Below are 144,179 nucleotides of genomic sequence, written 5' to 3'. Positions count from 1 at the left end.
GTGTGGAAGAGAGAGGGAGAGACAGAGAGGAACATCAATGTGAGAGAGAAACTTTGATTGGTTGCCTCCTGCATGAGCCCTGACCTGGGCCCCAGCCAGGGAGGAGCCTGTAACCTAGGTACATGCCCTTGATCAGAATCGAACCCGGACCCTGCGGTTGGCAGGCCGAGGCTCTATCCACTGAGACAAACCGGGTAGGGCAGGATATGACATTTCTTAGCCCCTCCAGCAGTGGACCTTTGTTTTTTCCTCCAGGAGTGTGGTGGAAAAACCCTAGATCACCTTCTTGAATTCTTATTGTGCAAGTTACCAAGAACACTGCAAGGGGTGGTGTACAGGGAGCTTAGCCAATGAGCGGTCAGAAAAGGTGTTTATGCTCGAACTGGTTTGGCTCAGTGGATAGAGCGTCGGCCTGCAGACTGAAGGGTCCCAGATTTGATTCCTGTTAAGGGCATGTACCTTGGTTGGGGGCACATCCCAGTGGCCCCAACCAAGGTACATGCCCTTAACATTAGTGTAGATGATCAGTGAGGAGCAGTGTTAGAAAAGTTGGGATTCATATTACAAACTGTCAGCTAATTAGTGACTATTTTATTATTTTTGTTTCTTCATACATACTCATAACTTCAGAGATTAAGATGATTAATAATCATGCTTTCTTGTATTAATATAAAGCAGAAATAATATATATAACAGGCACAGTTTATACCAAGTTCTATAGGAGTAATCAAGAAAGAGCAGTTGTGACTGTCTGCTGTGGCTCCGTGGTGGTGAGTGTCAACCTGTGAACCAGAAGGTTACGGTTCGATGCCCAATCAGGACACATGGCTGGGTTGTGGGCTCCATCCCAGTCTGGGGTATGCAGGAGGCAGCCAATCAATGATTCTCTCTCATTGATGTATCTATCTCCCTATTCTTTTCCCTTCCTCTCTCTCTAAAATCAAATATATATATATATATATATATATATATATATATATATATATACACACACACACACACACACACACACACATATATATATATATATATATATATATTATATTAAAGAAAGAGCAGTCTAGTCTATCTGGATGAATTGAGCCTGCTTCCTGAAGAAGCCTATATCTTGAGCTAAGACTGAAACCTTGAGTAGGATTTGAACAAGGCAAGGACATTCTCAAGTTAATAAGGGCAGAAAAGTTCATGGTATCTTTAGGGAATAGTAAGCTGTGTGTGGGAAGTTAGAGGGCATAGGGCTTGTGAAAGGGATGTAAATGTGAGTTGGGATAGTGAGGACTTAGGAAAATAGTATGAGTCAATGAAGAAAATAGCTCTGGTTGCAGTGTGAGGATTAAACTAGGAAGCTAAAATAGTAGAGGCAAGAATTCATATTAGGACGTTATTTAAATCATCCTATCTTACCGGAACCATGGCTTACCTAAGAAGTCTGTCATTTCTGTCTTGATTCTGGACTCTGCCTCTCCTTCCCTCAATCTCTTTGCCTTTATTTCCTCCCCACCCCCATGTCGAACTTTACTTCTACATATAACTCTGAGCCTTGTAACCCTAAACATCCAATTGGTACACAAAGAAGGAAAAAAGGAACAAAGACCCCTAATAACCTCTGGGCCACCATCTGAAGGGACAGGGAAGCAGCATTTTCAAGGGAGTCAGAGGTGTACGTCAAAGACTCCATCTTCCCTGAATGCCCCATAGTTGCATTCTCATTTCTTTACCCACAACTGAAAACCATTAAATATCCTGTGGATTTTGTTGGCACTGATTTAAAGTTAACAACCTTGGTTTACTTCATTTTCCAAGAATTATCTTGTTTCAGTTCCTTTCTTGGTTTATGTCAGTGTCCTATTAAGAAACAATTAGGTGTTAATCCTCAAATGTTTACATTCCAATTCTCTGAATAGATCATTTAAAAGACAAGTAAGGGCATACTTATTTTTATTTTCACATGTACAGGTTTCTTACATTGTTTTGCTTCTTGTAGTGCCTTAGGACAATTTAAAATGAAACAAGTTTGTGAAAAATGGTTTCCTAAAATCCCAGACCAATTCTTGTAAATCTGACAATTTCCTATTCCAAACAAGAGTGATTACAGAAAAACTGGTAACTTTTTTCTCTGATAGGAGCTGGGAAGCAAAATTTTTACTTTATGAAATAGACACTGAGGCCAGGGAAGGGCAAACAACTTGTCTGGTTGTACCATTGCACAGTGGTAGGGCTGGGACCCAGACTTTACACCACCATGCTGAAGCAGTGAAATGATTTAGGAACAGACACAGTGATGGTCTCAGATAATAGAGGAAGAAACAGAAAAAGAGGTGAGAGAATATGTGAGCCACTTTCCATTTTAGTAAGTATTTTAAATGGCTCAATTCACTCTGCTGATGGGTGTTTTGAAGAACATGGTTCTTATGTGTGGCCATCTTGTTTGTACATCTTTTCGGAAATGGACTCAAGAGCTAGCATAAAGTATGCATAGCTGAATGGATGTCTGAAAAGGCCAATTTATCACTTCAGAAACAGTCTACTCATTACACAGGAACGAAAGAGTTTTAATACACATATACAAAAAAATATGTAGGTAATTGATTTAATTACAATAAAAACAAGTGAAATTACTGAAGTTTATCTTTAGCCTCCCATGTCTTCTCTTTAGTGTTTAAAATAACATTCCCTTAAATTTGTAATTATGCTTTATAAAGTACATTCATTATCTTGTTTGATTTTCCTTCTGTCTCTTATCCTTTTTTATCAATTCACTTCTACCAGTAGCCAGTATCATACATCTGGAATGTTCACAGTGGGCGATTTTATTCTTCAACTTCTTTTGGCAACAGAACCATCTGTATTCTTATTTTTCTAACAATAACAACAACAGCATAACAACAACAATCACAGGACATTAAGAGAGTGAAGATAAGAACAATGAACAACTCTTTATAATCTCTTTAACTGTCAAAACATGTTCTAAAGAAAGGAGTGGATACCAGACATTACTTTTTGAATTCAAGTTAATGTATTACCTTTCTCAGGATACTTGCTGAGAAACTTTACACTTAGTAATGGAAGAAAGAATTGGTCTCCTTATTATTGGAATGTATGCTCGATAGGTGTCTTTAGAATTCAATAAGTGGAGCAGTTATTTTGGGAAACACCTACTAGATTGATTATATTCTGACCTACTTGTACTCACCCAGAGGAAAGGTATCTGATGGCTGGAAATATTGCATTTGTAGGATCCTTATAATCTCATGCTGTGATTCTTAAACTAGCTAAAGGGGAAGCCACAGCCCTCAATGGACATTGACTATGGAATAACATCACCTTTTTATTAGCTATATGAGTCAATTCTAAAATCATGTATATTTATGTTTTCCATTGATATGTTTGTTCTTAACAGTGTAAATCAAACGTGTATGAGAATGGCTGTCATTCTTGAGGAAAGGCTGTGTTCATGATAATTGCATAGACTTATTTCCCTGGAAGGTGTCATAACTACTTTTGCTGGTGGTTGTGTTTTATGGCCAATTTAATGCTTCACTGTAAACATGCTTCTTCTACTTGAAATTGCTCATAAAGAACACCAACCCTGTGTCTGAAGCTCACTGGGATCTTATGAGGTTGAACCAGTTGGGCCGTTTGTATTTCATGCCAGCCATAATTCAAGGGCTTTGTGGTAGAGTTTTATTTTGAACTGGTTGGGCAAAATATTTATGTTCTCATATAGGTATTCTTCCTAATAATGGCATTATTAGTGCAAAATGGACATAAACATATTGACATCCCAGGTTAGTTTAAAAAAAAAAAATTGCCTCCTGGTATGTTTGAAGAATGGTGAGGAAGCCAGGGATTCTTCTTCAAGGAGATGCTCAGAGTTCTTTTTTTTTTTTTAAATATATTTTATTGATTTTTTACAGAGAGGAAGGGAGAGAGATAGAGAGTTAGAAACATCGATGAGAGAGAAACATCTATGCCCGAAACCAAGGTATGTGCCCTTGACCGGAATTGAACCTGGGGTTTTCAGTTGTAGGTAAAGAAATGAGAATGCAACTATGGGGCATTCAGGGAAGATGGAGTCTTTGACGTACACCTCTGACTCTCTTCTCCTCAACCCCCTCTATGGCATAACACAAAAACCAGAATAGTAAATCTAGTGGGGCATAAAGAGGTCACCTGGGGCTAAAGGTCGTCAGCCATAATCTCTAGGGGAGACCAGGTGTGGGAATTGGTGAGAGAGGAGGAGCAGAAGAGGAAAGTGGTGAAGGAGGACAAAAGGATTTCGTGCCTCCTTTGGGCCACTCATGGTAGAAGCCTGTGAGTCCCAACAGATAGAAACTGCATGTCTGCCTATGGCTGCTTGTGTATTGCTCCAGGGGTCCTCAAACTTTTTAAACAGGGGGCCAGTTCACTGTCCTTCAGACCGTTGGAGGGCCGGACTATAGTTAAAAAACAACAACTATAAACAAATTCCTATGCACATTGCACATATCTTATTTTGAAGTAAAAAAACAAAACGGCAAAAACACCCGCATGTGGCCCGAGGGCCGTAGTTTGAGGATGCCTGCTAGGAAGCTAAGCACGCGGTCATGACGGATACCTGCAAAGGTGGGTGGAAATGCTCTCAGGTTCAGGTTTGTGAAGAGGTCTACTCACTCGGATGTCATTCTTCAGGCTCTAGACACCCTCTGGGCCTAAGCTACTTTCAGAACACCATCGACAAGCAATGAAAATTAAAACTGCTATGGTTTGAATGTCTGTGTCCCTTCTCTAAATTCATATGTTCAATACTAACCCCCAAAAGTGATGGTATTAGGAAGTGAGGCTTTGGAAGTACTTAGGTCACCAGGGTGGAGTATTCATGAATGAGATCAGTGTTCTGATACAAGAGATTCACAGAGCTCCCTCATCCCTTCCCCACAGGGCACAGTGAGTAAATTGCTTTGAACCAGAAGAGGGCCCTCAATGGAATGCAACCATGCTGGGGCCTTGATCTCAAACTTCCAGTCATTTATAAGCTACCTCGTCTGAGTTATTTTGTTAAAGAAGCCCAAACAAACTAAGACAAAGACCAAGCAAGCTAAACATCTAGAAGATGTGCATCTCACTGAAGAGTTGAGAGAAAAGACATATGAGAGCTTTCATTTAAAAAAAAAAACAACACTCAAGAAAACAATTTAGAACACAAAGATATTCAAAAAATTAAAATTATGATATTTCAACTGGTAATTTATGCAGTTCCAAACTGCATAAATTAAATAAGAGGACATTTATTAATAAGACTGCATTTGCATTCTGGAAAATAAGGCAGAAAAAAATAAATTTCAGGATCTTCATATTAGACAATATCATGCAACAGCTAAAAAATGTATTAGATTATAAAAAATGTTGGGTTCATAGTAAGATATGTAGGCTGTCCTCATTGTATTAAAAAAAAAAAAGAAGAAGGAAGAAAAATCACTCCATATATTGTATATGTGTTTGGGGACACAAATCATGATGTTAACGAAGTGTAGCTAGAGATGGGATACTAGTATAAAAGTTGACTTTTTTAAAATTGTTGACAGCATTACAGATGTTCCCCATTTTCGCCCTTTTTGCCTCCCTCCACCCAAGCCTGACCCACCCCATGCCTTCCCCACACTATTGTCTGTGTCCATGGGTTTTGCATATATGGGTATATGTCCTTTGGTTAATCTCTTTCATCCCCTTCCCCACTGAGATTTGTTATTCTGTTCCATGCATCCATGCCTTTGGACCTATTTTGTTCATTAATTTACTTTGTTCATTAGATTCCACATGTAAGTGAGATCATGCGATATTTGTCTTTCTCTAACTGGCTTATTTTGCTTAGTATAATAGTTTCCAGGTCCATCCAAGTTTAAACATCTTTAAATTGTTTTTTTACTTCCCTCAACGAACATAAATTACTTTTGAGATTACAAAATTAATTTTGATATGACTGTTCATGTTACCAATGCAATGATGCTTTTTGTCAGATAATTTTAATTTCACTTAAAGAAGAGCTAAACAGATTTCTTCATGCACTTGGACCCTAAATTAGGTATTATGGATTGAACTACCCCACCAAAATTGTGTGTTGAAGTCCTGATCCTTCAGAACCTCAGAATGTGGCTTTCTTAGAAATGGGGTCCCTGTAGATACAATTAAGTTAACATGAGGTCATACTGGAGTAGGGTGGGCCCCTGGTCTAATATGACTGTTGTCTCTATGAGAGATGCCATGTGAAGATGGACAGAGATTGAAATGTGAAGATGGAGACAGAGATTGGAATGGTGCAACTACCAGGCAGGGAGTACCAAGGACAGCCAGCCATCATCAGAAGCTAGGGAAACGGCATGAACCTGGCTCTCCCTCTCAGAGCCCTCAGAAGGAACTAATCCTGCGGACACCCTGATTTCAAACTTCCAGCCTCCAGATCCGTGAAAGCATCACATTCTGTTGTTTTCAGCCACCTAACTTGTGGAACTTTGTTATTGGCAGCCCTGGGAAACTAATACGGTGGCAATTACAGCATATTTGAATGCATATGAGAGGTCTGAGCAATTGTTTTTCTTGTTTATATTAAAAAAAATTAAGTTATTTCCAGAAACAAAGATTCTTGGTGGCTTGCTTTGAATGGCCTTACTAGAAGCTCCACATGAGACATGCCTTGGTAAACCTTTATTTTTAAGTTTATACAAGATTACACAAAATCTTCAAGAAAGTCATTCCCAAAACATGGATTCTGTTATGTGGCATCATAGAATATTATCACTTTAAAAAAGTATCATAAAGGTTATTTTATGGTTTACTAGTAGCTCAACTGGATACAACTACTGAATATGTCCCCCCCCCCCCCCCGCCCCCTCCTCTATGTCAGGCAATGTGCTTGGGGCTTAGGATATAACAGTAAACAAGACCCAGTCCCTGCCCCCTTAGGAGCTTCCAGTCTGGTGGAGAACAGAGCCAGAGCTTCGGCAGAGATAAAAATAGTAAGAGACTGGAGAACAGTCTTGTTAGAGAGTGGAGATGGGGTTTCCAGGGAAGGTCTCCCCTGAGGAAAGTAACATCTAGCCTGAAACTCAAAATTAAAGAGCAGATAAGCAAGTGGATGGGGCTATGTGCAACTACTAGAGGTTACAGAGCATAGCCGTTGGCTGGCACAGCTGTTCACGGTGTGGTGGGAACACAGAGTGAGCCGGAAGAAAGGGTGAGTTAAGGCTAGAGAGTCAGCAGGACTTTGTAGACTGTGTTATTAAAGATTTTAGACTTGACCCTAAGGGCAGCATAAAACTTCAAGGGACCTTAAATATGGCAGTGACATAGTCATATTTTTCTTTAGAAAATTAACCTGTCAACAATCTTGGGATGGATTAGAGAGAGCAAGACTGAGCAGTAACCCAGGCAAAAAGAGGATGCTGCTGGAAATAGGAAGTACTCGAAGGACAGAAAATACTGGATGAACTGGAAATAAGTTTGGAAAAGAGAATTGATTTGATAATGGATTGAATGGAAAGTGAAACCATTCACTGAGACAGGCAATACAGAGCAGTTTGGAGAAGAGAGAATATATTTCATTTTGGTGTGGTGATTTTTAAAAACATATATATATTATTGATTTTGAGAGAGAGAGTCAGGGAGAGGAAGAGAAACATCATGTGAGAGCGAAACATTGATTGGCTACTTCCTGCACGCTTCCTGCAGGCCCCCTACTGGGGATCAAAACCCCTAACCCAGGCATGTGCACTGACCTAGTATTGAACCAGCAATGATGCCCAACCAACTGAACCACACTGGCCATGGCAGGTGAGGTGAATTTTATTTGCCTATGAGACATGTAAGTGAAAATGTCTAAAACTCCAAAGAAAAACTGGGCTAAAGATTCAGATTTGGAAATCATCATGCTACAAAGGCCTGCTAGTAAATGCTATTTCCCAGGAAAAAAGTATAAAGTGCTGGGATTGGTGTGTGAGGTCAGAAAAACGTAGGAAATAAACCTCAGGAACATCTGGCAGAGAAGGAGACTTAGAAGACATCAAGAAGAGAGTGCCAGGGAGACCAGAAAAAAACAGGGGAGCACTGCACCCTGACAACCAGAGATGAAGTGTTCCAGGAAGGAAGGAAGAGTCTACAATACTGAACTTCTCCAAGAGGTCACATTGAATTAGGGTTGACTAGCACTTACTGGATTCAGCAAGAGGGGCTTGGCTAGTCACCCTAGCAAGAGCAGATCTCATAGGGTAGGGGGGATGGCGATCAGATTGCTGTGGGAGGAGGAGTGAAAGAGGGAAACCAAGGAGGAAAGTGGCCAGGTGTTGATTGTAAATTCATAGTTTTTCTGGTAGACCCAGCTGACGGCTCCTTCTTTATATATGAGGAAACCAAGTCACAGAGGGAATATTCAGAAGCATATAAGTTATTAATTTGCATTGAGATATTAGTGTTCCCTTTATGTTGTTTAAGATATTTAGGAAAGGGAGTTAGTCAAGGTTATCTATTAAGCATAAAATTTGCATACTTTTCTTTCCAGGAGTTTCAATTCTAAGAAAAGAGAGAAAGCAGCATATTGAACATTCACAGTGAAAGAAGCAGGTCCACACACTTCCTGCAGGGAAGATTGTCAGATACAAAACAGTATAGAAAATGAAGACTGAAGACTATCCGGTGTCAACAATGTCTGGTGTGCGTGTGGCACCTGGAATCAGGTAGGGACAGTCTACAACAATAGAATCTAATCCTTGTGAAACAACATGGTGCTTCCTGCCTTCAGAAGCTTTGTGGGAAAATTTCCCCAAGTGCCACCAGGTGGGGATAATATTACAAAAGAAGTGCCCATCACAAAGGTTTCCTTTTTTTCTCTTTTTCTTGTTTTTAGAAAAATGAGATGCAGTGATTGCGTTGAACTAAGTAATTATGAATATGTTTTTATTTTTTTCCTCCTCATCCCAAAATTTTAAAATGTGGTTATTCTGTTTTTATATTTAATAATAAATACATCAATTTTTAAAAGTGGAAATGCAGTTAGACACCCCATCCCCCAACACTAAGGTGACCAGACGTCCCGCTTTTGGCGGGACAGTCCCAATTTTTAACAATTTGTCCCGCGTCCTGCGGCGTTTTAAAAAAGTCCCGATTTTTGGAAAGAATGCACAACAAGCTAGGGAACGGCGGGAGAAGGGGAAGGGAATATACGGTTTTCAGCGGCCATGTGGCTATTTAGCCAGGATATGAGTTTTATATTATTTTTGTTAATTTTATAATGTTAAACTTTAATAATAACAAATAATTGTTGAGAACTGATTATCGAGAACTGCTTATCAAAGTCCGCATTGTTGATCAGTTGTTAGAATTCGACCGCCATTGTTTGGACTTAATGAACAATGGCATTTTTTGGGATTGGCAATGACGAAAACATTTTGTAACTGTCTCTCAGACGATACACATCATACTGCGTGCTGGTAAGCTAGTTAAACAAGTGATGTCATTACAAATCAGCTATTCAGATCATTTAGGTAAGTAATTTATTTATTTATTTCATTAATACATAAATTTTCTTGAATTTAGCAGACAGTACTCATATTATTTATATTTTATAGTGGCGGCAAAAAGTCTAGCGCCGGCCTTGAAAGTGACACTTACTACTTACGTTACGGCAAATTCATGACCTTTTAAACAACGACAGCAATCTACTAAAAAAAATTCACTCAAATGAGAAATATGCCAAAGAATAAAATAATACTATACATAATTTTTTATTTATTATATTTGTAAATTGTACTTATGTTGAAATTTAAAAATATATATTACAATACTATTTTTGCGTTCTATGAAAATTTTTGTTGCTCCATATAGACCAAATTTTTAATCAAGAACTGCCCCCCAAACCCCTCTCCATCCCCTTCATCCCCCCCCCCCCCCCCCCCCCCCCCCCGGCCCCCGCCGTCAATGGTGTCCCGCTTTACCAATGTTAAAATCTGGTCACCTTACCCAACACAGTCTATTTCTAAGGATTAACTGAAACTTTTAAAGTAAATTCTGGTCATGTTGGTGTTTCTAATCCGTGGTGGTGAGATGTGTTTATAGATGTCCGGCATTTATAAATTTGTTGGATACTTAATTCATATTTGGCAAACAATGAAGAGGCTTCTCTATGACAGTTTCTGGAACACTGAAAACACATTTCCATACCCAAAGCAGCTTTGTTTTGTGTTGCATTTTTGGTAAAAAAACAATAGTTGCACTTTCTTAAAAACTTTATTTTTTCATTTGATTAAAAAAAAACCCCACACAATAGGAACAAATTTCTTCAGGGCTGTGTTTCCTCTCAGTCAGCCTATCGATAGTGATGCTATCAGCTAGGACTGCCTGAGGGCCTCACCTGGGCCCAAGGACTTGAGGCCGCCCCCAAGCACACTTCCCCAACCAGAACCTAGTGACTCAACACTCAACTCAGCAACAATCAGGAACTTGTGAAAAGATTTACTACTCACAGGTACTGGAGGATACACAGCACGCTCAAGGTTCTCACGGTGAGTGAGGTCCAGGTTAGAGAGGAGAAGGGAGTGTGGAGACATAGGGCTCTGCCTTAATTGGGGTACAAGGTTGGGGTGCCTAGGGTTTTGTGGGCTCACTCTTCATTGGTGAATTTAAAACATTAAAGCGGGAATTAGGGCATGGAAAGTGGGGTCACTTGAGAGTTCAGCTATCTAGGTTTCCCAGGGCTGTCTAAAAGGAGAACTTCATGGGTGGGTAGCCTGATTTCTTATCTAGTTGTGTCACTAGGAACTGTGTCACAATTCCAGCAATATGTTTATTTGAGATGGATATCTTGGCAATTAAAAGCTTAAATGTCAGGCATTCCATACTATAGGATATTTATTTAAGAGGGATTTTATTGTCTATTTAGTTTTATTTTTGTTATGTGTTTGTTGGTTTGCCTAAGTTGTTCTTATGCAATCTAGTGTTAGGCAGAGCTGCAACTGGCCTTATGAAAGTGTAAGAGGCTGATGGTTATAAATATAGTAGGGTTGGTGGATTGGTGGGTTGGTTGGTTGATTGGGTGGATGGATGGGTGGGTGTGTGGGGGCTGGTAGATTTATTTTTCCTGATATCAGTCTCTGGGTTTACAGGGACACTTTCAATGAGCCACATTTGTGTAACAGTTGGAGGGAAGGACTTGTAGAGATTCTCCAATTGAATAATAATAAGGGTCTAGTAAATTATTGCCTAAAGTGATGTTATGTATGAGAGAGCAATTATCTACCAGAGCGTTCCAAAACAAACAAAAAATAACTAAGACACCGAAACCGGTTTGGCTCAGTGGATAGAGCATCGGTCTGCGGACTGAGGGGTCCCAGGTTCGATTCAGGTCAAGGGCATGTACATTGGTTGCGGGCACGTCCCCGGTGGGGGGTGTGCAAGAGGCAGCTGGTCGATGTTTCTCTCTCATTGATGTTTCTGGCTCTCTGTCCCTTTCCTTTTCTCTCTGTAAAAAATCATTAAAATATATTAAAAAAAAAAAAAAAAAGAAAGAAGAAAAAAGAAAAAATAAGACGATTTTTAGTGAATAAAAACAAATACAATGTTTTTAAGATAAAATTACTTTTACGGATTAATTTTCCAGGATGCCCTTCATTTTGGGGATGCAATAAACATCTGTTTAATATTTCTAAGCCTAGTCTTCTTGAAAACTGGATCTTTATCATCGTATAGACTTCAGGCCTTCTTATTAGGATCTTTACCATGAGAAATATAGTTCCAGGGAAAGTTATAAGCGGAAGATTTCATTTAACCATTGGAATCTAATGTAAAAAAAGTATGTTTTTTAAACTAAATTTCTTATTTAAGCAGGGCAGCTGTGGAAACCCTCACTCATCTTGACTCTTGATAAAATCTTTCCTTAGCATGATGGCTTATCTGATGTGGTATCTAACTTCAAAAGTTCTTTGTTTTGTTTTTTACCATAAATAGAGTACAGAGTGCCCATGTTCCTGGCAGTGGAGGGGAAAAATCGTTTGTGCATCCTGCAAACTTCCTTATCTAAAATGGGAACACAGGCTAATATCTGGGCCGGCTGTTGTTCAGCTTTGCTTGATCAAACTTAGTAATTAGGTGGAATCGGGGTAATGAGGCTACTGCCAGCCAACTGGTGGACATTTTATTACTTCTAATTTTTAAAGGAAGCGGAATTATTATACTAAAGCAAGTTAAGAGTTAAAATGTGGCTTTATTTTTGCTAATTTAATGAATTAATTTGGTCTTTTAGTCTCTTGTGATCTTTCTTCTGAGCTACTATCTTTAGAGCTACATATAAATGAGGAATCATATACTATATGTTCTTTTGTGTCTGGCTTCTTTTGCTCAGCTTAATGTTTCTGAGATGTATCCATTTGTTACATACATCAATAGTAAGCCATTGTGTGAATATTCCACAATTTGTTTTCCAGATTTCCTATTGACTGATATTTGTGTTATTTTCAGTTGAGCTATTATGAATAGAGCTGCTGTCAACACTCTTGTACACATTTTTATCACTTTTTTATTTCACTTCTCTTGGACTAGGATTAGAACTAGGATTAGACTAGGACTGGACTATAAATTGTGTGTTGTATCATTTAATATTCCCACCAACAATGTATAATTCCAGTTGTTCTACATCCTCACCAACATTTGGTGTTGTCACCCTCTTAAAATGTATTCATGCTTATGGGGGTGAAGTGGTATCTCATTTTGTTTTTAATTTATATTTTCCTACAAATACTGATGTTGAGCATACTTTTATTTGCTTATTGACCATTTGTATTCTTCCACTGTGAAGGATCTGTTGTTCTTGCCTATGTTTACTTGAGGCTGTTTATATTATTATTATTGAATAATAAGAGTTATTTGTATATTGTGGATACAAGTCCTTTGTTGGACTTGTATTAGCTATTCATTATCTTCATTATCTCAATGGAGTATTTTAATGAGTATCTCTTTTAAATTTTGATGAAACCCAATTTCACTTTTTTCTTTTTTTGTTGTTTTGCTTTTAGGGTGAATGTTTGTGGTCTTCTGTATAAGATGTTCCCTACACCAAGGTAATGAAAATACTATCTTATATTTTATTCTAAAAGCTTTATTGCTTTAACTTTTATATTTTGGTTTATGGTTCATCTCACCTTTGTGTTTTTTTTCCTTTTTTAAGTATGGTGTCCGGTATTACCATACAATAACAATAATACAAAGAACATCAAGTAAATATAGGCAAAGGACTTTAATAAAAAGCGTTTCACAATGAAAGAATACAAATGGTCAGTAAACAAATGAAAATACACTCACATCACTATTCATCAGGAAAATATAAAGATTCCAAATAATGACTCAGTTATTCTAGCATCATTTAGCAGGAAGGGGAAAAGACATTTCTTTCCTCCATTGAATTGCTTTCATGCCTTTGTCAAAAACTAACTGGTAATTTAACTATAATATGGGTCATTTCAAGATTTTCTATTCTGTTCCATTGTTCTATATTTCTATCTTTATTCTACAGTAACACTTATTTTTCTTTCAGAACTTTAACGATGTAGTACCATTGTTTTCTGACTTGTATTATTTCTGATGGGAAGTAGAGATCATTTTTATTGTTGGCCTCCTATATGTTATATCTTCTTTTTCTGGTTTCTTTAAAGACTTCCCTGTTATATTTAATTTTCAGCAATTTGACTATGCTGTGCCAGGTGTGGTTTTCCTTACGTTTAACCAGCTTCGGATTCATTAAGTGTCTTGGATCTGTGGGTTGATAATTTTCATCAAATTTGTAGAAGTTTGGTCATTATTTTTTCAAATATTTCTTTCAGCCACAGTGTCTTCTCTTTCCTCTCTTGTTAGGACTCAGATTTCATGTGTGTAATACCACCTAATATTAAGTGTGTGTTGTTCTTTGCCTATGTTCTTTGCCCACAGGCCACTGAGTCTTTTTTATTTCTTTCTGTTTTGTTCTATGCTTCAGTTTGAATGGGTTCTTTTACCTGTCTGCATGTTTCCTAACCTTGTCTTCTGCAGTATCTAATATACCATTGAAAGTACATTCAGGAAATGTTTCATTTCAGATAATTGCATTTTTCTTTCAATAAAGTTTATTTAGTTTAGTTTATAGTTTCCATTTCTCTGATGAGATTCCCTATCTACATTATGCCCATATCAAGGATGTAAATGATTGTGTTGATGCAGCTCCTCACAGCATCTTGAGTTTTTCATAGAGATGATTTTGATGTTTGGTTCTCATAATAGGCTGCATAGATTGGGCAATCCACAGGTCAGAAAGGAAAGAAAGTATATATTATTGCTGCTCCCTCTCCCAACCCACCCCATTTTTTTTCTTTTTTCCTTTTTTTTTTTGGCTGGGGAAAGGACTATAATAAGTTATTGCTTGCTATCACCATGGTTGTATAACATCATGTTCTATTTCTTTGCCACTAGGCATATAGCACACCTACCCAGGGCCTATTACATTACTTTTTTTTTTTTTTTTCATTTTAACTTCAGTAAATTGAGGTCATGAAAATAAAAATAGAAAAATCCACCAACAATCCCAAACACCATTGCCAAGCTCTCCGTTAGACCACACACTCTGGAGCCAGGTAGAATTAATTCAGCTTCTGGCTGTGCCAAGCTGTAGGAGTTTTGGCAAGTTACTTAACCTCTCAGTTTATTCAACTTTAAAATTGTAAAAGGGGCTTAGGATTCCAAAAATGACCTAATAAAGGGTATTAGGCAGATCCTTTCACAATAAGCTACTATGATACTGTGACTGCTGATCCTTGAGTGAAGGAAAACACATAAGGTATTTCAACCCAGCTTTCTGTTTGGGGGTACTTTCCAAACTCTTGTACTTGTAAGTGAGACTCAAACAGTGACCAATGATCCAGAAATAAACCACAGTGAAAGCAATCCCTGGCAAGCCATTTTTGTCAGGCTTTTATCCTAAACCAGTCTTTAATGGTCTTGTCTAATACATCCAGGCTCAAAAATTATATCACTAAGTCCTTTTGTAATCAATTTCTCCATAAACTACAAATTAATTAGAATTCTGTAACTTAAACAGCCTTATAGATACTTCCCACAATATCACCAGGCTCAATAAAAATTTCGGGTTGGACTGCTCACAATAACATCTATGTTCCTTTTAATGAAACACTGAAGGTAAGAGAGGAGGAAGTTTCTCCCATAATTGGGAATTTAGAGTTTTGCTTTGGCATTATATTTGTAGGCTCTGTGAACCCAGATTTTTATTGCTAAATCACAAGTCCTTTCTTTGATTTACTAGTAATAAATCAATATGTATTTGAAGGAGATTTTATGTGTTCCAGAAGCTCCCTTCAGAAAGCAGAAAAATACTTCCACAGCCCTTTTTTCAGGACAACATTATAAGCAACCTTGGCATAATTCCAATTATGAATACACATTCCTAGCTTTAGTGGAATAACTAGAAAGATTATTGTTATAAACTTTTAAATGATAAACATGTTGTTACTTCAACTATATTTATAACGTGTTTATTGGAGATATGATATTATTTTCACTTACTTTTTTATTAGCTCTAAATGAAAGGAGGCAATAAATTAAATATGGGCATGCCTCAGTGATATTGGGGATTCATTTCTAGACCACTGCAATAAAGCGAGTTGTAATATTTTTGCTGATGGAGGGTCTTGCCTTTAATATGTAAAAAACATGAAGTGCAGTAAAACAAAGTGCAATGAAAAGAAGTATGTCTGTAGTGAAAAACCTTGGTCAAGGGCATAAACCTGATAGGAAATTAACTCATTCTTCAGGTACAGGAAACTAAAACTTTAAGAGGCTTGTGTTGAGACGTGTACCTTCCCATAGCCCTCTTCGCTGGGAGCTGCCTGTTAGAAGCTGCAGACCACTGCCTTCAAATTTGTACCTTGTGACTTCAGCACGACAGCTCACCGCACGAGGAATATGCACAAGATTTAAACTCACAGGGGTGGGGAACCTTTCTCTGCCAAGAGCCATTTGGATATTTATAACATCATTTATGGGCCATACAAAATTATCAACTTAAAAATTAGCCTGCTGTATTTGGTCAAACATTTCATTAACTCACACCTAATGCCTTGGCAAATGATTTTGCAAGCCTTATACTAGTAAGGCCTATGGCCTGGATGTTCCCCATCCCTGACTTAAAGTATCCAATTCTCTAACCAGCCAGTGATCAGTCATATTCTCTATGCTAATTTAATGTAAACTAAAAGGTGCTTTGTGGAGAAAAGTGATATGTACAGTTGAATTATAGGCTGGCCTGAGATAGTCTTTTTATTTTTACCCAAACCCAAATTTTTTAAATTACAGTTTTCATTCAGTATTATTTTGGGTTAGTTTCAGGTGTACAGCAGAGTTGTTAGACAACCATATACTTTACACTGTGTTTCCCCAATATTTCCAGTACCCACGTGGCACCATACAATTATTACAATATTATTGATTATGTTCCCTATGCTATACTTTACATTCCTGGGACTATTTTGTAACTACCAGTTTGTACTTCTTAATCCCTTCACCTTTTTCACCCAGAACCCTAACCCTCCTCTCCTCTGGCAACCATCAGTCTATTCTCTGTCTCTATAAATCTGTTTCAATTTTGTTTGTTCATTTATTTTGTTCTTTAGATTCTAAATACGGTATTTATCTTTCTCTGATTGATTTATTTCACTTAGCATAATACCCTCTAGGTCCATCTATACTGTCACAAATGGTAAAATTTTATTTTTTAGGCCGAGTAATATCCCATTTGGTAAATGTATTTTTATCTACTCATCTATTGATAGACACTTGCATTGCTTCCATACTTGGCTATCCTATATAATAAAAGGCAAATATGCAAATTGACCAAATGGCTGAATGATCGGTCACTATAATGTGCACTGACCACCAGGGGGCAGACGCTCAATGCAGGAGCTGCCCTCTGGTGGTCAGTGCACTCCCACAGAGGGAGCGCTGCTCAGCCAGAAGCCAGGCTCACAGCTGGCGAGTGCAGCAGCAGTGGCAGGAGCCTCTCCCACTTCTGCAGTAGTGCTAAGGATGTCCGACTGCTGGCTTAGGCCCGTTCCAGTGGGCCTAAGCCAGCAGTCGGACATCCCTGGAGGGCTCCCGGATTGTGAGAGGGCTCAGGCTGGGCTGAGTGACCCTCCCTCCTCCCCCCCCCAAGTGCACAAATTTCATGCATCAGGCCTCTAGTTGTAAATAATGCTGCAATGAACATAGGGGTTCACATAGTCTTTCAAATTAGTATTTTGTATTTCTCCAGATGTGAACCCAGAAGTGGAATCTAATTTTCTGAGGACTCTACAAACTGTTTTCCATAATGGCTGCACCAATCGGCATCATTCCCACCAACAGTGCACAAGGGTTCCCTTTTGAGATAGTCATTTTTAGCTATCTGAATGCTGATAACTAAGCAGAGAAAATATATTTGCAGAAAGTGGAGTAGCATTTAAACACAAGCAGAGTCAAAAGACCAAAAGCTCCTTCAAAGGTTGGTGAAGAAGCCCTGGTTTCTGGTTTCTTGATTCCTGGTTTCACAAGCCTACCTGTATCTCAGTTTTTATACTGTTATGCAAAGTGCCGAGGTCCCAGAAAACCTCAGGGTATGGTTCATGGATTACAAAAAAATAACCCAGAGGACTAGTGGTGAAAGACATGGTTTATTAGGATTATATTTGCACCAGTGGCTGCTGACTAGTGAAGTTTACCACACAGTTCTGGCTGCTGACTGGTGAGCTAGGCTGCACCGGGGGTGGCAAGCTGGTGCTGTTGTTTTGCCACCACTTTCCCAATACAAGGTTTTATAGAATACAGAAAACAGAAAAACAGGGCATGTAGTGGGAGGGGGATAGGCCCCTGTGCAAGGTGTTTGAGATCAAAACACCAGCTATTTACAATCCAGGCTCACATCTAGGCTCACGGATGCCCTTCACTATTATCCCAATAGGGTGGGAGGGAGAGTTGGAGCATGGGAAGGGGCTCATGTTCCCACTTACCATTCATACACCCTTGAGGCTGCCTGTGGAATCCTTACAATTAATCTCCTTTCACTGGAACTAGCTTGAATAGCTTTCTTACAATAAATATTCCCTGACTAAGCTGCTCAACCACCTGGGCCTAATTATCCTTAAAAAAAAAAAACCCAATTAGAATAAACACTTAAATTTAAAAAATTTCTCTGGAAGTGATTATCCCAAAAAGGAAAGAGGTGGCCCATCCACTTACCTAGGTAAATAAATTCTGTGGTCTCTTCCAAAAGAAGGAGCCATAATTAACCATGTGCAATAGATGAGCAGCTATGTTTCATTACTTAGCTGCCTACGAAATCAGGGCCAAGAGACTGATACCAAGTAGCTACCAAGTTTGATATCAAATCAAACTCAATAAACTAAAATGGAGATGGAATCTGCTGTTTGGTTTTTCAGATAGCACATGTTAATTAGCTTTTCATTCTGTCAGGACAAGAGTTATATTAAAATATCAATGGTTCTGTTCTTCTGTCTCCTATTCCTGTCAGGACATGTAGATAATCTTCACTAACAGAGCTTTCTATGTTGACTTTCGTGACCTCATTAGGTTTAGATGTCCTCAAATGTTAATGTACCAGAACAGAATTTGAAATCGTTTATTTTCTTTACCTCATTGCATTTGCAAGCATTAAAAACAGTCATTGTAATTGGATATTTGCAATAAGACCTCCCCTGAGACTACCACATCAACTTGTTCTAAATCTAATAGTATCTAATTTTTGCAAGCATTTTAAAGTTTCCAACTCCTTTCCCATGTAGCATCTCATTTTGTCCTTGGTAGGAAAGGAATGTGGATTATCCCTACTTTGCAGATGAGGAGATAAAGGCCAGGCAAGGCCAATGCAGGCTCTTTCTTCCTTTGTCAAATGTTAATTGACACTCGAGCATGGATTGACTCTAAATTCTCTGTTCTGTTCCTTTGATCTATGTGTGTATTCTTATGCCAGTACCAGGCTGTTTTAATTACAATGCCATTGTAGTATAGCTTGATATCCAGTACTGTGACACCTCCAACTTTGTTCTCCTTTCTAAAGATTGCTGAGGCTATTCAGGGTCTTTTTGGGTTTCATATACATTTTCAGAATATTTATTCTAGATCTGTGGTATATGCCATTGGCATTTTAATAGTAATTGCATTGAATTAATAATATTTCTTTGGGTAGTATGGACATTTTAATGATGTTAATTCTTTCTCTCTATAAACTTGGTATATACTTCAAGTTATTTGTATCTTCTGCAATTTCTTTCTTCAATGGATCCATAACATCTTCACCAATGTGGCAGACCCCTGAGTATTGTGGGACTTATAGCCCAACCTCTGGAACATGTGTTTTACCAAAGCACTCTGAGCTTCTTGCTCATCAGATCTTTTTAAAATATTGCCATCAATATATTGGTTGAAAAGAATGTCCAGACTGCCCAGTTCCCTTCTGATTATATTGTACAGCATGTGGAAGAGCTAATATTGATCTGGAGACATATTGTGAGATAACTATTCAGTATAAAGATGAATCACTTCTTCCTGATGGAGATGGAAAGAATGCATTCACAAGATCAATAGCTACAAACCATACACTAGAGACTTTGATTGGGGCTACCACTTGGTTAGGTATATGGAAACCTACTGACATATGCCATGATCCATCCAGGTTTTGCAAGTGTCAGACCTGTCTATTAAATGGAGACATGACTGAGATCACCATCCTTGCATCTTTTAAGTCTTTGAGTATTGTGATAATCTCTGTAATCTTCTCTGGAATGGATTATTATTTGATTTACTGTAGTGGCAGGGGGAGGGCAGGGACATCTTCAAGGGCTTCTCTTTGGCCTTTCCTGATAAAATAGCTTGGGTTCAATGGGTCAAAGAACAAGTGTGAGAGTTCCATTATGAATATACACTGAGTGGCCAGATTATTATGATCTCTGAATGCATAATAATCTGGCCACTCAGTATATATATTAGAGGCCCGGTGCATGAATTCGTGCATGGGTGGAGTCCAGCCAGCCTCGCCAGGGGAGGGGACATGGGCTGTTGGCCGGCCTGCCTGCTGGTTGAACTCCTGGTTGAAGGGACAATTTGCATATTAGCCTTTTATTATATAGGATATATACTGAGTGGCCAGATTATTATGTGTTCAGAGATCATAATAATCTGGCCACTCAGTGTATATTAGGGACTGGAGACATGACCACTAGGTGGGTCTATGGACCAAATGGACTCTGCGATGGATGTAGTTAGAGCTCCATTTATATTAGACCCCGATATGTCCCTATTCTAACAGGATGTCAGTGATGGTGCTTGAGTTCCCTGGTGTCAGTGTCAACTTAGACCCTGTATCCACCATCCACCAGCCTTTAAAAATTGTGGGTATTCTCTTTTTTTTTTTTTTTTTTAATATATTTTATTGATTTTTTACAGAGAGGAAGGGAGAGGGATAGAGAGTTAGAAACATTGATAAGAGAGAAACATTGATCAGCTGCCTCCTGCACACTCCCTACTGGGTATGTGCCCACAACCAAGGTACATGCCCTTGACTAGAATTGAACCTGGGACCCTTGAGTCCGCAGGCCGACGCTCTGTCCACTGAGCCAAACCATTTAGGGCAGGTATTCTCTTTCATAGTTTATTTTTTACGCTAGCCTTGTGGCTGCAAGGATATTTGGGGAAAGGACTGCTAGAATCAAATATATACATTACTGTATACTTTTTCCTTACTGTTGTAGGATGTTTCTCCATGGGGACCCAGACTCCCCTTTAGTTGAGGGAGAACTAAATTAGTTCCTGGGTGCAAGAACTAATTCAGAGACTGATAAGGGATAATGACTTTTCATTGATTTGTGACTTCAGCCTTCTGCTCATCCAATCTTGATTGCTTCTAGAGATATATGTGGTCCCAATCTAACCTTGGTCCAACCCATGCAGCTGTGGAAGCTTTAGATCAGTGTAGTCCAAAGAAATATACTGTAAGCCACAGGTGTAAAAAGAAACAGATGAAATTATTTTAATATATTTTGCTTCACCCCAAACATATACAATATTGTCTTTTCAACATGTAATCAGCATTTTAAAGATAATTAATGAAACATTTTACATTTTTTCTCAGTAAGTCTTCAAAATCAGTGGCATTTTATACTTCCAGCACATCTCAATTCCAACTAGTCATGTTTTAGGGGCTCAGCAGCCACATGTGGCTATAACTGTATTGGATGGCACAGCTTTAGGCTGTAAACAGCACCACAGAGATGTCCCACCAGAGTCAAGCGTGGCCAGTCAGTTAGTGACCACCTCTATGTCAGTCAGTCAGTACCTGTTTTTAAGAAGGCTTCCCAGTGTGAGCCACTCCCCAAAGCTGCAAGTGCTGGGCGGTTGCAAATGGAGGCGGAGGAAACAGGGCAAATCTAATACATCTAGTGAGGTAAGTCTGCCAATTAACTTAACAATTCTTAAGTTAAAGCAGTGGCTCATTCGCTGGGAACTTGTCAGAAATGCAAATGCGGAAACCCTGAATTCAGAAGGTGGGGACCAGCCCTCCCGGTGATTCTGACGCTCTCGCTCAAGACTGACAACCACGGAGTTAAATGCACAGCCCCCTTGAGAAGGCAACCTCTGCTTAGCACAGCAAAGGAAGACATTACATATCTATGTCCTCTGACTCCTTTGAAAAGTCAGACTAGCTGTCTAGATGAACGACCCTGATACTGTGTGCTCTTTCCATGAGAGATCCAGAAGGGGCAAAAGGCCTTCATATTTGATGTATTCATGGTTAGGACAGCACAACTTACTGCTTCTATATGGTAGAATGCTTGAGGCTAGTATTCTATTTTCAGAGTTTATAGGACAGAAAATGATTCTGACTTTTTACCTGATGTGTTTCTGTGGGAAAGTACAGCACAGTATGACACCTGCTGGTGCAACAGACCTAACACATTGTGACAGAGAAACAGAAAAGACAGCCATGCCTATCCCCTCTGCCAACCTGCCCTAGATTTGCTAAGATTCGTGGCCAGGTAGATCTGGGGAGTTCACAAAGGGCTGATTAGTTTCTTCCCTGAGGATGCAAGGCTCTCAGCCAAGTTTCAAAGAACAAACTAGTGAGCAGGACATAAAATAAGTTCAATTAGCAGCCAAACACAGAAAGTCATCAAAAAAGAGCCAAGGAAGCCAACATACATTGAAGACTCTCCCTAACATCAAATAATGAGCATTTTATGTAGCCGATATTTTTAGTCCCTTAAATATTAACCATCAAAACTTACTTGTTTACAACAAATAGGACAAAACACGACAGTGTTTAGGTATTGAATTTAATTAGTTCAATGCCAATTCCTATTCTCACAGTTGCTATAATTGCCATCTTGTTCCAATTCCAATCCATTTAGAAACTCTGCAAAAGTTGTTACAACATTTGCAGATATTTCTACTCTAAATGTTTAGTAAAATAATAGATAGACAATATAATATTAAAATATGCTTTTCTATATATAACTAGAGGCCCGGTGCACAAAATTCATGCACGGGGGGGGGAGGGTTGTCCCTCAGCCCAGCCTGCACCGTCTCCATTCTGGGACCCCTTGAGGGATGTCCAACCACCTGTTTAGGCCCGATCTCACAATCCAGGACTGATGGTTCCCAACCGCTCGCCTGCCTCTGCCTGATTGCCCCTAACCACTTATGCCTGCCAGCCTGATCGATGCCTAACTGCTCCCTGGCTGGCCTGATTGCCCCTAACTGCCCTCCCCTGCTGGCCTGGTCACCCCTAACTGCCCTCCCCTGCCAGTCTGATAACCCCCAACTGCCCTCCCCTGCTGGCCCAGTCACTCCTAACTGCCCTCCTCTGCAGGCCTGGGTCCCTCCGCAACTGTCCTCCCCTTCAGGCCTGGTCCCCCCACAACTGCCCTCCCCTGCTAGTATGGTCTCCTCCAATTGCCCTCCTCTGCTGGCCCGGTCACCTCTAACTGCCCTCCCCTGCAGGCCTGGGTCCCCCACAACTGCCCTCCCCTGCTAGTCTGGTCTCCTCCAATTGCCCTCCTCTGCTGGCCCGGTCACCCCTAACTTCCCTCCCTGCTGGCCTGGTCCCCCACAACTGCCCTCCCCTGCAGGCCTGGTGCCCCCCCAGCTGCCCTCCCCTGCAGGCCTGGGTTCCCCAACTGCCCTCCCTTGCTGGCCTGGGTCCCCCCCAACTTCCCTCCCCTGCAGGCCTGGTCACCCCCAACTGCCCACAACTGCCCTCCTCTGCCAGCTATCTTGTGGCAACCATCTTGTGTCCACATGGGGGCAGCCATCTTTGACCACATGGGGGTGGCCATCTTGTGTCTTGGAGTGACAGTCAATTTGCATATTATGCTTTTATTAGATAGGATAGCTCTGTTATGCATCATGATTCTATTCAGTACAGTGGTTCACTAAACACTGACAAAGCTTGCCTATGTACCTTGGCTTGTTGAACAATTTTCAAGGAACAAATGTACTAAAATGTATAGCATTTAAAAGCTGTAAGGAAGAAGCCAGATGTGTATGTGTATGTGTGTATGAGAGAGAATTTTAGGTGCTGGCTGTATTGCTGGATTATCATCATGACCATTTCCTGTGATTGTGTGTTCATGTGTAATGAATAAGATTAGAAAACATTGAAATCTCATTACCACCGTTTACCAGTTGCAAAGCCCTGAGCAAGCCATTTAACTACTTTGTGCCTCAGTTCCCTCTTCTGTGAAATAGGGATAATAGTAGTACCCACTCATGTAAAACAGTTTGAACAGTATCTGACACAAGATAAGCACTACTTAAAAACGTTAGATAATTTTATTCATTAAGTGCCAGAACATATAATTTACTCTCTATTTTTTCTAAAGAAATGTATAGGCAAATTTGAAGCCAATTATTTTATAGTCTCTTGAGATATCCTTTGGATAAGGTGGAAAAATAAGACTAAATGACAGTTCAATGAAGTGAAATCACTGAAGAACCAAGTAATAGCATTTTGATTAGTGCTTTCAACGGTGATATTAGTGATCATGGAAACCTCTACTGCAATTTTCAGAATTCTCTATCTATCCCTATCTTGTTTAATATGTTATTAATGACCTGAATAAAGATGAAAAAGCATACATACTTATCAAATTTTCAGGTAAAGTTGAAAGAGTCCATAAATACAATGTCTATGTATAACAGAATCAATAAAAATAGCAATAATATTAAGAGTTACATCTATATTCAGTACTGTTGTGGGCTATTTATGTGCAATATCTGTAACTGGCAGGGTGATCCTTTGAGATTATTATTAGCTCCCATAGCTGGACATTTGTGATTATCTACCTTTCTTTTCTCAATAACAGCACCTTGAGGGAAACCATCTGTCCCCTATGAGTCCCAGCCTCAACTTCTGTCCCAGGGGTACATCATGTTTGTCTAAGCTAGTGGCTATCTGGATGTGGTCTCTACCAACAACATCAGTATCACCTGGGAATTTGTTAGAAAAGGACATTGCTGGGCCCCACATCAGACCTATTGAATCAGAAACTCTAGGGGTGGAGCCAAGAAAGCTGTGTTTTAACAAGCCTTCCAGGTAATTCTGACACATAGCTAGTTTGAGACCACTGGGTTAACTAAGCCAATCTGATCATCTCATACCCCCTGTTAGGGACAGATTTAAACAGTCTTATGATCGAATATTGGTCAGTGGGATGTGAGGGGAAATCTTAGGGGCTTTTAGGAAACATTTACTTCTTTCTTAAAAAGGCCTTTTTGGGAAGAGGAACCCTCTTTTGCTGGTGGACGTTTTCATGCCTCCCTGTGATGCATGGAGCTGTGGCAGCCATGTGGAAGCTATGAAGGGAATGAGCCTGAGGAGGATATACCAAATGCAGCAAAATGGGAAAGTGGAAAGAGCCTCAATGATGTCATTTAGCCACCAAATTTACCAAACTAAAACTGTCTTATCTCTAGATTTCTTGTGTTGGATAATATATTCTTATTGATTAGCCTTTTATTGTGGAGTTTCTCATATCTTCAATCAAAAGCATCCTAAGCAATACCACACAATTTTACAGCAAAGCAAACTGAAGCTCTGAGAGACTGAGTTACTTCCTCAAGCTCATAATTCAAAACTATTTCATAGACCAGACATGCGGTTATACATCTGTGTAGCTTAGGAAAGGGCTGGAAGTAAAAGAGAAGAGATAAAGAGGTGAGGCATTGCTTAATATAAGTTTGGATGAAAGGCCTAAGAAATTCAGATGTATAAGTCATTAGTATAGCAAGCTATAAAAAAAAGAGAGGAGAGAAGTTTAAGGTAATCTAGGTCTCTGCCAGTGAAAGTGTAGGACAAGGCGGTATAAACAAGGAAGGAAAATGTTTGACTGTATTCACACTAGTGTATTCTATTCTCACTTAGAGTACTATGTTGAAATATGGGTACTCCAGTTTTCATGAAGACATTGATAATTGAGAGCACATGTAGTATAATGTGATGCAGAGATGAAAAGGTCCGAGAATCAAACCATATAATTTTATAGCCAAGAAAAGACTCACAAAAATATGTTGGGGCAATTAACAGACACTCAACTCACACTGGCATAATTTTCAGTTCATAAGTCTAAAAGTATCTAAAAGAAATAATATAGCTTAAGGACAGCGCCAGGTGATCTAGCAGCATGGTCAAGGATCTGTTTCTTTCTATCTCAAGGCTCTGCTGTTTTGGGGGTTAACCTCATTTTCAGGCAGGCTCTCCCCTCATGCTCTAAGTTCATATTCTAGCATTTTAGCATCTCCAAAATATGGAGAGCTTCTCTTCTCTAGCATTCTCCATAGAAGTCCTGGTATGGAATGCATTGAACTAGTTTGGATCACTAGCCTAGGACTGAAGTACTCACTGTGGCCAGATGAATGGAATATGCTGAATGAGAGGGTCGCAATTTTTGACCAACTCCTAGGGCAGTGATGGCGAACCTATGACACGCGTGTCAGCACTGACACGCGTAGCCATTTCTGATGACACGCGGCCGCTGAGGCGGCCGCATGCCGAGGATGAAACATTTGCGAAATAATGTTTTTTCCTCAAAGTGACACACTACCCGAGTTATGCTCAGTTTTTTGGCGAAGTTTGACACACCAAGCTCAAAAGGTTGCCCATCACTGTTTAGGGGGTGGGGAAAAGAAAGATTTCACCCCATGATAAACCACATCAGTGGAGAATAGGATGAAGATAATTTCCCATTGAAAAATTGATTATGCTGAGAAAAAAAAACATAATTGGATTCTGGGCAGGCAAAAATAGATGACCTCTTCAAGAATGCCTGTCTTAAAATATTTAAATGTCTGACAAATTAAAAATAGATTCAATTTATTTTGTGAAGTCTCACTTGAAGTAAGATTTAATGTGTAGAAGTTACTGGGGGCATATTTATAATAACACAAGAAAGGACTTTAGAATCATTAAAGCTGTCAACAATAAATAGGCTGCACCAAACGGGGAAGATGCCCTATGGCAGGAAGTTTCCAGGTTTAGGTTAGATGGCCACCTGCAACTGGTGTGATCCAAGAGATTTCCTGAATTAGGTAGGAAGGAGGTGTAAATAAAATCTAAGTCCTTTTCCAACTCTAAGTTTGTAATATATTCTATAAACATTGGACCTGAAAACCATCTGTTGTTGTTCCTTTAAAAACTGATTCAAGCTGTACTGGCATTTCTGGAAGGCCTCTGTCTGACTTATGGGAAGATCAGATGATGAATTTTTGACCAACTCTTCTGTTGTTATGGTAACTAGACAAAGAGACATTGCAAAAAGAATTGGCTCATGATTGGAGAGCTCTTAAATAGCAATTGCTAGGAATGAGGATTTGATAGTATGTAACAAACAATGCCAGAAGAGCAGTCTAGCTGACCCATCATTTGGAGAAGAAAAGTCAGGATGGGTTATGCAACCAAAAAGCATGACAGAATTTCAAATACAAACACTCACCTAAACAAGAGGAAGGAAGATTAAACAACTGTAGATAAATAACTGGTATAGAAAGTCTAAAATTTTTCAGGGTCTGTAAGGTGTGTGTGTGTGTGTGTGTGTGTGTGTGTGTGTGTGTGTGTGTGTGTTTATGGTTTCTGATTTCTGGTATTGTAGATAATCCTGTCTTTAATAACAATGCATCCACCTGCTCTTCTTAAATCTCTGGGCTGAATAAACTTATAGAAGAAATGTTAAATCAGGGAGATATATCGTACATAATTTTTATTAATTTGTGTAATGAAAATACAATTACTTTCATCTTATGTTTGTTTGTTTTTTACTTAGTTCAGAAATGTGCTTTCGAACTTTTAAATACTGAGGTGGCTCCTACTGTCATCTGAGTCTAAGAGGGAAGGCTGCTCTCATTTGTCTGTGCCAGCTGGAAGGTGTGCAGACTTCCTATAATAACCTACTCCTTTCTCTTCAACGTCATTATATTTTTCCTTTTCTCATATGTTTTACAGGAATATTGGAGTTAGCATAGGATTCAAGGTATCCATTTCTGAAGCTAATTTTGTCATAGGGATCACAAGTGCTTTTGGTGGGTCATAGATCCTTTAAAAAATCTGGTGGGTATATTCCCTTTGCTTTACATCCCATTGTGTCCTTGATATGGCAGGGTACGTTTTCATGTCCTTAAGTCTATACCATTGCTGACATAACTTGATTTGGTAATAAAACACTAAACTGCTTAAAATTATCCAAGGCCATTGATTCTTTTATACCATTATTAGTCCTAGCAATTATTTTCATCTTGTATCTGTGTTTTCTCTTAAATATAAAACATTGGTTTGTCCCTGAGGAATGTATACTTAACTTTTTCATGTAACCTAGAAATTTTAGGGGGGTACAAGAAAAGTTTTCTTGCCATAATTTTTTCATCTTCTCCATGTCTCCTTGAATTTCTTTTTTTAAAATATATTTTATTGATTTTTTACAGAGAGGAAGGGAGAGGGATAAAGAGTTAGAAACATCGATGAGAGAGAAATATCAATCAGTTGCCTCCTGCACCCCCCCCCCCCCCCCCCCCCCCCCGCCCCACTGGGGATGTGCCTGCAACCAAGGTACATGCCCCGGACCAGAATTGAACCTGGGCCTCTTGAGTCCGCAGGCCTACGCTCTATCCACTGAGCCAAACCGGTCAGGGCTGAATTTCTATCTTTTCTTCCTCTTCCTATTCCCATGTTGTGGTATTTTTGCACTCTGATGAAAATATCATACAACTTCTCAAAATGTCTTTCTCTACTTCGTCACGGATCACTTCAGTGGTGATTCTTAGGACCCTGTTGTTCTGTTTGAACAAGACAGGCTCTGTTTAGAAGTAAAGTTGTGCATAGACCTTTGATGTGACCTGCTCTCTGACTACTCTGGGATGTTTCATTCATTTCCTGCCTCAGATTTATAGCTGGAGGGCAGAATAATGTGCACCCATGTGGAGAGCTTCACCTCTGTTCTCCTGAAGCAGCACCATTGCCTGCGAGTGTGTTACTCTGAACCCCAGCTCCAGAACAAGCCCCTGTGTCATAACTCCCAAACCACTTTACTTGTTAGTATTACTCTGCCCAAAAGCTATGCTGCACCACTAGTTCCGAACTACTTCCCCTCCCCAGTTCTTGCCCAGTTATTTTCTGATGGAAATATCTTGGATGGGCGTGGTAACTTAATAGGGAAGAATAATATTTGAAGGTTGAGGGTGGGACAAGGAGGCAGGCAATTCAGCACCTTTGGGGTAGAGAGACACCTGCCTAATTTTCTGAGTGATTCAGATCCTGGGGCTCTGCGTCTAGACTACACAATAGTAATGGTAGCAAGGGCTTCTCTTCAAAGTGTATTGTATTTCACGAATCAGAGCCCAGATATGCCATAAAAAGGAGCAGAACTCTTAATACCATATTGCCCACTGGTCTCAGTTTTTGGAGGTGATGTGAGGTTACCCTTTTTCTTCTAGTGGAAAGTTGGGAGAGATGGAGAAATGCTATAATTGAGGCTGCCAGACAAATGCCATATTAAATGAGGAGTCATTCCTGTAGGAGCTTATCTCTCAAAGTGCCTTTGAATTTTAATCCCTTTTACTCAAGCACAAATCATTTTTCTGAACTTGGTATTATTCATGAACTTGATTACTATGCATAGCAAATTGTATTTTCCAAAAATAGCCACAAAAATATCTCAAATGCTCTTCTGCATTGTGTCCTTGATATTTCCTCGTCAAGTAGTAGAGAGTCCATTTCTCTATCCCCTTGCATCTGAGTACGACTGATACTTCTTAGCCAATAAAATACAGCAGAGTGACACCATTAAGGCCTAGTCTTAACTTGGCATTTTTACTTTTTGTTTCTTATGTAACTTTCCCTTGGGGTGCTCACTCTGGGAATAGAGCTGCCATCCTATGAGAAGCTCAGGCTACAAAGAGAGGCTATGTTAGATGCCCCTGGGGCAACAATCCCAGCTGAACTCTCAGGGGACAGCTAGAATCAACTGTCACCATGAGAGTGAGTCATCTGAAATATCTAGCCCAATTGAACTTTCAGATCACTCATGCTCCAGGAGTCATATGATGAATTAATATGAGAGCCCCAAAGAATCACCCAGTTGAGCTCAGCCATCCACAGAACCAGCGGAGAAAATATTACTTTTGTTTTAAGCTGCTAAAGTTTGAGGTGATTTGTTAAGCAATAAGAAATAACCAGAACACTACGCTAAATGGAACCAAATCATGTAAATCATCATCTATTTTATTCTCCTCAAACTGATCTTGAGCTTTTCAATGATAACTTTTTGGAAAACATACAGAATGCCAAAATATCTTTGAGATTAAGAGTAAATTGAACTAATATTAATAGTATTGTTCCAAATAGTGTGTGTGTGTGTGGGGGGGGGGGGGGGCGGAATATTAGTTCTCTGGGGCTGCTATAACAAATCACCACAAACCTGGTGGCTTAAAACAACAGAAATTTATTCTCTCATAGTTCTGGAGGCCAGAGTCTGAAATCAAGGTGTCTGTCAATATGGGCATGCTCCCTCTAAAGTGTCTTCCTTTCTCTCTCTCTCCCTCTCTCTCTCTCTCTCTCTCCTCTCTCTCTCCCTCTCTCTCTCTCTCCTTAAAACTTATAAGTTGTTTATTTCTGGAATTTCCCATTTAATATTTTTGGACTGAGGTTGACCAGGAGAATCCTTCCACGTCTCTTCCAACTTCAGCTGGTGCTTGATGTTCCTTGGCTTCCTTGGCTTGTGAGTACATCACTCTGGTCTCTGCCTCTGTCTTCCTGTTACCCTCTCCTCTATATGTGCGTCTTCTCTGTATGCCTGTCTGTTTCCTTCTACCCAGAATATTCAAGATCATCTCCTCATCTCAAGATTCTTAACTTAAATATATCTGCAAAGAGCCTTTATCAAGTAAGGTAACCTTCTTAGGTTCCAGGGACTTGACATGAATTTTTTTGGGGGGTGGTGCATTTTCAGGCCTAACAATTGGTAGGTGAAGGAAGCTGAGGAAGGAAGTCCATATCGCCCTAAGGCGAGAGGGTAGGTAAATAAAGTTTATCATTATCAAGCAAGTGAATCAGGTCATTGCATAGTGCTTCGAAAACAGATGGTAGTTTATGCTGCAGTGTGAGTTCTTTGCATAAGATTGATGACCAAGTGTGGGATACTATCAGTATTTGCCTTCTCTTAGTTGTTATGATCACTGACTACATATATTAGTGTGAGATAAATATAGACTAAATGAGTATTTGTAAATGTATTGAAATCAAGCTCAATTAAGGATTACATAGATCCTGACAAGGTTCATGTTGTCAAACAAGAAAGGATGACTTTTTGTTACACACTTTGGAATTCACATTGTGAGTTGCCCACATTGACCACATATTAGTTGGCATTTAGCCATTCTATGACTTTAGATCATCCCCCTAATATAATTATCATAAATTTATTTCTTATTTCCTTTACTTTAATTCTGATATTTTTCTTTGCAGTATTTTAGCATTATCCTAGTACTTCAAACAATCTAAGCTTCTTACTCACCCTACTATCTCTAAAAGAGAAGAACCCATAAGAAAAACTCATAGCTCTTATTCTCTCACTAAGAATAATAAGAACTAGTTAGGCAAGATCCAACTAAATATGCCAATAGTATTGGCAGGTGATATGATGTCTGCTGGCAAATGCACTGAAATACCCAAGTCAGATAATGTTGTCAGTTGTGTTATTAGATGTTTATGATGTAAATTCAATCACTACCGACTGAAATTGTGCTATATCTGAGCCAAGAATAAACAGATAATTAACTTCATCTTCTGAGCTGTACATATAATCCATTAAATACTTGCACTGGTCAAAAGAAGTTGATTTTGAAATATAGAGAATTGTCATTTTCTCTCTCTCTCTCTCTCTCTCTCTCTCTCTCTCTCTCTCTCTTGTAATTCTAATATTTAAACTTTTTTTCTCATACACACATACATATACAGAGAGAGAGAGAGACAGACAGATAATGGCTATGATTTGATCTGCCAAAAAAATTAAGACGGAAAATAAGAAATGTCAGAATATAAAAAATCCTGCCCTCTCTAGTCTTAGAGAAGAAAATCCAAATAGAAATATAGACAATATTTGTTATACTATGTTTCTTTTCTAGTACATAAACTGATTATTGGGAATTATTTCCTGAGTCAAAAGCTAAGCATTTTTAAGAAAATACTAAAGCCATAAAATAAAACATCACTAACTATCACAGAGCATATTCAATGAGATTAGTGACACATGTAGATATTTGTAATGTAGAGGGTCCCAGTCTGAACAAGAAACAGTTTTATTTTTAACCAACTCCTTGTTTCATAAGTTATCTATGAGATATACTTTCCATGCTCATATTCTCATTTTAATGAGGATAGTTCAACTTTGGGTATTAAAAACATCAACATCAACTTCACACCCTGTCTCTAATTATATGTACACCAACAAATGCCAGGGGGTGAAATGTCAGTCTCACCTTCTTACAGCCATTTCTAATCTCTACAAGAAGTGTTCTTAGGATCCCTATGAATTGGAAACTCCTTTATATTAGTTTGCCGGCACTGCCATAATAAAATACCACAGACTAAGTGCCTTAAATAATGGAAATTTATTTTCTCATAGTTCTTATAGGCTGGAAGTCCACAATCAAGGTGCTGGCCAGGTTTCTTTCTCCTCATGGCCTTTCTCCTTGGCTTGCAGACTACTATTCTCTCACTGTGTCCTCACATAGCATTTCCTCTGTGCATCCCTGGTTTCTGTTTTTCTTCTTATAAGATCGCCAATCCTATTGGATTAGGGTCCCACCCTAATACTATCCCCAAACACTGACACATTGGGGGTTCGGGCTTCAATATATGAATTTTAGAAGAACACAGTCACTTTCTGCTCTCTCCAGAAACTTGCAAACGATAATTACTTTTCTTCTTTACATAGTCATCCTCTCCCCCTTGACTGAGTCTTTCTCACCAATTCTTAGATACATTCAAGTCTCTAATGCATTTAAAACCCTAATTTGTCTACACTCCCCATTTTAGCCACTTCCCTGTAATTCTCTTTGCACATTCTCACTTCTCAAGTCATTTTTTAAAACTTCACTTTCAGCTCATTACTCAACCTATTGCAGCTCATTACTCAACTTATTACAGTCTGCCATCCATCCCCACTAATCCAATAAAACCTGTCTAATAAACCTATCGCTTTTGAACAGCTGACACCACATTTTTATATTCATCTTTGACTTTCCTCTGAGTTTGACTACTGACCTTGACATTACCTCAAATTCCTGATGTCCGTAACCTTTTCCCACAAACCTGGTCGTTTCTTCAGCATTCCCCAAATAAACAACTAAATGCACTAGTTATGCAAATCAAAATCCTTGGAGTCATCCTTGACCCCTCTTTCTTCCTCACCCCTCTTATTCAGCAATCACCAAAACCTAAAAATCTCATGAACCCCTTTCCTTCTGTCTGCACTACCAACACAGAGTTCCCAGCTACCATCATCTCTTCTTTGTACTACTGCCATGGATACCTACGTGGTCATCTAACATCTGCTCTCACTATCCTCAAACAGTAGCCAAAGCAATCCTCTTAAAATACAAATATTATTACCTCAACTCTTTTCTAGAAACATAACCAAATTTTCCTATTGGTCTTATTATAAAAACAAACCTCTCTATTGTTGCCTACAAAGCTGTGCATGACTTGGTCCCTATCCACCTCTCCAGCCTCATTTTGTACCACTCTGCTCCCTCTCATTCCAGATACACTGGCCCTCTTTCAGCCTTTTGTTTGTGCCAGGCTCACTCCCAGCCCAGGACCTTTGCACAAATCCTTCTCTTGTCCTGGGAAACTCTTGTGTCCTCCTTCAACTAGTATATACATTTTCATCTCTCAGTGACATCATATGCATAGACTACTATGAAAACAACAGAAGAGGCACAAAACCTGTCCTGGGAGGACGGCAAGGAAGATTTCCTAAATCTTGGGCCTTTAGTCTGATTCATGAAGGAGCTAGGGCAGGTGAAGGGGGAAGAGAGAGCATTCATGGCAAGGGAAAATAGGGCCAGTGGAACCGAGAGATTGATACTGTTAGAGCCAGAAGTGGAGGGAGCAGTTGAAGGGAGATGAAGTTGTAGAAGTTGAGGGGATCAGATTATATAGGGCTAAGAGTATTAAAGGCCATCCTGTAGCCTGAGAGAGTGCACTATAGAGTGTTAGGGGGAAAGAATAATAGATTTAGAGTTCAGTGAATTGTACAGAGTCACCAGGTAGTTATGGAATCTGGACTAAGACCTCAGTTTTCTGACACTCAGACCAAATATCATTCTACAAGCCTAATACATCAGAATAATCTAAGGGCCTGTTAAAGCACAGATTGCTGGGCCCACCACTGGAGTTTCTGATTCACCAGATCCTTGAATGGGCCCAAGAATTTGCATTTCTATTGTTTCCAGGTGCTACTGGTCCAAGGACCACACTTTGATAATCGCTGCACTGGACCATCTCACTCAATAAATGGAGAGACATTCAAAAAAATTTGGCTCTTAAATGAATAAGGAAGAAAACCTGAGGCACAAAAATAGGTAACCTAAATGTCATTTATAATTACTTTAGGAACATTTTTTTTTTTTAGCAGAAAACATAACTTTGAGCTACAAATTAATCAATCTCCTTGCACCTCATTTTTCTTACCTGTGAAATAAGGTCATTAAACTCCAGTTCTAAACTTCTACAACCCTACAATTTAGCTTCTTAATTATATTTTGCTAAGGTTTTTATTAAATTACTTTTTATTCTGTAAGTATACATTTGGGTACAAATAAGGAGAGGTGATTCCTGGGAAGTGGGTAAGAGTTGAGAGAGGAATCCTATTCATAACTAACAGGAAGAGCCTGACCATCATGCCGAAAACACAAACCTATGGAGGATGGTCGTGAATAAAATATAAAAACAAAAGTATGTAATTTCCTCAAATTCCTGAACTTAGAAACATATAACAACTCATTTTTTTAGGCATCCTCCTAGATGATTGTCTTTGTCTGAAACAAAATCTAAATGATTTTTCCCTTTACCAACCATCTCAAACTGTCCTTCTTTGCTAGTAATGCCATCTTATTAGCTAAGATTTCTATGGTGAGATGAATTTTAAAGCACCACACAAATAGTAAGCAATGTTCAGGGTCTATGTAATATTCATGAGTGGGTCATTTTTGTTCCAAAAGCAGCATAAAAAATGTTTTAATAAGATTTTACATAATTCCAATCTTTTTTAAGTTTCACTTTTAAAAATTGTTCTTTAAGACCACCAGATTGTTTCTTTGTTACATTTTTATTCCTTATTGATTTTGTATTAGGAATTAAATAGTATCCAGTGTTTTCTTTGTGGATATCGATTTTTCTGTCCAGTTAATGCCTCTATATAGTCATGTGTGTCATTCACGTTAAATTTTCAACTAGATTCTAAACAAATGATATTTACTTTGTCACAGTCCTGGGATTTTGTCAAATCTCTTTATTTATTGAGATGACCACTTTTTTTTTTCTTTCAGTTTGTTAATATGGTGAATTACATTGACTTTAGAATGTTAAACTGAACTTGCATTCCTGGAATAAACCCTACTTGGGATTTATACATTGTTGAACTTAAATTGCTAAAATTTCATTTAGAAGTTTTCACCTATGTTCATGAAAGAAATTGATTTGTGGATTTATTTCTTGTCTGATATTGGTGTCAAGAAATGCTGTCCTCAAGAATGGCTGAGAATGTCACTTTCTCTTCAATGTTTTTGAAGAGTGTGCATAGAATTTTTTTCACTAAGACTTGCAAATTAACTAGATAATGGTAATAAAACTTTAACTGGGATTAGAACAAAACACATAAAGGAACAAAACTTCTGGGCCAATGTTTGCCTAGGAACAAGTGTGGAGTAAAGCAGAGAAAACCACTGCAATAATTCTAGGTGAAAAGATTCAGCCAACACTAAGAACCACACAGTTAATCTTCCAAATGGATCCTCGTGCCCAACTAGTACATGGAGCCAGACAGAATCTGCTCTTGCCAACAGAATTAATGTCCAACAAGAAAAATACTGAAGCAGCTATTTAAACAGCTTGGAGAGAAGAAAGAGCTCTTTTTTTTCTGTTTTACTTGAAGGCACTAGGTATTAAATAGCTTTTGAAATGATATGATTTTAATTTATTCAATATAAAAGTGGCCAAAATGAAAAGCCCATACACTTTGTTTAGTACTCCTTTAATATTTATTGTGCACTTACTATATTACAGAAACTGTCACCAAGCGTACAAAAATGAGTACAGTGCATGCCCTTTGGGACATTATAATCGCATAGCAGAAAGGATATGGAAGCCAATGATTATTACATCTCAGGGCTATAGAGAGGTAAACGGAGGCACAATGAAAACACAGAATAGGGAGCTCTAGGCACTACCCAGAGACATCAAGAAGAGCTTCCCTGAGGGGATGACATATAAACTGAGTCTTCAAAAATATGTAGACATACTGAAGTTGCACAGGGAATATGGGAATAGGGATGGCATGGCAGGTACTCCACAATACAATCCTGTTACTGCTAGCAGATATTTTTTAGTTGATTTTGAGAGAGAGAGAGAGAGAGAGAGAGAGAGAGAGAGAGAGAGAAGTGCGAGAGAAACATGGATCAGTTGCCTTCCACATGCATCCCGACTGGGGATGGAACCCTCAACCTGGCTTTGTGCCCTTACCCAGAATCAAATCCATAACCTTTTGGTGGATGGGTGATGCTCCAACCAACTGAGCCACACCAATCAAGGCTGCTAGCAGATATTTTAATTGTGATGAATTAAGGAGAAAAAGTCAGAGGCAGAAGTAATTCATACAGGATACAATCATGCCATCAAAGTTCATATAACGACAGAGTGAGCTAAATGAACTATAGTTTCATAATAGTTCAATAGATATCACAAGTCAAATGGGCAATTATACCTCAAATGAAACTGTATCATTGACATCCAAATGGTGTTCATATTGTGAGTGATAATTCAGTTTTAGCAACAGCTTCTGCCATGTTGAATTCATGTTCTTCATTTGATTTCATCTATTCTTTTGGCTCTTAAATCCATTTGTAAGCTATATCTCCAAAAAAACAATTATCACTGCACTAAATTTGTCCTCTGATCTCCAATTTGTTATATGGCCAATAGGCATTTCAAATTAAGCATTTCCAAATAACAACTCTTGTTCTCCTACCTTCATCCCTCCAACTTGCCTTTCCTCCAAACTTCTCCATCTCAGTAAATGGCAACACCAGTCGTCTGTTTGCTCAGTCATCCAGTCTTCCTCTTTCACACCCTCATTCAATCCATCAGCAAATTCTCTACCTTCAAAATAGACTAAGATCTTGTCCATATCTCATTACATCCATTCTATCATGCTGGTCCAAGTCACTGTTACTCCTGGCCTCCCAACTTGTCTGCCTGCTTATCCTTTCCTACTCCTACAGTTTATGTATCATATAATTGTCGGCGAACTATTTAAATATGTCATGTCGCCCTGGCCAGTTTGGCTCAATGGATAGAGTGAAGGCCTACGGACTGAAGGGTCGCCAGGTTCGAACCAGGTCAGGGGCACATGCCCAGGTTGTGGGCTTGATCCCTAGTAGGGGGCGTGCAGGAGGTAACTGATCAATGATTCTCTCTCATCATTGATGTTTCTGTCTCTCTCTCCGTCTCCCTTTCTCTCCGATATCATTAAAAATACATTAAAAAAATAAAATAATGCCATGTCATGGTGCCATGTTATGTCCCCCCTCTATGCAGTATTCTCCATTAGCTTCCAATCTGATTCAGAGTAAGATACACACACATATACATGTGTATGTGTGCCTGTGTATATATACACATATAAAATTGCCTACCTGGCCCAGTTAAGTGTTCCCAACTGCCCTGCCACACTTTAACTATGTCTTAATATTCTCTCTTAGTCACTCGGCTCCAAAGCTTCAGCCACACTGGCCTCCTTGATGTTCCTCAAACATATCAACCAGCCATGTGCTTCAGTGTTTATTGTCCTCTTTGCTATAGTGTCCTTTAGGTCTCAGAGAGTCCTTCCTGGCTTTATCTAACATGTAAATGCCACACCTTCTATGTCCCTTCACGGCTTTATTTCTTTTTATATAAGTCCTGATTCACTACATATTTTGCTTGTTTATATATATATTTTTTTCTCCCTTTCCCTGTTCCAGGAGGGCAGATTTTTGTCTCTTTTTTTCATTGCTATATCTCCAATGCCTGCTATCGCTGACACACAGAATCTGCTCAATAAATAGTATCTAATTTTTTTAAAATTATGTAGCTTTTCATCACACACTACATGCAATTATAATACATTTCTAGGATTCATTAAACAAGTATTTGTTCAGCCTTTAAACCAGAAGGGGGCAGCAAAGCTTCACCAGCTCAGCAAACAACCACCACTCTCAGCCAGCAATTCAGAGGGGACAAGTAGTGGAAACAGGCTGACCAAAAGCCCCAGAGTATGAGCTGAGAGGGAAGCCAGGTTGCTGGTTAGGACTGTGTCCTCGCCAAGAAGCAGGGAGAGAGGCAGGAAGAGAGCAGACAAGGTTTGTCCAGCAGAATGAGACCCTCACTGGGGCTCCGTGAAAGGAATAGATCAGTTGTTAGAGAACCTGATTTGGTGGTACAGAATTAGGCAAATTATCCCAGCAAAGTCAGGCAAAACTGTTGGTAGTGGCCACAGTGAGGTACCCCCCTCAAACACAGGCCTATTTATCTTTGTAGCCAGAGTCTGGAGTCAAAATGCACCTAGATTTAAGAGAACAGGTGGGGATTTGTGTAGGTCCCAACAAGAATGGTACCCCTTCTCTGACATCTAATACTTTGTTAAGTATAAACAAAGATGGCAAGTACTTAAGTCCAGGTTATTACAAAAGAAAACCAGATATTGGGGCCTTTAAATTATCAAGACAAGTTAAAATTGGTCACAAATGGTCAGTAAAAAGATGGGCTTTTTCCATTATTCACTCGGACTTACTATGAAATCATTCCTTAGATTTTATATATATATAAATGATTATATATATATATATATATATATATATATATATATATATAAAGCAACCTTTGTTTTTAGTCTCCTCAAGCTTTGTACCTAGTTCCTTTTTCCTCATGTTTCACTCAACACATTCTTCTTGTCTTTCATACATGACTCAGAGCTACTCTGTTTAATTCAATAGCACTGGCCATATGTAGATGGCTCCTGAGGACTTGAAATGTGGCTAATACAGCTAAGGAACTAAACTTAAAATGCTATTCAACTTCAATTAATTTACATTTAAAAGCTCATACTTGGTTCCATTATTGAGTATGAGTCTACTTGCAAATGAAAATGTTATGAAATACAAATTTTCAATTAAATTTAGCATCTGAATTGAGATAGTTTACAAGTATAAAATACACAGTGGATTTTGAACACTTAGTTCAAAAACATGTAAAATATCTTAATTTTATATTGATTGCATGTTGAAATAGTGGTATGTTGGAAATATTCAGTCAATTGAAATATATAAAAAATTAACTTCATCTATTTTTTTACTTTCAAATATATATATATGTGTATATATGTGTATATATATGTGTGTGTGTGTGTGTGTATGTATATATATGTGTATATATATATATATATATATATATATATAATTGATTTCAGAGAGGAAAGGAAAGAGAGAGAGAGAGAAAGAGAGAAACATCAGTGATGAGAGATAATCATTGATTTGGCTGCCTCCTGCATGCTAGGGAATCCAGCCAGAAACCTGGGCATATGTCCTGACCTGGAATCGAACCGTGACCTCGTTCATAGATAAGCACTCAACCACAGAGCCATGCCAGCCAGACTTTTCTTTCTTTTTTATTGTGGCTGCTAGAAAAGATTTGAATTACACATATACCTATCTTCATATTTCTATTGCACACTTTGGTCTAGAGCCTTACTACTTAAACTGTGCTCTGTGCATCAGCAATAAAGGTGTCACTAGAATGTCTTAGAAAGGTAGAATCAGAACCTGCATTTTTAAAAAAATCCCTGAGCAATTTGTTTACCCATTAAAGCTTGAGATGCAATGATCGAGACGGCAACCACTAATCACCACCCACCCACTTTTCCTCTGATCTCTGGCATACAGAAGCTGCTCCATCAACAGTGTGTAATTTTAAAACAAATTTGTAGCTTCTCATTATACACCTGTCATTCCCCTCAAATGGCTGGGTGTACTGTCCTGACCAAGCAATCTGCCAAACAGCATTGGTCTAAAAAAGATGCTGCCCCGTCTCCCCAGGCCTTCTCTGCTCTTAGATACCCATATGCTACCCCCAACTCTGTCACTGCAGGTACTATAATCATACACTCAGAGAATGCTAGAATTAGACAATGACTATCATAGGTTCATTGCCCTGGGAGCAGAGTGTGAGACGGAGTTTTGTATTCAAGTGATTTATTCAGGAAGTGATCTCAGAAAAAGATGAGGGAAGAAAGCATATTAGAGCGTGGGGGGGGGGGTGGCGGGGGCGGCGGACAGCGGGGGACTAAGCAAGGATCTAGTCTCCCTTGAGACCAGCTTTACTCTGATCCCACAGGGATGTTCTGGAGCCCAAATTGCGCCAAAGTATTGTTCCCACTTTAAAGCAAGGGTGATCCCTTTTGTACTTTCAGGTTAGTCAGTCATTGGCAGAAGCTGGGGGTCAATGCATGGCCTCCATACTAGTTCGTCCCTTTTATCTGAAATGATCTATGGATGGGAGAAGCTGTGATTGGAGGGTGTACCAGCCTTGAAAGGGAATTCTTCCCTGAAGTCCTCTACTCTTACAATTCGGTCCTGCGCCTTCCCTTCAGGTAAGTCCTCTGGCTGCAGAAGATGCTGCCAAGAAGGCCCCCTGATCCTCACTCTTTGCTTTATATTGTTGTTTAATAGATAGAGCTTTGTCATCTCTCTTCAACAAATTAATGGCACTTAGCAAGAGCCACCCAATGTCAGTCTTTAAATATATTTTTATTGATTTCAGAGAGAAAGGGAGAGGGAGAGATAGAAACATCAATGATGAAAAAGAATCATTGATCGATTGCCTCCTGCACGCCCCCTACTGGGGATCAAGCCCACAACCTGGGCATGTGCCCTGACCAGGAATTAAACTGTGACTTCCTTCCTGGTTCCTGAGTGGATGCTCAACCACTGAGCCCACCGGCCAGGCTCTTTTTTAAATATGGCTAATTCACTGACAGTTTGAGTCCTTTCGTGATCTTAATATTTCTAGTTTGATGTTTGACCTCAAAGTAAATAATACCTGTTTTTAAAAGACAGTATGGATTGGCAGTGGGGGAGAGGGGGTTAGTGGTGGTGGTGGTAGTGATTTCAGAATGGAGATTTGAGACCCAGGAGGAATGGCTCTAATTCTGGAATTAAAAATGATACACTTTGCCTAACAAAAAATAATATACACACATACTTACACAGCATATTTACATGCATATGACACACTTAACCCTATTTTCTGTAGCCTTACATACCTCAGGCCCGTCCTCTGCTTCTTCGAGTTTGCCATTGAGGATGCCCAAGTGTGTAACACTGTAGGGACTTTATTTTTTTCTAGAGCATTACAGAAATTACCAAAAACACAAATGTGTCCTGCTGATGGATGCTCTTGGGAGACTGACATTCAACATTACCTCGTTTTGCAACAAGTACTTAGAATTGTGTTTGGGTTGTTTTCTACCAATTACTTCTACCCGGTTGGCCGACAGGCACAGTACACTGCAATGAAGCCAAGCCTTCTTGCTGGAGGAATCCTAACTTTGCACCAGTGACATCATCCACAGCTAAACTGTCCGTGGGAAACTCTGGTATTGCTGGAAGCTGTGGCTCCATCTGGAGGGATGTTGTTACTTTTTTTTCTATATCCTTTCCTACTTAAGAAAGGTTCATCCGCCATATGTGCCCATTTTATCTTTTTGCCATTCACACTACTACCCTGTTATGATGACCCTATGTGCAGAATCACAGAGTCATGCTTCCTTATTAAGGAGCTGAACAGTAAAGAGTTAGTTGAAAGGGTCTCGCACATGGTAATGCTCAATACAGGCACGCTGTGTTATTTTATCTCTCCTCTTTTATCTTTTAATTCCATCTCCTTGATCCCCTTATCTCCTCCTTGGGCTCTTCCTCAACTGCAACAAAAATGCACAAATGGAAGGTGTGTGTCCTAGGAACACTCATAGCATTTATAAGGGACTTTCTCCTTTGTATCCCTGCCTTAAGCTAGGAGAACAACTGCAAAAAGTTGATTTGAGCCCCCCCAAATATTTTTCAGTCATTTTTCTAAAAGACTGAATCCAAACTCTGCCTCCATTTAAAAATCAAAGTTCAAGCTCTGGAGATTATTTAGAATTACCTTATTTGGCAAAAAATAAAAAAAAATCCTACAAATAAATGAATTAAACCAATAATCAGGTAACTTAATAAGGGTTTTTTAAATGCTGAAAATTTGCCTACTTTACCATAAAGCAACTTTTTACTAAATATGGCTATATGTTTTCTGAAAATTGGTTTATGAACTTGAGATTTAGTAACTAAGCATGCAAAGATGTTGATGATAAAGATAATAAATAACATGTTGAGAAATTACCTAAACCAACTTGATGATGCCTAATTATTAGGTACTTTTTGGTAACCTGGTTCAAAGAGATTTGTAAGGACTTAAGTTCTTCTCCCCCAAAGTCTGGCTACCAGCAAGAATGTTACAATGAAAGCAAATCTCAGGCCAAAATTTGCCAGAGCTACACATACCAGAAAACAAGTAGGCAGAAGAAAATGTGACAATGGAATGTTAGTCAGTCTTACAAAGGAAGGAAATTCTTACACATGCTACAAATGGATGAACCGGAGGATATCATGCTAAGTGAAATAAGATAAATATGCATGATTCCACTTAAATGAGGTACTTAAAGTAGTCAAAATCATAGAGACAGGAAGTAGAATGGTGATTGCAAGGACTGAAGGGAGCAAATAATAGGAAGATAGTTTAATGGATACATAGTTTCAGTGATATAAGATGAAAAGGGTTCTGGAGATGTTTGGTGGTGATGGTAGCACAACATTATCAATGTATTTAATATCACCAAACTGCACACTTAAAAGTGCTTTGAGTGGTAAATTCCATGTGTATCTTACCACAATACAAAAAAATTGGGGGAGAAAAAGGTTATTAACCTACTCTGTAAACTCAGTGATGTCCTCTCCTTAATCCTTTCCAGCACTTTGCAGGAAAGATTCACTCAAGGCAGATACACCAATATTCTAGTCGTAAGATTCTGCCAACCTTCTGATAAGATCAGATAGCAGACTCCTCCAAAAATGTCTAGACATGTAACTCAACGGAGTCCTTAGGTTTAGGGTCAAGCCATTCTCAACAGCATAGCCTCTTGGGATTGTTAGATTCTTATTTCCTGTTCATGCAAATGTGGAGTTAACAATGAAGTAGTTTTTGCCAGTCTGTCTATTTTGAACCCCACCAATAACATGAATGAAGAATCATTTCTATCATCATATACTAATTATTAAACCTTTTGATATATGGCCGGCTGGTGTGGCTCAGTAGTTGAGTGTTAATCTATAAACCAGGAGGTCTCGGTTCGATTCCCAGTTAGGGCACATGCCCATGTTGTAGGCTCAATCCCAGTAGGGGGAGTGCAGGAGGCAGCTGATCAATGATTCTCTAGTCATTGATGTTTCTATCTTTCTCCTCCTCCCTCTCTGACATCAATAAAAAAATATTTTTAAAAAAATTAAAAACACACACAAATCTTTTGATATGGATCAGTGATAAATCTGGTCATTCTGGTTGTCTTTATAAATACTGGCTAAACACCTCTATGGTGTGAATTCCTTATTAATTATTTCAGCCATTAACCAAATGTCTTAGAGTAGGGACATTTATCACACTATTTCTCTACTTGCAGATTCCTAGACCTATTACTGAATTGCCCTAAATAAACTCTTTTCAAATAACACATAGGTTATTATATCATGAAGCATTTTCAGGGCAGACAATGTCTACCTTCCCCAAACCTTTCCAACTAATGTATCCCCTTCACCCTCCTTAATTTCCCAGTTTTCTTATCCCCACCACCCCAGCCTGCCCTGTGAGTGAGTGTTTTAGGGAATGACTTCTATGTTAAACCCAATTTTATGTTCTGTTCAACACTATTCTATTCCCTGTGGTTTCATTTAGACACTTAGAAAATAAATAGCCTAATTTTTTTTTTCTAGGCGGTAGGAATGGGAAAATGTTGTAAATATTTCACAGTAAAAATATTTGCTGGAAATTTCACTGTAAATTCATTTTAAATTTACTATCTCCCACTGCCCTAGGGGAATGGGGCCTTAGTGCCTGGAAGGTCCTTGGTTGGTGAGCTCTGTGAGGTATAAAAGTTTAGAGGTTGAAACTAGAAAACCCCTAAATTTCTCTGTAGAAGGAAAAAAGAAAGATAGGAGAGATTGAAGCAGCTGAGAAAGAAAGGGCTAGGCATACCAAAACCGGGGTGGGCGTGCTGAGCTGAAACCTGTCGGGTGGGAAGGGCAAAAAGAGGAGCCCAGTGATTGTGTGGCCAGGAGCAGAGACCCAGGAAGGGACAGCACGGTGGTATTTTGAACTGATATATTGTGGGAGGTGCAGATGATCCACAAAACTACAACAATGGCGATATCCTTGGTGTGGTTGAGTTTCTTGAGGAAATAGAGAAAAGAGCTGACTGAGAAGAACAGGAACAGCTGACCTCTGGGTTAAAGATGCATCTGATGCCTTAGAATCCAGCTCTGAGTATGAGGGGCTGAGAGTTGGAACATTGTATAGGACAGTGGAGGAGATGGAGCCCCGTTCTATACACGCCAGGGATATGGCAGCTGTACCTTCAAAGTAGGTACCAAAGCAGACGGGCCAGGAATCAATAGCAGGAGTTGCCTAGATTTGCCAGAGTCATAAGCACATATGATTGGTGCAGAACATTGTTCCCTTAGTCATTCTGCAAGTAAACATTCAAAGTATTTGGTACCTTCAAATTTTATTTCTTCATTTTTTCCCCCCCTATCTTTTCAGCTACCCAGTTCTATCTTCCAGGTCCATCACCAAAAGTACACAGAAGAAATAGTAAGGGACACATATACCAAGAAGAAAAATCCTAAGAAGGCACAAGAAGGGTGGCCAAAAATGTAAATTACATGCTAATAGCCCAGAAAACAGTCACGGCTTGGAAAGTGCTGTTTTAAATGACAGACATTATCTACTTATGATGCAAGGTTTCTAAACCATGCTCTTGATTGGAATTTAGCACTGTCCAGTTCAATGATTACCAATATGGATAAATACCTGGAAAGCATATTACCTAATTTCAGAGGGCTCAAAATAAAAACAGTGCTAGCACTCCATATAAACAGATCAACATTTTTGAAGTATTGGTAGATTTGTTTTGTTTTGAATACATTTTTTTATTGATTTCAGAGAGGAAAGGAGGAGAGAGAGAAACATCAATGATGAGAGAGAATCATTGATTTGCTGCCTCCTACCTATGCCCCTCCTGGGGATCAAGCTCACAACCTGGGCATATGCCCTGACTGGGAATCTAACCATGACCTCCTGGTTCATAGGTCGATGCTCAACCACTGAGCCACGCCACGCCACGCCAGCTGGTCTAGTTTTAGTTCACCAGACTTGTGCAAATTCACTCCTCTTTAGGACCATGGTTCTCAACCTTGACCATGCATTGGAGTCACCTGAGGCCCCAAGGAAAGATTCTGATGCAGTTCTGCAGGGAGACAGTGGGGCATGGGTATTTCACAAGCTCTTCAGAAGTTTGCAGTGTGCTGCCAAGGTTGAGAGCCATTGTTCTGAGGGCTCACTTTAGGTTACTATATATATAAATGACAAATACCAGTCAATTTTTACTTTCTAACAACAAAACATTTTATAGTATGAGTATTCCTGTGCTAAAATTTTATGCAAAATTCTGTTTGAACTGAGTCTCCTGTGTTCTTATTTGCCAAATTCGTCAGCCCTATCATTTCTCTGACTTTAATCTATGGCTTCATAGGAAACAGGAGGCTAATTTACATCCCTTAATTAGAAAGCATTAAGACCTTTTGTCTTGTCTTCTCTCAGGCCTGTTTGTAATACACTGTATACCTATAAAAACTCATTTCTTAACCATTGGAAGCACTGTAAGTTCAGCCAGTTCTTTGCTTTCACAAGCTGCCAGCGTTTTTTCTCATGTTTTCCGTGTTTCCTTCCCTTCCAGCAAAGGAAGATGAAAGCTCTCTTGGACTTTAAATCATTCTGACATCTTCCACTTCATCTTTCTGACTCCAGCTGGAGAAAATTACCTGCTTCTAAAGGATTGTGTGATTAGAATCGTCCACCTGGACAATCCAGGCTGTTCTCCCTATTTGGGTCCATACCCAATCACATCAGCAGAGTCGCCTTCGCCATGTTACTGTAACATATTCTCGGCTGCGGGGAGTGGGGTGTGGACCTTTCGGGGGGCCTCTCTGCCTCCCACAGTGGTCTTGGGTGTCACCTTCACTGCTATCAGACCCCTCCTCACTCCTGTGTTGCGGTGGAGCACATTCTCCGATTGTTTTTCTGAGAAAGGATGCGTGAAAAGAATATTTAAAACTTAGCATATCTAAAAATATCTTTCGATCATCTATTTTCATTGCTCTGAGTCCAGAGTTTATTGCCGCTAACATGTCATCATTTTTACTTCAAGCGGCCTCCTCGCTCCCTGAATAAGCACTTGGACCGACCTCCAGTCTCCAACTCTCTTACTCGCTGCAACCTGTCCAGAGAGGAGTCAAGAACACCGGAGTGGTTCCACTCGGGTGCGCACCGGTGGGACCTTCGGCACAAGAAGGTGAGCAACTTGGGGGTGATGTCAGAAGGGAAAACTCAGCCCCCCAGGGAGTGGGAAGAGCCTTCGGCGGCGTGGAGGTGGGTCGTGGAATAGACCCAGCAGGTGGTCTGGGAGCTCGGGACCCAGGAGGGGCTGGGAGGCCACGGAGATGGACATGCCAGGGGCCACTTCTGCCGCCCGAGGCTGGGACGCCGGGAGGGAACTTTCCCACGGGCCCGCCCGCCGGCGCGGCCGCGCTGCTCGCGGGTCTGCGCGGGGTCAGGGCGGCGCCGCCCACGCGGGCTCAGGTCGGGGCGCAGACGCGGGAGCGCAGGCGGCGGCGGCGGGGAGCGACCCGCCTCTGAAACCAGGCCGCGGGCCCGGCCCGCCGGCGCCGCTCGAGCGCTTTCCGCGGGGTTTGGCTCCTGCCGCTTCCCGTCCCGCGGAACCCGCATCGCGGCCGCGGGAGCCCCGCGATCCTCGCTGGAGCCGGGCCGCGGAGCCCCGGCTCGGGCTCGGGACGCAGGTGAGGCCGGCGGCTCCGGGCGGGCGGGCGTCTCCCCGCGGGCTCGGCTCGGCCCGGCCTGGCCCGGCGGCGCTGCGGCTCCGCGCTGCCCGGGAGGACGCGGAGGGCGCGGCTGGCGGCGCGGCCGCCCCCGCCTCCCGTCCGGCCTCCGGCGATGGGCGGCGGCGGGGTAACTTTCGCACCTGCGGCTCCGCGGCGGCGGCGGGGCGCGCCCCGGGCGAGGGTGGAATTACACGGGTCGGAAACGCGAGCCGGGCGGCCGGCTCGGGTGCGGGGCGCTGCGGGTCGGAGTTGCCTGCGTCCCGTGCCGCCTGCTGGGAGCTGGGCAGGTGGGCTGCGCAGACCCACTTCCTTTTGTCTGGTCCGTGTCGGCGCGGGCGCCGCGGGTCCGGGTCCGGGTCCGGGGAGCGCAGACCCGACGCCGAGGTCCTGGGCGCTGAGATGCGGCGGGCGCAGGTGGGGAGCGGGGCCGGGCCGGGTGGGGTGGGGCCGGGTGGGGTCGGGTGGGGGGGGGGGGGCTCCATGGCTTACTTAGCACGGGCATGCTTACATTGCCGCGGTCTTTTAGAAACCATACTCTGTGTTTTTGTGGCATCTGATAGTTTTACGTGCGCCCGGGAGAGCATTCATTAGTTAACTTCAAAGGAGCACTGTGTAGGTAGGTAGGTTGCTATTAAGTTGTCCCATTTTATAGACGAGACAGCCGAGGCACCACGAGGAAAAGTGATTATAACCAACCTAAGCGCGGGAGTTGTCGTGGGAATTTGTCTGGCTCAGCCCAGTCATCAACCTCAAACAGAAGGTCGCGCTCAGAGTGCCTGCCCCGTGTTTATTTACTCCTTAATCTCCAAAACCTTCCTTAAGAAATGGAGTTGGGTCCTTTCAGACCCCTGACAGAGTACCCCTAAAGGTGATACTTAAAAGGCCAGAATCATTTCAGTTGTTGACTAGGGTTGGGTCACAGTAAGGACTAAATTTATTATGTCTTTCAGCTGTTAAGTCTTTAGTCTCCTATACCAGTGGTCGGCAAACTCATTAGTCAACAGAGCCAAATATCAACAGTTCAACGATTGAAATTTCTTCTGAGAGCCAAATTTTTTAAAACTTAAACTTCTTCTAACGCCACTTCTTCAAAATAGTCTCGCCCAGGCCGTGGTATTTTGTGGAAGAGCCACACTCAAGGGGCCAAAGAGCCGCATGTGGCTCGCGAGCCGCAGTTTGCCGACCACTGTACGTTTTCCACTGAGACCCAAAGACAGTGATCATCAGAGCAGAGACCCTAAATGTTTGTTTAATGAATAAGTAGAATGGAGGAGGCGAGTTCGTAGGCATCCCTAACTATTGAGCAGGCAGTTTTCTAAGTTTAGGAGAACAGTCACTTTAGTACTTTTAATGCAAGTTACCATGTGATCGTGCATATTTTAAGTAGAACACAGTAAGTAAATCACCTGTCATCCTGAGACAGTATTAAGTTGGGGTGTATTTAATATGGAAGTTTGAACTTCATGTAAATGTGAGTGTAAATCTTTGTAATAATTTAGAACTGTAACATTTGCCTCCACAGTATATGTTTTGCATGTAAATACAGCTGAGTCAAAATGGCCTCATCAAAATACAGAATTGCTATTTTCAAAAAAGGTGTTATCAAGTTGTGTGTACAACAGATTTCCCTGATGACACCAATTACCAGATGCATTCATCTTTTTCATTTCTGGGTTGTTTGGAAATGTTATAACTGTATTATATGTATTGTATGTCACATATTGTTACAACAAGTCAGTCTGTTATAACAAGCAGTTAAGAAGTCAAGTCTGTTATAACAAGCAGTTAAGAAGATATTGATCTGGTGCTCTAAAAATCATCAAGGAGGTTTATGATAAATATATGAAATCCTTTTCTGAGGGAGCAGTTAGAAGTAGGTAATTTTCTGTGCAGTCTGTAGCTTGAGAACAGGGGTAATACTGTGGCTACAAATATTCTACATTCCACTGCATAATAAATGCATAATCAGGAGCTTATAAAAAGGGAGTACTCTCCTTTTGATATTTAAGTGTTAAAAAGTTCCACCATTTAGCAGCCAGATCTCTTTTACGAATGGTAACTTTGAGTAAAATCAGATTTTGAGATACAGACTATTGAAGTGAAGTACTAGTAAATTATCAGTTGACAAATAGAAGTTTCCCCTAGAATAGACCTTTCTAAGATGAGAAAGTAAAAAATTTTTTCCTTGTTATGTACTTAGTTTGTGTCCAGATAATGGTCCATGCCCATCTCACCCCATCCATGAATTAATTGTACCTTGCCTCTGACTCTCACTATAATCCCTGACCTTCCTGCATTTTGCTGCCTTTGGGCAGAGGAAAGTTCGCTCAGGAAGGAAGGAGGCTCAGGGAAGCTATGAGGATACCTGTTTCATATATAACATAAATTTTCCCACTCAACTTGGAAATTTAGTAGTTCATATTTAAGGTCTAGTCAAAATGTCCCTTTATCAAAGCCCCAATAATGCCCACATTAAAATATCTTTATTTGGCCTTGTATACAATAAAGTGTAGAAAAATAGAATCATATTGATGAAAACTGAGTATACTTGGTTAACAAAGTGTTTTGTTGCTGTCTTAGATTTTAGAAAATATTTGGGAAATGATATGAGTGGTAAGTCTCTTACAAAGCTAGCTGAGAATATTGGCGTGGTTACATTTTTTTATCTTTCTACTTTTCTTTGTAGCCAAGTGAAATATAGATTATTCTAATAATAGAAGTGTCCTCAAGTTCTGGTTTAGTAGCCTAAAAACCTTAGAAGCAACTTCAAAACTTTTTTTTAGGAATGAAACACTTTCAATGTGTTTGTCATTAAATACGATTTTAAAAGTGACAATTTAAAGAACGATTGAGAAGAGTCCCACATCCATCACGGGCTCATGGTTCTAATATCAGAAACAGAACAGGAAGAGCACTGAGAATACGGGAAACAAGTGTGTGTGTAGATGGCTGTGTGTGACACCACTGCACCTGCACGAGCTGGAATAGCACCTTGACCTGGTGCGGCCAGCCAGGCACAGGCCCCCCTCCCCCCACCCTCAGGCTCCCAGCGTGCTCACTGCTGCCCAAGGCCTCCTGGGAACTGTCGGAGGTGCCTTTGCGGGGGGAGGGGAGGGGCTGTATGTGTGTGTGGGGAGTAGGAGGTGGTTACAAAGCTGTTTTAGTTTGTAATAGACAAGGGTCACAGTAATGGGCCAGAGGTCACAAACACCCCTGTCCACCCCCACTGAGGGTCCAGCCTCACCTGATCTTTATTCAACCCGGACACCACCCAGGCCATGTACTCATAGAGGCGAGGGAGCCAGGTCCCACACCAGCCCTACCCTGGCCTGGCCCAGGCTCCTTCCTCAAACTGGGTGTCTCGGAACCCTTCCAGCTGAGTGCCAGCCCAACTTGCACCTGCACCCCAGTAGGCTCCCTTGGTCTCTTCCTGTTTGGGGGCCGTTTTGGTCCAGGTGGCCGCAGGGGAGAAGTCCTCCGCAGGCCCAGCCAGCACTGGAGAACAGCAGTCGGGCAGTCGTCTGGGGATTCATTTCTCACTCCCTGGAGGTGCAGGCCTCGCTGGGCGTGTCTGCTGTGATAGGCCTCCAGTGGGGTCTCCAACCCCCTGATCCCCAGTCAGGAGGCCATCAGGAGGGCAGAGCCCCTGCCTGGTCCCAGGGGGCAGTTGCGCAGGATTTGCTGAGTTCCTCTGGGCGCAGAGCAGCGTCCAGTCCATGCCCATGAGGCCTCCAGATAGGTGTGGGCGAGGCCAGCTGCCTCCCTGCCACCATGTCGTCAGACTGCCTCGGTCAAAACATTCTTTTAAAATTGCTGAGATAAGCATGAGTCTTATTGTGAATGAGATTTGCCTGGCCTATTTAAAAACTTGTTGAAAAAATTTATCCAGAGAGCCAGAATTGAATTACGGACACTAATTTATTCAGCATGCAATGAATAGTAGAAACTCGTGGGCCAATGATATAAGTCAGTCGGGGACTGTCTACTTAAATTTTATTTCATAGGCAAAGAAATTAAAACTAAGCTATTTTGCCATATTCGGATCAGATTTTTGGTTTTAAGATAGAGTCTATTCTCTCCCAGGCCATTTGTCTTCTGGAGGATATGTAAGTTGTATAATAAATATTAATAGAGCTGTACCTATTTGACTTGGAACTAGCTAAGGCTGTAGAGTCCTAAATAAAGTTTTCCCTGCTTTAGTCAGACATTATGCATTTTGCTCACCAAACACCATACCCTTTCCCAACTTGCTGTTTAGCTTCTGTTACTTTCCTTGCTCAAGATGCCCATTGCTCTCCACTTTTGATGCTATCTAAATCCTCTCTATCCTTGAAGACCCAGATGGAATGGAGGTTACCGTTATCCTAAACTTGGTATCTCTAATTCCCATTCATGTTTTTATATTTTTGCTATATATGCATGCATAGTAAACAAAATATAACATTGCACATGCTTTAAAAAATTTTTGTAACTTAACTATATTGTATTTTTCACTACTGTGTATATTTCTGCAGCTGTTTCCTTATTTAACATACTTTGAAATTTTTAAATATATGTACAGCTTTAGTTATATTGCTGCATGGTATTACATTGTCAGTGAACAAAAAAGTATTTGTCAAATCTCCTATTGATGAACACTTGGGTTGTTTCCAATTTTTTGTTACTAACATAAAAGGTTGCTAAAATGAACATTTCTATGTGATATAAGGCACATACAAACCTAAAAGTAGGACTGCAAATCAATAGATACATGTTTCATTTTTACCAAATCTTGCCAAATAGCTTTCTGCTTTCAATGTTACCTAAATCCTCTCTAGCCTTTTAGACCCAGATGGAATATCATTTTCTCACTTGGTATTGTTAGGCTTTTACATTTCCCCCATGTGATTAGTGTGGAATACTTCTTCTCATTTTAATTTTCCTGATTTCTGGTGAAGTTGAACATGTTTCTTATGATTGTTGGCCATTTTGGTTACCTCTTTTGGGAATTGTGCTTTCAAAGTCTTTGTTCATTCTTCTGTTGGATATTTGTCGTATTAAAAATGTTATGTTGTAGAATTGTAGATATTAACCATTTGCTTAAAATATTTGTTGATCTCTTCTTCCTGTCTCTGAGTTGTTTCTTAATTTTGTTTGTATTTTCTTATACTGAAATTTAAAAAGATATCAATATTTTAAATTTATTAGTATAATTGTTTTTTGGAACAGTTTTATGACTCAACATGTAGTTACAACCTTGGTGAGGTTTGCAGCTTTCTACCTTTCATAAATTCTAAGTTAGGTGGGTGATAAATAAATAAATGAAATATGCCACACAGTTTATCACTGAAATATACATACAATTATTCATCTTTAACAAATTATGTGAAAGTTCCCAAGTTCAAAATGGCATCTAAACAGCAGACTCCAGGGTAGCCTTTTTCTCCTTTTAGTGTACTATGAAGATGTAGAATAAAATGAAAACTCACCACGAAACCAAAGAGCAAAAAACTCCTACGAACCAGGAGAAAGTGACGTTAATTAAGAAATAGATTGTCCTCTATCGAGAGGAATTTCTCTACATCAGCACCTGCATATCCCTGCCCCACCCCCTTGATACATATTGTCTGATACAGGCCAAAAGGCTTCTTTCTGCCCGTTACAGTCAGTTCCCTCAAATACTTAGGTCCTCTACCAACTAGCAAACCAGGAAGACACCCCTCTCCGCCTCCATCACTGCTCTGTGAGGCAGGAAGTGCTGGATTTAAATTTTCACTCTCTGTTCCCAGCCAATTCCAGGAGGCCACAAGGCAGAATGCAGGGGGGTTTGTGGTGGGCATTTAGAGAGGAGAGACACAGAACCCTGGTGATAATAAATAGCAGCATTGTGGTTACAGTTGTTCTTGGGGGTCATGGCATTTCTTCCAGGGAAACAGAAAGGCAGTAAACGGTGGTGCAGGATGCCCCCTCTGAAGAACAGGGTGCAGAACGGAGAACCAGGCGGTGAAGGCTGCGAGACATAGGAAAACTAGCCTGAGTGCTTTGTGTATCAGCAAACTAGTTTGTGTATAATTTTCCCCAATTGTCTCAAAAATATATTTTTGAATCTGTTTGAATCGAGATCCAAATAAGGTCTACACATTGATATCTTAACCTTTTGCACTCGGATGTTGAGTGTGACTCGACACGGTTAGCATTAGAATAAAGGAATCGAGAAAAAAGCAAGCGAGTGCAAAGGGTTAAATCTCTTATGTTTCTCCTCCCTCTTTTAAAAACTTATTTTTGTTGGAAAAAAGTCATTTGTTATGTAGAATTCCCCACATTCTGTGTATAGCTAATTGTATCCTCATGGTATCATTTGACATGTTTCTCTAGTCTTCATAAAGTGGTTCTTAGATTTAATGCTTGACTCAATTTGGTAAATTTTTTTAAGAATATAGATGGTGCTGAGTACTTCCAATTGCTTTACATCAGGAGGCACATGATGTTTGGTTGTTGCTATGGTCTAATTTTGTATCCTCCCAAATTTAGTTGTTGAAGAGTTAATACCCACTTCTTCAGAATGTGACTGTATTTGGAGATAGGTCCTTTAAAGAGGTGATTAAGTTAGAATGAGGCTGTTTGGGTGGGCCCTAATCCAATCAGATTGCTATTCTTATAAATAAAGGAAATTTGGACTTGGTTGGAGTATTATCCCATACACCAAAAGGTTTTGGGTTTGATTCCAGGTCAGGGCACATACCTAGGTTGTGGGTTCAGTCTCAGGTCAGACACATTTGGAAGGCAGCCAATCAATGTTTCACTCACACATGACGTTTTCTTTCTCTCGCCTTCCTTCCCTCCTTCTCTCCCTCTCTCCTTCCCTCTCTGTCCTCCTCTCTCTAAAATCCATAAGCATATCCTCAGGTGAGGATTTTAAAAACAGAGAAAGACATCAGGATGCATACCTAGAGAGGAAAGATCATGTGAGGACCCATGGTAAGGCAGCCATCTAAAACCTCAGAAGAAATCAACCCAGAGGGCCCCTTGATCTCAGCTTTTTAGCCTTCAGAACTGTGAGAAAATTTCTGTTGTTAAAGCCACCCAGTCTGCGGTACTTCGTTATTGTAGCCCTATCTAGGAAACTAATACAGTTGTCCTGTTTTTAATTATGATTATTTAGTTATGACATTAGGATTGATCTTTGAATGCAGGTGGTAGCCGCTTTATATCTATATACATAAAACCCTAATATGCAAATAGACCATACAGTGGAACAACCGAACAACCGGTCACTATGACGTGTGCTGACCACCAGGGGGCGTGCACGGAACATGGTGGGCATCGGCAGGAGGCGGCAGAGCATAGAACATGGCAGGCGTAGGCTCCAGCGGGATGGTGGGGCACCAGACCAAGGCAGGGCGCTGGTTGCTGTCATTGGGGCGAGCCTCTGGTGGTTACTGAAAATTATTTGCTCCCATGTGCCATGGTCCCGCCCGGCACTCGCACCTGCTGCTGGCACCTGGCACCGGCCCTGATTGCTCAGTGCTGTCAGTGGGTGCTGGTGACAGCTGCCAGCCCCGATCGCCCCTCGGGGCTTCTCTATCTCCCCCAGCTCCTGAGGGGCAATTGGGGCCAGCAGCCACCTCTTGTACCCGCTGCCAGCGACGGCCCTGCTTGCACCTGCTGCCGGTGCTGGAGCCGCCTCTAGCACCCACTGCTGGCGCCAGCCCCACTCGCACCCACAGCTGGTGCCAGAACCTCCACTCACATCTGCTGCCAGTGCCCAGCACTGGTCCTGATCGGCTGCCAGCCCCAATCGCCCTTGAGGGCTTCTCCACTTCCCCCTGCTCCTGTGGGGCAATCAGGGCAGCAGCTTCCACTTGCACCCGCTGAAGGCGCTGGCCCTGCTCACACCCGCTGCTGGTACCAGCCCCAGTTGTTCCACGCTGTCAGCGGGTGCAAGTGGGACCAGCCGTCAGCCTGTGGGATCGGCAGTGGGTGCGGGGCTGCTGGCAGAGAAGGGACTGGGGGCTGCGGCAGGAGGAGCCAGGCGAGGGCACGGAGGATGGGCCAAGACTCACCCCTGTGCCCACCGCAGCCTTGCAGCCCACAGTTCCTTTCAAGGTGCAGGAATTCGTGCACTGGGCCCCTACTATTCATTATAAAATGCTCCCTTCTTTTATAGTAATGTTTTTAATATCAGTGTTTTTCCCAAAAAATTAGGGGTTGAAAGAGGTGATTATATTAATCATTCTATTTTATTAGCATGGTGAATCTATACTAAAAAATACTTTCTCACCAACTATTTGGTTACTCTGAAATAGTCTATACAGCAAAGGTAAAATAGGAGCTTGATTTGATTTTTCCCTCTATCCATTTTCAGATTCTGACATATCCAAATCACCTGAGAATTCTTAACGTGAAACTTTAGGAATTGAATTTATACTACCAGAGTGAGCCAAGGACCCTTAAACTGAGAAACTTACCTGAAAGGTATTCCTGTGCTGGTGATGTCCCTTGAGCACCTGGCAGATACAATATGAAACTGTTCTTCCCGGAGGGACAGGTCCTCAGACAAGGTCCCATACTTGTGTCAAGGCAAAGATGAGTTCATATTCCAAAATTACAAAACTCAGGAGGAAATGAGTGAGAATTAATAGACATAATGGAGAGGAAATTTAGACCCCCAGAAAATTTAAGTGAAACCAGGGCATAGTCTTGGATTCTCTTCTTTATCCATACTCACAAACAGATTTCTCTATTTTCGTGGCTTTAGAGAACAGTCCCACATTTAAATCTCTTGTTCCAACAGTCTTTAGAACTCCAAATTCTTGAATCTAGCTGTGTACTTTTTAGTTCTTTTTGAAAGTTGAACATGCATCTCAAATTTATATCCAAAACTGGAATCCTGATTTGCCCCTCCTATGTCACCTGAATCCTTCCCCATATTATTTGATGGCAACTCCATTCTTACAGTTGCTTATTCTAAAAATTTTAGAGCCATCTTTGATTGTTCTTTATCTGGACCCCATATTCAATCCATCTGGAAATCCTTCAGTATATGTCCAGAACTTGACCCTTATTTACCACCACCACTGCAGTCACCTGACGTGAGCCTTATCTTTTGGCTGGATTCCTGCAGCAATATTTTCCATTAAAATGGAGTTAATCTGGTAGGAGAGTTAACTAATAGTTTTTATAATCATACTTCTGCTTTATACTCAGAGAATTTTAATTAAAACTAAATCTACTAAGCCATTGAAAAGGTGCTACCTTTTCTTATTTTTCTTTTCTAACTTTAATTATGAGTAAGTAAGAGTTTACTAGGGAGGGGGCAGAATTTTGTGGAAGCACATGGTATACTAGGACAAGCATTTTGATTCAGCCAGAATCATACAAGAATTTAAATAATTTAGTCTCTGAATTGGGCTTTTCCCCCATTTAATACAGTAGAATGTACTTAGTGGGAGGTTTGACCTGTTAGAATTTCCTGTCAATGCTCAGAGTGAGAGAACAGTAGCACTAGTTTCTGTAATTCAGTTCAGCAACATATATAGTCTCTAGTTGCCCAATGCACAGATTCATGCACATTGAAAGGAGATTAATTAGAAGAAATGTTTTAATATTATTCTTTACCCTTTCTCTATAATAGAAGTGTCAACCAAATTCACGATCAACAATGACAATGACAGATTGAAACACACACGTGCGAGAACTTTATTATGCATGCGCTAGTCAACTTAGCCTTTTATATATATAGATACACTTGCTTAATTAGATCTGCTTTCTGATTTAGCTAAACTTTTTCCAGCCCAGTGAAGCACCCCAACTTCTCTTTCAGGTAATTGTCAGAAACACAGCAGTAGATATCAACACAAAGCAGATTATTATTGTAGATCACACAGGGAGAACAAAGGGTAAAATACTTAACTGCAGCAGTGTTTGACTATATTCTGTGCAGTGAGAAAACCTGAAGTTTTTCAGGGTCCACCATTTCTTACTTCTTTTCAGTTGGGTCAAGTTTCTAAGCTTTCTAAATCTCCATTTTCCAGCTAATGAAAAGAAAACAGAATTCTTCTACCGAGTCTCCTATCTACCTACTCCAGGACTTCTGGGAGGATCAAATGAGATGAGGCATGGGAAAATGCTCCACAGACATTTGGTTAAAGTGTAAAATGTTTGCACCTGGCTATAAAGCAAGTTGTGTTCCTGGGCTGAAGAAACTCCAAGGAGGCTAGTTGCTAGGGAGAGGAAACTGATGTCATTACCTGGCGCCCACAGTGACCATTTCTGGGCTGGGCTGGGCTAGGCTGGGCTGTGGGCCACATTTTGCACTATGGGTCTTGGCAGTGTTGGCTGTGATTTGGTGGAGTGTCGCTCCAGGGTGGTGGCAGAGTCTGTGTCCCACTTGGGAGAAGTGGGGTGTTGGTTTGTCAGCACCAGGTCCATGGTGCCCTTTATTTTTAAACTAGAGGCCTGGTGCATGAAATTCGTGCACGGGGGGGCGTTGTCCCTCAGCCCAGCCTGCACCCTCTCCAATCTGGGACCCCTAACTTCCCTCCTCTGCCGGCTTGGTGATCCCTAACTGCCCTCTCCTGCAGGCTTGATCACCCCCAACTGCCCTCCCTTACAGGCCTGGCCCCTTCCATCTTCCCTCCCCTGCTGGCCATCTTTAGATGGCCATCTTGTGTCCATATGGGGGCAGCCATCTTGTGTGTTGGAGTGATGGTCAATCTGCATATTACTCTTTTATTAGATAGGATAGAGGCCTGGTGCATGGGTGGGGGTTCCCTTGGGGTGTGGGGTGGCCTTGGCGAGGGGCCTGTGGTGGTTTGCAGGCCGGCCACACCCCCTGGTGACCCAAGTGGAGGCCCTGGTATCTGAGGTTTATTTATCTTCTACAATTGAAACTTTGTAGCCTGGAGCGGAGCCAAGCCTCCTGCTTGCTCTGTGGTGGCAGCCATTTTTGTTGGGATTTATGTATCTTCTATAATTGAAACTTTGTAGCCTTAAGCGGAGGCCTGGGCAGGCCAGGGTGTGCAGAAGGCTTGGCTTCCTCTATCGCCGGGGGCAACTCTAGCCTCCCGCTCTTTCCAGCTCCGTGGCTGCCACCATTTCTGTTTGGATTTATGTATCTTCTGTCATTGAAACTTTGTAGCCTTGAGTGGAGGCCTAGGCCGTCAAGGGCAGGTGGCAAGCTTGGCTTCCTCCATTGCCTGGGAAACCCAAGCCTCCCTCCTGCTTTCTGTGGCCGTAGCCATCTTGGTTGGGTTTATTTGCATATTTGCTCCTGATTGGCTGATGGGCGTGGCTTGTGGGTGTAGCGGAGTGGTGGTTAATTTGCATATTACTCTTTTGTTAGATAGGATGGCCAGTGCACATCACGGCAGCTCCTGTGTTGAGCATCTGCCCCCTCGTGGTCAGTGCGTATCATAGCTACCAGTTGGATGGACACTTAGCCTTTTATATATGTGTGTGTATTTATATATGTGTGTGTATAGATGGATGGATGGATAGATAGATAGATAGATAGATAGATAGATAGATATGCAGAGTATTTGGTGGTGTTGTGAAGGATTATATACTAGTAGACTAGAGAGAGAGAGAGAGAGAGAGACAGCAGGATATGTGCCTGCTAATGCCCATTCTCTGGAGCTTACAATTTAGAGGAAGAAACAAATGTACACATTAGTATAGTACTATGGTGGCACAGTGACATGAGGACTAAACAGAGGCTTAGGTGTCAGATGAACTATCCAAAGGAAAGTTTTTTCAGGAAAGAGAAAAAACAGTAAAAGTACTAGGAGCTTTAAGTCCTTTTTGAGGGGGAGGGTGAACAATGATGAGATAAATAAGTAAAGTAAATAAGCCCAAGTCTCTTAGCTTCCAGATTAGTGCTTGTTCTACGAGGAGATACCTCCCACTTTGTCGTCTCCATTATCTAGCAATCTTTTGCAGTAGCCTAGTATAGCTGCCTCTGTACCCAACAAAAGCCTCTCTGTGTAACTACTCTTTTTCCCAGAAGAAAAAAAACAAGTTTGAAGTCAGGCCAGTATGTTTATCTTTGCTGCAACTTTCTCATTGAATCTTTTCTTGATTATTGCTACTTTATCCATTAAAGAGAATATAACTATCCAATAAGATTATGGCAAGTTAGACAACTACTTATTTTTTTTAAAATATATTTTATTGATTTTTTACAGAGAGGAAGAGAGAGGGATAGAGAGTTAGAAACATCGATGAGAGAGAAACATCGATCAGCTGCCTCTTGCACACCCCCTACTGGGGATGTGCCCGCAACCAAGGTACATGCCCTTGACCGGAATCGAACCCAGGACCCTTGAGTCCGCAGGCCGACGCTCTATCCACTGAGCCAAACCGGTTTCGGCCGACAACTACTTATTATTAACTTTCAGTTAAGACCACGCTTTATAGCATATTAACGTATTCCACATAAAGTAATATATTTTAGATCTTATATACCCTTCTGAGAAATCAGCCTGATAGGCATTTGGGGAAAGCAGGCTCTATTTGACCTCAGGATCAATTCTTAGATGTTTCCCTCTGAAAGCTCTGACAATTTTGCCTACTCTATCTACCTCTCTCCCCCTCATATACTTTCATAATACAGGTATTTGTCAATCTTTGTGTTTACTGACAAAATAGTAGGTGCTCAACAAATACTTACTGAATGAAGAATATCTGTAGCCTCAAAACACATCTTAAAATTGATTTTTAGAAAATCACTTGATTTCATTTTCTTCTTGCTATTGTCTCTTCTTGGTCCAATAAAAATTTATTGGCACTTTTATTTAAAATGTGTTTGTATATATCCTAGGTTGCTCAAAACTATCCCAGAATGGCTAAATACATCCTTTGAAACTAAAACTTGTGGAATCATTTTATCGTGCTTTCTAAGATTTACATGTAAATACAAATATATACACACCTTTTAGAAAAGTATATTTCATCTTTGCTCACAACTATTAATTCTGTATGTAGTATCTTTTGTTTATATTTTCTCCCTAAGAAAGTAGTGTGTGACAAGTAGTATGTAAAATGAATGGGTTCTCACACTATTACTTTTATTTATCTTTAGAACTTGTTCCTTTTTTTTTACCAAAGAATGGTGGCAGTTAAAATGGGCAAAGTAAATCAAAATACAGAAGTTACAAAATGCCAGCATTTCTTCAATTATTATGATTATTTTATTTTACAATTCTTAAAGATATCTCTTGGATTGAAAGACTGCAGTGAGCATTCAAGACCAAGTATCTGAAGATGTTTATGAGAGAGAAAAAAGGGAAAAGGAAAAAAATTGAAGAATAAAGAGATGGTATTTAATTATGTAGATTAAGAAGATGTAGGAGAGGGTAGGAAGTACCTGGCAGCTACAATAGCATCAAATTATATTACCTTTTCTCCTTGCATGTCTAAGAGGTCAGTAAGCCCAGGGGAGGGAGAAGGAAGGTAGATGAGAGCTGATTAGATGGTGATGAGGTAGTTTTTAACCATTAAATACTTTCTTATCAACAAAAGTCGGGTGCTTTCCGTAAAAGATGTATCTGGATATGAATACCAAAGTGTACTATGCAAAATCACTTAACAATTAAAAAGCTGTTGAAGTTGACTTCAACATGTTCAAACCCCCAAGTGTGTATTGGCGATTATTGAAGAAGATTGAGATCTCTCTCTGTAACTCATGATTTAGACAGTTCTAGAGTTAATAAATTGGAGGCCTCAATTGCCATTTTAGTTACTGCAGCTACCAAGTCTAGACTTATAGAATTGACAGCTTAGAAATCACCTGATCCAGTCTCCTCATTGTACATATAAAGTATCTAATACCCTTGACAAAGATTGAAAGCTAATGTGAGAGGGATCCTGAATTACAAGCCACCTTTTACTAAATAATACATGTTCTAGAAATGTCTATTGAACTACATAAGGCATTTAAATTATACAGGAATCTAATAATATCTCTAAGAGCCCGTTTTATTTTCTGCTTAATATAAAGTTACTTTTTTGGTCCTGATGTGTTCTTATATAGTTCACAAACAAATGTGGTAACTTTCCCTTGCTATGAAAACTCAGTCATTTGTATTTTTGCAGTTTTCCACAAACTATTGATTGCAGTGTTATTAGTACTTCCTTCCTGTGGTCTGCTTGGATTTGGGCATGTTTTACTTCAGGTCTTCTGTGTTCATAACACATTTAAATAAAAAATATTCAGCATCAGCAGGAGGAGCTGACATGGTATCAGTTCTACAAAATAATATTTGTGCAGCTATTCCCAGCAGTTATTACATACTAGAGGCCCAGTGCACGAAATATATACACAGGTAGGGTCCCTAGGCCTGGCCGGCGATCAGGGCTGATCAGGGCCTTCAGGTTGCCGGCCGGGGCCTCCCTTCCCCAGCTGCCAGCTGCTGGCCGGTGCCTTCCTTCCTTCCGCGTCATCCCCTGGTGGTCAGCGCATGTCATAGTGAGCGATCGAACTCCCGGTCAAACTCCTGCGGGGACAATTTACATATTAGGCTTTTATGTATATGGATGATGTTCTGTTCATGTGAACAATCACTGATCCTAAAGCCCACTTCTGCAAAACAGCTGTGGATTACTTCTGGGGTTGCTGTGTCCCACAGAACAGTCAGATTTCTCTTACTTTAACAGTATGCTGTTTCTTTATATTACTAAAGGAGTATTCCTTCTCATTTCATGGAAACATGTACTGAGGTGATTCATTATGCATCAGTGTAATGGCCACAAATACAGAACGGTGCTTTTACGCTAAACACACACACATACATGCAAACAAAACAACAAGGTATATATACATTTTAAATTTAAATACCCATAGGGTATGGGTAGCATTTCTCAATCAGTAGTACAATATCCTATTCTGCAGGCCATTTTCTCTCTGATTTTAGTAGTTTTCCCCCAACCCCAAATCCTGCCAGAAACCAGTAGATTTATTTAACCTTACAAATACAAGAAAGGTGTATATATTTTTTAAAATATTCCAAGTTCCTTAGATAGTTCTGTCCTTTATTTTATTTTTACTATTATCATCATTGCAACAGTAAGGCTGATGACAGTCTGTATTTTTCTCCACAGCATCATTCCTTTATAAGAGCTAATGACTGGTTTGGTTTTACTAGTACATTAAATAGGAAACTCATCTCACCAGCATTAAATGTGTTCCCATTGACATTTATTCATAGACCTCCTGCTTTTACACTAATCCTCAGCAGACTTAAGAGCTACAGATGCTGCATCATTTAGGTGTAGTAACATGGCGTTGAGAGTCAAGGCTGACATTATCCCTTATCTGTAGTGCAGTTTCATCAGTTTTTTCTTAAAAAAAAAAAAAAAAAAGACCAAAATTTAGAAATATTATTTGCTCTGAGATGGTTTGAACTGGCTAAATCAGTTTAATGTTTAATATTCTAATTAAGTATGCATTATTCCTTTCACACTTTTACCAATTTTACCTCCCTTGGCTTTTAATCTTCTATTTACCTTCCAATTTTTAGAGAAATGTACAGATAATTGATAAGGGAACTTCAGAATTTTTGGCCATTTTATTTTCTGATTTTTCTTTCTTGTTCACTTATAAATGACTTTGACCTTTTTTAAAAAATACATTTTTATTGATTTCAGAGAGAAAGGGAAAGCGAGATAGAAAGGTAAATGATGAGAGAGAATCATTGATTGGCTGCCTCCTGCACGCCCCCCACTGGGGATTGAGCCCACAACCCAGGCATGTGCTCTGACCAGGAATCGAACCATGACCTGATTCATAGGTCAATGCCCAACTACAGAGCCACACTGGTTGGGCATGACTTTTACCTTTTGAGAAATTATCAATTCAGTATTTTTCTCTTTCATACCAGAGCTTTTATTCTATGCCTTCTGTAACAGAAAAGATACATAATAAAATAGCATTTTAACAATGTCAAAATTGAGAGCCTTAGGTTCTTTAGGTACTATTATGGAGTGAATTGTGATGTACCCCACCCCCCTCACCACCAAATCCGTATGTTGAAGCCCTAACCCCCAATATGTTAGTGTTTGGAGATAGGCCCCTAAGGGGGGTAATTAGGTTAAAAGAAGTTATAAGGGTGGGGTGCCAATCCAATAGGAGCATTGTCATTATGAGAAGAGGAAGAGAGCAGAAGTGCACATGCACAGAGGAAAGGCCACGTGAAGACACAGAGATAAGCAGCTGTCTACAAACTAGGAAGAGCGCCCTCGCTAGAACCCCAAACTTTTGGCCCCCGATCTCAGATTTCCAGCTTCCAGAGCTGTGGGAAAACAAGTGTCTGTTCTTTAAGCCACCCAGTCTATGGTATTCTGTTACCTCAGCCCAAGTAAACTAATATAGGTATCATACTGATAAGACAGAAAACAAATGTTGTTAAATTTCAAAGGAAAAGCGATTTTTAATTATCTCAAGAGCCAAGACAAATGCAAACTTGCTCTTTTCAGTTAACAAATATTAATAACTTTGAGCATATAATGTTAGTATTAGACATCAAAATAATTATTTGTAATCAACAAATTTATTTTTAGAGCAGTTTTACCTTTAAAACATTGATCAGAGCCCTAGCCAGTTTGGCTCAGTGGATAGAGCGTCGGCTTATGGACGGAAGGGTTCCAGGTTCATTTCTGGCCAAGGGCACATGCCTGGGTTGCGGGCTCAGTCCAGTGTGCAGGAGGCAGCAAACAATGATTCTCTCTCATCATTGATGTTTCTATCTCTCTCTTCCTCTCCTTTCCTCTCTTCCTCTGAAATCAATAAAATTATACTTTAAAAATAAACGAAAAACATTGATCAGAAATCTCCCATATAATCCCTCTTACACAATTTTTCCTATTATTAACATCTTGTGTTAGCGTGATATACTTTTTACAATTGATAAATTAATACAGGCTGAGGCAAAAGTAGGTTTACAGCCCTGGCCGGGGTGGCTCAGTGGATAGAGCATCGGCCTGCGGACCGAAGGGTCCCGGGTTCGATTCTGGTCAAGGGCATGTACCTTGGTTGCGGGCACATCCCCAGGAGGGGGTGTGCAGGAGGCAGCTGATCGATGTTTCTCTCTCATCGATGTTTCTAACTCTCTATCCCTCTCCCTTCCTCTCTGTAAAAAATCAATAAAATATATTTTTTAAAAAGTAGGTTTACAGTTGTGAGTACCTGAAACAGTTTATTTTTGTATTATTTATTTATTATTCTATTATTTTCCATATGAACAACTGTAAACCTACTTTTGTCCCACCCTATATTGATGTATTATTTTAATCTAAAGTTCTTAGTTTACATTAGGGCTCAGTCTTGGTGTTGTATAGTTCTAGAACTTTTAGCAAATGTATAATGTCATTAATTCAGCATTATAGTAACATAAACTAAAATTCTCCTATATTCAACCTATTCTCGCTCCCTCTCTCTCTACCCAAATAATTAGATGTTCATATGTAAAGATGATGAAGTTGCTGGAAAATACTAATTTAAAATTGTTTTTCTTTATTATTCTGATAGAAAAGTTAGAATATTCATATTCAAAGTTCTGTGAAATACAAAATTACATAAAAACTTTACTGTCATAACTTGTGACCCAAAACTTGAATTTTTGCAGCTTGAGCTGTGAAACTGCTTGCAGAGCATAACTTTGTCCTTTTGGGCTCCAGAAAGGCCAGCAGCCTCCTCTGGGCTGATTGTACTGTTTGATAAATCTTACTCCTTGCATCATTGTTAAGTAATACTCTCTGTACTTTGATTGTGTGATCAAAGACAGCCTTTTTGTTCTCTGGGCCTGAGCTGAAACTAGGACTTGCCAAGATAAGAATGAGACTGAATTCATTTATTATATACTAGAGGCCCAGTGCACGAAATTCATGCATGGAGGGGGGTTGTCCCTCAGCCCAGCCTGCACCCTCTCCATTCTGGGACCCCTCGAGGGATGTCTGACTGCCCTCTCACAATCCAGGACTGCTGGCTCCCAACTGCTTGCCTGCCTGCCCCTAACCGTTTCTGCCTGCCAGCCTGATCACCCCCTAACCGTTTCTGCCTGCCAGCCTGATCACCCCCTAACCACTAACCGCTTCTGCCTGCCAGCCTGATCACCCCCTAACCACTCCGCTGCCAGCCTGTTTGCCCCCAGCATCCCTCCTCTGCCGGCCTGGTCACTCCTAACTGCCCTCTCCTGCAGGGTTGATCACCTCCAACTGCCCTCCCTTGCAGGCTTGGTCCCTCTCAACTGCCCTCCCTTGCAGGCCTGGTCCTTCTCAACTGCCCTCCCTTGCAGGCCAGGTGCCTCCCAACTGCCCTCTCCTGCTGACCATCTTGTGGTGGCCATCTTGTGTCCACATGGGGGCAGGATCTTTGACCACATAGGGGCAGCTATCTTTGACCACATAGGGGCAGCTATATTGTGTGTTGCAGTGATGATCAATCTGCATATTACTCTTTTATTAGATAGGATAGAGGCCTGGTACAGGGGTGGGGGCCAGCTGGTTTGCCCTGAAGGGTATCCCTGATTAGGGTGGGGTTCCCTTGTGGCATGGGGTGGCCTGAGCGAGGGGCCTGTGGTGGTTTGCAGGCTGGCCACGCCCCCTGGCAACCCAAGTGGAGGCCCTGGTATCTGGAATTTATTCTTCTTCTACAATTGAAACTTTGTAGCCTGGAGCGGAGTCAAGACTGGGGCTCCCTCCGTTGCTGGCAGCCATTTCTGTTGGGGTTATAATTGAAACTTTGTAGCCTTAAGCGGGTGGGCCCTGCCAGGGTGTGCGGAAAGCTTTGCTTCCCCTGTTGCTAGGAGCAACCCTGGCCTGCTCTCTCAAGCTCCATTCTGCTGCCATTTCTGTTTGAATTTGTTTACCTTCTATAATTGAAACTTTGTAGCTTGAGTGGAGGCTTAGGCCTGGCAAGGGCAGGCGGAAAGCTTGGCTTCCTCTGTTACCTAGGAAACCTTGCTCTCTGTGGCTGTAGCCATCTTGGTTGGGTTAATTTGCATACTCGCTCTGATTGGATGGTGGGCATGGCTTGTGGGCATGGCTTGTGGGTGTGTCAGAGGTATGGTCAATTTGCATATTTGTCTATTATTAGGTAGGATTATTAGGTAGCCTTTTCTAGAGGCCCCATGCGCGAATTCATGTATGGGTGGGGTCCCTTGGCCTGGCCAGTGATCAGGGCGGCTGGCCAGGGAAAGGACCACAGGAGGTTGGCTGGCCGGCCGAGGGGAGGGACTGTGGGAGGTTGACCAGCCATGGGAGGTTGGCTGTGGAAGCGCACTGACCACCAAGGGGCAGCTCCTGTGTTGAGTGTCTGCCCCCTGGTGATCAGTGCACTTCATAGCTACCGGCCGGTCGTTTGGTCCTAACGTCACTTAGCCTTTTATATATATAAATTGTACTCACCTCACAACCCAAGTTGCTTGTTCACTGGGTCAGCCAACTATTGAGAGTCAAGATTCCCCCACCAATCAGAAATGATGGAGTTTATGGTCTTGTTGCCCCTAGCAACCCATCTCTTTGATCAACAGCTCCTAGCAACTTTTGCCTTTATAAACTCTGAGGTATCTCCTCCATTTTGGAACATATTCCCAGTTCATACTGAGAATATCAAGGACTTCATTTTCTGGTTTGCAAATCGTTACCTAAATATACTCTCTTTAAAAAGGTATCTCCAGATTTTTGTTTACAGTCCCAATGTGAGAGGTTTACTTTATGTTAAATTTTTTTGTCTTGGCCTATTCCCAACTGTTCAGGATTTGTATTCCAAAAGTCTTCATTCACATTTAACCATTTCTTTGGTGGTGAATGGGCTGGGACTGTTTAGCCACATATAAATTGATATTTGACTTACGTCACTTTCATAGTGAGAGAGCAGCAGGGACACATTCCTATATCTCCATTCTCCAATTTTTCCTTGGTGATAAGTAATCCCCTTATAGAGAGAAGAAAATACAGCTCTGATTTCTTGTCCCATTGCCTTGACTTCCACCTATCATGACAAACTGACCTTGTGTCCAGGACCAGATGATGAAAGTTGTCACTGTAGGCATTGTTCCATGTTGAGCATTCTTTATCCACTGTTTTCAAACAGAGATAGGCATGGACATGGGGCACAGATGAGGGGTGTCGGGGCACAGACACACACAAAAGGCTTAACGCTAACATTACTGCAAGTTTTTACACTAAGTATTGAGTTTCATCAAAAGTTTTGCATCTTTTAAGGTGGCCATGTGTTTTTCTTTTAATAATTTTGGTTTGGATTTTTGTGTGAGTGCATGTTTTTGAACCACTCTTGAATTTCTAGAAATGAATTGATATGGTTAAAATGTGTTATTCTTTTAATTTTCTGATCAATTCTGTTGGCTAATATTTTAGGATTTTATTATCTGTGTTCATGAATATATTGGTATATAATTTTTTATACTCTCCTTGCCTAATTTTATATCTCCTCGTCTAATCAATACATCAAGGTTATATTTGTGGAGTTAGTTTTCCTATTATATGTTCTGGGCCACAGTTATATAAGTTACAAAGACTATTCATTTCTTAAAGGATAGGCAAAATTTGCCAATTATATAATTTTTGCCTGGGCCTCTCTTTATTTTTTATGGGTTTTGAAGAAAACATTTCAATTCTATTTTAATTTTTAAAGATTTTGGTTTATTTTTTAATTTTAGATTAATTTTAATAGTTTATAATTTTGTCCACTATATCTCATTTTTATCCATGAATTACAAAGAAGAGGTAAGCAAAATTGGAGACCCAGGAGTATGGAATTAGACCTATGACAAATGCTGATATTTTATCAGAAAAAGTGGTAAATAGCAAAAGGTAGGTGAAGGAGTGAAACTTCGTCATGGAGGTTATAATCCCAGTGGCAGACTTTATAGAAAAATTCAACCAATTTGTTATAAATAAGTTTTTCCATAGAGACTCATCTATTCTTAAATATTTTAAAGGATATTGGTAGGAAATAAGATTTTCATAGTCAACACTTTTGGGACAGTTATTTTGCATAAAGTAGCAGTTCTCAAAAGTGGTTAATGGCCCCGGTGTCTCTAATCCTTCAGAGAATTCAGCTCCCACTGGTTTCTTGGTAATACTAAGATGTTATTTGCGCTTTTTATTTTACTGTGTTGACATTTTCACTAATAATACAAAAGCAATAATGAATAAAACTTCTGGTCCCTTCACAGAATCATGGCAGTGGTGACAAAGTGTATCAGTAGTCATTTAATTCTTCACACATGCAGTTAAAAAACTGTTTATTGCCCTGGCCAGTGTGGTTCAGTTGGTTGGAGTGTCATCCCATACACCAAGAGGTTGCGGGTTTCATTCCCAGTCAGAGCACATACTTGGGTTGTGGGTTCCTTCTCTGGTTAGGGTGCACACTAGAGACAACTGATAAATGTTTCTCTCTCTCCCTCCCCCTTCCTTTCTCTCTAAAGTCCTTTGCCATATTCAACCTCTTCTTTTAATATAAGTTCTCTGACAGAAGCCACTTCAGCTTTTTCCCATAAATATATCACTACCAGAGGCCCGATGCACAAAGATTCCTGCAGAATGGGCCTTCCTTCCCCTGGCTGCTGGCACCGCCTTTGCTCTGGCCGGGAGCCGCCTTTCCATCTTCCCACGCTGCCCAGAGGCCTGGAGCTGCTGGGGCGGTGTGGAACGGCTATGTCATCACCATGGCGACGATGCAAGCATCCCGCCCCCGGCTGCTTGGCGCCTGCATATGCAAATTAACACGCCATCTTTGTTGGGTTAATTTGCATACTCCTGATTGGCTGGTGGGTGTTGTGAAGGTATGGTCAATTTGCATCTTTCTCTTTTATTAGTGTAGATGGGGTAACTGATAGTTCTCCTTTCAATCTCAGTTATGTATAAGCATATCTTTATTTCTTCCCTTGAACTTCTCAGGTCCCTGCAAAAGGACTTCTATTTGGTTTGTTCATTAGTTGGGAGACATACTTAACACTTGGTATGGGGATAAAACTTTTTGTAAGTTGAGCTTTCTGCCAGACCTTGTTAATTTGATTACAACGAACATTGGTTGAGTGTCTTTTTTTGATACCAGAGATACTATGTCTGATTGTAAGAATAGAGAGACAGCAGTCGCCAGCTGGTGGTCTGCGGACCACTGGTGGTCTGTGAGGTCTGAAAGGTTTGCGACCGCTGGAATAGAATATGATGCTTTCTTAGGAGCTCACAATTAAATCAGTAAGACACAAATACACACAGATAAGTGCAATACAGCATGACCAGTGCTTCTGTACAGGTGTGTTCAATTACTGTGGGAGTAATTGTGTGTGTTTTTTCCTGGGGAGCAGCTATAAAAGAAAAATTTGAGCTAAGGTGGGCTCTGAAGATGTTAGCAGATACAGAACTGCTGCCTAGCAACCTGAAGGTCAGAGCTAGATTGACTGCCAGAGGGGCATGCTGTGCTCTCTCAGGCAGAGTTCCTTATATCCTTCTTTTAAATGTGGTTAAGATCCATCTGTGTTTCTTCTCTTGTAGTCCGTATAGCTGTTGCATTGTAGTTCATTGTTTCTGTGGTGCATCTCTGTCCTCACCCTGACCACACTCTGGGATCACCTGGGATACTTCTTTAAAGTGCCCATTCCTAACTTCCTCCTCATCTCAAGAATAAGTCAAAATTTCTAGGGGTAGGGTCTAGGCATCACTATTTCTTAAAGCTTCCTAAGTGATTCTAATGAGCCAGGGTAGAAAACTATTGATACTATAGCACAGCGAGCACTTCTGTGACAGAAAATAAGGTTTATTCATCTTTGTGCCCCTGGAGTTGGACTCACTGTGGCATATGGTTAGCTCTTTGTAAATGTTTGTTGAATGAATGAAAAATGAAAGAGCTAACAAATGAGGAAATGTGGCTAGGAACAAGGCAGTAGACTCTTGTGGGTAGCTTAATAAATGAACATTTCCTTTCTTTATAATGAATAGTTAGCAGGCCAGTTATTGAATACACTGCATCTATTTTGGAATTCTTATTAGTGTGAAACTGTTTTTATAAATTGGTCTAAATCACAGCATTGATATCAATATCAGGTATAAAATAGACTATAAAACTGGTAGATCTGTTCTCTAAGTTTATTTGTTTGACTACACATGCCACAAGACGTAGTACTGTTAACTGTTCCACTGAGTACAATATACAATTCCTTACATTCAGTATAAGGGATTTTTACCATCAATTTGATTAAAGTAAGTAAGTTTAAATTTTCACAAAATTAACCACAACTCAATGAATCTTATTATATTTAAAATTAATGCTGTGGCTATTCATAATGTCTTATTTACAGGAATATTTATACTTCTTTGTTATGACTTTTTTTTAAAGCCACTGCAATAACTTATTTGACTCTTCAACTGTTGCCTTTTACCACTTTTAGTAACAGATGGAAAGAAATAGTAATAGATGGAAAGAAACTGTTCTGCAAAAATAATGTAAGCTGGGAGTTACTAACATAGTGCATCATCATAATAATTAAATGGAATTTTCAATCCCAGACATTGTTTACAGAGTGCTTCTAACCTAAACTTGGGTAACTAGTAGGTACCTCAATAAATAATCATTCCCTTCCTTCTGCTCCATATGTAGCTAATGCTGTATAACGGGTTTAGAAAATCAAGTTTAATGTGACAGTTTAACATTCTAACATTAATTTACTTCCCCACAGATGAAAAGAAGTAAAGAAGTGATAACTAAAAATCATAATCTAGAAGAAATCAATGTTCTTCGGTGTTGGAAATGTAGAAAATGTATAGCACGTTCTGGTTGTTTCGTGAACTATCTTGAGACTCAAGGGACTAAGGTCAGTACCGCTAACTCTAGTTTAGTTTACTAATGTAGGAATGGTGTGGCCACCCACACGGGCACACATTTCCCTCCACACCCGACTTAGCTTTACCTACTAAAAACATTTCAAAGTGCTATTCAACAGGCACCCCACCTTCCCCAGTTACAATTAATTTTACCTCTAGCTGCTCACATTAACATGACCTTAAAGTTTCAAGCGTAATATCATAGACATAAGTTAAGGTAATAATAGTCCATATTTTTATCTCTACCAGGAGTGAACTTTAGTCATCACCAAACAATTAAATTCAAGATCCTATTAAGAAATGGAAAATCTATTGTATTGTATTTTTTGAGTATTCACTATGAGCCTAGAAGAGAAAGTTCATGTAGAATCAAAAAGTCAATAAGAACACCTGAATAATATTCAAAAACTGTTACCTGGTTGCCCTGATAAAAATAAATGTTTCTATATGCTTTTTAGTTGATTTGTTTAAGAGAGAGAGAGATCAGTTGGTTGCCTCCTGTATGCACCCTGACCAGGGATCAAACCCGCAACCTGGGTATGTGCCCTGACCAGGAATCGGACCTGCAAGTTTTTTGGTGTATAGGACAATGCAGCCACACTAGCCAGGGCTGAAAATAAATGTTTTTAATTCAACAAAAGTAATGTCCCTAAGCTTCCCTAAGAGCAGTATGAAAAGAAGCAATATCTAAGAGGTATAAAATAGACAGTAATCCATGGATCTTACAGGGAATTCTCAATTCAACAGAGAGAGTGGCTATGATCACCTGTCATTGTTTTCTTTCTCTTCTTTGAGAGACACTCAGGTTTTGTTTGTTTTGCCTCAGCCACATTTGTTCATGGTTATTTCCTCTTCACTCTAACATCCTCTCATTGTCTGAGGCTATTTGTGTTTTCTGTAAAATGTCTTTTTTTCTTGCCTGCTTTTTTATTTTTGCAAGTTCTTTATTCAAAATACTAATCCCTTGTTGTTTATTGTATTGGCAAATAGCTTTTGCCAGTTTATATAACTTATATTTCTCTCTTTATGGTCTTTTTGATGAACAGCTCATAACATAATATAGATGAATTTATTAATCATGTCCTTTATGTTTTTTACTTTTTGTTAAGAAATCCTTCTATACCCAGAGGGGAAGGTTTGTTTCATTTACCCTGATGCTGACATTACAACCCAGCTTTAGTGTAGGGATTCCCCCTTTGGGTCACCCTACCCTGAACAAACCCTGGACTTTTTCCTCATATGTTCCACACCCTGTCAGATATGAAATGGCTCTCAGAACAGTATTGAGGATTAGAAAGATGGGAAACAGCATCCATAGTTTTTGTCTCCAGGACCGTATTCCTTTATCCTGGTCCAATGCCAGAAAATGGGAGTCTCACACTCTGCCTCTCAGCCCCCACAAAGCTAGGAATTGGGCACTGGAGTTACTGTAACTTTTGCTGCAGAATAACCAAGTGCTTCCAAAAACAAATTTGCCTGAAGTCAGCACAAATAGTCATCGCTTCTGCTTCTATAGTATTGAGCAGGTGCATCAGCTTGGTGGGAGCTAGGTCATGTGTGGAACTTGAGCTGTAAGGAAATCTGGGACATTTGAGCTTTAGTTTTCCAGCCACTGGCATGTAGTCAGACATGTGACAGGGAATTTAGAATGGAATTTCAAACAATCTACTATGTCTACAGGGAGAAAAGGGGACTCCTACCACACCTTCAAGTCTGAGATGCATGAAATGTAGCAAGAACCAAACCAAAAGCAAAGTAACAATAAAAGACCAAAAAATCTATATATATGAAAGCCTAAGTGACTGCGATGGAACGACCAGTCACTATGACATGCACTGATCACCAGGGGGCAGACACTCAATGCAGGATCTGCCCCCTGGTGGTCATTGTGCTCCCACAGCCAACCTCCCACAGCCAGCAAACCTCCCCCAGTCCCTCCCTCTGGCTGGCAAACCTCCTGCGGTCCCTCCCTCCATCCCTCCCCCTGTCTGGCAGGCCCTGTCCATCAGGCCCTGTCCAGCAGCTGGCAGGCCCCGATTGGGACTGGACGAGATGACCCCAATAGGCCTTGATCTCCATCCAGGCCTAGGGACCCCACCTGTGCACGAATTTTGTGCACCAGGCCTCTAGTATAAATATAAAATATCAGTAATGGTCTGTTATGTGTGATGTCCAGGGCCATGAGGAGAATGGTGTCCTCAATTTTAGTTTTTTAATCAGTTTCAATGTACTTTAGGACATGTCAAGTTATGCGACCTACAAAACATTCAAATAGAGATTTGGGGGTTTCTGCTGGTTCTATGGGTATGGAATTTAAAATGGATCTGAACTATATGGGAGTCACCACGTATAAGAGGTGAGTGAAGCTTCAAGAATAGATGAGAACACCATACAGAGTGAATGAAGTGAGAAAGAAGAGTTCTTAGGATCATTTAAAGGATGTACAGAAAAAGGAAGTTCACAAAATAGGGAGGTGGGAATAGCAAGAAAGATAAGACCAGGAAGTAGGATACAGTGTTATGAAAATCAAGGGACAGATGTCTTCCAGAAGGAGGTATTGGTTAGTAGTATTGAATGTTGTGGCGAGATGTAGAAGATCAGACAGTGCCTTCAGTGTGCATGCTGTGCACTACACAGTCCTAGAGGATGCTAGTCAGTAAAAGGTGCCCCAGATTTGAACAGTGTGGAGACCCTGAATGAGAACTAAAAGTGTGCAATAGTTGTAGCAAAGAGGAGATCATTGATCAACGTTCATTGTAGTGTGAGAGTTGTAGGAGCAGATACCAAATTCCAGAGAGTTGAGGAAAATGGAAACTGGGGAATGGTCCAACACTTACTATGAAGCATTATAATAATTTGGGTTATGACTTTTTCCATAACCAGGCTATGAAGTGTTTCATTCTTATATTACCAATACAGTGATGGCCATAAATATGATTGATGAATATTGAATTGATCATAGATTATATAGTTTCTCCCTCACCTTTTTGGCTGGATATTTTGCTCATTTTCTTTCTGGCTTTATTATCCTGCTGATATCTTTTCTTCAATGGCTATAATACTGAAAAAATTTCTATTTGTATTGCTTATTACATTTTAAATACTTTATGTGCCCTTTTGTTAGTGTTAGCATATATTTCTTCCATACTTAGTCTTATTACTTGCTAGGAACTAAATTGTGTCCTTCCCCTGCCCCCAAATTCATGTATGGAAGTTCTAACCCCTAATATGACAGATTCTGAAGATATGTCTTTGGGAGGTAATTAAGGCTAATGAGGTAATAAGAATGGGACCCCAATTTGAAAAGAGGCTATGGCCTCTTATCAAATGTCTCTGTGTCTCTGTCTCTCGAACATTCTGTATTCTCCCCTTCTCCTCACCCTCTCTCTCTCCTTCTTTCTCCCTTACTCCATTCCTCCCAGGTGAGGACACAGAGTCTGCAATCTGAGAAGAGAGCTTTCACCAGAACCTGAACATGCTGGCACTTTGATGTCTGACTTCTAGCCTCCAGAAATGTGACGAATGTATGTCTCTTGCTTAAGCCACCCAGTCTGTGGTTTTTTTGTCAGGGCAAACCAAGCAGACTACGACACGACAGGTCCTGTAACAGGCACTGGGAAGTCAAAGAACAGAAAGGAGATACTCTGTCCTTATGAAGCTTTCAGGATAGGGATCAATCATACATATTACATTTTAGCTGTTCAGGTGGCAAAAATGAAAAGTATAGGGAGCCATAAGAATAGGGTATAGACAGCGGGTTGGACCTACTTATGTTGGGGAAGCTTTTCTGAGGAAGTGACTTGTGTGGAGATAAGGTAGATGAGTAGCAAGGGCAGTCCAGGGGGAGAACATTCCAAGCTTTGGGATCAGCATGTTCAAAGGCCTGTGTTGGAGAGAATGTGGTGTATCCTTGGAACTAGAAGAGTCCCATGATTGGAGCTCAGAGATCCAGAGGGAGTTTGGCAAGATTTGAAGCTAGAAAGTTGAGTATTGGTTAGATCATTTATGGTCTTGTACATCAAATTAAGGACTTTGATCTTTAAGAGCTGGGAAGTCACTGAAAAGGAATGACATAACCATTGAATTTTAAAAGACAATTTTGGCTATTGTGTGATGAGTGAATTAGAAAGGTAGCAAGAATGAATGCGGGGAGAATGCCCTTAAGTGAGGCTTTCATTTTTTTTTCATTCATTCCCTTTTGAGTAAAAAGTTTTCACCTTGAAGTACCTTCTCAAAGTATAAATAGAAAAACCAGGCAGTCCAGCAGAATGTGGTTTCTTTACATTTGTAATACTTTAAACATTTAATTAGCAATGTTAATTAAATGACATTTCTGTGACCTGATCTTTTTCTGTAGTGTTTGTAACTGCAGTAGTTAAATAATATATTTGGCTCACTTTTAATGAATTAGTAAGGGAATGTTATTGCTAACATGAGAAATATCATGTTAAACATCTTTCAAAACATTATATAATAATATTAAATTCTTTGTATCAGTATTTTACATTTAACATCTGCTTAATTAAAAATCTTAAATATCATTAAATGATAAAAATGATAATGCATAAAATTTGTAATTTTAAAATTAAGTTCTCTTACACAGCAACTAAAAGGTCTCCACCCTTAACACAAAAATAGAAATAACAGTGCATTAGCCCCACCTGCTGTTCGAACAAAAAAAATTTCATTTTCAAAATATTTTATCAACATTTTTCTGACAGCATTGTGCGAAATTGTTAGTTACTTTCTCTTTCCTTCCTCTCTTCACCCACCGTGATAATTTTCAGACGTGAAAATTTGTCTAGTAGAATTTCTAAAATCCTCATAATACAGTTTTTCTAATTTTCAGTTTAATTTTTTCCCCAGGAGATAACCTGTTATTCCCCTACTATAAAAGCTTTCTTCAAATCAGGTTGCTTCCAGTTTAATAAATCATCTTAACATACACTCATTAGAACTTGTTTTATCATATATTTGTGTGATTTTTAAAAAATTAAGTGACTATAGATTTACAAACTTAATAGTTGCTATGTCCCATTTTACCTGTAAAATTATATTGGAAGTAAATACCTGAATGTCATATACATTATTTCTCTAAGGCTTTGTGCTTATCAACACGAGTGAAGTAGTTGTCAGTCTCATTTATAATGGAAGCTTCTGTGTTTACCCTGGTTGTCTCTGCCATATAAGCTCCCAGGAAAGGGAGCAGAATGCTATCCATGCTTAACCCAGCCTTTTATACTCCTCTCACCTGTATCAATTGCTGTATCTGATTTTAGTCTTTTGTTGTTGCTGTTGACATAGAAGTATGCTTTAACTTTTAACTATTTAGAGAAAAGTATATGCTTATTTTATATTAATAGTTCTCAAATGAAGGAGATTGGGTTGGGGTTCACATATCAATCAACTGTGGAATGTTTTCTAAACCTACCTTTCTTCTGTATAAGTTGGTGTATGTTCTTGGTTAATTTAAAAATAAATGATGCCCCAGGTTTTTGTTTGTTTGTTTTGTTTTGTAAGCTTAGGGAAGAATAGCAGCATTGTGCTTTAAAACGTACTTGGACTAAAGATGTAAGAAGGCTCATTGCCCTCAGAACGATAAATTTAATGGTTTATTTGGCATAGGAAGCTTAGTGACTGAGGACAGGAGTATTGAAGCCAGACTGCCTGGATGGATGTCCTCGCTTTGCTGCTTATCTGTGACCTTGAACGAGTTACATAAAAGTTGCTTCATTTCTCTTGTTTCTCCTTATTTGTAAAATAGTAAAACCCTTAAGCAATGCCTGGTCATAGTAATAACTTTTTGTTAACCTAGTAAGAATAAGAGTAAGTACATTGTAAAACCTCTCCCACCTACCTAGAACTACAACTCCAATGTTTATTCTCGTAGGAATGTTCATATAGCATCTGTAAAATTTATAGTAGATGCCCTTGCTATCTTAGTTTTCTGAGAGTTTTTTTTTTATCATGAATGAGTGTTGAATTTTATCAAGTGATTTTTTCCACATGTATTGAAATATTCTTCATGTTTTTCTTCCATATTCTGTTAATATGTTAAATTATATTGAATTATTTTTGCCAGTCTTATTTATCTTTTCAAAGAACCAACTCTTATTTTTTTCTTTTGTCTTTTTGTTCTATATTTCATTTATTTGTGCTCAAATTTTTTATTATTTTACTTCCTTTGGGCTTTATTTGTTCATCTTTCTCTAGTTTCTGAAGGTGTGATGTTAGATTATTTGAAATTTTTCTTGTTTTTTGAAGTAGACCTGTACTGCTAATAGCTTCCCACTCAGTACCTCTTTTGCTGCAGCCTCCCAAATTTGGTTATATTGCATTTTCATCTGTCTCTATGTATTTTTTTAATCTCTTATTTCTTCTTTGACCCAATAGTTGTTCAATAGCATGTTGTTTAATCTCCACATATTTGTGGTTTTCCAGATTTCTTGTAGTTTATTTCCAGTTTCTTACCTCTATAGTTGGAAAAAATGCTTGATATGATTTCAGTCTTCTCAAGTTCATTGAGACTAGTTCTGTACCCCAAAATATGATCCATCCTTGAGAATGTTCCATGTGCACTTGAAAAGAATGTGTATTCTGTGGTTTGGGGATGGAAAATTCTAAAAATAGTAAGTTCATTTTTTCTGATAAATCATTTAAGGCTGATATTTTCTTATTGACCTAATGTTTGGATGAGCCATCCATTGCTGTCAGCAGGGTGTTCAGGCCCCCTACTTAATTGCATTTTTGTCAGTTTTTTCCTTTATGTCTGTTAATAATTGCTTTATATATTTAGTGCTCCTAGGTTGGGTGCATATACTAGTATATTGGCAAATGATTAATTGTCCCCTTTATCATTATAAAGTGTCTATCTTTGTCTCATGTTATCAGTGTTTTTCATCTTACCTACTTTTATCAAGTTTAATGGTGAATCATGTCTAATACTTCTTACTCCAGCATTTCTAGAATCAATATTTTATTTTTATTTGAATCAATTTTTAAATAAAATTTAAATTTTACAAAGTATAATATATTCTCTCATTACAACATTCATGGAAAAGTTATTTTCCTTTTAGGTACTTTTTTATTTACATACATATTTCCATAGGAAAGTATAATACTGTCTTTAGGCTGTCTATGCTTTTAATATCATAATACAGAATGTATGTATTTCTTTTTCACTTGATTTTTCAAAGAAAACCGAACAGTATGTATTAGGGATATATCTTATTAGTACAAACAAATCTACATCACACTCTTTGTAAGTCACGGTACTATTTTCAGTGAGAATAGAAATTGGTCCTCACTAGCTCATCTTCTGCACTTACTGTGGATGCTTTTCATTTTTTCCAGGCCTTTCCAGCCACCCTGCGATGTTGTGCTATTTCTCTCTGCCCCAAATACTGTTGGCTGGAGACACACAGACTTCATCTTCACTTCCAATAGTTTCCCAGAGCCCTTCCTGCTTCTAGTTTCCACCACTTGGGCATGGACCATTCTTTGTGTGGTTCTTATCTATTATGTACTTGGGTACAGTATGCTGCTGGTTCCCTCATTAATCTTTCAGAGGTTCCTCTCAATTTCTGGTTCATTGAAATCTCCCCATCTGTATTTTCTAGTTTAGCTATTAATTTAAAAAAATTTTTTTTAAATATCTTGTATAGGTTTTGTGGTTTAACAGGGAGAATAGACTAGAATATGAACTTACATTGCCAGTTTGAAACCAAGAATTAAATCCCTCTCTGCCTGAAATGTCCCTGTTATCATCTTATGAGGATCTATGATAAAATAACTTTCGTAGGTTTGGCCGACACTTTTAATAGATGAACTCAGTGAACTGGAGGGCTTTCTTTTTTCTTTTTTTTTTTTTCTACAGACAGTTATTCCCTGAAAATACTTTTTCTTTTCTTTTCTTTTCTTTTCTTTTCTTTCTTTTCTTTCTTTCTTTCTTTCTTTCTTTCTTTCTTTCTTTCTTTCTTTTTTGTCTTTGTGGGTTTGTTTTTGGAAATGGGAATGAGGAGAGGAGGGCAGTGTCTATTTCCTTCCTAGCTAAAATTGAACTTATATTTTTGTGTTTTATTCAAATATGAAATTTGTGAAATGAATTCTGAACTGGTAATAACTAATACCATGCATTTTGATATAACAGGATAGATATGACTCCGCTGATGATCAAAATACCTGTCGTGTGTGGCACATGAATATAGAAGCCCTTCCAGAATGGATAAACCGCCTACTACAAAAAGTAAGTTTCCGGAGTCAGAGTGAAATTAGGGATGTACTGCCTTCAGCGTCCTTATTTTAGAGCTATTTTTCTTAGATGCATTATTTCAACAGACATGGAAGGCTATGCCATTCTTTTTTTTAAAATTATTTTTCAAAGGAGACTTGACTTGGGGAGGTGAACACACGGTACAATATACAGAAGCTGTGTAACCCTGGATTACACGGATGGCTTCTTCGTTATCACTGGAGTGCTTCTGCACTTGTCGGCCTCAAACTTGCGTTTGGTCCTTGCCCTGGCTTGAAAGCTCTTCCCACAGATATTCACCTGTTCTTTCTCAAGGAGACATCGCCTGACCTCTCTATCAACTATCCTCACTGTTACCACTATTCACACTCCTTTCTCCCATCTCTGCTCTACCTACCTATCTATAAGTTACACAGACACAAACTATAAGTAATATATAGTACTTTAAATAATGCATAAGTAATCTTACAAATATAAATACATGAATTATTATACACATTTTAAATTTAATGTATACAATGCATATATATGCACTCTTGTCCATTGCCCAGCTCTCCATGAAGAATGTAGACTCCATGAAGTCAAGGCTCTTTATATTTTGTTTATTACTGCATCCCCAGCACATAGAACAGTGTCTATTGAGTGAATGAAATATCCTGTATATAGTATTCATGTATGCATAGTAAAATAAACTGGGTAATTAATGACTTATTAACACAGTAAAAATCAAACTACCACACTTTTAAGGATCTTTAATGAAATATAAGAGCAAGAACTCATCTTGTTAAAAGTATGGTATCATTATTTCTCACCATTCAAGACACAAGTCCTAGAAAACTATAAATAATATGAGTTTTAGAAAAATACAGTTGTCTTTCTCCACTGACTACCTTAACTTTTTTGTTGCTGTTGTTAAATGGTAACATTTGATAGCTAGCTATTCCTTGCATCCATTTTCACATTGTAACGATTTCCCGGGGAAATGCCAGTGGGGTGCTTGTACGTGTCCTGAACTTCACAAACTGTATTGGGACACAGCAGATGTTTCACTGCCTCTGTTGAAAAGATGATTTTAAGCCAGCCCATCGTTAATTTTGAATCTGAGTATGGGAAGTGCTCCCTCTGGTGTGTGCAGCCAATATCTTTTGGTTGCATGTAAAAAGGCCGGAAGAGCTTCATTCTGACGGTTGGGGGAAATTCCCTCCCACAGTGCTTGGTATGCAAGAAGTGTATCAAAACAGACACTTTCCTGTGAGATTTTACTTGCAAATTAAGCTCAGTAGACTGATGTGCTTCCTGGTTCCGTAGTGTATTTTTCTTTTCATTAGCTCACACTGTATCCATATTCAACCTCTTGTTTAAGAGATTCATTTAGAATTCTCAGGAGTATTGTTTCAGTGGGCATGAAGTGCAGTATGTTATCATTCTGATGAATGAACTTTGCTCATCTCTATTAGAAAGCTTGTTTCCACTGACTGTTCTGTCTACTAATCAGAAAACAGAAAGCCAGCCTTTTCTGTGGCATAGAAAACTCTCATGTGGTTGGCTTACACACACACACACACACACACACACACACACACACACACACACATTCTTTTTTTTATTACTTTACAATGAACGCATTGTCTTTATCTTCCTTTATTACCTGTAGGCCCAGTGGACAGTGGGAAAACTGAATTGCCCTTTTTGTGGGGCCCGTTTAGGGGGCTTTAATTTTGTCAGCACTCCAAAATGTTCCTGTGGCCAGCGTGCAGCTGTACACCTCTCCAAGAGCCGGACCGATTACCAGCCAGCACAGGCAGGCCGACTAATGAGACCGTCACCGAAATACTTGTCACATCCTGCAGCTCGGTCAGGTGGTGACGGCGAAGCTCTGCTGACGGGCGGCACCTTCAGAAACAGAAATTGCAGGCTTTTAAACATGGCCCAAAAGAATAATGGCCCTGGGAGGTTAACAGAAGCACTGTGCCTGGAGGTGCGGTCGACGTGTGTTCAGATGAAGGAGGAAAAACTGCTCTTCAAAGCATCCGATTCAAAACACCAGCTTTTTGTCCCGCAGCCTGTGGCTGGCAGATGCACCAGAAGAGCTTCCCACAGAAAATCACAGAGCTTGGATCTGAGCATCAGTGAGAAGCTGACTTTATTACCCACGTTCTATGAAATACATAGTAAGACTACCGCCTGTCCCAGACGAAATGAAACCCAGCCTGAGGACCTTCTGGACCTGCCTTTAGAATCTAGTAAAAATAGCTGTTCCCTTCACATATCATCAAGTTTTGATTCTAATATGCTGCTGCCGAGGTTTTCAGCGGCTCCCCGTGAGCCCCAGGCACGAAGAGGAGGAGGGTTTCAGAGTGGTCTGGGAGCTTCTGCAGGGTACCCTGACCATGCTGGTGCTAACGGCCTGGCGTTCCTGATGGACCTGCCCTCCGCTGGCAGGCGCACGCTGGAGGCCTCGGACCAGGAGGAGCGCCTCTCGCCCCTGGACATCCTGCGCGCGGGCAGTTTTCCGTTGGGTGCCATTCATCAGAGGCTCAGCAAGAGAGAGAGGAGCAAGTTGAAGAATCTGAGGAGGAAGCAACGAAGGCATGAAAGATGGTTGCAGAAGCAGGTAATTTTTGAAAAGAGTTTACTAAAAGTTAAGTTCTACATTATAAATGTTGACGCTTGGGGTGGAGCTAACTTTGAATACCTTATTTATATAAAAAAATCGGTTTTGATCATTTTTGAAATGACATTTCTCTCTGGGTGAACTTAATAATTATGCAGCTGTCTTGTAATTGGCATGTTTATCTCTATGCTCACACATGTTTACAAAATATTCTTTTGTGAATTTTTTCCCAGTACTGTTAATATTTTAGAGGAACAGTAATGTTCATGATATTGAGACTAGATGGTCAAATACATTTTAAATTTATTCAAGTTAGGATTTTAGTTCAAGTTAAGTTGAAGCAAAATAGTTGCTCTAAGAAAATCTAATCAAGTGACATTCATTCTCTTTCATCACATTTAGCTTTAATGGGTATTTTCCAGGACCTTATTTAAGTGCCCACATGATGCAGGTATGGTTAACTGTGATGCTGTGAACATAATCTAAAGCAGGGTGGGGAAGGTCCACAAAATCATTAGGTCTGGCCCTGTCAAGGCATTAGGGGTGAGTTAATTAAATGTTTGACCAAATATAACAGGCTAATGTTTAAGTTGAGAATTTTGTAGGGCCTGTAAAAGATGTTATAAACGTTCAAATGGCCCTCGGCAGAAAAGAGGTTCCCCACCCCTGATCTAAAGGATAATTGACCATTACTGTAGTTTTATGTGAGAGCATGCTTCTCTTTGGTTTCAGCTTCTGTACCCGGAATGGTATGTTCAAGGGTGGGGTGTGTGAAGGGACTAAGCAATAAAAATTAGGTGCTGAGGAAAGCAATTAAAGTCAATGGATAAAAATTTGGACGTTTGAGGACTAGTATATTTCTACATAAACTTTATTTTTGCAAATTGCCTTTATTATTTTCTTGTTCATAATAGATGAATTCATGCATAGGTGGGGTCCCTTGGCCTGGCCAGTGATCGGGGCCTGCCGGTGGGGCGGGGGGGGGGAGGGAGGGACCACGGGAGGTTGGTTGTGGGAGCGCACTGACCACCAGGGGGCAGCTCCTACATTGAGCATCTGCCCCCTGGTGGTCAGTGCACATCACAGCTATTGGCCGGTTGTCTGGTCATAACGGTCACTTAGGCTTTTATATATATAGACTAGTGACCTGTGGTGTGAAATCACGTGAGACCCAGGACCCCTTTCCCCACCCCACCCCTCACACCATGGGACCGCCCTGAGTCCCGGAGTCCCACCCTGCATGGCCGCCGTGCCACGGGACGGCCCTGAGTCCTGGAGTGCCACACTGATGCCCCGCCTCCGGGCCACGTGCAGCAGCCACCGGGCCCCACCCCAGCGTGCACACGTGGGATCGCGGAAACCCTGGCAGAAGGCACGTGAAGCGGATGCTGGGACCGGGCCGTGGAAGCCCTGGCAGAAGCTGCACGGAGTGGCTGCCGGGACCCCGCAGGGCCGTAGGAACCCCGGCGGAAGCCGCGCAGAGCGGCCGCCAGCACCCCCACACCCCTGCGGGGCCTCAGGAACCCCGGTGGAAGCCGTGCGGAGCTGACGCCGGCCCCGCCCCTACTGTGCACACAGCTTTCTTGTGATGGTGTTATGGTGTGAGGGTTAATTTGCATATTACCTCTTTATTATATAGGACTAGAGGCCCAATGCACAAAATTTGTACACAGGTAGGGTCCCTAGGCCTGGCCAGCGATCAGGGCCTATCTGTGGAGTGACCAGTGGGGCAATTGGGGGGACCCCCATTGGCACCTGCCTTGGCTGGCCTGGGGCCTGCAGGCTGGGGGAAGCTCCTGCGTTGAGTGTCTGCCCTTGGTGGTCAGTGCATGTCATAGTGACCAGTCGTTCCATCGATCGTTCGGTCGATTTACATATTAGGCTTTTACTATATAGGATAGTAGTCCTTACTCATCAGTATGTTGAATATTAACACATTACAGACCAGTAGTTTTATTGCTAGCTTTACCCAGTGGCCAGATAAGTTTCTATTGAATGAGTACAAAAAACGTTTTACATAAATGTTAAAGGCACGCTTTAAAATTAAATACCCATTGCATTTTGAAGTCACTTATTACATATTTTTACAAGCTAATATCTTTTTAAAGTATGGTACTTTGTAAAATTTAATAGTTTGTGTAATATGAAGCAAGAATTCTCATGATCCATCCACAATGTGTTAACAATGTCATCAAAGCTAAAATGTAGAAAGCTGCAACTTTACATAATAGTTCATTCTTTTAAAAACAATTAAGCAAACTCATTATTGCTTATGATCTAGTTATAGCCTGAACAAAATAAAGTTACTGCTTTAAGTGCTTTAATTAGGTTATGTATTTTTCATTTTTCAATTAAATAGTACAATTATAATAATAGGTAATAGTTTATTATATTTTTGACTGGTTAACTGACAAGAATATTCCAGTTTGGTTTATTTGCAAGTGATGATGTAATGTGACATCAAAGCATATATTGTAGAATGTATCAATGACTATATTTAGCACCATTATAAAATACTTTATAGTTTGATTTATTGAAGCTGTAAAATTTTTTAAAAAAAATTATTGAAAATTTGACCTAAACCTAGATACATTGGAGATAGTCACATGTTAAGTGAATATCCAGAAAGAACACCTTAAAAGCAATGTGGAGCCCAACAGGTGTAGCTCAGTGGTTGAGCATGGACCCATGAGCCAGGAGGTCACAGGTTCCATTCCCGGTCAGGGCATGTGCCTGGGATTGCAGGCAGGCTCGATCCCCAGTAGGGGGTGTGTAGGAGTCAGCCAATCAATGTTTCTCATTGATGTTTCTATCTCTCCATCCTTCTCCCTTCCTCTCTCTCTAAAATAAAAAACAAACACATATTTTTTGAAATGTGGAAGGCTCTAAAATAATTCTCTAACAAATAGACATTTAAAAGAAATATTAAAATTATACTTGTGCTGTATTGTAAGTATATACAGGTTACATATTTGCAAATTTAAAAATGTGTTTAATTCTTGGGTTGGGTACTTCTGAAAACCTCAGCTATCTTACTAATCATTTTCCAGCTAGGAACACTTTATAGAGTTTAGAGCAAAGCAAGACTACAGTTAATGTTTTTTCCCCTTTGATGTTTACTTTCATTCATTCACACACATGTGATTTAACCCATCTGCTTAGCGAATAAATGAGTCTTAGACCTGTGACAGGTCAATGATATGCTGATATCCTAATAGGTTTCTTTGGTTGCGCAGGAGCTACAGGCAAATGCCCAATGTCTCCTTAGTAAAGAAGATTTAAAATAGAAATGACATGGGTTTGGGATATGAGTGTACATCATGGTTTGAGCCAGAAAGAATAAAGATAGCCCGGTTTGGCTCAGTGGATAGAGCGTCGGCCTGCGGAATGAAAGGTCTCAGGTTTGGATTCCCGTCAAGGGCATGTACCTTGGTTGCGGGCACATCCCCAGTAGGAGTGAGCAATAAATGTTAGGTGCTGAGGAAAGCAATTAAAGTCGATGAAAATTTGGACGTTTGAGGACTAGTATATTTCTACGTAAACTTTATTTTTGCAAATTGCCTTTATTATTTTCTTGTTCATAATAGATGAATTCATGCATGGGTGGGGGTCCCTTGGCCTGGCCAGTGATCGGGACCTGCCAGTGGGGGCGGGGGGGACAGGGTGGGAGGAGGGGACCGCGGGAGGTTGGCTGTGGGAGCGCACTGACCACCAGGGGGCAGCTTCTACATTGAACATCTGCTCCCTAGTGGTCAGTGCATGTCACAGCTACTGGCCAGTGTGCAGGAGGCAGCTGATTGATGTTTCTAACTATCTCTCTCCCTTCCTCTCTGTAAAAAATCAATAAAAAATAAAAAATAAATGTTAAATAAAAGAAATAAGATAAAATTTAATAGTTTTTCTAATTCAAACAAAACGTTAAATTCTAGAAAGAGTTAATATTTGAGATTAATTAATGGCTTAGCTATTCAGCTCATCCCATATTTAATAAAGATTAGTTAATTCTATAAGCGTTAATTAACTGGTATACCATGCTTTTGTGTATTTCAGTACATATCCTGTCCTTTTTTTAATGTGGAAGATAAGCATACAATATTTTTAAAAAGTTTTTGTTATTAATGATAACTATTTTAAAGTTTAAATAATTGGTTGGAAAATCTAGATTTCTGACTTTCATTTGACATTTTAAATTATTTGTTTTTGTGCAAACTAGATATACTTTTGTGGCAGATACCATTATAGAAAATGTTAATGACACCACAAAAAGTTGTTCAAATTTTTGAAGCTTAGGAATATAAATGAGATTGATATTGAAGCAGAAAATACAACCAGTTTTCAGTGGTTTTGTTCAGCAAATGTTAATTAAGCATCTACTTTGGGGAAAGACAGTGCTGAGCTACATTCAGCCAACAAGCCTTTTTTAATTCAGCATAGTCTTTTTGGTTGTGTTTTTTCAATTATTATCATGCAATAAAATTGATTTATTCTTAGAATGCAGTTCTATGATTTAAACACATGTATAGATTCATATAACAACCACCAGGAGGGGGACACAGACAGTTCCATCACCCCAAACATCTCCATTGTGCCTTTATAATTGTGCCTTGATTATATCTTCATAATCGTACTCTTGTCCCATCCCTAATTCCTGAAAATCACTGTTCTATTCTCCATTACTTTGGTTTTGCCTTTTTTTAATGTTATAAAATAATAATATAGTGTTATAAAATTAGAATCACGTAGTATATAATGTTTTGAGACTGGCTTCTTTTACTCAGCACAAATGCCTGTGAGGTTCATACAAGTTGTTGCATATGCCCATAGCTGTTTTTATTGCCCAATGGTATTCCATTGTATGAATTACCACAGCTTACCCATTCAGCTGTTGAAGGTTAGGTGGGTTGTTCCAGGTTTTGGCAATTATGAAAAGAGCTGTCATAAACATTCATGTATAGTTTTTGTGGAAACCTGTTTTCATTTCTCTAGGGTAAATACTCAGGAGTGGGATTGCTGAATCATATGGTAAGTGTGTATTTAACTTTATAAGAAACTGTCAAATTGTTTTCCAGAATGGCTATTCCATTTTGCATTCAAAGCAGCAATGTATGAGAGTTCTGTGTGTTGGCATCCTTGCAAACACCTGGTATTCTCAATATTTTTTGTTTTGTCATTCAACAGCTACTTTAGTAATATCAAATTGTATTTCTCTAATGCTGTTGAACATTTTTATGTGCTTATTTTTCATTTGTATATATCCTTTAGTGATGCATCTGTTTAAATCCTTCGGTAATTTTTTAATTGGGTTGTTCTTCGTTTTGAGTTGTAAAAGTTCTTTCTATCTTTTGGATATAGTATTGGATATGTGAGCTGCTGGAGAGTTCTGAGTAGCTCCAGGCTGGGCCTGCAGTAGGAGCTAAGTAAATGGTTGCCGAGTCGGTGAATTGAACAAATAAATGATGTATTCAGTGTCTTAGGTCTGGTAAATGATTTAAGGGTAGAGGCTAACAGTGCTTATTAACCCTGCCTGGCTGCAAGTTGAAATCCTTTCAGGAGCTCTTAAAGTGCCATGCTTAAACTCTGTCAGATTATACTTTGGTTGGTCTAGATGGCACATCACTATGTGCATTTTTGTACATTAAATAAATATACTCTTTCAAGTGATTCCATTGTGTAGTCAGGGCTGAGAATTATTGGACAGAAGATGATCAACAAAAAGGAATTAGTGCTTTAAAACTGAGTTGATAGAATCCTTGACAAATGATTTGTTAACAAGAGCAAAGAGAATTATCCTGGTGGCTGTAACTAGGAAGCAGGTGGAAAAGGAAGACAAGATATTTTGACTTTATATTTTCCAACAACCTAATATAGATCCTTGCTTGTAGTAAAAGACATTATAAATATCCATATCCAAGTACATATATTCAGATAGTTTGTCTTAGCCTGGTATTAAGAAAATGAAAGTTTGACTAAGAGCAAGGGGCGGGGGTGGGAATGGAATGGAGAGGTGGTGGTGGTGAAAGTGATGATAGCAGCTGTTAACATTTATCGAGCTTTACTATATGCTGGGTAAAGGGCATTTTACTTGTATTACCTGATTTTCATGAGCTGTTAGGTTGCTGGAGCATGGGAAAGCTCTGATGACGACAGGGTTTGGGCAGCTAGAGAGGAGCAGGAAGGCACTGGGGAAAAGGCAGCTGGGAAGTAGGAGACCTGCCAAGATGCATGCTCTCCTCTCCCAAGTTTTGTGTAAGGCCACCTTGTTTGGGGAAGGGAAAAACAGTCATCAGGAAGCCAGTCCCAGAGTGACACAGAGAGCTGGAGCTTATCACCTAGGACTGGGCTTAGAGCTAGCTGGGTCTGACAGTTAGAACGAGGCTATGCCTTCAGCTCTCTTAGCCTTGTGTGCCTGGTAGGACTGGGCCTGATTTACATTCTATACCTTCCCATTTGGCTTCATGGACCTCACGGCCCACCTGCTGTCTCCCTCATTGCCCCAGTTCAGCCCTTACAGGGTTTAAAAATCACAGTTACTGGCAGTGCCTCCATGTCCTGTTCAGTCATTAAAACTTCTCTGATGCTGAGATGTTATTTTTGTCTACTTTTCTCACACCTGGGAACCTCACAATATCAGCTTCCATGTGCCCCCAAACTGGGGAGGTTTAGTTGGAATCCTCGCCCTCACTCTGCATGACCAATTGTAATTGTGTCACTTGAGCTTTCTTTTATAAAGTGATATTTTATAGTTAATGTTCAGTTTTAGAAGCAATATAACAGTGTTAGGGAAAGTATGGAAAACTGAGAAAAACTTTACAGGTCAATTGAGTGGTTATCCAAGATTGGGAGGGAGAATATGATCTGGGGTACTGTGTCGGGGGCTCCAACTCTATTGGTTATATTTTAGTTCTTCAGGTGGGTAGTATTATCACAGCTGTTACCGTCTGTTTTATTTCATTTCATGTATCTCCAATATCTTATAATACATCGAAGAGTCAATTATAAATCATACTACCCTAATAATGTCATTCCCTTTTTATTCATTATTTTTGCTACAAAATCTTAGATCATTCATCTTTGTTCTCCTGGTTGTGAAGTGGCAGGCTTCAACAGATGGTATAGCAGACATTCTTTTACCTAAAAGGCTTCATTTTTTTAACAATGCTTTTATAATACTTCATCAAAATAAAATTGAATATTTAATAAACCATGAGCAAAACTTTCCAGTAAAAAATACCTATCTGTTTTGCCTTGGAATGTGCTATCCTGCTCCAAAATTCTACACTTTTAAAAATCCTCACCAGAGGACATGTTCATTGATTTTTGGAGAAGGGGAAGCAGAGAGGGAGAGAGAGAGAGAGAGAGAGAGAGAGAGAGAGAGAGAGGGAGACAGACAGAGACATCAATCGGTTGGGGCTCGTGATTTGAACTCACAACCTCAGTATGTGCTCTGACTGGGAATCTAACCCATGAACTTTCAGTGTACAGGACAGCATTCAAACCAACTGAGCCACACTAGCCAGGGCAAAATATGTCTTTTAAGAAACTCTATGGAGTGCTAGTTTGTAAAGGTGACATGGATCTTCTTGTTTTCCAACACCAGAGGGCACCAAATTTTCTCTTGTAGCAAAACAGTCAAAATCATTTCTTTCCACTAAAGAATTTCATGTACTGGGTAGAATATGGAATAGCATATTTTTAGTCTCTTGAGAGATTAAAAAGAGTGAGTTGTGCTTTGCGAAAAAAAGCTTACAAATCATAGTAAGGCTTTCTCTTGCTGTGATCAGCTAAGACTCTGCTAGTGCTTTTACTGGGCTGCCTTTCAGGGGTATTTATTCTGTTTGTTAGAGGGATCACTGCCTGCGATAAATGACTTTGAAGGAGCTATAGATACGCCATCTGTTCTGGTTTTAAGTGGCATGTACAGTTTTCTGGAAATAGGCATATTCCCTAAATTCAGGATAAAATCAACAGCAAATCTTGTGCTACTGGATGGAGTGGGGTGCTGGCAGAGGGGAGGGGAGTGAAATAATATAAGCCAGTAAGTCATCTCCCTCAAACTGTAACCTGACACCGAAGGGATCCAGGTTGCCTGTCACTACTTCAGCCAATTAAGCAGAGGCAAGGTTGAATCATATATGAGCTTTATTCCAATAATGTCGGCAGTATGGGAGAGCAGCAGGTCATCCACAAAAATCTGCTCTGCACCCCACCATAAGCCAGCGGCTTGTAACATGGAACGCATTGTAAGATCGGTGTGCATGCCCTGGCTAGACTGTAGGCCTCTACAGGGCAGGGCTTGTGTGTCTTTCATCCTAATACTCCACAAGTCCAGCTATCAGGTGGGCAGTTAGTAATTGTTTGTTGAATGTGATATAAAGTGATTTTTAATTTCCTCCTCCTCCTTTTCTTTCATGACTGAACTGGAATAGTTTGTTGAAGATCACTCATGGATCTTAAGTGCTCAAATCATGAAAAATAACATAACAACTGAGAACAAGTATAGTTGAGTGCATGCATGTTGAAGTGGGAGGGAGGGCCTTCTCAAATGGAATATTTACTCTTAGTTTTATTATAAAGGAAATTCCAAAAATAAAGTTCTGTCTTTCAAAGCCAGTACTAAGAGAATGGGACTTGAAGTAATGATAATAATTTTGTTTTTTATTACTTTCAAAACCCTAAATTCTGAAACTGCTGTTTATTAGCTGTGTGATTAAAAAGAAGACTGCTAGGTACTTTCAACATATTTCTAATTTGTACAACAACCCTTTCATATAGGTATGCTTATTTTATAGACAAGGAGACTGAGGCTTAGAGAGGTAAGTTATTTTAATGTAAGTCATCTAGCAAGTAAGTGGTAGCATTGGCAAGAAAACTTTCGTTAATGTTTTAAAATAATCACAAAAATGAAATGTATACTTTAACAATATGTTGTAATTGAATAATATTTCAACTGTGACATATTGAAGGGATTATTGCTGTTGACATCAAAACAATTTCTAAATAATAGCCTATAAAAGATTATTTTGTCTATAGATTTATTATCCTTTTTTTTTTTAATCCAACCACCACTCCCCCGACCCTGACACACACACAGACTGGCACTTAGCAATGTGATTCTGCTGGGCTGGTGCCAGCCCCCTCATTTAACAGGATGTGTCTCCTCTGCTGACCGCTCCTGAGTGTCTTCCTTTGAGTTGCTGATATTTAGAGATGTTGATGTAAGTTTTTCTTTTTAAGGCTACTTTCCTGCATTTGCATTTCTTTATGTACAAATAGCATATACTGGTATATGTAAGAGTTCCTGTCTGCCCACATGTTTCTCATGTTCTAATTTTATAAATTATTTACTTTGGGGTTTTTTTATGTATTGTGTAAATAATGATTTACTTCATTTCTCATCACATAAGTTTATTCTTGCTGTTAAAGAAGCAAAGCATGTTAAGAACAGGTACCTTTTCAAATCGCGTTTTATCATATTTTTAGCATTTATTAGGATACGTGCCTATATTAGGCTTGTTTTCATATTTTATAGTTTTCTCAGAAATGTGTTTTTTCTTTCTGAAAAGTATCTTAAAAAGTTGTAAAACTAAGGTGACTTTTGATTTGAAAGGTAAAATTTGGATAACTGAATGATGTAAATTTGTTGTTGTTTAATTGAGGATCAGTGAATGCTTCAACTCATTAAAATAAACATATTCAGCAATGTAGCCCCAGCCAGGTGGCTCAGTTGGTTGGAGCGTCATCCAGTACACCAAAAAGTTTGGGGGTTTGATTTCCGGTCAGGGTACATACCTAAGTTGCGGGTTCGATACTTTCAGGATATGTATGGCAGGCAACCTATTGATGTTTCTTTCTCTCTCCCTTCCTCTCTTTCTAAAATCAATACAACATATGCTTGGATAAGGATAAAAAAATATTCAGCTATCTATAAAATTAGGAATCTGAGAAAGATGAAATTCGCATAAAATTAATTGTTCAGAAATGAAATCTTAGAAGTACTATTAAGGGCCAGTTAATTTTTGTGAAATCAAAGGCATATAAATATATATGTGCATGTATGCATGTCTATGTAAAAATACTTTTTTATGCGAATAACAATTAGGAACATTTCCCATGAGTAAAGAAAACCAAGATCATAGGTTTTAAAGTTGAGCTTTATTCTATACTGCAGCTAAATTAATTATAGTATTTGAAATAGTTGCAGATCTTTTGATAGTTCCTTGGGGACCTAAATTAATACATACCTTTATCCTTTACATTTGTGGAATTTAATAGGGTTAGAACATGCCTGAAGATAGATGCACCCAATGAGTAGGTTGGCAGACCTGGGGATCATACCACTGTAACCAGGGCTTGACAGAATCCACATGAGTGCCAGGCTATCTAGACAGTCTCTTCAACAGGTGAGCCTGGGTTGAAGGCCAGCAGTAGGCCATGCTGGCATGTAGTAAGTATGAAAAATGTCCAGAAAGAAAAGGAGAAAATAGTTACTAGGGTGGCAGTGAGAGGTGGGGGAAAGAGCCTGGTGACACAGAGGTCATTCAGGTTAGGGTCAGGGAAGGAACCAAGACCCAGATGAGGGACTCGGCTGTCTGCCCTAGGACTCCCTTTCCCAAGAAGACTGGGGTGAACAAGGCAGCATCTAATACGCCCGAGGAGCACAGTAGGGAACCGGCCAGGTGGCAGTGGGAAGGGAAGAGGTCACGGCCCCTGTTACAATTGGGCTACATGTAAGGGTAGATTAATTTAATTGTTCTGTTACAGAATTTACCAGGCAACCGAAAAATACACAGGAGTACTTGGAGGTCCAGGATAACCCCATTTACTTTTAGAAGTTTCACATGAACTAGTACAGTGACTCAGGGGGTCGGTTCTCCAAATCCTGAGCGAGTGAATGTGGAGGAAGCTTTTCCCTTTATACCCTTTGGCTTCTTTGTTTTCTGTCTGTTTCCTAACTACCAGGCTTTTGTGGTGGCCTTCCACAGCCCCTCCCGAGTCAGTTAGAGGAGGAGTTAGATTGTATCTAAGTGCCTGGTCTGGGTGGTGCCAGTGACCTCCCTTCTCGCTAAACTGTTACATTCTTGGATTATGGCCGCTCTGTAAATTGGGAGTAATTAGGAAAGCAGGTCTTGCTAGACCAGATTGTGGAGAAAGGGACAGTGACTTAATTATAGGCTATCAAGAATGAACATTAGGTCACTGGCACAGATTCAGATTGCTAGTGCCCCCCCCCCCCAAATGTCTTATTTTCTTCATCAATTCTATTGATTTAATTGATTTTTTACTATAGTGATGAATCAGTATTGCTCTGACCCTAAAGCTTGAAGGTATTCTCACATTCTGCATGTATAAGAATGGCTAAAATAAAAAGAAATAGTTTTTTTATGCCGGGAGGCTACATGATTATTGTCAGAATTTCTTTTTTCAGAGTTCTTTGAACTCATTTGACCTGAAAGATTGATTTCTTGACTAGATAGATCTAACATTGTTTCTTGACTCAGTAGTGGGCTAAAACCTGCAGTTTGAGAAACACTACTTTGAAGGTTATGGACAAATTGTGATTGTGCTTTTTTAAATTTTTTTATTTTGTTAATCCTCAGCCAAGGCTATTTTTTCCCATTGATTTCTTTAGAGAGAGTGAAAGGGGGAGAGGGAGAGAGAGAGAAACATTGATTGGTGGCCTCCCACACAGGCCCTGACTAGGGCTGGGGATCAAGCCTGCAGCCCAGGTACATGCTCTTGACTGGAATCAAACCCATGACCCTTCAGTCTCAGGGCCAACGCTCTATCCACTGAGCCAAACCCCTAGGGCAGTGGTCGGCAAACTCATTAGTCAACAGAGCCAAATATCAATGAAAGGTTTGCAACGCAGGAAACAAGACACAGAGTCCAGGCCATGGAAAGGGGGGGAGGTTTTAATCTTGCGCTCCCGGGCGAAACTCACCAGTCCGAGAGTGGGCCAGGGGAGTTTGTGCCAAAACGGGGCTTAGGTACTTCCTTTATACAGCTGTTTAGTGAGGGGAGGGTGGAGGGCATGAGAGGTGTGGAATTCCTGCCTCAGGCAGGGGTCTGGGAAGGCTGGCAAGGGTCTGGGAAGGCGCCAGTTATCTTTGTCACCATCTACCTTGCGGATGCTTGCATGGCTGTGGTCTTTCCCCCCTGCCTCGACCTAACAATCAACAGTACAACGATTGAAATTTCTTTTGAGAGCCAAATTTTTTAAACTTAAAGTTCTTCTAACGCCACTTCTTCAAAATAGACTCGCCCAGGCCGTGGTATTTTGTGGAAGAGCCACACTCAAGGGGCCAAAGAGCCGCATGTGGCTCGTGAGTCACAGTTTGCCAACCACGGCCCTAGGGCATGACTGTGCTTCTTTATCTTGGAGCCTGCATCCCATGCTGCTGCTCAGAACAAGTCAGTTTACAAGTGTTAAAAGTCATTTGAGCCCTAGCCGGTTTGGCTCAGTGGATAGAGAGTCAGCCTGTGGACTGAGAGGTCCTGGGTTCGATTCCGGTCAAGGGCACATTGCCCAGGTTGTGGGCTTGATCCCCAGGAGGGGGTGTTCAGGAGGCAGCCAATCAATGATTCTCTCTCATTATTGACGTTTCCATCTCTCTCTCCCTCTCCCTTCCTCTCTGAAATCAATAAGAATATAAATAAAACAAAAGTCATTTGATTTGCCTGCCTGCTGCTATTGCTGCTTTTCCTCAACATTGCACAATACTTCTCAGGAGACTAATTGAGTAGCACTAGGCAGAAAAAAATAAACAAGTAGTTCAAGTGAGGAATTCAGTTCAATATGGGTTTGTTGTGCAAGACCCTACCATGTGTCAGGAATTCTGCTGGCACTGGTGTACAGGAATGTATAAATATTACCATTTTCTTGGAGAATGTAGTGTAGTAAAGCAAGAAAAATTGAAATAAAGTATAATGATGGGAATCTTATGAGGGTGCGGTGGGGGTACAAAAGAGCAAGTGATCAGTTCTACCTGAGAAAGACTGAAAATGTTTCACAGGGATTGAGAAGTGCAAGTTGGTGGTTACAGAGTAGTCATGGGGATGTAAATTACAGCCTAGGGAATATAGTTAATAATATCTTAATGCTATGTAAGGGGCCATGTGGGCACTGGAAATACCAGGGGGACCACTCTGTGGGGTAAGGACTGTCTGGCCACTGTGCCATACCATACATCTGAAACTAATACAGAATAATATTGAGTGTAAACCGGAATAGAAAAAAACAACAATTAAGTCATGAGAATATAATGAATATAATGACCTTAATCATAAGTACCTGAGGTACATTGTAAAATAATAAAAAATGGTAAATCAAAGATACATAAAACAAGTTTCATAGGGGACATAATGCCTGAGTTGAGTCTGGTAAATGAGATGTTACCTTGGAAGATGAAAGGTTTTTGCTGGCTAGACAAGGTAGTGAGAGCAATGTGAAGAAAAGTACAGAGGCATGAATTAGCATGGTTCTTTCTTTGAACCTCACATAATTCAGTAGGACTAGACAAAGACTGGTAACCTCATGGAGGGGGACTCAATGACAGACGTGTAGTCCATGCTAAGGAGACCTTCTGGCAACAGAGAGGCCCCGACTACAGGTTTACATTTTAGAGAGATTACTCTTCTGAGCATACTGTGGAGCCTGAGATAGTTGCCTGGAAACCAGGAGATCAGAAAGTAGACTAGCAAATAATCTGGTAGGACTTTAAACAAGAGAGCATATTTAGGAATGTATGGAAGCATGAGAGAAATGCAATTTAAGAAATATCCTTCAGTATTAAAATGTTTACTTCAAAGCTGAATTAACCAGAGGTATACTAATTGATTATAGTAGGAACTGAAAATTGATCATTCTTAGTTATCCATTGAAGCACCATATCACTAGGAGAATTGTTTCAGCCACAGATTACTATAATTTTGGCTGAGTTGATATTATTAATTAACTAGAGGCCCATGGGCAGCAGGCCTAAGCCGTCAGTCACACATCCTTAGTGATGCTGAGGAGGCCGGAGAGGCTCCCAACACCACTGCTGAGCTCACTGACCACCAGGAGAAAGCTCCTGCCTTGGGTGTGTGCCCCCTGGTGGTCAGTGCACATCATAGCGACTGGTCTTTCTGTTGTTCGGTCGATTTGCATATTAGCCTTTTATTATATAGGATAATATGTTTACATCTTCTGATTTGTCCCTAGAAAGATTCGAGGAGGAATGCAAAAATGCATATATAATTATATTTTTAAGTAAGGGAAATATGGAGGATAAGCAAAAATAGCTAAAATAAGATGAAGCTATGGGTGAAATTAATACACAAAATTCACACAGCCGGTACAGTGAGGGAAATGACTTAGATACACAATTCATGAAGTAAAAACTAGTTGCTTTGGAAACCAGTATTTTTAGTACTGCTGAGAAGTCATCTCCCCTAAGCCTCTCATACAAAGGACGTTTGAAGTAGAGAACCATATTCTCAGTGGCTTTTCTTGTAGTAAGTGGGAAAATAAATTTTGGAGAGCTGTTTCTATAGAATTAACCTTTATGTAAGCCCATAGCCTCATGCTAGATCTGCAATGAACCAAAGTGTCATCAAGGTGTGTAGCTCTCATCCATTCATCCAGCGAGTGTTTGAGAGCCTGTTATGTCATGTTGTGTGCCAAACACTGGGGATACAACAGAGAGCAAAACAGGCATGGCCCTGCCCTTGATGGAGCTCAGTCTGTCAGTGAAGATATCAAACAGGTAAATGCTATACATTGTAAAGAATGTTATAGTAAGGGAGGTGTGGGGTGATTGAATACATATAGCAATGGGATTTAGGGGTCCCAGACACAGTCCCTGAAGAAGTGATGTTGTACTGAAGGAAGCAGGGTTAACCAATGGAGAAAACATATTCCAAGCAGAGTACCACAGGGAGTTCAAGGTTATACTATCTTGCTGATATTCTAGTCACCAATTAAGGACAAGTCCATGGGCTTTACCAGTTAACCAAGCTGGAGGTAGTGTAGTGCCCTAGTATGATAAATAATTTAGATTATCTTAAAACACGGTAAGTAACAATGGTAACCTTTGATGAATCTCATCTCTTAAGGTAATTTTCAGTGTCTTAATTTATTCTTGGAATATAGTCACTATATGTCCTTATAAACTTACAGAAAATTAAAGCTATCCTGATGTAAGAATGCTGTGATTTGTTTTCCACTTACTCTAAAACCATAACAGTTTAAAGGACATATAGACTGGCTTATATAAATGACAACAAACCAGGAACAGGTAGCATGAGGCATCACCAGTTATGTAGTGCTGACCTCATCACACTTTCTGCATTGATTTACAGTTTCTGCTTTTCTCCTGACGGCACTCTCCCGTTCCTTCCTGTTCTTATAGCCTGAATGTTTCTGTCTCCTGCCATGTACCTGAAGAACTGCTCATAGCTCTCTTTCTGTCCATGTAGAATATCCATTTATATATTTCTTTATAACTAGATTTATATTGATAAACTTTTAACTGTTTAGTCTTTACTATAATACAGCAGAAATGCAGGCTTATTATAAAAAAACTAGTAACCCATTTGCAGGAAGAATCCTGCAAGCGGCCGCTGCCGAGGCGTGCGCTGCTGCCGTTGCTTCCGCCGCGCCTGCACCCACGTGCTGCTGCTGCCGGGCCCGCTCCGCCCCGCCCCACCTGGGCTTTCCCTCTGGCAGCCACCTTGCTTTCCGCTTTTCCTCCCTCTTCCTTCTAAGTTGTCTTCAGTCTTCACTCCTCCCTCCCTCAGCGTATGCAAATCAACCGCCATCTTTGTTGGGTAATTTGCATACTCGTTCTGATTGGCTGGTGGGCGTGGCTTGGGCGTAGCAAAGGTGCGGTCAATTTGCATATTACTATTTTATTAGGCAGGATACAGAAAGCAAAGAGACAAATGGAAAATAAACTCTGATCCCACTAGTAATAATTTCTGTTAACCTCTTTATAAATTTCTTATCTATATTTTTATATTTTCTGTCATTCCTTTTTATAAAATGAAGCCAAATTGTATCTTAAAACTGCTTTTCTCTCAGTAATTATATAATATCTTATCATGTTAGTATATATACTAGTACTCCTGCAATGTTTTAAATAATTGAATAGTCTTTAAATGAATTATCAAAAGGTATTAAAATATATGCATATATTTTAAGTCTTTATTGAATATATTTAATTGTTAGGCAGTGATTGAGCATGTTTAAATGGCATCCTTATACTTAATGTTATTATGTGTATCTAGGATTATTTCTTACAATAAATTCTGGAAGTAAAGTGATCCATCAAAGGATATGCAGAATTTAAGGCTGTTGATAACTTATTGCTAAATTGCCTTGTGAAAAAATTATCATATGCTGTCTAAGTATCTGTATATACTGTGGACTATTAAAACATTTTAAGTCTTCCCACTTAGTGAAGCAATGACATTATAAGATAATATTAGAAAGTAAAGTTAAATAGGTTAAATAATAAAAAAATATATATTAAAATAGCATTGGGGAAATCAGTAGAATTCTTTGAAGTATAAAAAAGTGTGTGGTGGTGTAGGCTTATTTAGTGCCTATTCTAGAAATAATATTTCTAATTTTATAGTATTCTGCATTTATTCTCCTTTAGCACATGAAACAAATGGGATATACAGTAAAGAGATTAAAAACTGTCCAACTTCAAGGTCTGTGTCTCTCCAGAGAAAAGTGCAGGGTGCCTTCCTCGCAGTGATGTTTAAGTGATTAAGTGACATCCCTCATGCATTAGAAGCTTTCAATCGTGACTGCTGCTGTTGAAAGGAAAGTAAAATAAGAAATTTAGTAAGCCCTTGGGAGTTGAGAAAGGTGTAGAATACTGGGAAATGAGGTTGAAAGACAAGATGATATTATCTGTTTTCTTTTATGTCACTTGTTACCCTTCCCTCACCCAAGTAACACAGAACAGCATAAATTACTATTCCAAACTTTCCATCTGGACACACTGATTCTGAATTTATCATCTCCAGTGACTTTGAAGATTTTGGAAACACAATGATTTTACTAGACCAAAGGGGGAAATTAAAAAATCAATGATTTAGAGGAGTTATTTATTAAAGGTAATGAAGTCCACTGGTCAAATTTAAATTATTTAACATATATTTGCTCTGCGTGTTTTCAAGTTTAAATGTAGAAAGTAAACTTAACTTTGTGTCATTGTACAGTATACATAAAAAGTTTTGTTTTTGTTTCATAAAAACAAACACAAGTGTCACTTAGCATTTTCTTCCTTGTCTGAGCCATCCTAGCAAGAGGCCATTTATTACTTGGTGGCATCTTTCACTAGAGCTCCTTAAAGGCAGTGATGTTTTTCATTCATATATTTACCTGTCCCCTATTTGGAGCTAAGTAAAATTTTATTAAGCAGATCTAGTGAAGGAGAAAAATACTTGAAAGGCACTAAAATACTACTTTTGAGAAAATGAAACTACATTGTGCTCTTAAGAGATAGGAAATAGTACTCTATGCATTACTGTAAGGAAGCCTAACAACTTGATTTTTAGATGTATTTTTACAGCTGCTGCATGAACTATCTGAATAAAGACCCAAATAAATATATTCAACTTTATTTATATCCTTTTAATTTTTGTTAAATTTTTAATTATAGTTGACATACAATATTATATTAGTTTCAGATGTGCAACTTATGATCACTTTATATAGCTTACAAAGTGATCCCTCAATAAGTATAGCAGCAGTCTGACACCATACATAGTTATTACAATATTCCTTAGTCTGTGCCTTTTAACATCCCCATGACTGTTTTTATAACTGTCAATTTGTACATCTTAATCCCTTGAACTTTTTCACCCATTCTGCCATCCACCCTCCCATCTGGCAACTATCAATTTCTTCTTTGTATCTATAAGTTTGTTGCTCTTTTGTATATTTATTTTTTTAGATTCTACATATAAGTGAAATCATATGGTATTTGTCTGACTTATTTCACTCAGCATATTCTGACCTATTCACTCTAGGTCCATCCATGTTGTTGCAAATGCCAAGATTTCATTCTTTTTTATGGCTGAGTAATACTCCATTGTACATATGTAGCACTTCTTTATCCATTTGTTTATTGGTGGACGCTTAGGTTTCTTCCATATCTTGGTAATTACTATTAATGCTGCACTGAAGAACATAGGGGTGTATATACCTTCTTGATTTAGTGTTTTGGATTTTCTTGGGTAAATACCCAGAAGTGTAATTACTAAGTTATATGGTAGTTCTGTTGAAAACTTTTGAAGGAACCTCCATGTTGTTTTCATAGTGGTTGCACCAATTTATAAGTCACCAACAGTGTTTGAGGGTTTCTTTTTCTCCACAATCTTGCCAACCCCTGTTTGTTGATTTATTGATAGGCTCCATTCATTGTGGTTTAATTTGCATTTCCCTTTAGTGATGCTGAGCATCTTTTTATGTCTATTGGCTATTTGTATATTCTCTTTGGAGAAAGGTCTATTCAGGCCCTCTGCCCATTTTTCAATCGAATTATTTTTTTGGTGTTAGATTGTATGAATTCTTTATATATTTTGGATATTAACCCTTTATCAGATATATCATTGGCAAATATATTCTCCCATTTAGTAATTTTGTCTTTTTGTTTTGTTAATGGTTTTCCTCACTATGCAATAGCTCTTTAGTTTGATGTAGACCCATTGGTTTGTTTTTTCTTTCTTTTCCCTTGCCTGAGGAAACATATCCAAAAAATTACCAAAAGTGATTTCAGAGAGTTTATTGCCTAAGTTTCTTCCAAGACTTTTATGGTTTCAGGTCTTACATTTAAGTATTTTATCCATTTTTATTTTATTCTTGTACTAGAGGCCCAGTGCACGAATGCGTGCACTGGTGAGGTCCAGTCGGCCCACCCCGATGGGGGCTGATCAGGGGCGGGGCTAGCCAGAGTGAGGGGCCACGGTTGTTCTGGTTGTTCCAGTCGTTCTGCTACTTGATTGCTGGGCTTTTATTATATAGGATATGATAATGTTGTCTTGTTTCATTTTTTTTGCATGTATCTGTCCAGTTTTCCCAGCACCATTTATTGAAGTGACTGTTTTTACCCCATTGCATATTCTTGTCTCCTTTGTCATAGATTAACTGACCATTTAGGTGTGGGATTATTTCTGGGTGCTCTATTCTGTTTCTTTCATCTATAGGTCTGTTTTTATGCCAGTACCAAAGATTTCTATGGCCTTTTAGTATCGTTGGATATCAGGTAGCATGGTACCTCCAGCTTTGTTCTTCTTTTTCAAGATTGCTTTGGCAATTCGGGGTCTTTTGTGGTTCCATATGAATTTTAGGAATATTTGGTGTTCTAGTTCTGTTAAAAAATGCCATTCATATTTTGATAGGGATTGCATTGAATCTGTAGATTGTATCATGCACCTATTGCTCAAAGCAATCTCCTTCTGTCCCTATTTATCCCCACTTTGCCCATCTCCACCTCCTCTACCCTCCTTTTTCTCTGTCACTACACTGTTGTCTGTGTGTGTAAATTTTCTTTTAAATATTACATTTTTATCATTTAAAATATTAACTTCCGGTAAACTCTTCTATACATCTTATATTCAAAATCTTTAAAATAACATTGAGTTCCTGTTTTATCTCCAGTTCTGTATTCAACTTTTTAAAATTTAACATTCTAGAACATTAAATATTCTCAAAAATTATGTTACTATATTAAATATTTCTCATCCACATCTCCTTGTTGAAAGCTTAGGTTGTTTCCAAATTTTGATATATACTGGCATCCTTAAATCTAAATTTTTGTGTTCTGAATATCACAGCTACTTTTCTTAATCTAAATTACTAGGAACGTAATTTTTCAGATCTTGGTTAAGTTCATAGTACCAAACTGTATCCTGAAAAGATTGAACCATTTTATCTTCTTACCAGCAATTTATGAATATTCATTCTAGCCATGTACAGAGTTCTGCCTTGCTTGCTGTTAGACCACTTCAGGGTATTGTTGCTCGGATTTAGACTCTTACATCTGCTAGTTACCTCCACAGTTCCTAGAGCTAATATGTAGGTTCGGGTGCCAAAACAGAATTACTACTATAATGATATTATCTCAGACGGGCATCAGCAAGAGACCAGTTTAATCATTTTTTAAAAAAGCAGAAGTTTCCAAATTGTATATCACGCTTACTATATGACAGTATCTGTTTTAAGCACTTTACCTCTGTTAGCACATATTAATCCTTGTCACAGCCCTTGTAAAGGTTATACTGTTATTATGCCCTTTTATAAGTGAGGAAACTGATTCACAAAGAGGTTCAGTAGTTTATTCAAGATCTGAATTTGGGGGACATAACTAAAACCAATGTATTTATGCTTAGGAAAGATGTATTAATTTATTTATTTGCTTTTATTAAGCTAAATAACATTTATTTATTTTAGGTACAAAAAGCCTTCCAAATTACTCAGAACCTACTATCTGTTTGCATATATTTAAGTAGAATAATTTTGCGCATACTATAGCCATTTTTTTTCTGACAGTGTTCTCTAAACAATTTCCCATGTCAATAAATATAGATCTATATCAACATTTTATTGGCCATGTAGTATTTCATTTTATGGGTGAAATAAAATTGATTATATAGTTTGTAGATATACCATCATTTATTTAATTGGTCCCCTTCTTTGGTCACTTTGATAACAAACACATAGTTGTTGGCTGATATAACTTATTCTGTGCAAACATCTTCAGTCTTGTAATTTCCTCAGGATGAATTCCTAGAAATAATAATTGGTAGGTATGTGTTGCTTACCATTACATTCTTGCTCCTGTCCAGTTGCTACCCTGTCATTATCTCCTCAAAGATTGTTATCTTTTAGGTGGACTTCCCAGTTTTAGCCAGGAAGATGAACATCTCTGTAAGAGTCCTCCATGTTCTTAATATTCAGATTAGTCTCTTTTTTCCCCAAACTCATATCAGCTGACATTTTTATGATTTGAATGATTATAATTGTGATTGGTGTTTTCTGGGTGTTTTGTTTGTTTAGTTTTGGTTTCGGAGTAATTACTGTTGCTTCTCCTACCGGTAAAACATAACAATATTTTTTAAAGAAAGGATTTGAGTGTTATTTTTACTCATGGAGTTAAGGTCTCCCAAGAGCATCCCAGGTGTAGGAATTTTGTAAATAGTATACTTTAGGTCTTGCTACTCAAAGCCAGGTTCATGGACAAGTACCATCAGCATCACCAAAGAACTTACTGCAAATATAGCATCCCAGGCCCACTCTACCTACTGAACCAGAATCTGCATTTTAGTAAATTCCCAGGCGACTCATGTGCTCTTACTATTTGAGAATCATTGCTTTAGGCCAGTGATGGGCAACCTTTTGAGCTTGGTGTGTCAAACTTCGCCAAAAAACTGAGCATAATTCGGGTAGTGTGTCACTTTGAGGAACAGACTAACTCCAAGACTCTAGTTGCAAATGTTTCATCCTCAGGAGCAGCAAATGTTTCATCCTCGGCATGCGGCCACGTGTCATCAGAAATGGCTATGCGTGTCAGTGCTGACACGCGTGTCATAGGTTCGCCATCACTGCTTTAGGCTATTCTGTTCCCAGCTCTTATTTGTCATTTATACACAGCTCACTTTGCTCCTGGTAGTAACTGCTTTTGCTATATGTTGCACTTTGCTGTGTGCTAGTAAACACTGGCCTTTCTTTGAAAAAAACTTGCTATTTTGTATGTGTCTAGCTCAAAACAGTCATTCCATGGTTGAGTTAGAAGCTGTTGTATTGATTTTGGCATTTTAGAGCTAGCTGAATTATTAATTTGGCTTCATTTTGCAGACAGAAACATTTTAAAATCAAAGATCTTGTGAAACCTAGTGCCCTCTCTCATGAAGCGGTTAGCCTTCTCTTACAGATATGCTAGTGCTAATGAATTTTTTATAATAGCTATAAATAAGTAACTATCATCCTAAAAACAAGCATTATGTTTATCTAAATATGCTTACTTTGCAAATTCATTGTTTCAAAGAGCGCAAATATGCATTAAAATGAGAAACATGATAAATGTTTTTCTTGAGATTACAGTTGTTTGCTGAAATAACAAAATAAATTTTTAGATGTTACCTTTTCAAATGTTACACAAAACTGCTAACGTACTGCTCATCCATCAGAACATAAAGGTATCCTTCACTCTCTAAACTCAGAAACCAAACAGATTTGAACACATTTTTTGGAGGCACACATTTCAGTTTCAAATTGGTCTAAGGCAGTGGTCGGCAGACTCATTAGTCAGCAGAGCCAAATATCAACAGTACAACGATTGAAATTTCTTTTGAGAACCAAATGTTTTAAACTTCTTCTAACGCCACTTCTTCAAAATAGACTCGCCCAGGCCGTGATATTATGTGGAAGAGCCACACTCAAGGGGCCAAAGAACCACATGTGGCTCGCGAGCCGCTGTTTGCCGACCACGGGTCTAAGGGATATTATTTATATACTAGTGGCCCAGTGCATGGTTTCATGCACAATGAAAGGAAATTAATTAGAAGAAGTATTTTAATATCGCTCTTCACCCTTTCTCTATAATAGAAGTGTCAGAGATGAAAGAAAATTAGTAAAATGTATATGAAAATATATAAATTGATTAATAAACAATAACAACATGATACAACAACAAAGATATGATATAAAAACGTTGATAAAAACAATGACTGATAAATTGATTAAACTTATTCGAATATCTCCCTATATACCACATTAAGAGTAAAAACTAAGAGTGCTTGAATAATTTCCTTTGTGATGAAGTATTTACAACTTTAATGTCACATGCTCTTCAAACTTGAGAGAAAGCAACATATAACTGACCATGTCCAAAAACAGATTCAGGTAGGAAAAGTTCTACTCTGTCTAGAGTTTGTCCTTGTGATTTATTAATAGTCATCGCAAATGCTGGCATCACAGGAAACTGTCTTCAAATTAATTTAAATGGGAGGCAGTGGCAGACGGGGACTTCAGAATATCAACAAAAACAACCAAATTCAAGATCAACGATGACAAATCGAAACATACACATGCAATTGGTTCCAGTGAGAGCTTTATATGTATCACGCATGAGGGAGTTAACATTTATTTTTAAATTGCCAGTGTGCATCATATATACCAATTGGTCTGCTGGAAGGTCGGCCACTTAGCCTTTTATATCTGTAACTAGAGGCCCAGCGTGCGATTGAAATCACGCGAGGAGGCACCTCACCTCCCGCTATGCGAGGAAGCACCCCGCGGGGGGCCAGGACCCACGCCTGACTCGCAGCGTCCCCCAGCCCCCCTGCCTGTGTCCGCTCCAGGGCCACCTGAGCCGCTGCGCCAGCTTGGGCAGGCCCCCCTACCTCTGTCTTCGTCTCCACTCCGCGCCTCACCTGCACGCGAAACCTCCTTCTGTCTGGTCGTGACCCGTTATGGAGTCCCAGCCTAATTTGCATATTACCTCTTTCTATAGAGAGGTAATAAAAGCTTAATATGCTAATTAGACCATACATCCTTCTAGATGAAGCTGGGGCTGCGAGGGAAGCCTGAGTCCTGGGTGCCAGAGGGAAGCTGGTGCCGGCAGCAGGGGGAAAGAAGGCCTACTCTTACATGAATTTCGTGCATCAGGCCTCTAGTATAGATATAAAAGCGTAAGTGACCATTCAGCCATCCGACTGGTAGCTATGATGCACAATGACCACCAGGGGGCAGATGCTCAATGCAGGAGCTGCTGAGCTGCGATGACTTGGCAGCTGCTTTCTCAGGTGATGCACTCAGAACCAGAGAGGAGGGAGCCCGATTCTGGGGTGCGTCACCCGAGAACTGCCCTCTCGCAATCCAGGACCCCTCAGGGGATGTCGGAGAGCTGGTTTTGGCCCGATCCCTGCAGACCAGGCCAAGGTACCCCACCTGTGCACAAATTTGTGCACTGGGCTTCTAGTGTTATTATACTAGTACTAGAGGCCCGGTGCATGAAAATTCATGCTCTGGAGGGGGTGTCCCTCAGCCTGGCCTGCCCCCTCTCACAGTCTGGGAGCCTTCAGAGGTGGGAGGCAACCCGGCGATCAGGGGAAGGCGACACCCCCCTCACACCTCAGCTGCTGCCACTACCGGCAGCGCAAGCCTCGGCTGGCCCTGGTTATCTGATCCTCGGGCAGCCCTGGGCGGCTGGGCAGCCAACATCCGAGGCTTGCCTGCGCCTCGGGCTGACCCTGGGCAGCTGGGGGTCTGAGGGCGGGTCCGGCTGCACCATGCACCTGCCATCCCCCTGGCTGGGCTAATAGGACTGCGGGACTCAGATGGGGCTGAGGGAACTGGGTGTCGCCATCTTGTGGCTATGGGTGTCGCCATTTTATGATGGCGTGTTGGTCAATTTGCATATTCCCTCTTTATTAGATAGGATATAGGGTCCTCCTTCTCCATAAAGTTATTACTATTTACAATGTGTGTGACATATGATTGAAGGGATACTTTTCTGCTGAGGGAATGAACCTAGAAAATTATAGGCAACTAGCAGCTAGAAACATCAGAGTCCTCACTGAAAGGGATGGTGTGCCCTCAGACAATTACCTGTTATCAAAGTTGTATCACCTTTGTGAATTGTAGCAAAGGTATAAGATGGCTTTCTGCTACAAGTTTAACTACACTGTCCAAACTTTTAAGAAAATCTTGCTATAACAAAATTTAAAGAATGCAGAGTAGAAAAGCTATTAATTCAAAATTATGGGTGGAAAATAGATGTAACTTGAGAAAGGGATAGAGCAGATGAATATTTTATGTACCTATACAAAAATAGGACCACATGCCCATGCCAGGATTTTTCTTTGCTTTTCAAAAGCCACCCAATGGTAATACATCACAAAGAAGTTTAGGAATATTAAAAGGGGCTTTATGCATCTCCATAGAAAAGGTACAGTGGAGATTTAGTAATATGTCTTCAGAAATTAATGACTATGTAGTATAAAATTTTATTTCATCTTGCATTGATTGATTGCAGCCTTTAAAATACATTGTGCACTGAAGCAGGGTGTTTTTTTAAATACCTATTTATTCACAATATATTTCCCTGCCATATTCTTTTTTTTTCTTTCATTAAATTGATTGGGATGACATTGGTTAATAATATTATATAGGTTTCAAGTGTACAATTCTATGATACATCATCTGTATATTACATTATGTGCCCACCACCTAAAGTTTAATCTTCTGTCACCATATATTTGACCCCCTTTACCCTTTACAACTGTCCTACCTGCTTCCCTCTGGAAACCACTGTACTGTTGCATGTGTCTATGTTCATTTGTTGCTGTCAGTTTTGTGTGGGGTTTTTTTAATCCTCACCCAAGGATATATTTTTTTTTTTACCTTGATTTTAGAGAGGAAGGGAGAGAGGAAAAAACATCGGTGTGAGAGAGAGACATCAATCGATTGCCTCCTGTACATGCCCCAACTGGAGATTGAACCCACAACCTAGGTATGTGCCTTGACCAGGAATCAAACATATAGCCTTTTGGTGTACAGGAGGATGCGCCAACCAACTGAACCACATGACCAGGGCTATTGCTTTCAGTTTTATATCCCACATATGAGTGAAATCACAGTTTTTAACTTTTTCTGTCTGACTTATTTCACTTAGCATAATATTCTGAAGATCTATCCAGGCTGTCCCAAATGGCAGTATTTACTTAACCTTGTCACTTTTCACTTTTGACACTTTGGACTGGACAGTTTGGTTGGGGGTGGGGTGCTGCCTGTGCATTAGACGTTTAACAGCATTCCTGATCTCCATACATTAGGTGCACAGGCGCTAATAGCACTCACATTCCCTGTCATTCAGTCATGGCAGTAAAATGTTTCCAGTCATTGCCCAATGTCCCCTTTGGGCAAAATCACCCCTGCTAAGAACCATTGCTCTAGACTGTTTTGCACCTTTTATGAAGGATAGAAAAGAATACAGGTTTGCAGAATGTTCACAGTGGGGAAATATGTATACCATAATCTTATTTTTGTAGAAAAAAAGTCATGCACACACATCTAAAACAAAATTGAAATCATATATAAAATACTAACAACGGCTATCTTGGTTATCCACAATAAAGTGTGACGGGGTTATATTTCCTTCATATTTTTCTTGCATTTATTATTTTTTTAATTAGGACAATAATGTCCTCTATATCATATTCAATCATTTAGGTGGAAGATACAATGTCTTAGTTTGCTTTGGTATTTATAACAAAAATAACGTAGGTGGATTAAACAAATATTTGTTTGTCACAGTTCTAGAGCTTGGGAAGTCCAAGATCGTGCTAGCAGATTCATTGTCTGGTGAGAGCTTGCTTCTTGGCTCCTCACACGTTGGAAGGGGCAGGGGAGCTCTTTGGGCCCTGTTTTACAGAGGCACTAACCCCATTTCTAAGTTCATCTTCATGGCTTATCACCTCCCAAAGGCCCCACCTCCAAATACCATCACATCAGGGGTAAGGATTTCAACATATGAGTTTGGGGGGATACATTTAGTCCAGTGGTCGGCAAACTCATTAGTCAACAGAGCCAAATATCAACAGTACAACAATTGAAATTTCTTTTGAGAGCCGAAAACTGACTTCTGCACATGGGCCACGAAGTTTCAATCGCACTGTACATGTGCGCCCGCATGTGGTATTTTGTGGAAGAGCCACACTCAAGAGGCCAAAGAGCTGCATGTGACTCACAAACCGCAGTTTGCCGACCACTGATTTAGTCCATAACATACAATAATTTCCACAAATTGGGCAACATTTAAAAATTTAATTTAGAATATTATACACAGCATTATGCTTTAAAGGGTTAAGTAAATGTTATATGTGAACTGAATTTTTATTGATGTCCATGGAACTATAATAAAGTATGTGCCTAATATTTTCTCTTTTTCTTAACCAGTATAAAGATAGTTATAAACTTGAAGCACTATTTTAGTGAACTAGATTGTTCTACTTTCTGCCTATTATGTTACTTATCAAAAAAGTTTGCTTATTCCCATAGGGGAGGTTAAAACTAGGACACCCCACAGTAGATACAATAGAGTGAATAAGATGTAAGTTTCTTTAGTCACATGTTGCTGACTAGCCTAAAGAGGCATAATGTGTCTCAGAAATATCTTCTTATAACTTCGTTTATTGATTTAAAGATATTGTACCAGCCTTCCATCCCTGGAATAAATTCCACTTGGTCATGGTGTATGATCTTTTTAATGCTGGATCCAATTTGCTAGAATTTTGTTGATGATTTTAGCATCTATGTTCATTAGGGATATTGGCCTGTAATTCTCTTTCTTTGTGGTGTCTTTATCTGTTTTGGGATTAGGGTAATGCTGGCTTCATAGAAAGAGCTTGAAAGTGTGCCTTACTCTTGATTTTTTTGAAATAGTCTGAGAAGGATAGATTTTAGTTCTTCTTTGAATACTTGGTAAAACTACCCTGTGAAGCTTTCCAGACCAGGGCTTTAGTTTGCTGGAAGTTTTTTTTATTATTATTATTGCTTTAATTTCATTGGTAGTTATCAGCCTATTCAGGTTTTTTTTATTCTTCCTGATTGAGTTTTAGAAGTTTGTATTTTTCTAAGAATATGTCCATTTCATCTAGTTTGTCCAGTTTGTTGGAGTAGAGTTGTTAGTAGTATGTTTTTACAATCCTTTGTATGTCTGTGGGGTTAGTTGTTACTTCACATCTTTCATTTCTGATTTTGTTTATTTGGGTCCTCTCTCTTTGTTTCTTGGTGAGCCTGGCTAGAGTTTCATCAATCTCGTTTATTCTTTCAAAGAACCAGCTCTTGGTTTTATTGATCTTTTGTATTGTTTTTTTGTTTTGTTTTGTTTTTGGTCTCTGTCATTTATTTCCACTCTGATCTTTATTATTTCCTTCCTTCTGCTTACTGCTTACTCTGGGTTTTTCTTATTGCTCTTTTTCTAATTCTGTGAGTTGTAGTGTTAGATAATTTATTAACAGTTTTTCTTGTTTTTTGAGATAGGCCTGTAGAACTGTGAATTTCCCTCTAAGGACTGCTTTCACTGTGTCCCATAGATTTTGGATTATTGTGTGTTTGTTGTCATTTGTTTCCAGGATGATTTTTATTTCTTCTTTGATCTCTTTGATTATCCAATCATTGTTTAATAGCCTGCTGTTTAGCTTCCAAGTGTTTGTTTGTTTTTAAATTGTAATTTATTTATAATTTTATGCCATTGTGATATGAGAAGATGCTTGATATGATTTCTATCTTTTTTAATTTGAAGAGACAGCCTATGTCCTAATATATGGTTTATCTTTGAAAATGCCCCATGTGCACTTGAGAAGAATGTATATTCTGTACTTTGGGTTGAAATGTTCTGAAGAGTCAATTAGTTCCATCTGATCTAGTGAGTCATTTAGGATTACTATTTTTTTGCTGAATTTTTGTTTAGAGGATTTATCCAGTGGTGTAAATGGGGTATTAAAGTCCCCTACTATGATGGTATTGCTGGTGATCTCTCCCTTGATATCTTCCAGAAGTTTTTTTTATGTATTTGGGTGCTCCTGTATTGGGTGCATATATGTTTACCAGAGTTATATCCCCTTGTTGAATTGCTCCCTTTAGTATTATGAAGTGGCCCTCCTTATCTCTTGTTATGGCCTTCACTTTGAGGTCTAATTTGTCAGATATAAGTATTGCTACCCAGCTTTTTTTTTTTTTTTTTTTCATTTCCATTTGCCTGAAAAAATGTTTTCCATCCCTTCACTGTCAGTCTTTATGAGTCCTTTGTTCTGAGGTGGGTTTCTTGTAGATAGCAAATATATGGGTCATGTTTTCTTATCCAGTCCATTACCCTATGTCTTTTGATGGGAAAATTTAACCCATTTACATTTAAGGTTATTATTGATAGGTACTTGTTTGTTGCCATTTTTATTCTTTTTTTTAAAATATATTTTATTGATTTTTTACAGAGAGGAAGGTAGAGGGATAGAGAGCTAGAAACATCGATAAGAGAGAAACATCGATCAGCTGCCTCCTGCACACCCCCTACTGGGGACGTGCCTGCAACCAAGGTACATGCCCTTGACCGGAATTGAACCTGGGACCTTTCAGTCCGCAGGCCGACGCTCTATCCACTGAGCCAAACCGGTTTCAGCCCATTTTTATTCTTTATGCCTGTGTTCCTTCTTCCCTTTCTATTTCTTCTTTTAACAACAGTCCCTTTAGCATTTCTTACATTGCTGGATTGGTGGTAATAAACTCCCTTAGTCCTTTTTTTGTCTTTGAGGCACCCTATTTCACCTTCAGTTTTGAATGATAGCCTTACTGGGTATAGTATTCTTGGATTCAGTCCCTTGCTTTGCATCACTTTTTATATTTTATTCTATTCCCTTCTGGCCTGATGTGTTTCTGTTGAGAAATCAGTTGATAGTCTAATGGGAGATCCCTTTTGGTAACTTTCTGTCTCTCTCTGGCAGCCTTTAAGATTCTTTCTTTGTCATTGGTGTTTGCCAATTTAATTATGATGTGTCTTGGTATGGGCCTTTTGGGGTTCATCTTGTTTGGGACTCTGTGTGCTTCTTGGACTTGTGTGCCTTTTTTCTTCCCAAAATCAGGGAAGTGTTCTGTCATTATTTCTTCAAACAGGTTTTCTATTCCTTGCTCAGCTTCCTCTCCTCCTGGCACCCCTTCTATTGATTCTTCTTTATTTCCTCTTAATTCTTACATGTTGTTGAAATTGTCTTCCATCCTTTTCAGCGTCTCTATAACCAGTGCTCTGAATTCTTTCTCTGACAAATTGCTTGCCCCCATTTCATTCATTTTCTTTCTGGTGATTCCTCCTTTTCTTTCATATGGGGGTTGTTGTTTTTTTGCTTCCCCATTTTTGCTGTTCCTCGATGATTGTTTCTATTTATTAGATCATACTGCTATGCCACCCCGATTTTTTGAGTTTGTCTTATATAGTTGATGTTTTGTGTGACCCAGTGGTGCAATCTCTCAGATCTTCTGGGCTGGGTTTTCTAGGGAAGCCCCCTACTTGGGATATTTGGGTTACCTTGGTATAGTTGGGTCTTAAATGTTATTGTCCCATTTGTGGATGGAGTCTTCTCTCAGGGTGTCTGGTTATGTGGCTCACCCTCTACCACCTTGACCAAATAGCACAAAATATAACTCGACAAGACACCACACAAAAGGAACAAAACCCGAATGTACTCATGACACCAATAACCCCAATAAAAATGACCACCAGAGAAAAGAGAATTAGGAGAGAGAAAAGAGAGAAAAGATGATATCAAGGAAAGAAAATAAAAGATAAAAGAGAAAATAAAAATAAAAAAAACACCATAGAACAAACAGATGAACCAAAAAATGCAAACAACATACACCCACAAAAAGGGAGGGACAGAATCAGTAGAGGCAGAACTTATATACAGAAAGTAAGGTTAAGGAATTGAATGAATAGGGGAAAGACCCTGGTTCAGTATAGATGAGGTAGAAAGAGAATGAGTGGATAAGAAGAAAAGGAAAAAATAAAATAAATTAATAAAAAGATAAAACAAAAAATATATATTTTTAAATTTATCTACTCATTTATTCATCCATTTTTTGTAAAGGAGAATAGAGGAGAGAGCAGGTAGGCTTGAGTTTACTGAGTGAAACTAATTAGACAATTAGGAGAAGAAGAAAGCACCAGAGGAGAGGAAAAACAAGCATAAATTTAAAAAAAAAATTGACTAACAGAGAAAGAGAAAGGAGAAGGGTGCATGGAATTGGAGCAGGGGAGAGGAAATTAGATATATGAATAAGCCAACAGAGATTACAATAATAATAATACATCAGTAAAGCAGATAAAAAACATCAATTTTTAACCAGAGGTAAAAAGAAAGAGAAAAACTAAAGTTGGACAGGAGAGGGGAAAACAGGATGGCAGAAGGAGAAGTGGGGAAGAAAAGGGTGGAAAAAATAATATAAAATAAAATCCTATATAATAAAGAGGTAATATGCAAATTTCCCCTCACACCCTCGCGTCACAAGATGGCCGGCAGGGGAGGGCATTTGGGGATGACCAGGCCTGTAGGGGAGGGCAGTTGCGGGGGACCAGAACTGCAGGGGAGGGCATTTGGGGGAGATTGGGCCGGCAGGGGAGCAGTTAGGTGTCCATCAGGTCAGCAGGGGAGTGGTTAGGGGGCTATCAGGCTGGCAGGCAGAGTGGTTAGGGGCAATCAGGCAACCAGGCAGGCAAGTGGTTAGGAGCCAGCAGTCCTGGATTGTGAGAGGGATGTCCAACTGCGGGATAGGGCCTAAACTGGCAGTCGGACATTCCCCAAGGGGTCCCAGATTGGAGAGGGTGCAGGCTGGGCTGAGGGACACACCCCTCCACCCCAGTGCTCGAATATCATGCACCAGGCCTCTAGTAATAATAAAGTATTTTATTATTTTTAAATAAAAGATAAAAAAGTGTCGTTTGCTTCAGCCGAGTTTTAATGCCCCATGGGGGCTGGTTTAAGACCCCACCCCTCTGTTCTGTCTGCCACTTCTCAGTTTCCCATTAGATAGTTAGCACCTTGTTGAAGTTCCAAGTGATCCACAGCTCCTGTTTGCATGCATGCAGGTGGGACAAGTCTGCCTGCTGTCAGTCTCTCAAGCGTCTGTTTCTGACGGCTTTAGGTGCTGTATTGCTTTCCGGGACTGAACGCCCCTTTTCAACCCCATCCCTGAGGTCTCTTTAGGGCTATTCAGAGTCTGTTTCCTTTGTACAGCTCAGTTTGTAGTCTGGATCTGGCTCTATTGGTCATCTTGAGGCTGCTGGGAGGGGCTGACTCTTCAGGAGAAAAAGGGCTACTTAGGTGTGGAGGGTCCAGAATGTGTCAGTGCGGGCTCCCAGTCACCTCTCCCTGACCCACTCTCCTCCACAGCCTCTCTCATGACTCCACAACTCCACCACCGGTGAGTGCTTATATTTGAAAGGTCTTATGAACTGGGTTTAGCGAATAAAAACAAAGACAAAACAGAGGCAAAACAACCATGAGTTTCTCTTACCCCGGCACCGCATGGCTCAGGCAACTCTTCGGGCCTCCTTTCTGGGCTCAGCCTCTTGCAGCTGTGGACTTAGATCTAGAACCGCCTGCTGCCAGCAGCCCTGTGGATCTTTCTTCCATAGTCGGATGTTATGCCTGTCCCCAAGGGACGAGGACTTGGTGCCGTGCAGCTTCCTTCTGACCTTCTTGTCCCAGTGGTCACGCATGTCTCTCTCTCTAGCCCTGATCCCCGATTCTACCATTCTCCAGGTGTTCTGTGCCCTTCCCAGCTGTGAATTGTCTCACCAGCTGTGTCTACTTCGCCAATTCCAGATGGAAGTTATTCAGTTTAGGTGTCCCTTCTGTCTGCTCTGGGATAAGGCTCGGTACATGTCTACCTATTCAGCCACCATTTCTTCCTTCTGCCAGGTTTTTGAACACTTTATATAGCTTTATTTTTTTAATTAGCACTTGAGGGAGGCTTATTGCATTAGCCTATTTTCCCATATTGACCAAAAGTGTTTTTTTGGGGGGAATATAGAAAACTCTCCCAATTGTTTCCTAAAATATATTTTTGATGACCAAAATGGAAGTGTTATCCATGGGAGAGATCCTCATCTCTACCAGTTGCTTGTAGGGGTGGTCTTCTTGCAATATCCCAAGAAAATGAATTTTCAGAGCCTCACATGAGTGGATGAGGTATTGTAGAAAGCTTTATTCCTGTTGAATTACACCCCTGAGTTTCCAACGTCCCATTTCCCCTTGTCCCGCCAAGGAAGAAGTGTAGCTTCTGCTTCAGCAGAGCTAGAATCAGAGACAGTTTCCAAAGTTTCCTCTCCATGTTGGAGCAGTCTAGTCCAGATCAGGCTAGCTTAGCTTGTGTCCTTGCTGAAGTCCATCAATCCATTTTGTGTGGGGTCAGCAGGGCCACATGGCTATGGAGGAAACATGGGCAAATGCAAAAGAGCAAATTCATTTGGTTAGGGCAGTGGTTGGCAAACTGCGGCTCACGAGCCACATGCGGCTCTTTGGCCCCTTGAGTTTTTAGCAAAGGCCAGCTTAGGAGTACCCTAATTAAGTTAATAACAATGTATCTATCTATATAGTTTAATTTTAAAAAATTTGGCTCTCAAAAGAAATTTCAGTCATTGTACTGTTGATATTTGGCTCTGTTGACTAATGAGTTTGCCGACTACTGGGTTAGGGGATTATGTATTCCCAAATTTTTGCGGGTTTGCAGTGGCCCTGCCTACTCTGGGCAGTGATCTCTGTTTCCAGGTTTTGACTGACAGGCATCTCCCCTATGTTGTAACAATTTTACTGTGCATGCATCTACTAGTATTTCCCTTTGTTGGATCCCTTCCCCCAGTGATCTGCAGAGAATGGGCTGGTAGTTCCCTGGGAGTGCAAAGTTGCAGCTTCCTGGTGAAGCTGCCCAAATGACATCCATAATATCTGGCCTTCTCTTTGCTCCTTTCCTATTATTAGTAACTAGTTAATTACAGAAGCTAGTATATAGTAGGAATGCAAAACTGTCAAATTTGGAGTATGCATTTGTGCAAATTTGAAGTCATATTCTGATACTAGAAATACAGATTCTTATGACACAATGACATAAAAAATTACATTTTTTAAAGAATCATAAATGAAAAGAATTCTGTAACATATATGTCTGTATATTTAGAGTAGCTTACATGTGCCATTTCTTAATTACTGCTATTTTCTGATAACTTTAATATCTAATTTTTTTCCGTAACTAGCATGAACTTTGTATCAAATATAAGGAAAATGCAATAGAATAAGGTTTAGAGAAATGTAGGCAGACTTGCAGTTTATGTGGAGGTTAAAAGATATAATGAAAAGATGAGGGAGGGAAGAATTCTAAGAATGAATCATAGTCCACAAAGTCAGGTATTCAAGAAATATAATTTTCAGTATTTTTAACTAAACATTATTTGTACATAATAAATATGTAATGGATATTTGCTGAGTGAATGAATAAATGATTGAGTAAATTCAGTCTTTTTGAGCCCTCTTTCTATTGGAGACTACAAACTAAATCTTAATCAATACAGGACTTTTTCCTCTCCTTTCCCCCTAGGTATGTGTCCTCAGTTTCTAGGTCAGCATAATGAAAGGTGGAATGAATATTTGGCGTGGGTGACATCTACTAAGCTGTCTGCATGGTTACTTTACTTTCTTTCTTGTATTGAGTGATTGATTGACAGCACTGTAACTGTCCACTCAGTGCTATAAGTCAGTGCTATCTTTTGCTGCTCCTTCTGTCTCAGTGTGAGAGAATTCTGAGACCTTGCTTCCTCCTTCAACTGTATTCTAGAGATTGGAGGTTGTGGGCTTCCCTGCTATCAAAACCCAAAATCTGATGGAATTTTCTATCCTGTCTATTATTCTCTGATTTAGGTGAATATATAGCAGAGTGCTCTCTCAGAGATCCTCCAGATTCCTGCCCAAATCCCAAAGAATCTTTAGTACATGTTGAGCATAGGAGATGGGAAAGGAGAAGCAGGAAAAAAACTCTTTAATTCTATCATTTATACTCAGAATCCTGGGCTTTTGAAAATCAAACGCCAACAATTTAGTAATTTCTTTGTTATTTACATACTGCTGTGCCATCCATTCCTTGAGGCAGTCAAACATTATCTCTTTCTGCCTGAGTGGAGAAGAAGGGTCATGGATAACAAGGTCCTGGAACAGAAAACACACTGGTTAATATATACAGTAAATGGAGGAGCTTTTTTTGCTGCAAAGATACAAAGAGACAAAGAAAATAAAGAAGTAATAAGGCAGGAAAAGAGGCCCAAGAGGTTTAGTAAAGAAGAGAGAAGACTGAAAGAACTCTTTACTCTCTAAAGTAATGAGTGACAGGCTGTGGTTTTGAGCAGCTGCATTTGGTGGATCTGGAACTGATTGACAGCAGTAAGGATTGGCACTGGCGGCTGAAAAATGGCTTTTTTTATAGACTTGTGTTCACTCTCCAGGGTAGCTCATAGCCCAATGGGACTTCTCACCTGCCTGGAGGCCAGAAACAAGGATCTTTGACTTCTTTTATAAAAAACTTCAAAAGAAGTAGAGAAATGCATATCAGAATAAAAATGTGAACTCAAAAGATATGATTATTTTAAGACTTAGGGAAAAAAAGTCAAAATTATTCATCATAAAACCAGTGTCTCCTCCTCTACCAAAATGAAAATTAGCTCTTGCTGATTTTGGTTTCAAAATATCTTAAATTTTCAAGGCAACCACTCTGGTTCAGGTCCTTGGTACCCCATTCCTTAATTACTGCCTCTTTCTGCCCCTTAGGACTCACATTCTTATAAATATACTAGAGGCCCTGTGCACTCGCCTGTCCTGTGGGGATCGGGCCAAAACCGGCTCTCCTACATCTCCCGAGGGGTCCCGGATTGCGAGAGGGTGCAGGCCAGGCTGAGGGACCCCACTGGTGCACCATCAGGGCCAGGGAGGGACTGTGGGAGGGCTCTAAGGCATGTCTGGCCCTGTTTGACCCAGTCCCAATCAGCCAGACCCCAGCAGCAAGCTAACCTACCGGTCAGAGTGTCTGCCTCCTGGTGGTTAGTGCACATCATAGCGACTTGTCGAATAGTCAGAGGGACAATTAGCGTATTACATATATAGATTTTTCTTTTATATACATATAGACATATATATTTTCTTCTTTTTAAAGAACTAGTTCTTAGGCCTTACTTGCTTTATATGTTCACTGCAGTATTTCTAGTGCCTTGTGTATCCCTGCTATGTACTGAGTTGTGTCCTCCCAAAATTCATGCGTTAAAGCTCTAACCCCCAACGAGATAGGGTTTTTAGGAGATAATAAAGATTAAATGTGGTCATATGGGAGGGGTGGAGGGGGTGGTCACGTAGGATTTCTGGCCTTGTAAGAAAAGGAAGAAAGATCTCTCTACATGCACAGAGGAAAGGCCGTGTGAGCACACAGAGAGAAGGCGGCCATCTGCAAGCCGGGAAGGGAGCCTTCATCAGAACTCACCATATGTGGCACCCTGATCTTGGATTCCCAGCTTGAAGAAAAAATAAATGTTTGCTGTTTAAGCTACCCAGTCTGTGGTATTTTGTTATCGCAACCTGAGCAGACTAAGAAAGCCTGAAATAATGCTTATTAACTCACTCAATAAATATTTATTGATTGAGGGAAATTAGCAGTGCTGTGTTCAGGAACATAATGAAACTTCTCAGGCTAGCAAGGAATGGTCTCTGCTGTAGGCTTGCGGATCATAGTCTCTGTCACCACTGCTTAGTTCTGCCATGGTAGCACAGAGCAGCCATCCCCAGTACAGAGGCAAAGGAGCATGGCTGTGTTCCAGTGAAGTATTGTTTACAGAAACAGGCGGCAGGCTGTCTTTAGCCCATAGTCTATCACTTGCCCAGTCCGGATCAATAGCAACTGACCCACCTTATCTCTCCAAGGAATATTTCCTATTCCTTATTGGAAAAACCCTGTGTAGTCAGACTGACAGGTGCCTCATCCACATTCTCCATGATTTCTCCATACTTCCCTCTTAACTCAAATTTCCTTTCCACTTCCCCCTTCATTCTAATTTCTATTCTTCGCTCCAGGTCCAGGAGTTAAGAAAAAGTAAATAAAGCATAGTCCATGCCCACAAGGGTCATATAAATGTAATAGGGGAGGAAATACGTAGAACAAGCATGCTTGATGTAGAAGTATTGTGGAAGGTATCAGAAGAAGACTAGGGGCCTAAAGGAGAGGAACATTTTTACAGAGGGCGGAGTAATGGAAGGAGAGTGATCAGGCGTGAGAGAGGAACCAGGGGACTGGGAGGAGGAGCAAGTCCACAAAGTGCAGGAAGGGGGAAGGCAAGGAAGAGGAGAGGGAGGGAGGGAGGGAGGGAGGGAGGGAGGGAGGGAGGGAGGGAGGGAGGGAGGGAGGGAGGGAGAAGCTGAAACATGAAAAGACGAGATGAGATAATTTTATTTATGTAAAATACATGTGTACCAAGGTTAAAAATAAGAGGAAAAGATAGATCAATATCTGCTGATACAGATATTCATGGTATGTTGATAAGTGTAAAAGTAGCAGCATGTTTATGTGCACATGTGCTTTTATATTTTGTGTGAGCCAAGGTAAGGTCTGAAAAGTCTCAACCACTGTTGGCTCAGGGATGGTTGCTTGTGAAAGGTAGGGAGTTAGCAGGCGAGTGGAGATGGTTATTGTGATTTTAGCTCTAAATAACAGAAACTTGTCTGACAGGAGCAGCAGCCCACACAGACTAAGACAATCATTATACTTACCAGGAAATTGAGGATTTAGAGTGATTGAATAAGGTTAAGGTCACAATAACTTATTTAAGTCACAGATCTGTTTGACTTTACAGCCCAAACTCTGAACCACTTCTCTACACTGCATCCATAAAATTTCATGCTGTGGTGGGGGTAGGACAGATGCAGAATCTGGAATCCTGGGTCTGGTATACCTAACACTTAGTAATTAGTGCTGGTTACATAGAGATATAGGTGTGCTTAATGTGCTTAGGTATATGTTAGCATTTAGCATTATGTAAAAAGAATAATGAAGACTTCTGAGTTTTTTCATGTATGTTTTCAGTTTCTTCTTATTTTACAAGGTAGTATTTCTGTCAGTTTGAATATGTCACAGAAACAAATGTTATATGCTTTTCATAAATATTTTCATTCATTTTAACAAAATGTAAAGTCAGTCTCTCTTTTTTTCAAGGAAACTAATCTCATGCTGAACTAAGAAAAATTGGTTTTGCTTATGTTTTGCAGACTTTGACTAATGACATGAATACAGATGATGAAATTGAATATGTAGAAGAAAAGGAAAGCTACATCTGTGCAGTGTGTCTGGATGTTTATTTCAACCCATACATGTGTTACCCTTGCCACCACATCTTCTGTGAGCCCTGCTTACGGACTCTTGCCAAAGACAATCCTGCAAGCACTCCCTGCCCACTATGTCGGACAATTATTTCCAGAGTCTTTTTCCAGACAGGTAACTGTTCCCTTTCATTAACATGATTGCCTCTGTATTCTCTTTGTTTCAGATCTTAAGGTATTTTATAAACTATTATGAGAAAGTTATTGAAAATCATACACAATGTAACATAATTTGTTACTCTCCCTCCAGTTTATAAAACAGTGCTTGCCCAACTCATAGAACTCTGTTAGAATCATAGGTAAGAATAGTTTCTCATCTTTAATCCCTTACTCTATGCTGAGGTCTTTTCTAGAACATCCTAAGTAGCTATTTTTTAGTCATTACGTGGACTTCTCCAGTGTCAAGGATATTCCATTGAAATCTGAAGCAGCCCTGTTGATTGTTTATTACTCATATCTGCCTTCCACTATTACGCATTCTTTGGCCCTTGTTATTTTCTCTGGAGTATCAGAGGATATATCTGTAAATATCTGAGAAAAACTAGTATGCCTTCCCCCACACTCCAGATCATCTCAACCTTCTTATTGTTCTTAAGGTCTTTCTTCTTGAATGAGAAGAAAGTAAAATTGGAGCAAGGATTTATTTGATTATCATACAAAGATGGAATATAAAACAGTATTTAAAACATACTATAGATACAGAGACAAAGAAGTATCGAACAGATTGTCAAATTTCAGCGGGAAGGCAGGGGAGGGTTGGGGGGGCGGGGAAGTAAGAGATCAAAGGATTTGTATGCATGCATATAAGCATAACCAATGGACACAGACACCAGGGGTGTGAGGGCATGTGCCAGGATGTGGGAGAGGCCAGAGGGAGGTCAATGGGGGAAAAAGGAGACATATGTACTACTATTTGTAATGCTCTAAACAATAAATACACAAATAATAAATAAATTAATAATAAAAATAAATTAAAAAATAAAACATACTAATAAAGAGAGAAAAAGCTAATGAATGTGGATCATAGAGAACTGCCAAGAAAAGAGGGAAGAATGATAGAGGAGAACATTTCCTAAATGTTCAAGGAAAGAATGTCTATCTCCACATTCTCGCCTCAACCACAGAGGATTTGGTGGGGATCAAAGTAAGTACAGTAAATTGGAGAAAACACATGGTACATTTTACTTCCTTAAAAGAAAATCCAAGGACCCACCTGCAAGGGAGAATCAGATTTTGAAGATAAGCTTTGAGTAGCATAACCCAGCCAGCTGCATGACAACTTGCAAACCTGGTTTTAGGCTCAGTAATTAAATCATGAAGAGAAAATAAAGCTACACCTCTTTGATCTGCCCAGTGCACATAGACTGGAGAACAAAATCCCTGAACTGAGCTTGGGCAGACCTGGGGATGAAAGGAGACAAAAGGGCATGTCAAGCATAGTGACTCTGCCCAGTAGAGAAATGTGATTGGGACATTAAGCTGTCATCAGTCTCACTAGGAAGATTACTTTCTCTCTCTCTCTCTCTAATTCTTTATTGTTTCAAGTATTACATGTGTGTCCTTTTCCCCCCATTGCCCGCTCCCCCACTCCCAAGCCTTCACCACCCATTGTCTGTGTCCTTGTATTATGCATATACGCATATGAGTTCATTGGTTGATCTCTTACCCCCTCCAGCCTCCCCTGCCTTCCCTCTGAGGTTTGACGGTCTGTTCGATGCTTCTCTGTCTCTGGATCTATTTTTGTTCATCAGTTTATGCTGTTGATTATATTCCACAAATGAATGGAATCTATCTTTCTCCAGCTGGCTTATTTCACTTAGCCAGCTGCATGACAACTTGCAAAATATTGCAAATGGTAAGTTTTTTTTTATAGCAGCATAGTATTCCATTGTGTAGGTGTACCACTGTTTTTTAATCCACTCATCTGCTGATGGGCACTTAGGCTGTTTCCAAATCTTAGCTATTGTAAATTGTGCTGTATGAACATAGGGGTGCATATATCCTTTCTGATGGGTGTTTCTGCTTTCTTGGGATATAGTCCTGGAAGTGGGATCACTGGGTCAAATGGAAGTTCCATTTTTAGTTTTTTGAGGAAACTCCATACTGTTCTCCACAGTGGCTGCACCAGTCTACATTCCCACCAGCAGTTCAAGAGGGTTCCTTTTTCTCCGCATCCTTGCCAGTACTTGTCAGTTTGTTGATTTGTTGATGGTAGCCATTCTGACAGGTGTGAAATGGTACCTCATTTTTGTTTTGATTTGCATCTCTCGGATGATTAGTGACTTTGAGCATGTTTTCATATGTCTTTCGGCTTTTTATATGTCCTCTTTCGAAAAGTGTTTCGGTCCTTTGCCCATTTTTTGATTGGACTATTTATCTTCCTTTTGTTAAGATGTATGAATTCCCTATAAACTCTGGAGATTAGACCCTTATCAGAGATAACATTGGCAGGTATGTTCTCCCATGCAGTGGGCTTTCTTGTTGTTTTGTTGATGGTTTCTTTTGATGTGCAGAATGGGCAGATCACTCTTTCTTTCCTTGGGAAGAACAAGTAAAGGATGGAGACAGTGAAGAAAGCAGTTCCATGAGAGGGCAGGAGCTCACTGGAGCTTCCTCATTTCTGGCTTATATTAATGTGGGGAAAAGCGGTTCTTTTCTAATACCAGATCCCTTATTGGGATCTTTGGAATGAAAGAAGTGGAGGTACCAATGACATCCCTTTCTCAATATTATCTCTGGCTATCTGTATAAGAAAGCATTTACTAGAAGCCTGTTTTAGTAAGAAGCTTTTAGACCATTTACACAGCAATTTAGACAGATGTTGTCCCTGCCTTTCATGATCTAATTTAACACTGATAATTATTTTAAAATTGCTTTCCCTAACATCTTAAAGCAATGATGATTCAAGAGTCTTTTGATTCATTTATCAAAACAGCAAAGCTATAATTACCTTTATTTTCAAAATCAGTTTTTTCTAATATAAATCATATTGAGAATACATATTCCACTAGAATAAGTATTTGGTTGTGTACTGTAATATAGAAGCTGTCTGTAATAAAGGGACTTTCCTACTTAATTATTTATACCCTACCTCAAAAGAATTTGAGGTGCTTTAAAAGATATAATCAATGAAATAGCAGCACAAGGGAATGTAATAAATGAAATGGAATACAAAGACCAGGTGAGAGTGGATGGGCTGATAAATAAGCCATATGGCCTTATATTATAACTACAATTAGATATGAACTATTTGGTTTTAAATAATCTGGCTGCCTAAGGAAAATTAAAAGTATGTACACAATTAAATGATTCTCATGATTCATGAAAAGAAACAGCATTTCCTAAAAGTGAGCAAAGGTTTTTCTGGCACTTTAAAGGGAATTTTTCATGTGATTTCTCCCTAGAGGATATATTAGAAAAGCTGATACTGCATTTGCTCTGAGGATTTTTTAAGGACATCACCTACTCAGTATCCTCAGGTTTTGCATCTGCAGATTCAACCAACCATGATCACTCCTGAGCCTCACATGATTTTACTCTAGCTATTCTATTGCTACATCCCTAACACATTATTATTCCCCCCCCTTCTTTATGTGCCTTCTATTTCCATCTTTTAGTCTGCAGTCTTCTTGAGGGCAGGAGATATGTCTTATCCATCGCTGCATCCTCCGCGTCTGGCGAGTATCTGACGTAGAAGCTTCACAGTAGATGCATGTCCTATGTTGACATAATCAAAGTTGCCGCAAATGTGAATTTGGGAGAATTACGTTTGGCTTGACTTATAAAGAAAATTGAATTTAGTTTTGTCTTCACTGTCTTAAAGAGATGACTATATTACCAAAATACTACAACAATTATTTTTGTGTGCTTGCCATTTTACTCAAATTAATGTTTAAAAATAGTTTGCTTTTGCTTTATTCTAGAACTGAACAATGCCACAAAAACATTCTTCACGAAAGAATATTTGAAAATAAAACAAAGCTTTCAGAAATCCAGCTCTGCAAAGTGGCCCCTACCGAGCTGCAGAAAGAAAGCATTCCATCTTTTTGGAGGTAAGGAAACTAATTTTTTTTTAAAGGTCTGCTAACTTTGTACAAGCTTCCTTTTTAACGCTGTTTTCTTCCTGCCTTAACAATGTTACCGGAAACATATTTCTGAATTGATCAATTATAAGTAAGGATTTTGCTGAAAGCTACAGGCGTACATATGAAGATAATAGAAACTATGCAATACGAGCATTAATTGGGAGAAACTCATTAAATTTACTTTGCCTGTGGTCAGTAATGTTTAATGTGTAGGTGATGAAATGCGTCTCTAAAGTGAGAGATTTGCTAGTTAGGTTAGTATTTTACAGTTGTCTCACAAGATTAGGACAAGTGGGAAGTGGCAGAGCCTTGTCTCAGGGGCGTGCAGTGGACTAGGAAGACCAGTCTCTGTGTTCAGGTCTAACTAGCTGTTTGGCCGAGGGATAGCATTGACACTTCTTCTTTTGTTTCTGTCTTCTGATCTGTTAGATGGGAATAATTATATCTGCCCTGTCTGATTAGTGGAGTTGTTATAAGGATCAAATGAGCTAATGTGAAAGCACTTTCTAAATTATAACTAATTGCACTACATAGATAGAAGGAATTATCAAAATAAGGGCAAGGCAATCTATAATACCTTTTCCACCTTTGAGAATTTCTTACTGTTTATACAGTAACAAATGATCATACAATATGAATTTAAAATATAATTTCACCTTTTATAAAACCATGGTATGTCAGAGAATGATCCATTGTGCAGTTTTAGTACTTGCCCTTGATATTACAGGGTCTGGGTGGGAAGGGTTAGATGTGGAATATGGAGAACTGTGATCTTCAGGGAACAGGAGGGACTTTTGTAAAGAAGATGGATAATAACACAGCAAGGACATCGACCAAAAGGAGAAAGAAACAGAGCCTGCATGCTTGAGGTAATCAAATAAACTGATTTACAAACTCCCTAAGGTTTAAAGAAAGTAGTTTAAGGATCAAATATAACTTTATACAGTGGTTGAATGAAGAAAGTAGTTTAAGGACATTATATAAGCACATATATTTTAAAGTGGTTAGTATCTGTAGAAACTCATTATCCACAGAATTGAGATAAAAATATTTTAAATGTATCACATTTTGCCCCAAATACGAAATCAAATATAAGAAAAATCAGTCTTACTTAAGGGATTTCATACTAAAGAGGAGAAAATTTGTAATATGAATTATGTGTTTTAAAATATTCCTTTGTATCCTACCTTCTACCATACACCCAAATTTTAAAAAAGAATGAAGCACCTTTGTGATCACCCCATAATTTCCTCCATCTTTTTGTATTTGTGGGTGCTGACGCTATAATTTAAACAGTTACTTCTTTGTGGCTTCATCTCATTTGTCCTCCACACAGGAGTTCCACAGAACTCAAGTTTTTATGGAGGAGGTTCAAAGTAGCTTTATTACACAACCTAACTTAAGCAATAGGTTACTGTTAGGAGCTCAGGGAGAGCCCAGCTGTCAGGCTCAGTCAAAACTGAGAGTTAAGCCTTTAACCACTTGGTGCCATGCTACAAGAGTCTAAAACAGAAGGAAATGCGAAGTCCCCCTCCCAACAACCCCCTCCCTCCGTTCCATTTCCCCGCTGGAACCACACCCTGGTCCAGGCTCAGGTGGATCAGCACAGAGGTGGGGATCATCTCACTGCTGAGGGAGTTCTGATCAAAAGGCACTGGCAGTTTTATGGACCCTGAGGTTTGTAAGGGCTTTTTGTTGTTGTTTTTAGAGGATATTTTTAGTGGGGTTGAGGGGGTGGGAAATGAGAAGGGCTAGGAGTGGAAAAGTACTGGGTACTAAGAGTCAGAAAAAATGTCTTCAGGCTTCCCCCTTCTCCCCTGCAAAGAGAGCTCAGCAGAGAAGCCCTCTGCCCACGGCCTCACATGAAGGACCTGGGTAGGAATGCAGGCGCTGGGACTAGGATGTCAGTATGTGAACGAGCATCAGTGGCCAGGAGGCCTGAGGCCTTGACTGCAACTCCTTCAGAGACGATATGCCCTGGCCTGGCCGTACACCAAGACTGGTGTGGGAGGGCACCTCTCCCCTGCGAGGCCTGCCAGGTAAAGCCTCTGTAGTTGCCACACACAGGATTTTAATCACACGCTGGACTCCTCCGTTGCCAGGATTACTGTGACCCTTCTGTATTTCTTTGTTTGCTTTCTGTTCCCTGAATTTTGTGTCTATCATTTCTTTATATAACTATACATGTGTATACTTAAATTCATTTAACATTGGTTGTTTTTGAACATTTACCATGTTAATGTATATATTCTTCTATATATGCTTTGACACTCAGCATTATGTTTCTTGGATTCATCCATTTCAGGAAGTATAACCACATCCATTTATGTTTACTGCTATACTGTTGTTCATCGTGTGGATATGGCACCATTTATCCATTCTTCCTGATGATGAGCAGCTGAGCTGTCCAGGTTTTTGTTGTTATAAACAATGCTGCTATTACCATTGTTTCATCTCCTGGAGCATAAGAGTTCCTCTAAAATATATTCCAGTAGAAAACTGCTGGGTCATAAGAAAAGCATATCTTTAACTTAATTACCTAAACCAAACCATTATCACCAGCTTTGTGTACCACATTTGATATTTTCAGTCCTTCAGCTTTTGATGGTCTGAAAGGTATAAAATGAGATCTCATCAGCATTTTAATTTCTCTAATTACTAATAGGAATTGAACATACTTTTATATGTATATTGGGCAATTGAGTTTCTTCAGCTGTGATACTCATTTATGAATTCTGTCCATTTTTCTATTGTGTTTTTCTTGTCGATTTTTGAGAGTTTTTAAAATATTTATGGTGACTCCTTTTTCTGTTAATTATATGAATGGCAGCTGTGGTCTTTTCACTTTATATCTTCCAATGACTTATAGTTCTTCATCATCTTTCTGGTGTGTATTATCTCCTTAAGAAATTCTTTATCCATTTTCTGTGTGTTTTTTAAATAGACTTAAAGGTCTTTGATTTGTGGTGGCGGTGTTTTATAGGATTAGGAGAAGGAGAGTTGCTGTATTGTAAGTAGGGATCCAACTGCTTTGGGAATTTTTCTGTTTAATTTTTTTCTAACCACCATTTATTAAAAATAATTTATTTCCCTACTGATCCACAATGCTAATATGTCATATTTTAAATTCCCATTGTGTGGGTCTATTTCTGAGATACCATTTTGTCTTAATTGCTAAACTTTTATGTCTTGACATCACCTTTTAAAAACTTGTTTTTCTGTAAGAGAGCCTTGGCTTTTCTTTTTTCTCTGAGTTTTAAAACTAGCTTGTCAGGTTCTATGAAAAACTATGTTGGATTGAGTGAGGGAGGACCTATTCAATGTATTAGTCAATTGAGGGAAAATTGACACCTTTTAGTAATAGCTTTCCCTATCCACTCACTGTTTTTTCTCCTTTTATTGAGATCCTCTAAATCTTTATGTCTTACTAGAGGCCCGGTGCACGAAATTCGTGCACGGAGGGGGGTTCTCCCTCAGCCCAGGCTGTACCCTCTCCAATATGAGACCCCTCGAGGGATGTCTGACTGCCCGTTTAGGCCCGATCCCACTGGACATCCCCAGTCGGACATCCCTCTCACAATCCAGGACTGCTGGCTCCCAACTGCTTGCCTGCCTGCCTTCCTGATTGACCCTAACTGCTTCTGCCTGCCAGCCTGATCACCCCCTAACCACTCCGCTGCCAGCCTGATTGATGCCTAACAGCTCCCCTGCCAGCCTGTTTGCCCCCAACTTCCCTCCTCTGCCGGCCTGGTCACTCCTAACTGCCCTCTCCTGGAGGGTTGATCACCTCCAACTGCCCTTTCTTGCAGGCCTGGTCCCTCTCAACTGCCCTCCCTTGCAGGGCTGGTCCCTCACAACTGCCCTCCCTTGCAGGCCGGGTGCCTCCCAACTGCCCTCTCCTGCTGGCCATCTTGTGGTGGCCATCTTGTGTCCACATGGGGGCAGGATCTTTGACCACATGGGGGCAGCTATATTGTGTGTTGCATTGATGATCAATCTGCATATTATTCTTTTATTAGATAGGATAGAGGCCTGGTATAGGGGTGGGGGCCAGCTGGTTTGCCCTGAAGGGCGTCCCGGATCAGGTGGGGGTTCCCTTGGGGTGTGGGGCGGCCTGAGCGAGGGGCCTGTGGTGGTTTGCAGGCTGGCCACGCCCCCTGGTAACCCAAGCCGAGGCCCTGGTATCTGGAATTTATTTTCCTTCTACAATTGAAACTTTGTAGCCTGGAGCGGAGCCAAGCCAAGCCTGGGGCTCCCTCCGAGGCCGCAGCCATTGTGTTGGGGTTATAATTGAAACTTTGTTGCCGTAAGTGGGTGAGCCCGGCCAGGGTGTGTGGAAAGCTTTGCTTCCCCTGTTGCCGGCGGCAACCCTGGCCTGCTCTCTCAAGTTCCATTCTGCTGCCATTTGTTTGAATTTGTTTACCTTCTATAATTGAAACTTTGTAGCTTGAGTGGAGGCTTAGGCCTGGAAAGGGCAGGCGGAAAGCTTGGCTTCCTCTGTTACCTAGGAAACCTTGCTCTCTGTGGCTGTAGCCATCTTGGTTTGGGTTAATTTGCATACTCGCTCTGATTGGATGGTGGGCGTGGCTTGTGGGTGTGTCGGAGGTATGGTCAATTTGCATATTTGTCTATTATTAGATTAGATAGTAAAATCTTATCATTTTCTTTACAAATGTCATACACATTTTTAGATTAGAGATATACCCATGTACTTGCTGTGGTGGTGTTCTCCTCTTTTTCTGAACATTGGGTACAGAGGAGAGTTGTGCCAGTCCTACTTCTTCATTTATGACATACCATCATCACTAGACTGCACTAGACTGACCCCAATCCTACTTTCCATGAGGTTGGGTTTATTTAACATCTTTTTGTTTGTATTCCTATATAATGTGCACTATTGTTTTCTGTGCATATATTTTTAATTTATGGAAATGGGAGGGATGGTTTGTTTTTGCTTGAGCTTGCCTTTGTATCCTTTTTAAAGAACAGAGCCACACCAGTATTATATGTGTACAGTTATATTGCATTTGCAGACTAAAATTGCCATGCTGTGAAAGTTGGTGTTTTTAATTTTCTTCCCTTTTTATTGTTTTATTATATTTTAAAATTTTTTCGTTTTGGTTTTGTATGAAAGAGAGATTTAAAAGGTTTGATTCCCACCCTGTTTCTTATCTTTTCCACTTAGCACTAGACTTTTAGATCCATCCAGGTGGCTATGTGTACCTCTAATCTGTGGGTTCTAATTAATGCTCTACTGAGATGTGTATCTACCTCATTTTTCCTCTGTTCACTGACTGGAATCCAAAATACCTCTAACTCCCTGCCACTAAAATAACACTAATGATATCGTCGTGTAGACTGTGTGAATATTTATTTGGTGTATAAACTTAGGAGCAGAATGTCTGGGTCATAGGATATGAATATAATTAACTTCACTACATAGTACCAAGAGTTCTCCCTAATAACCAGTATAATTAACAGTGCGTGAAGGTTGGGGGAAAATTAGAACTATGGAAAATGACAAATTTGGCAGAGAATGGGAATTAAGAACCTCGTTGCTATTTTATTTTGCATTTTTTCTGATCTCTAATAATTTGAGATCCCTTCAAATGCATGTCAGCTTGTTAGATGCCTCTTTTGTAACTGCTTTCTTCATCTTCTTTACCCAGTCATCTATGGATGTTCACCTAGGTTGCTTCCATATCTTGGCTGTGGTAAATAATGCTGCAATGAACATAGGAGTGCATATATCTTTTCAAATTGGTGTTCTCATTTTCTTTTGATAAATACCCAGTAGTGGAATTGTTTGGTCGTATCGTATATCTTTAGTTTTTTGAGGAATCTCCATACTGTTTTCCATAGTGGCCGCACCAGTTTTCAGTCAGACCAACAGTGCATAAGGGATGCTATTTCTCCACATCCTCACCAACACATTTTATTTGTTCATATTGTGGTAACAGTTCTGACTGGTGTTAGATGGTATGTAATTGTGGTTTTGATTTCCGTGATGATTAGTGATGTTATCTGTTTATAGGGTTTAGGGGGCTTTCAAAGAAAACCATCATATCTGTAAAGACAATTTTATATATTTCAATCTAATATGCATACTTTTCCCTCTTTTTTCTTGCTATACTTTCTAAGTTAGGGCTTCTGTTTGATTTTCCATAAAAACAGTGATGGCAGCATCCCTGATTTGAAAAGGAATGCTTTTATTTATCATTTAGTAGAAGTTGCTGTGTATTTTGGAGGTTTTAAGAAAGCTATATTCATTCCCAGTTTGCTAATAGATTTTGTTGAATGAATATTTAATTTTGTGAAATAGTTTCAGCATTTCATGGTTATAATCAGTTTTCTAATGTTACAGTGCTGTTGTATTTCTGGGATAAACTCAATGTAATCATTTTTGTGACTTTTACATCTGTATTAGTATGTTTTCTTTTTTGATATTCTGCTTTGTCAACATCTTGAGTCAGTTTATATAATTTATCTTTTAGGAATTTGCTCATATTTTTTGTTTTAAAATTTGTTAAAAATTTCTATAATGTATATTTTAATCTCTCCTTTATTTATAATTATATTCTCTTTGTAGTCTTACTTATGCCCTGTTTTTTTTCCTGATCTTGTCAATATTATTTTTAAATAACCAATTTTTTAAATTAACTGAATTGTATTTTTTTCTCCTATTTCATAACTTCTGCTCTTCATTAAATCCTTTCTGCTATTTTCTTTGGATTTATTCTGTCCTTTTTATACCCTATTAAGGTGGCATTCTAGATTGTTAATTTTTTAAAATGTAAAAAGATAAAAATTATTTAAAACTATATATTTCCTCAGTAATTTTATACATTACATGTACTATTTTTATTATTCTTCATTTCTAATTATTTTTTTCATAAGAAATTAACTACATTTAATTAGATATTGATTGAATCATCTTCTTTAAAAATGATATAAAATTGGGATATTTGAAAACTGGGATTGTGATTTTCATAGTTAATCCATACTACTCCACATGCCATACCATCCATGCCATGTTAATTGTGTCCCCAAGAAAGCTTCTGTTCAGCTTAGTATTCTGAGGTTGGTAGAAGGAAGTAGTGCATAGGGGGATCTTAGAGGAAAGAATGGACATCCCCATAGATTCCTTTGGCTCTACAAAATTAGTGTCCCTTTCACAAAAACAAAACATTTTGACATAGTTTTAGATTTTCTAGCCAGAGAAGCTCGTATAAACTCTCCCTGAATTCATTCAGCTATTGAGCTCGCTCACTTACCTCGCATGGACTCATTCCTTCTCACCCTACCAAGTAGTGTCTCAGATATTGATGAGTAAGCAGATGTGTTTTAAATTTTTTCTTTTTAAAATACATATTTATGTATTTCTACATAAAAAGAGTAAATTGAAAGGAATGGAAACATTCTAGGTAAATGTGAGCTAGCCTTTACATCTCTTCTCAGGTACCAGTTGCACTGATGGCTCTGTGAATCCTAGTTCTTTCCCCTGGAGTGTCTACCACTTCCAGGAATTGCATCTCAGTTACCAGTATCAAGTTGATGTATTCCCAGCCATGTTAGTTGGTTCCCTAAAGAAAAATGACATAAGTATATAAATATAAGTATACCTATAATATTAATATAGTATATATAAAGCAAATAAGCTAACAGATTTTACTAAGATCTTTTTGCCAAAAAAACAAACAAAACAAATATGAAAAATACTTCCATGCTGTTGAATTCTTTTCTAAATATACTCAAGTCAAAGAAATTGGGGGGAGGGGTCGTCATGATTTAATATTCCATGCACGTTTGCGTACTAAAATGCTGGCGTCTGATATATATTTAAGACAAATCCATCTATTTCTTGTAAAAGCCTAGGGAATTATTTTTATTTGATCATTAATTTGCCTGAAGGTGTTAGATTGATTCTGCAAGTTTAAACATGCCCAGTATAAATGAAGGAATATCCACATGGAAAAGAATAGAAAACAAAATAGTACATGCTCAACCAGCAGGAGTTTGAATATAACCCAGAAATCTGTCTTCCTAGAAAGTTTGAGGTAAGTCAGAGAGATTTTTAAGTGTGCCCTAGACTTGGTGTGCTGCATTTTAGCAGAAAGTGCATTAAACCTCCAATGAAATGAACAATTTTGTTCACTTTTTTTTTTTTTCATGAGGGAAGAGAAGAGCTAAGGTTTTGTTTTGGAAGCAAAACTGTTCTGGGTATTAATTTCTGTTGTTTCACACTTACGACCTCGAATGAATCCCAAAGGCCCTGGTCCTATCCCAGGCCTCTTAAATCAGAACCTCAGGAGATGGGCTCCGAATAGCAGCAGGATGCAAAGCTGCGCAGGAGATTCCACTGTGCAGGCAAAGTGCCAAGATACATTGAGAAGTGGCTGGGACTTGTGACTGAGTCACAGAATTGTGGACTCTGGATGTAAAGGTACAGGTCTTCAGGCAGTAACCTCTCTATATTACTACAAAGAATGAATTAATCAGATAGAATACAATGTTATAAAGGAGATGAGTGGTGTTTGTGTTACACTGAAATGATGTTAACTCTGGCAGTACAGTGATGGTTTAATAGTGCATAGCAATTATCCATTTGGTTTGGATAGCAAATACAAGTTTAATTGAAACTACGGTGCAAATATCAGAAATCTGCACAAATTAAGTTTAGCCAATATGCTGAGAACACCACCTCTCCAATAAAAATGTCATGGGATTTGGGAGACCACAAAGTGTTTAGCACTTTAATATTAGATCTAAAGCACTAACTCCATCATCTGTTAAAAAAAAAAAGTCATACTTAAAAATCTCTTAAATGAGGGTTATCAAGGAAGTACTGAGAGAGGAAGAGAAGTTCCAGGAAGAGGCAGTCCCAGCTTCTCTCCTTTGGGGACATGAGGAGTACACTCACGATCTGAGGATATGCTTGAAAGTTCCAGGCCTTTTTTGTCAACTGGTGGAGCTACGGCTGTGATTTACATACCAAAGCTTACCCACATCTTTCATTTTTACAGTGTACATGAAGTAGACTTATTTATTACTAGAGGCCCAGTGCACGAAATTCAGGGGCGGGAGGTCCCTCAGCCCAGCCTGCACACTCTCCAATCTGGGACCCCTTGGGGGATGTCCGACTGCTGGTTCAGGCCTAAACCTGCAGTCAGACATCCCTCTCACAATCCTGGACCGCTGGCTCCTAATTGCTCACCTGCCAGGCCCCCCTCTGCAAGCCAGGTCGCCCCCAACTGCCCCCCACCCCGCCGGCCTAGTCGCCCCTAACTGTACCCCCTGCCAGCCTGGTCGCCCCACGCAGCCTGCTGTTCAGTCATTTGGTCGTTGCTCGTTAACCCCCCTGCCAGCCTGGTCACCCCACGCAGCCTGCTTGTTCAATTGTTTGGTCGTCCCTCACTAACCCCCCTGCTGGCCTGGTCATAGGCAGCCATCTTGTGAGGGTCAGTTTGCATATTACCTCTTTATTATATAGGATTGCTTAAAACAGGTAAATATTAAATGAGATGTATGACCACAAATTCCAACAGTTATTAGAGTATTGGCTCACTAAATTAATAGGATAATATGAAAATATTTACCTGCACCAGCAGTATCAGTCTTGTGTTATAATTAACCAAAACAGTTTAGGATATTTTAAACAGAAACTTCACAACTGTGCTGGCAATGAAGTGGCTTTTATTAGCAAAGTCGTACCCTACGTACATGTTTTAACTTCTCTAAAATTGTATTGTAGTAATTCAAGGTTTTGTTGAGAACTTTTAGATATTACTGTTTTGTGAACAATTCTATATTGCATTATCACTTAAAATCTATACTGTATTTCTAAAATATTTTATAGGTAGATTACAAATAATGTAAGGTTATATATAAATTAAAGATGTTATGGTATAATCTGAAAATATATCTGAAAACATTTAGTTTATATCCCATTAATTTTTCTTTATTACTGCATTTAAATATCCTTTTCCTAAAATAGCAGAGAGAGAAAACAGTAACATATGGCACAGGGGTGGTTTTTTTGTTTGTTACTTTTTTACTGATCTGAGAAAATGAAAGGCCATAAGGATAATTTCTCAAAACAGTCCAAAGAGAATTTAAAAGATGTCTCTTTAAAATGACTAGAAATTTTTAGTTCACTCTGATATATATGTACATATTATGCTTTCAAGTCATTTTATTCTACATTACTTATGTGATATGTCCTAAGATTTCACACAGAACAAAAAATAAGGTTACTAGTTTAGTTTAAAAGCGATTATACAAACCCACACCTGAAACCTTTATGTTCATGTTGACCAATGTCACCCCAATCAATTTAATAAATAAATATAAAAAGGAGATTATACAAACAACTGGTGGCCAAATATGAGGCTTTTCAAGCTGATTTGTCCTGATACCAAGGCCAGATATGGACACTACAAGAAAAGTAAACTACGGGCCAATATATCTGATAAATATAGATCCAAAAATTCTCAACAAAAGACTAGCATACCAAATTCAGTGGCTCATTAAAAGGCTCATTCACCCTAATCAAGTCAGATTTTTCTGGGATACATGGATGGTTCAACATGTGCAAATCATTCAATGTGATAAATTACAATAATAGAATGAGAATATGATCATCTCAATGACTCAGGAAAAGCACTTGTCAATATTCAACATTTGTTCATGATAAAAACGAAGCAGGTATAGGAGAAACATGCTTCAACATAATGAAGGCCATATATGACAAGTCAACAGCTAATAATACAGGGTGGGGCAAAAGTAGGTTCACAGTGGTTTGTAGGGAAAATAATACAAGAGTAAACACTATTTGCATACTCACAACTGTAAGCCTACTTTTGCCCCACCCTGTATCCTCAGTGGTGAACGCTTTTCCTCTAAGATCAGGAATAGGACAAAGGTGCCCACTTGCCACTTTTACTCAACATATATTGGAAGTTCTAACCAGAGCGAGGTCTGAGAAAAAAATTAAAGGCATCAGAATGGGAAAGGAAGAAGTAAAATGGTCTCTGTTTACAGAAGCATGGGTTTTTTTAATGTAGAAAATCCTAAAGAATCAACCGAAAACAATAGTTGAACTAATCAATGTAGCAAAGTTGGAAGATACAAGATGAACATGCAAAAATCAGTAGTGTTTCTGTACACTAACAACAAATTTTCTGAAAATACAGAGTAACAAATGCTGGTGAGGATGTGGAAAAAAGAAAACCTGTGTATACTTTTGGTGGGAATGTAAACTGGCTCAGCCCCTAGGGGGAACAGTAAGGGGGTTCCTAAAGCAGTCCTACTTCTGGGCATATGTAGCTGAAGGAAACACAAATTATCTTGAAGAGATATCTGTGTTTCCATGTTCATTGAAGCATTATTTACAATAGCCAAGGTATGAAACAACCAAAGTGTCCATTGATGGATAAATGGAACACTCATCATTTCTGATTGGGATGTAAAATGATGCATCCCACTATGAAAACAGTTCGTAGTTTCCTCAAAAAGCTAAACATAAAATCACCATATGATTCATCAGGTGTACTCCTGAGGATATGCCCAAAAGAATTGAAAACTGGGACTCAAGCAAATACTAGTATGCCAATGTTCTTTGCAGCATTACTCACCATAGCCAAAAGATGGAAACAAGCCAAATATCTATAACAAATTAATGGATAAACAAATGTGGTACATACATACAATGGAATATATTCAACCATAAAAAGGAATGAAGTTCTGATATGTGCAGCAATATCAGTGACTCTTGAAAACATTAAATGAAATAAGCCAGACACAAAAGGATGAATATTGTATGATCCCACTTATATGAGATACCTAGAATAGTCAAATTCATAGAAACGGAGAGTACATTTGAGGTTACCAGAGACTAGAGAGAATAGAGAATTGGGTCATTATCCTTTAATGGCTAGAGAGTTTCTCTTCACAGTAATGAAAATTTTTTTTGAAATAGTAATGATTGTGGCACAACTTTGTAAATGTAATTAATGCCACTGAATTGTATACTGAAAATGGTTAAAATGGTAAATCTGTTATATATATTTTACTACAATAAATATGTTTTTTAATAATGACTTTTCTGCCTGGTTACAGAAACAAAACATTTAAAATTTTTACAATTTAGTCTGATAATTTTATAGACTATATTAAAAATTAAGTGTTATAGAATTATAAGTAATCTGCAACATATTTAACTTATTCAATATAAAGCTTAATTCTGCAGAATTTATATATATTTGACTCTGCAATCCTAAAGCGATAGGAGATAAAGACGAAATTTAAAATCCATTTTGCATTGTTTTCGAGGATATTAACAAAGTAACTCTATACTTACCTGGGATTACAAAAATATCACTCCACCTCTGCTAAGGCCTACTTATATCAATCAACTTTTGGCACGCCAAAATTCTTATGTAATATGAAGAATACAGAGCAGTATAACACCATATTTCAACCTTTGTCCCATTACAAGAAGGATAGGACATATCTCCTTTTCAATACTGATTTCAGGGCTCTGAATTATATATAGTGTCTCAAATATTTTTATAATAATATTCAGTTCCTACTGAAAATGCATTTGAGAGGCTTGATTTGGGACAGTCTCAGATAATATGATAATTATTTATTCCCTTAAGTACATCCTTTTATATACAGGTACCCTTTCAACAAACACATATTGCATACCCACTATAAGCTCTGTGCAAGTTGCTAAAATTTCAAAAATGAATATCTCAAGATAATTGTTGACAGTCTTTCTGTCTTTGGAAAAATCATCAAAATAATGTAGGTTACTTTATGGATTTTGATAGCAAATATAAATTTGGACCATATTCTCTGGGAAAAATAAGTCATGGCCTTGTTTTTTCTCAGATATGAGAGAAATTGTGAGATAATTATGTTTACAAAGTAAAATTTATGGAGAAGCAGGAGTACCTGTTTCAGATTCTGGAAGGCTGATTCTTCTTTAATTCTTCCAATTGCATGGATGCTTGCAGAAGACCCGAGACGAGACTTCTGGGTCAGAGACAAGGACCGTTTATTACTCACAGCAGTAGCCAGAGCAGCAGCATTTGTGATGTGCACTCCTCTTACAGAGTCTTACCAACAGGGCCAGATGCTATCTACACATGTGGTGGAGTGCATTACCATGGAGAGCTCTAAGCTTACAAAACTCAAATAATTTCTAACAGGCATTTACTGTGCTGTTCTTAGGCTATAAACCAAACCTTCACAGAGGGATATACTATCTCCCAAGACTATTTATTATAGAAATATTTCTCAAAAGCAATACAGAACAAAGGCAGTCAGTACCTCTGCTTGCAAGATATAGAGATATCCATGGAGAATTGTCACCTCACTGCCAACATGTTTTATGAAGCCAATAAAATCATGATATACAAACCAGGCAAAAATAACATAAAACAGAAATTATAGACCAATCTTCCTTACAGAAATAGGCATAAAGATGTCATAAAAATATACAAAACTGAATTCACTGGTGCATAAAAGCCAATATCATGAACACATGGAGTTTATCCTAGGTATGAAGGAATAAATAATTAGCCTATTATCTGAGACTGTCCTAAATCAAGCCTCTCAAATGATAAAATACTGGAAAATCTATCACTTTATTCATAACTTTAATCTTTTAAAAAGTGTTCAACATTTTTTAAAAAGTCCTATTTGAATTCATCACATTAATAGATTAAAGGGGGGGGGGAGCCATATGAACAGCTTATTAGATACAGAGACACTATTTTGACTTGACCAGATAATGAGTATGGGTAATATTGGCACAAGAATCCAGATTTTCTGATTGCTTGAAGAGTGTGATTTTCACTGCACTATTGTGTAGCCAGAAAAGTATGAAGTATGTGTCGATATTGCGTAATTTACTTTATAGTAGCATAGCTAAAATGTACTAATAGTGAATACTCTTTAAACCATGACAATACGAAACTAATTATTATCAGTTTATCACCAATAGTAGGATGTAGTTAAGTCTGTGTAAAAGTGAATTCCTAGTAAAGAAGCTTCTCACTCCAATAGAAACCTATTGTTGGAATGATATATTAAAATATCTATGTATTGCCCCAGGCAGGTGGTTCAGTTGGTTGAAGCATAATCCCATAAACCAAAAAGGTTTGCAGGCTTGATTTCTGGTCAGGGCAATCATTTAAGTAGATATATAATTAGAAATTGATAAAAAATTAAAGCTCATTTTATTTTAGCTTTCCTAATTTTAATTAATTAGCTAATTTAGCTTTGCTAATTTTACTGTCCCTACCCTTGAAACCCTTAACTAAAAGAGACTTCTCATAGTTACTTATCGCTGAAAAAACTGTCAGGAATAGGAAAACCACTCAGTGAAATTTCATTGTGCTCAGTCCATGGTACCTGTGTTCATAATGCAGCATCCTTTCCGATCACATACCTGAATTTAATGAACTTTAAAATAACATGTTCATACAACTTCTAGGTTTCCACAGACGTGCAGCTCCAGTTACAAGGAGGCAGTTCCCACACGGTGCACACAGAATGGATTACCTGCACTTTGAGGATGATAGCCGCGGTTGGTGGTTTGACATGGATATGGTGATCATCTATATTTATTCAGTGAATTGGATCATTGGATTCATCGTTTTCTGCTTTCTTTGCTATTTTTTCTTTCCGTTTTAGGAATTTACACATCTTACCACAATTGAACAATCACAGATGATGTAAACAACAATTACTTAAACATTTTTTAAGTGTGCTTTGAAATTTTATAATGTTGTATTATATAAAATGTGGGTGTTTATAGAAAGTCTGAAAATAAGTAACTTATTAATGTTTTTCATGTAACAAACTGAACTTTATCTGTCTAGCTCTTAGCAACAATGCACTATGAATTCATAGTTCTTCATTTAGGATTTGTGGGCTCTGATTTTATAGTGTCTCTTTTATTCTTATCTTCATGGTAAAGACTGAGGTTTTCCTCCACTTGTAAGTAGTAAAAATACAAAATGAAATGATAATTTGGATAGATATCAGAAAAAATATTTAGTCATTCACCACTTATTCTCAGGCATATTATATGCATTAAAAATAAACCATATTCTCTGGAACTAATCTAACAGGGTATATTCCATTTTGGTTTCCAGTCATCCCTAATAATGTCCCTTTCTATTACTGAGAAAGTTGACTATCCTTTTTTTACAGGCAGAAAAGTAGCTTTAGTGCAATGTTTTAAATTATTATAAGAAGAGAATAGTAAATATTAAAAGAGACTCTCACCAATAGAAACTTGGAGAGATATATTAACACTTTTCGAATTACAAGATTACTCACCCAAAGAAATTTAAAAAAATTTTTTTGACTGATTTTCAGTAGTCTAAAACAGCAATGCATGTCCAAAATGTAATCAACTTAATGATTCACTTAACTATAAGGTTGTCAAATGTATAGTAAATGTGCAATAAAGAGTGTTTTTTTACATTTTATTGTTGTTATGTGATTTAATGTCTGGAATAAAGAATTGTGGAAATAGGCTTATAGATTTATAGAAAGAAATATTTCTCTGAAATTTATTTTTATTTCTTATTACAATATCCCTTGGAATTAGTTTTTCCCTTATTAAAAACAAATAGGAGATCTTTACTATCCCAGTGTGGGAAGGAATTGGGACAAGTATCCCAATTTTAAGAGTGTGAAACCTGGAGCACAGAGAAGTAAGCTTATTTATTGCAGTCACTCAGATGGTCTTTGTGTAACCTTGGACAAAAGATTTTATTTGGAAATACTAACCCAACATTCCTACACTCTAATGTCCAGTAGGTGAATCTCTCAGTGCACTAAAAATACTACCATCATCCAAACAAATCGGGATGGGTCAGGCTTCTGTAGTTCAGTCTATGAAAATTTTGGCCTGATTACTTACTACTGACTGTATTTTTTTTTCTACTGATTGTATTCGAATAAAAGCACTTACATGATGCTATGTGATGTTTTAAGAAATATGAAAGCATAGCACATATTTTTATTCTAAAACTGTTAGTTTGTGTTTAATATTATATCTGTGAAAGAAAAACAGTAGTGTACATAAGACATCATAAAATTCACAAAGCAGAAAACTACAATTTAAAAACAGATCAATTTTTGCTCTTATGTCATAATAAAATATGTAAATTATGCTTGCAGTCTAGTGACAGGTTACTAATATTTCATTAAAACAATGTTGTTGACAAAGCTCAGTATTACCTTAAAAATGGATATATAGAATCTCTATTACTCAACGAATGATGAAAGGGAAAATATTGTCTTCCTAAAAATATATGTTAGGGCTGAAAGTTTAACAAAACACATATTGAGAGCAATATTTAAAGAATTTTAAAATAAAATTTGCTGCAGTCATTTCCCAAGCAATTCCTGGCTTCTAAGCTCTAGCAAATGTGCCTTCATTCATTTCTTAATTACTTAAAAAGTTAATTTTAATTGTACATGAAGTAAAATAAAATAAGTAGTATTATATATGCATATTTCTCTGAGAAACAATGTTGGTTCCTAATATTAAGTCAGTAGTACCTATTCGTTTATAGATCTGTATCTATAAACTAAATATAAATCCTATATAATAAAAGCCTAATATGCTAAGTGTCCGGTCATCAATTCAACCAATCAAAGCATGCTAATGACATGCTAAGGCCACTCAACTGTTTGCTATGACGTGCACTGACCACCAGGGGGCAGACAGTTGACCGGTCAATCAGTCGCTATGACATGCACTGACAACCAGGGGGCAGACGCTCCAACTGGTAGGTTAGCTTGCTGCTGGGGTCCAGCTGATCGGGACTGAGCAAGATGGGGCGGGGGTGGGGGGTGGGGAGACACGCCCTGGAGCCCTCCCACGGTCTCTCCCCAGCTGGCCAACCTCCCGCGTCCCTCCCCGGCCCAAACCGTGCACTGGTGGGGTCCCTCGGCCTAGCCTGCACCCTCTAACAATCCAAGACCCCTCAGGGGATGTTGGAGAGCCAGTTTCTGCCCAATTCTGCAGGCCAGGCCGAGGGACCCCACTGGTGCACGAGTTTGTGCACTGGGCCTCTAGTATATAATAAATATATATTATATTAAATAACTATAATGTCCTTAAAAATAAAGCATAGTCTGAAGGAACATTTTAAATGGATTGACTATATGCATATTGATTAATAATTTGTTCTGAGAATTAGATCATTTGGCATATTAAAAGTAAATGTGGAAAATTATAAACTTGTCATTTTACTTTAAAATATTTGAAATTTTTATACAAATGGAGTTTACAGCTAAATATTACATACAGCATGTCCTAGGGCTGCTGGCTTATGAGAAGCCAGACAGAACTGGAGTTGAAAAGAAACCATTCTGTTATGTATCACACATTCAATAGATGATTGATAAATGCATAAATAAAATACATGAATGAGCTTTACAGTGAAACAGAAAATTACATATTCTTCTTACTGTCCTTTCTGCACCCTTACCCATGGATGGCAAATATCTGACATGAGTTGATTTTTCCACATCAATTACATAAAACTAACTTTCCAATAAAGAAAAGAAAGGAAAAAAATGAAAATCCTAAAACTAATCAAGGACTACAATATTTGTCTTAATATTATTTAACAATTTTCATTTTTTGAGCTATCACTATCAATAATTTCTACTTTTACTGCACTTAATTATGGTGAAGGCTAATTTTAAACTTTTTCACACATTCATAAAAAATACCCAGATTGAAGTACATTTCTGAATACTTTCAGCAGGTGATTTATTTTTTCATTTTAAAAAAGCAATTCAGCCCAGCTCGTGTGCTCAGTGGTTGATCATTGACCTATAAACCAGGAGGTCATAGTTAGATTCCCAGTTAGGGCACATGCCCAGGTTGCGGGCTCAGTCCCCAGTAGGGGCGTGCAGGAGGCAGCCAATCAATGATTCTCATCATTGATGTTTCTGTCTCTCTCCTCTCTCTCTTCCTCTCTGATATTAATAAAAAAATATTTTTTTAAAATCAAATTCACAAACCAATACCAATTCACTTTATATTTAGCAGAACCTAGGTAAATTTAAATTAGAGAAAATATAAAAGGAATCAGAATTTGTTCATACAAAGTATTGTGGGAAATAAGCATTTCTACCTTTGACAAAGAAGGTACTTATGGAGATTCCTAGGCACTTCACTCTAAACTGTACAAATAGGAAGTTAGTTATATATACTACTGTAAGTTTTTTTCTCGAGTTTATTTTCCACATTAGCATCAGATTAGTTTGATGTTAAAACATAATTTACTCAGTATACAAAAATACCATTTGTATTTCTATACACTATCAATGAGCAGTACAAAATTAAAATTAAGAAAACAATTCCATTTATAGTAGTATCCAAAAGAATAAAATACTTAGGAACAAATTTAACAAAAGAAAGGTCAATAGTTGTAATTTGCAACTACATAACACTGTATGAAGAACTAAATAAATGTTAAGAAATCCTGTGTTGATGGATTGAAAGACTTAAGATGACAATACTTCCCAAATTGATCTACAGATTCAACACAATCCACATCAAATTCCAGATGCCATTCTTGAAAAAAATTGACAAGCTGATTCTGAAACTCATATGAAATACAGAGGACCCAGAATAGCCAAAAGAAACTTGAAAGAAGAGAACAAAGTTGGAAGACTCACATTTCCCAATTTCAAAGCTTACTACAAAGCTACAGTAAACGAGACAGTGTGGTATTGCCGATAAGGATAGAATTATAGATCAATGAAACACAATTGGGATTCTAGAAATAAAAACTTAGATTTATGGTAAATTGATACCAGGCAAGGATGCCAAGACAATTTAATGGAAAAAATAGTCTTTTCAACAAATGGTTCTGAAACAAATATCCATAGAGAAAAGAATAGCGTTAGACCCCTATATTACACCTTACACAGAAAATAACCCAACATGAATCAAAGGCCCATAGGTAAGAGCTGAAACTATTTTTAAACCTTCTTGGGAGAAACATGAGCATAACTCTTTAATCCTGAATTAGGCAGTGGTTTCTTAGTAAGGAAAACAAAAGCACAAGCAACAACAAATTAAAAATTGGACTTCTTGAAAATGAAAAGTCTTTGTGTTTAAAATAACACCATAAAGGAAGCAAAAAGACAAACCACAAAATACAAGAAAATGTGTACCAATCATGTATCTGATAATAGATTTGAATCTAAAAGAGACAAAGAACTCAATAAGGTAAATAACTAAATTTTTCAAAGGACAGAGGATATGATTAGACATTTCTCCAAAAGAGAAATACAAAGGTGAATAAGTACATGAAAAGATGCTCAACATGAATAGCCATTAAGGAAATGCAAATCAAAACTACAATGAGATATCACCTCACACCCACTAGGATGGCTATTATTAAAAAAATAATAATCATAAGTGTTGCAAGGAAGTGGAGAAATTAAAACCCTCAAACACTGCAGGTGGGAATGTAAAGTGATACAAGTCACTTTGGAAAATAGCCTGGCAGGTTTTCAAAAAGTTAAAGTAGAATTACCATCTGACCCAGCAATCCTATGCCTAAGTATATACCCAAGATGAATGAAAACATGTCCACACAAACACTGGTACACACATTTTCTTTTTTGCTCAGTCACTCCACTCCCACAATACCCCATTCCTCCCTCCCACACATATCAGAGCTGTCTGCTCTCTATGAGTCTGTCTCTATTTTGCTTGATAGTTCAGTTTGTTCATTAAACTCCACATATGAGTGAAATCATATGATGCTTGTCTTTCTCTGACTAGTTTATTCCATCAGTAGATAAGTGGATGAAAACAAAAACAACAACAAAAAAGAGGTTACCATTTCGATTCTGGCTCAGGGAACATGCCCTGGTTGCAGGCTCGATCCCCAGTAGGGAGCGTGCAGGAGGCAGCCAATCGGTGTCTCTCTCTCTCTATCTCTCACTGATGTTTCTCTCTCCTCCTCTCTCTCTAAAATTAATTTAAAAAAAAAACTTTTTTAAAAGCTGTGGTACCTTTACACAATGGAACACTGCCATGAAAAGGAAGAAAATTTTACCCTTTGTAACAGCATGATGGACCTGGAGAACATTATGCTAAGTGAAATAAGCAAAGCGTTTTAATGGGTGGTATGCTGGATATCTTCAGGAGGCTCCTCCACATTCACTCTCATTTTCTACCCTGCTTTGGGCTTAGGTAAGCCCCTCTATGAATTGCATCAACTGACTCCTTTACCTACTGGCTTCCTGTTAGATTGAACCAATGGTAGACACAGGCAGGATTCTGAGA

The 144,179-nt window shown here is 39.3% G+C and overlaps 1 protein-coding gene across 1 annotated transcript; it reads left to right on the top strand.

The window, feature by feature from the left end:
* Nucleotides 1–47,058: 47,058 nt before the first annotated feature.
* Nucleotides 47,059–138,549, top strand: RNF180 (ring finger protein 180). The gene is made up of 8 exons (XM_054714304.1): nt 47,059–47,070; nt 70,788–70,922; nt 79,082–79,177; nt 80,838–81,797; nt 86,784–86,819; nt 119,637–119,862; nt 123,671–123,799; nt 138,336–138,549. Exons 2-8 carry the CDS (start codon nt 70,788–70,790, stop codon nt 138,533–138,535), a joined length of 1,782 nt encoding a protein of 593 aa, XP_054570279.1. The 5' UTR covers nt 47,059–47,070; the 3' UTR covers nt 138,536–138,549.
* Nucleotides 138,550–144,179: the final 5,630 nt, after the last annotated feature.

Source organism: Eptesicus fuscus, chromosome 4 (genome assembly GCF_027574615.1).
Source record: "Eptesicus fuscus isolate TK198812 chromosome 4, DD_ASM_mEF_20220401, whole genome shotgun sequence".
In the NCBI taxonomy this organism is placed as follows: domain Eukaryota; kingdom Metazoa; phylum Chordata; class Mammalia; order Chiroptera; family Vespertilionidae; genus Eptesicus; species Eptesicus fuscus.
Note: the sequence above shows the minus strand (reverse complement) of the source record. Positions and strands in the feature narration are given on the sequence as shown.

What these genes read in the sequence shown, in the direction of transcription:
- RNF180 (XM_054714304.1), top strand. Translation starts at nt 70,788, where the DNA reads ATGAAAAGAAGTAAAGAAGTGATAACTAAAAATCATAATCTAGAAGAA. An exon ending in TGGGATTGCTGAATCATATG is followed by an intron (nt 86,820 to 119,636) that starts GTAAGTGTGTAT and finishes TATGTTTTGCAG; the next exon opens with ACTTTGACTAATGACATGAA. An exon ending in CAGAGTCTTTTTCCAGACAG is followed by an intron (nt 119,863 to 123,670) that starts GTAACTGTTCCC and finishes GCTTTATTCTAG; the next exon opens with AACTGAACAATGCCACAAAA.